We start from the raw sequence: 121926 nt of genomic DNA on the forward strand, positions 1-121926 counted from the left end.
TCCAATTTCTCTTTACTAATATTCCTTAAATAATATTTCTAGCATTCTGAAATTTTCTTGGAATTTTTCAAATTAAATTCCTATTTTTTCCTTATTTCCATAATAGAAAAACTATTTAAATAAATGACTAATTTAGCATTTTCCAGAATATTTTTTACAAAACAAGACATAAACAATATTCCAAATTTAATAAAAAAATTTGCAAAATTTTTATTTCTTTTATTTTATTTTTCTTTATTTTTCTTTTCCTTTCTTTTCTTTTCTTTTTTTTTTATTTTTTTTCTTGCGGGCGCGTGGAAGGCACGTGCCTTCTTCCCACTCGCGGGCGCGTGTAACCACGTGCCCGACTAGTTCATCATCTCCGGCGGCTGCCTTGCCGCCGGTGATGATTCTGACCTCCAAGCTTCAAACGAAGCTTCCTTTTCCCTTAATCTCGACCTCCTGAACCTGAATATGGCCTTAGATTTGCGAAAAAACATAGCAAAATACCTCGATTTGAGCAAAGAAGCCTCGGCTCTAGCGGCTTGGGCATTTTTCGAGGAGCTCGATTTCTCCTTCTTCGTTGCTCCGTTGGCCACCAAACTCTCCAGAAACATTGCCTACAAAGCAAGGACCAAGACCTCACTCACCAAGCTCTCAAACACTACCCAAATCGAGCTATCTATGAAGCAAAAGAAATCTGATGAAGGCCTTGCGCGAACTTTATAGCAAAAACCCGATGTGTCTTGTCCCATCACGATCGCCACGCATCCTGGAAGCCATACCCGACATCCTTTGGGGTATTAATGCCCCCCCTCACCTCTGATGGCCGATTGCAGGCGCGGCCAGAGCATGGCCGCGTGCCTGCTCCAGATTTTCAGCGATTTTCTAATTTTTTTTTACATAGATATATACATATATACATATACATATTTATAAGATACATATATACATATGAATACATAAACACCTATATACACATCTATATACATATATACATATAACAGTAAAAATCCTAATACATACTATTTATAAAATTTCTGGTACATAAGTATACTATATATTTTATACTATGATTTAAGCTAAATAAATTAATTACATGCAACTAAAATAATTAATTTATACTTACCCTTAGAATTCTAATAAACACTAAAATTTCGATTTACTATTTTCGATGTTTAAGGGTATTACAGATTCAACTTGGTTGTGTCTAGGTTTAGGCTAGCTTGACATTACTGGATAACATTATGCAGCACTTAGCCTTTTATAAAAGCTTTGGGACTTGAATTTAGCACCTGATATCTACACATACTCACAGCTTCTTTTGATTTGATTGATAACAGTCAAATTAGTTAATAAAAATATGCATGGTTTTAAGATAAAGCATTTTGCACACCATACATAAGCACATTTATCATTTTGTTATAAGAGAACATAATCAAACTTCTTAAAATAATGAAATAAAGTTTAAATGGTCAAAACTGTCCTCTCTAACTCTGAGTAATGACTATAAAATTTAAAATTAGACATAAAATACTCGAATATATTTTATCATTACTCAACTAAGTTTGATCCTTACTCAATTGAATGTATTATGTAATCGATTATAGTTTAAGCTTACTTGAGAATGAGAATTCCATTACTCGATCATTTTTAGGCCACAGAAAAATGCATTGTTTACTCGATTACAAAGAAATGTTTACTTGATTAATTATGATCTTTACTCGAGTACAAAGATTATTACTCGATTAAATGTTAAGGCTAGAGACTTGGCCACTTTTCAGTCTAGTTTTACTCAATTGTAAAAGATATTTACTAGAGTATAAAAATATAATTACTCGATTACAAAAACACCTTACTTGATTAATTTTAAAATGACAGAAAATTGTATCACACACTTTAGTACAAGGGTTTAGTTAGTTAAGTACATCCTATGTTTACTCGATTATTCTTACATATGTAATCAATTATTTTTTAAAATGATCTAAGCATTACTCGATTACTCTCAAAGCTTACTCAATTGAGTTTCACAAAAGGCTTTGACTTCTTGATTTACAAAAGATTTACTCGATTGGTTCTCATATGCTTGATAGAATACTCTATTATTTTCAATATATACTTGATTATTTTGAACAAATACTCGGTTATTTGAACATATACTCAATTAAAAGATTATTATTTTTAAGAATATCTTAAAAGGTTTGGGACATTATCTGTAATACCACATATTGGCATGAGGTTGCCACGTAAATTAAGTGAGTTTAAAATACTAAAAAATTGGGTTGATGGTAAAATAAGTCGTCGAATCGACTAGAGGAAAGGTCTTGGAACTTAGATACTTAAAGATAAGGGTATGAAATCAACGGGCGTCTCGAGGCAAGATTTATGATTTCAAAAGAAATTGGATTGAAGACGATTTTCGGTATAGCTATGATTCGGTCTAAGAAATCGAATGATCATAAGGGGCTTTTGGGAAGTGAATGGGACCCTGAGTAGGTTCATATTTAGCATAAGGAGAAACCCTTAAGTTGTTTCGGGAAGAAACAAAAGGATTTTTGATCAAATCACGATCTTGCGTATATTCTGGCCTAAGGGTGATTTATTAATTTTGGCCAAGGGAGGTTGAAACGATGGTTTTTCTAAGTCTTTGGGAGAGAGATGAAGGTTCTAGAACTTATGGGGCTTAGTGGAATAGTTGGAAAGATCATGGGCTTTAAGGAAAAGGCCAAAATGCAAAAACAAAAAAAAAATGTTTCAAGGGGGCAAAAATGTAATTTTTGAAACTTCTGCACAAGGTAGGGTAGATCTGACCGCACATGGGCCAGAAAATCTGGCGATAAGATGACCATCTCTCATCAGGGCATTGCCAAGCATGGTCTAAGAGGCATGTGGAAGTAAGCAAGGCCTCTGATTGGCTAGTGGGATAGCCGAAATCGGCTATAAATAGCCGAGAATCTGACCGAGGGTTTCAAAGATTTTTGGGCATTGAATGATCCATGTTTTGAAGTTTTTTGAGAGATTTGATAAAGGGCTTTAGCTCTAGAGGTCTTGGAGATCATTTTTGGAGATTTCGAAGCATTTTGGAGTGTGTTTGAAGAGTGTTCGAGGGATGCCAAAAAATCGTGGGCGGTGCTGAAATCGATATGTTTTTGGCCAAATCGAGGTGCTTCTGGTGGTTGTTTCAGGACAAGAGGCATGCCAAAGTGATCGACTGGAAGAGGGCTTCCAAGTGGCGAGGTCGAAGGAAAATTCTTGTTGTCGAAAAAGAAGAAGCGCGTGAGCCTCACGTGCGCCTTCACGCACAGAGTCCACGCACCAGCGCATGGGGGCACGTGCCAAGGTAATTTTTCCTGATTTTTATTCTAGAATTTTTAGAAAAATATTTTATGATTTATGGTGGAAAAAATTTGGGAAAAACCTTGAAGAGGTATTTATTTCGTAATTTTTTATGAAAAAATAGGGGAAAATAAGGAGAAATTAGGAGAAAATTATGAAAAAAAATAGATATTGATATTCTTTTGAATAAATATGATGACTAGCGATCATTGAGCCTCGAGGTTGAGCATTAGTACGATTATTTAGGGACTGACACAAAAAATTGAGATTAGCACGAGAATCGAGGTGGTCTGAGATACGTTCGAGGTGAGAATTCTTGCCCCAAACTTGATTTACTATGAGTGTTCTTACTTAAAACTTGGTTTTATTTTGGGTGGTACGACCCTATACATGATTTGTTTATACAAATGATTTGACCTGTGATAGGTTGTTTGCATATGGATGGTTCATCCAAAGTGGTTATTTACATGTGCATTGAATTTAGTACTTTAAATTATGTGCATGGAAATGTTGGTTTTTATATGATGCATGGTCTATGATAGTGACATTGGCATGTTTGTGTGATGTCCTCGTGGGATGTGGGTTGTCAACCTATGTTGTGGCACTTGAGTGATAGTACTCGGGATGCGTGCCAAGGATTAATGCTATGTGACCCACTTGGGACGGGGTTGAGACAGACTTCACCCTATGGTACTCAAGTGGTAGGGCTGAGAGTGGACACCACCCCAGAAGTTGGCTTAAGTGGCGAGGCTGAGAGTGGACACCACCCAAGATCATTCCTTTGAGAAATAGCATTGTTGCCTAGGTAGACGTCGGTTCCAGGGATAATGTTGATCTCTATTATGGCTAGGGTTGTGTTGAGGTTCGGAATACTTTTGCGTGGGAGCGTAATGTCTAACATGATATAGGGGTGATACCCGGGTTCATACCTTGAGGTTGTCCCTCTTAAGAAGGATTGTGTTATGCTAATTTGTCGATGTGGTTGTGTTTCCTTTAGAGAGATTGCATTTTCCCCGGTTAAGGTTAAGTGCTGTGTGGGATTCTCTTGAGCTGGGACATGTTAGGATATGTCGATTTGTTTCATGGTCTTACATATATTCATGAAATTATTTATGAACTTTCGCTTAGATGATTCATCATTTAATTTGGACAGTTTCTGGAATATTCAAATGTTCCAGGTGAAAGCAGCGACGCCAAAGAAAAGAAGGTTCTTGAGATGTAGTCATTGTTTTCGTTGGGATTCTTTAGCATATATTTGTCTATGCTCAAGGTGTTAGTCGTTGTTGTTGAGAGATGAGTCTCTATATATTTTGTTTTGAAATGTCATGTCAAACCTATATTATGAATAAATGAATTACGATTATGTATCATTGAGGTTTCAATTTTGCTTCTGCTAATGTCATGATATTACTAGTCTTACCTTATTCCTTTAAGTTAATATGCTAAGATGGTAGATCAGGATTGTCCGGGTTTGATTTAGGTTGAGTGTATATATGTTGAGAAAAAAAATATATCCCCAAAATTCCATGTAAATGCATGCTTGGGAACAATGGGGCGTTATATTATCAATGAACCAAATTTACTAAAAAATATTTGTTCATTCAAATTTACTGAACAATATTTTCTTATTAAATCAAAACACAAATTTCTCAACAATCTCCCCCATTTTGGTTTATGAGCCTATTTGATGATGACAAAACATTTTAATCTAAAGAACCGATTTTAAAGAGAGGCTCCCCATGAATTATTGAGTTACTGAGAAGCTCCCCCTGAAACTAATATCTCTTTTTCTCTAAGGAATGATGATTTTAAAGAGAGGCGATTTTGAAGAGAGGCTCCCTTTAAACTATTGAGTTACCGAGAAGCTCCCCTTGGAACTAATATCCTTTTTTCTCTCCATTTTTATCATTAACAAAAGAAGTACCCTAGAATTTGAATAAGAGGTTACATCATAGTGCTCCCCCTGACTCATTGAACTATTTAACTTTAAATACTAAGTCTAAGCAAGAAATTTTTATAGATACAACTCATGAATGAAACTTTAATTTCATTGAACTTTCCAAGGAGATACATTGAAGTATCAAGAGTTTTCCAAAAAGAAAGAAACATAATACAAAAGGAAATTACAAAATAATCCTATTCTATAGGTGATTGATCTTATTCCTTATGCTTTTTTTCTTCGACCATTGTTCTAGAAGTCCATTGGGCAGTGGTTTTGATTCTTTCTATGGATTGCATGGCTATCTTAAGTTCAGCTATTACTTCCTCTACTTTTGATTGCCTTTCTTCCACTTTGAGTTTCCTTTGCTCTGATCTTTCTAGTCTCTCTATCACTGCCTCTTGGTTGGTTAGAATTGTGTTGATGGAACTTATTAGGAATTCTCCCAAGGGAATTTTGGTCACATTTTGAAGGGTAGGACCAGAAGATTGAGGATTTGAAGAGGTGGCTTGAGCTGGAGGAGGAGTAGATTGTGAAGCTTGGTTGATAGAATCAGATAAAATAATAAGCTTTGTTGACAGACAAAATAGGTTGGTCGACCAAGTCATAAAAACAACAAGACACTTAGTTGACCAAGATAAAATGGGCATGGTACTTAGTCAACCAAGGCTATTCTTCTATCGACACAATTAATGACTTAGTCGACTAAATCATAATATATGCACTGTTAGTCAACCAAGCTTATAACTTAGTCGATCAAGACATAAACAAGCATACTATTGGACGACAGAGCCTATACCTTAGTCAACTAGGTCAAGCTTTTAAAAGAAAAAATAAGCAAACTGTTAGTCGACCAATCTTGCATAATAAACTTGAAAACTTGTCGATTTGCTTTGCTTTAGGATTAAAACAGTTTGAGATATTAAAAAAAAATATCTTAACAAATTTAATTTGTGTCTTTGACTCAAATAAACCCTTTTAACTCAAAATAGCCCAACTTCATTTCTTTTTGCCAAACTTCATGAAATTGATTTTTGAACACATAAAGTACATTTAATACATTAATTCCATATTTAATGAAAATAACATTATTTTTCATTATCAAAACTATTTGATCACAAGAGTAAGATATCAAATGTAAATGATTATGAATTATTTACATAAATAAGGGAAATGTAGATGATCAAGAAATTAAATGTTGATATTGAACAATGGTAAAGAAACTAACTAAACATTACAATAATAAGGAACAACTATAAATGAAATGAAGTAAACTATGGTAAATTCTAAATTCCATATTCCATAAAATAAACAATCATAAATATAAATGATCATTTGAACTAAATTAGATTTATTCTTCAGAAGACTTTTCATAAATCTCCATGACTTGAATAACCCTATTATATACTAAATGTGAGCTTCAATCAAGTACTTCATAGGTTTTTATTGATATCATTCGACAAACCCCCATTCTAAAACCCTATTTGAGTAATGATCAACATTACTCCAATTTCTTTAGATCTAATTTTGAACCTAGTAAAAATACATCCTATTAATGACAAATTAATGCTTTGTGAATGAACAAGAATTGATAATAGTAGTACAAGATAAGCTACAATAAACATTAATTAAAAAATGAATATAAATAGATGACAATAAACCAAATGAGCATAAATTAAAAGATTTGTAATGAAGCAATCATAAATTAAACAAATAAATTTAAAGTTCAAGAACTATAATTTGAATTATAAAATTAATAAGAAATTGTTAAAGGACCCATTATTGGGGTTTGGACCTTGTGGCAATTAAGTATATTTGTTGTATTTTGTAGGGAGTAAGAAGGGGAGGTGGTTGTAGGTAGAAGTTCTCGACAAATCGCCTCAAATCTATCAATCGATTGAGGAATCTATTGATAAATTGCATTGAATTTTTTGACCAATTGATGAAATTGTAGACAGGTTCCTCGAGACTGTCAACCGATTGTTATTGGGTTCAGCTTCCCATACCACGTTCAGGATGGTTAGGCAGTGGTGGAGTTTCGTGGGTGCCTTTTAGAAGGCTTTGACTCGTGCAAGGGCATTCTAATAGCATCTAAGAGGCTATATAAATAGAGAAAAGAAAAGAGGAAGATAGAAATGAGCAATCATCTGAGAGGAAATGGAAGAGAAGGAAGGAAAAAAAGAAGAAAAAGGCTGCATCCGGGCATTTCTTGCCCTTCTCCACTCCCAGGTTGCTTAAGACAAGTTCCTCTTCCTTCTTGCCCTCTCTATGGTTTGAATTATCTATTTTCTAGTCTCCTTTGGGCCACTTGAGTTGTGAGCTCATTTAAGGGGCATTCTTGTTGTATTTCTTCCAAGAGCTTCAATAAAGCTTGGTTCTCCTTAGTTCCTTCATGAGATGATGCCTAACCATGTTAGTGTAGGCTCTAGTTGGGTGTATGCTTGCTGGTCTATGTGATTCGGGTTTTTTTTTTTTTTGTTATTGTTGTTTGGGTTGTTGGATGCAGGGGTTGTCGACTGATTAGGCATGATTGTCGACCGTTTGGTGTTGTGAGAGGAAATTGTCAATCGATGGCTGGAAAGCTGTCGATCAATTTCCCTTGAGACATAAATTATCGATCGATGCTTGGGAGTTTGTCGATTGATCCTGCCTTATTTGACTTTTATAGCCTTTATTGATGTTGATGTGATGTTAGGGCTCGAGTTTACATCACTAGGGGGCCATGTACTATAAATGCTTAGGCACAGGCATGCTAGACCAACTAGGGTTGTGCACGAGCTTTGCATTGCGTGTGTATTACTACGTGGATGAAGCATGGCTTGATGTCTAGTTTTATGGGGGCCTTGTATCATGTTTATGCTTACTACGCCATTGGCAAAAAATTCAGGATAAACCAAATGATTAGGCCTTGAGTTTATATGGATGATCGGGTATTCTAATTAACAATAATCCAAAACTTGTTTGAAGAGTTCAAGAAAGCTATGTCAAGGGAGTTTGAGATGATTGATGTAGGGCTCATATTTAGGCCTAGAAGTAAAGCAAATGAATGATATGATATTTATCTCATATGAACTCTATGCAAAGGAAGTATTGGGAAAGTTCAAGATGTTTTATTGCATTATTATGTGAACACACCTATAGAATGTGGAGTAAAATTGTTAAGATTTTAAGATGGAGAAAAACAAGTTCCCACTATTTTCAAGATTTTTGTGAGAAGTTTGAAATACATGACATACACAAGGTCAAACATTTTTTTTTTTTTTTTGCAGTTGGGATAGTGAGTTGTTACAAGGAAACACCTACCTCAACCCACATGAAAGTACTAAGAGAATATTCTTTGCTATCTAAAAGGGTACATTTGATTTCGACTTAGTTTTTTCATCTGCTAATTGCTTCAAATTTGTGGGATTTTGTGATAATGATCTTGCGAGAGATGTTGATGATAGAAGAACACCATTGGATTTGTGTTTTTCATGAGAGACTGTTAATTATTTCATGGAATTTGAAGAACCAATCTGTTATCACACTTTCTACTTGTGAATCTAAGTATGTGAATGTTCTTGCCATGCTATTTGGCATAGAAAATTGTTGAAGGAACTTCATTTATTACAAGAGAAAACTACATAGATATGTGTTGATAACAAGTCTACAGAAACACTTACTAGGAATTTAGTGTTTCATGATTGAAGTAGGCATAAAGATACGAGGTATCACTTTATCCAAAATGCAATGCCAATAAGGAAGCAAAACTCAAGTTTGAAGAATTAATTTTGAATTAATTAAAATTAGATAAATTAGATCCAGAAGGAGGTTTAGTGGTAATCTGAAAAATTATTAGACTTCAAGAGAAATCCAAGAGAAATAAAATGTGAATTTACAAAGAAATGGGCCTCGTAATAATTAATGTGTGAAAAATTATTAAATAAATCAAAGTATGAAGTTCGACCAAATCAAATCAAAATAGGTGAGTTCAATACAAGATTTAGTGTTAACGTATTTGGATCTATTAAAAGAGATGAAGCTCGAAACTTCCATGCATGTGTGATAATTATGACTCAAAATCCTTATTCATATGTGATATGGTTTCCTAATTTGATTGTGACTATAACTTTGAATTTGACTGTGATTACGATATTGTCAAATTCAAATTTATTTTAGATTTATCTCATCAAGAGGAATTTGCTCATGCGTTATCTTTTGATCAGATTATGATTTCTTGTATTCATCTATAGATAATTTTAGCTCTATAAATAGGTGCCTAGGTCATATAAAATTAGACATAAAGTGTGTGTCAATATCATTTTTATATTATTATTTTTGGTTAGTGATATTTTATTTTATTTTTTTTTATAGTTTTTATCAATTTAGACTTTTTACATTAAATTCTATGGTCGTGTATGATTGATTGATTTGATTGTAGTTTATATTAGATCCAATTTCATAATAAAGGCATGGCTGCAACGAGTGAAAAAGGACAGAAGACTATTAAAGAGGGACATCGTCTTAATTTGACCTGATATAATCTATCTGTCAAACGAGTCTTGATCGGCCGCCATGACTGGTATTTTCCTGTGAAAATTAATGATTAGAACGGTAGGTTGAAGGGGTGCTTGAATGAAGTTAGCTAATTAATGATTTGAACGGTAGGTTGTCGGATTCAAAGGTTTCAGTGCTCCGCCTGTGATGCTGACAGAATGACACTTTTCGGCTACTTTTTCCCACGAAAAGCAGCCAAAGAGAGGAAGACAGGAAATTCTAGTGGTTGAATTTTTTTTCTGAAAGCTCCAAAAGTGGCGTTTTCTGAGGAAAGAGCGGCAAGTTTAACCTCTCAAGTCATAACAAACAAACGATTGCGCGCTGCAGTGTGTTAGAGAATAATTAATAGAACAATGTATAAAAATATGTCAAAAAATATCATTTAAATTAAGGTCGACACTGTTTGTTTGAAAGTAGCTTTTATATACCAAACGTGCCTTACACCATACATCCTCAACGCTTGAGATCCCTGCCTCTTTAATCTCGAAGATCCATTCACGGTCAACAATCTTCTTGTCTTTTAGATGGCTACACTAAATCCGGGTACCATTTTTTGTGAAACGATTCTACAAGCTTTTAGTAGGATGAAAGATCACTGACACCAACAGCCATATATATGTCCAAACCACCATGCAAATGATGGATTTTTCTCTGAAGCTTGCTATTATCTCTTGGTTACTTAATTCTCATTTGAAGCCTCGGAAGCCTTGGAGTTTCTTTGATGACACCAATCTTTACTACATTGGTGATGCCCAATTTGGTTATCCCCTCGGAGAAGCAAATGGTTTTGACGATATGTGATCTTGCAAAGGGAAGTTTTCTTTGTGGGCTGTTGTTAACTTTTATTTATTCAGTGTTTGTTTATGTCTCCATCTAAATACACACTTGGGGCAAAATTTGAAAAATTCGTGAATTTTCAAATTCAGGTAACATGTCAATATTTTATTGGTTAACCTAATCAAAATTTGATACCTCACCTAAATTCAGTAATAGACGTGCTATGAATTTGTTCTCCAACACATTTGTAGAGGATTAAATAGCATCGGAAATGTAAAATTATTTGCTCACAACAATCAGTATATATACATATATATACACAAACTAGCAGAAACCTTGTACTAGTTTGTAGGGACCAAAACAATAATCAAAACTCTTTAAGATGCTTGGAACGACGACAAGCTCAAATTTCAGAAAATCAAACTAAAAAGGGCCATTCGATCATAGCTTGGAACTTATTGCAAGCAGAAAAAATTTCTGCTCTTATTTTATTGTTTTTCTTCACTTTCTCACACCTCACGTACACACTTTAGATATCAGGCAAAATTGAACATGGCTGTTTCCATTAACTATTTTCCTTTCATTTTATTTGAATTCTCCACCTAAGAGGGCCTAATAAAAAATAAATAAATAAAATACGACACATACACTTAGCGTGAATTAAACTTGGGGTAAAAGTTTATTATTTTCAGGACTATATTAGAATATTCAAAAATCATCATCTGACTCATGGTCCATCAACTTCCAAGTGCCATCCCTTTGCTGAACCATTCCATCGTTTTTCACTAGCCACCATGAACTAGGCACATGATATTCATCCTTCAAAGCATCTAGTGATTTGTTAACCAGGGCATGATCACGCTTAATCTCTGAGTTGAACCCTCCTTTTGATCCTTTTATACCTGCAATGCCATGCATATAAGCCTCCAAGTTGTGCCAAGTCACTAGATTTCCTGGCTTCTTCAAGTATTTTGACTTGGTAGTATCAATCTTTAGTTCTTACCCCACCTTTGAGTAACCAATCCATGGATACTTTGGAACAATATCTAAAGCATTACTGATACGCAGAACTCGAAGATCCTTCAACCCAGAGAAAAGCTCTTTGAAGCCTGAATCCCCAACTCGAGGACTTGCAAACACGAAGGCTGTTATACTGGACAACCCTTGTTCAATCCATTAGCAACTATGTCGAGTGCGTTTAGGGTTGCAACGGCTGCTCCCAAGCTGTGGCCCACTACGGTTATGCTTATCTCTTCATTCTTGTATTCTTCCACTAGTTTTCTAACTTCACCAAGGACCTGAAACAATATTTTTTGAGAAACCAAACTATTAGCTCAATTGTGGCAGCTAAACAAACAATCTTCTATTCAGCTACATTAATTTATTTTTTTATGTGTACGTATATAAGAATGTAGGTACATTCTGATTTCTTTCCATATTTCAAAGGCACAATGGCCAGTCCTTATGATGAATTGATGTAATATAATATGATTGCTCAGCGGAGCCAAAATTTTAGGTAGGGTAAACAAAAATTAAATAGTATAAAAAATTTAAAATAATATAATATTAAAAAACATATATTAATAAATTATACAATTGACGTTTTTTTATATTTTAATAATATCACATAATAATATCATTATCAATTTTATTAAATATTTATTTTTTAATATATACAATTAAACTATCGTTCAATTATTAATCTCCAATTCAATTGTGCAGCCGACTCTTGATAAGTAACAGACTGTCGTTCAATCATTGATCTCCGATTCAATTGTGTAGTTGAGTCTTAACAAGGTTCATGATAGAAAATATATTTTATGCCATAGTTTTAAATATCTAATTGACAAATTTGTAATAGAAAATAAAAAAAATTAATCCCTTTAATTAAAACATAGTTAAAGAAATGGTCAAGGGAGATTAGCATCCACAAAAGAAATTGTTGGGTTTTGTGTTTCCTAATGAGGCCCAAGGCGATGACGATGGTTCGGGTTAGCTTTATAGGCTACGATTAGGGATTGAAGTAACGGTTCAACCCACTTATTGGCAGCCCATTTATAGAAGTTGGACCATAAGTCCTTAACCCTCCCTTTGGAGGAGAAATAGGCCTTGACCTATTTGCTCAAGGGAGGGAGGAAGCCCATGAAGCCCAAGTCCATGAAACCCATGCCCATTTCCTCTCTTTCCCTAAGCCCACAATATAAAAGGGATTTTTCCCCTTTTGTGCCCTAGGTGTGGCGGCCGATTGTGTGCTCTCTCTTATTCCCTCTTTCGGCCGAATCTCCTTTCATTGATGGCGATCCTCTTGGGGTTTCTTTCCTTCTCGGTCAGATGCTTATTTCCTTTGCTGTGTGCTGCACTTTCCTTATGCGTGGTGGCTGTTCGTGTAACGCCCCACTTTTCCCAAGCGAGCGTTAACTCGAGATTTCGGGAATAGTTTTTTTTTTTTTTTTCAATATCATCATCAAACACACAACACAAGCCTCTTGACATACATACCTTCATTATAGTCATTTCCCGACAATCCCGATATTACCTTCTCAGTATATCAAAATTTAATAATTAATAAACTAAGACATGTATTATCAATCACATCAGCAAAAGCAAGATCGAAACCTCAATGATATATAACCAACAATTCCTTTTACAATAACCAAATCGATGTTTCACATGAAAATATCAAAATATTACATAACCTCTTAACATCGTAATCATAGACAAAAACCTACAAAAACTAAACATAGCAGCTACATCTCAATGACATTCTTTCCCTTGGCGCCACTGCATTCACCTGGAACGTTTGAATATTCCAAGGATATAGTCCAAATTAGATGTTGAATCATCTAAGTGAGAGATCAAAAACATTTTCATGAATATATGCAAAATCATATATAAAACCGACAAGTCCCGACATGCACCAGCCTAAGAGAATCCCACATAGCACTTAACCCTAACCGGGGAAAATGCAATCTCTCTAAAGGCGACACGACCACTTCGGCCCATTGGCAAAACGATCCTGCTTAAGAGGGACAACCTCGACATATGAACCCGAGAATCACCCCATTCTCATTGTTAGGCTTTATGCTCCTACTCAAAAGCATTCCAAAACCCAATGCAACCCTAGCCCCAAGAGTGTCATATCAGCACTATCCACGACACCTCGGCTTTAATGCTATAGCCCAAAGGAACCTAGGGTGGTGTCCACTTTCAACCCCGCCACTTGAGCCAACAATCGGGGTGATGTCCACTCTCAGCCCCGCCACTTGAGTACCGTAGGGTGAAGTCCGTCTCAACCCCGTCCCAAGTGGGTCACATATATAGCATTAACCCTTGGCATGCATTTCGAGTGCTGACACTCGAGAGCTACGTCACAGGTTAACCACCCACGTCCCACATGGACAACACAACATGCCAATGTCGAAAAATCATAACATGCATAAAATCAACATCTCAATGTATGCAATTTGTCGTATGAAATTTAATGCATGTGTAAATAACCGTTTGAACAAACCATCACAATAAACCAAACCATAGGGATGAACACTCACAGTAAACCATTCACATGCTACTATAAGTCTTTTCGGGTAGAACCACTCACCTTTAGGCGTAATTCGAATTTCTTCTTGAAAAATGCGATACGCCTCGATTTGCGTGCCCACCTCAAACTTCACACGAGTCGCTTCGTCTCAACCCTCAAGGCACCCTAATCATCATATTTATCCAACAATTATAATTTTTCCTTAATTTTCTCACATTTTCCTATTTTTCTCCCATTTTTCTTCTCTAATAATCCAAAATAAATATCTACACAACTTTTTTCTCAAATATTTTTACATAATAATTCATAAAATAATTTTCCAAGAATTTTGGAAAAAAAATCAGAAATTACCTATGTGGCACACGCCCCCACGCGCGAGCGAGTGGACTGGGGGATTTGGTTGGCGCGTGACAGTCACGCGCCGGTCATCTTCTTCCTTTCTCCGGTCGCCGGCGATGCTCCGATGCTCGATTTTCCTACATCGATCGAAAGCCCATCCAAGGTCGATCCCGATGCGACCGGTTTCAGGCCGAAAGGCCACCGAAAAAGTCTCCAAACGGCCGATTACAGGTGGCGGTAGGCGGTCCGCCCAACTTTCCGATCGGCCCTCGAATCACCCTCAAAACACCTCAAAAATTCATGAAACGTACCAGAAATGCTCTCCTCGTCTCAAGGAACAAAAGCCCCTTATTGGTTTCCCTCGATTCGCCCTCAAACTTGAGCGATTTGTTGCTTCATTTTCGGCCGAAACCCTTGGCTATTTATAGGCCAAAACTCACCCCTACGTGGCCGATTTCCGGCCAAAACTCCTTCCACACGGTTCCTAGACTACCCTAGGCCATGCCCTGACGAGATTTGCTGCCCAAATCTCCCGATTTTTCGGCCGAATCCGCGGCCAAATCTGCCATGCTTTGGCAGATTTTTGAAAATTGTAGTTTGGCCGCCCTTGAACTTCCTTTTACATTTTGGCCCTTATCCTTAAGCCCCTGATCTTCCCAACACTATCACTAAGACCCTCAAGATTAGTAATTCTCATTCATCCCTTGAAACTTTCAAAAAATTACCATTTTGACCTCCCTCGGGCAAATTTAGAAAATTGCACTTAGGTTCGATTGATCGTTTTGACCTCAAATCCACTCGATTCAACCTGAAACCACTTAAAGGTTGTTCTATACATCAAATATTAGTCCTAGACACACTCCGTTGATTTTTCGGACATCGTCTATAACAATTCGATAATACGACCTAATTGGTAGCTGTATTTTTTGCTGTACCGAAAACTGTTCCCGATCTCATTTCTTTTATCACTAAAAATCATAATTTAAATCACTCGTCAATACTATACCGTTTTTCTTGGCTATCTAGGGTCCGGGGTACTCTCTCTGACTAATTCGATCATCCAAGGCTGTGTTAGTGTACCCTATAGTCTTATTTTTTCCAAAATTCCATTTATGCCCCTTATCAAATATCCTTTTTTATCCTCAAATTATTCCTGGGTATTACAGTTCGTCAATGGCGTTTGCAACGCCTATTTAGTCCGAGTTGTTGTCTTCTCTTTGAGGTAAGTTTTTCGGCCATTGTTGAACCCATATCTTTGTGATTTCTCTCTGTTCCTTGGTAGATCCTACTGTGTGTGGAAGCTTGTGTGGCTTGGGTAAGGGGTGTCAATCGACCGAGAGATTTGGGGGTTTGAGGGCTTCGGTTCTTGGGGCTTTTTTGGGCTTCTTTGTGGCTTGGTGTCTCTATTCGTTGGCGTTACCTAAGTGGTGATTGAACGAGTCTAGATCTGAGCCTTGAAGCAGTCTTCGTGACTGCCATTGTTGCTAAACAAGGAGTTTATTTTTCTGCCTAGATTTGAGCCTTGAAGCATTCGTTTGTTTTGGTTTGATTTCGATTGAGTACTAACCCATTGTTTTGTAGTGATTTTTCGCAACAAAAATTGTACAGCATTTGTGTTTAGGAATTCGATCAAATAATTTCTTATTTGGAAATCACTTGAAGGGGTAGAAAGTGAGAAAATTATTTGATCATCATAGCCCCAGACAAGAATAAAAGATTACTGTACTTATATTGTAAAATAATTTTACAAAACACTAAAGTTTCAAGCCATTATCTGTAACGAGTATCTTATATTATTGGGGAAGCGAGCGATGTGGGAAGGGAAGGATGAGTGTCCAAGAAGCGCAAATCATCCATTTAAAAATTCAGGTGGGCATTCAGAAAAAAAAAACAAAAAAGTTATTAAATTATTATATATAATAGAATTTGTTTAAAATCAAGGTGGGCAGGGGGGGCAACTGCCTGCCCTTGGCTGTGCTTGGCTCCAGCCCTGTGATTGCTTCTAGTTAACTCTTGACATAGGGCACAGTATATACTTTATATATCAGCTGCATTATATGATTAACTAATAATAATACTCTTCTACTTTTAATTAGATTACTTGCATTAATTGTGTTTGCTATTGCTTGGTCAATAATTGAGTTTTGTCAACAATCACAAATTTTAATTAATTTAATAAATATTAAAAGTTAATTTTAATTAATAAAATATTAATACCTAAATGAATTAAAAAACCCAATGAATTTTTCAAACTTTATCCAAAATCATAGTAATATTATTTAATTATTATAGTAACAATATTTGACTAATCTTTCCAGTGGATGAAGAGAGTGGTAGGTCTGACACAATCTATTAGTCAACTCTATTTCCTTAAAATCCCACACTTTGATCGTGGTCAAATATATTGGGATAAGAGAATAATTGTAGGATTGACATGGTCTTTGAAAAATATAAATAAAAACAAGGTAGTCCTTATTAGGATGGGACTCTAATTAATTTTTTTAATGGTGTATATAAAATTTGTTGTTACTTAGATACAATAATAAATTTAGATGTTTAAAAATTATCTTTAAGTGGTCTTGTTTTTGTAAAAATGAAGCTAGTTAAAGGGCGTAGGTATTTTCTATACAAATCCTTCGATGCTTAAGTCAAATTTGCTAAAAATCAGAAGAGAATACAATGTATTTTGTGTGTATTTTTCCCATACTTGGAGAGAAGGGGTCATCTTCTATTTACAAAGATGATAGATAACAGGAGGCGAGATCTCCTGTAATCTCGGTATTGTGTGTTTCAAAATTTAGAGAGAATATCTCGAAGGTAAAAGTTTGCATTAAATTTGAGAGGAATGCCCCATTGGAGATTGCCCAAGCGAGTCTCTTGGAACCTCCTTTGTGGGTCTACCAAGAAGGTTTCCTGAGAGCCCTTCATCTAAGAGGGTCTCAAGTCCTTTTGCTCGACAGACTTTTTTGAACTATGAGCTTTATCTTCTTATAGACATTTCAAAAATAAGTCTCTTCAGCTCTATATACATAAAATTTGTATATAAAAAATTCATATAAAATGATGTAAATACCTAAAAGAAATCATCACAAAAATATCTTGTGTTTATAAAAATAACTATGACCTCATTTTGTTCCAAGAATTCGGTGCCAATTATATTGTGTTCGAAGTACCAATTACCACAAAAAATATTTGTAAACATGTAGCAAAATATTGAGGTCCAAAAATTTCATTCTATATATGCTTATATTCTTTTGAAAGACTTTGTATTTTATTTACAACTACCCGTTTAACTTGTTAATACATACTACACAATCTTATGTCAATACTAAGTTGGCATCCCATTTCATTAATGGTGAGTGGCAAAACTCTCTTGAGTTTTTGGAGATTCATTTTTGGGCATTACATTCACAATCTTATTTGGCTGAGTAATTCCTTAGACCATATGAACCATATGATGTTAAGGAGACTCTAATACAGAATTTTATTTAAAACTAAATAACAAAATGTCTAAACTAAATTCTCATAAATAACTAATTGAATAATTGTAACTAACTAACTAACTAATATTCAACAGAAATGTTAAATCTTTCAATCGAACTAATCCTTACATGTTTATGTAAAGTATTCAACTTACGTAGCAATGTTGTGCTTGCCCTTGGGATTACTTTCGAATAGATCTCCCAATTTAAAATTAACACCACCTACCAAAGAATTCCAATACTTTTTGGAGCACTTGGGAGCAATTGCTAATTAATTTTGAATTCATACTCTCTCTCTCTCTCTCTCTCTCTCTCTCTCTCTCTCTCTCTCTCTCTCTCTCTCTCCCTCTGTGTGTGTGTGTATTTCAAAGGGTTCAAAATCCTACAAACTCATTTGGGTTCAAAGTAGAGGGTTCAATCAAATTAACCCTTCATGGAATGATATTTGTTGCCCAAAAAATCAAAGAGGTTTGGGGGTTCAGCCCTTGTATTTGTGGAATCAAGCCCTGATTACTAAACTCATATGGCGTCTCATGCATACTTCTTCTGAATCCCTATGAATTCAATGGATTCTTTCGTATTGTATCAGGGAGTCATGTTTTTTGTTCCTCCCAACCCCCTATTCCTACCACTACAAGAAAAACATTTTTTAGCGACAAAATTTTTTCATACGAATTAGCGATAGGTCAGCAACGGATATTCCATCGATAATTTTTTTTTAATATTTTTTTAATTTAGCAATTGGTCTTTCAATCGCTAAATAATTTTTTTATTAATTTTTTAATTTAATGACAAAATAATTCCGTTGCTAAAAGAAAATAAAATTAAAACTTAATTCAAAATTATTGAGTGACGGAATAAATCTGTCGCTAAATGAAAAAAATTAAATATTTTTTAATAATATATTAACATTGAATATTTTTAATTTACTGAATAATTAAATTTATTGAATAAAATATTATTAAAAAATTATTTTCAAAAGTTCAAAAAGAACGCGTTTTCTAATTTTTTATTTTGAGAAATAATATTTTAAAATGATAAAGAGAACACGTTTTCAATTTTCTAAAAATAGACTATTAAAACAGAAAATTAAAAATAAATTCAAAATTAAAAATTAAAAATTAAAAAGTAAAGAGAACGCAACCTAAATCTTTCAATCGAACTAATTCTTACATGTTTATGTAAAGTATTCAACTTACGTATCAATGTTGTGCTTGCCCTTGGGATTACCTACCAAAGAATTCCAATGCCACGAACGTACGTACTTGTCTGGGAACGCTTTTTGGAGCAATTGCTAATTAATTATGAATTCATATTCTTCTTGGGAAATGATCAACTAATACAGAATAGCCTGTCTTCTTTCATATTCGGCATGCCAAACACAACTTATTCTTGGGCTGCGCTTCTTGATATGATGCGTGCAAGTAATTATTTTGTTCATCCTTAGGTTGCATGACCATTGAATCAAACCTACCGTTCTAACCATTTTGACAAGAATATTTCTCAACCATCGCATGCACCGACCATCACTCTGCCTACTAGTCATGGTGGCCTAGCTACACTTTTTTTACTATTTCTTTTGAGCAATGTTGTAAATAAATTACAACTTAAGAATATTTTATGAAGGAATATATATTTAAAGAATAATTTATAAATAAGTATTATTTTATATATAAAAAATAAATATTATATATAATTGTTGTAGATTGATTATAATTACTTCCATTACAATTACAGTTATTACAATTATAATTATTTTTTAATATTACAATTGTAACCATAACTAATAATTTATTTACTTTTTTAACCATAACAAAATTCGTACCCATTTTATGTTTTTTTTTTAACCGTGTTTGTCAGGTAGGGGTGTAATCGAATTGATCGAATTGCTCAAACCAAATAGACCTATTTTTTTTTTTTAAATCGAACCAACTCAATCGAATAGATACTCAAACCGGACAAACTATAAAATCAAAGAAAATTAAAAATATCAAAAAATTTGAAAAATCATTTGATATCTTAGTCGGTGCTATGTGTACGTATATGTTGCCTAATAATCTCACCAAGCTATTAATTAATTGACATCTTTGTTCTTTTTCTTTGATAAAAAGAATTGAATAGATATGGTACTTACATAGTAATTTTTTCACGTGATTTGATTAGCTCATATATCTTTATCAAGGTATATTTTAAAAGATTTAAATAAATCATAACTATGTATTTGATCCTAATCGGAGATCATACACTATTTAGATACACAAAGACTCACATTCCTAATCATACATGAGGGATATAAGCCCAAGTTAAACCTAAGGCCTCTTGAAAATGGGAAATTTTATCAATTAAACTATTACTAGGAAGGGATATCTTTGTTTTGATAATTTGGTATCACTTACGTATATTAAGTAGAAAAGATACTTGGTTCAAATTCAAACCAAGTATTTTGGGCTAAATGTGGATTAATTTCACCCTTTGGGACAAATGCCCATTCCGGCCATAACAGTTTGTTCAATTGAAAACAAAAAAGTTGCATCCAAATTCAAGGGAGAAAGGCATTAGCAATAGATTAATAAGTTGAAGAATACGTAGAAGTTTCTTACGAGGATTAGTACAAAAATTTCATGAAACACAAGCTTATATATATATATGCAATTAATGTTGGCCATAATTAAACGGATGAAAGGGGTGGTGAAGTGTACGTTCCATTCATCAAGCCCATAGTGTTGGGATGAGCCGAAAACTCAACCCTAATCAACCCCTTTAAACTCAAGTAAAAACTGACCGATTTCTTACACAAATGAATCGACTGAATCATACACAAATATAAACGGAATAAAAATGCAAACACCAAGAGTTTATCGTGGTTCACCCGTTAAAGAGGGGTACGTCCACGTTGAGTTCCGACAAAGGGAGTTCACTGCACTATAAGGATGAAAATTTATAGCCACCGATTACAAACAAAAACCATTCTCTCACCTCACTGTGCAAACAAATCTCTCAAAAATTAACTCAACCCCATAACCACAATCTAAGGTCAGAGGTTTACAACTCAAAGAACAAAACAAAAACAGAACATCTATACAGAGAGAATGAGAGAAAGAGAATGATCAAACAAACCCTAATTGCAGCGGATAATCGGAGGCCGTCCCACTTGTCATCCTGAAGTGACTGTAGCTGATATAAAGGAGACTCAAGCAGTGGAGATCGCGTCGTATAAAGGAGTGTGCAGAGCTTCGATGATCAGGGAAGAGACAGGCTAAAAGACAAAGAGAAGCACGCCAATTGAAATGACAAGGCAGTTGCCATTTTGGCCCTCCACCCAGGGCCCAAAACGCTGTTGTTTTGGGTAGCCATAGGGGTTGCCAAAAGGCCTTCTTGCCTTTGCTAAAAACGTTGCCGTTTAAAGCTTCATTTAAAACAACAATCTCCACCTTGAAGCTTTAATCATTAAGGGACAATCCACTAACAGTGCAGCAAGCTACAACCTATGCCATCATTACTCAGGTTGTTTGGTTTTTCAACCAACTGTGACATGCAGCAAGTCCAAATAATGTTTGAACTTGGCTGCAGTCACAATTTTTGTCCCCATATCAGCTGGGTTGTTTTCTGTTGGGACCTTTTAAATAATTACACTTTCCTTGGCTACTTGGTCCCTTACAAAATGAAACTTTACATCTACATATTTGGTTCTCTCATGATATACAGGGTTCTTACATAAATGTATGGCACTCTGACTATTAGAAAATACTACAACCTTACCTTGTAACATATGAATCTCTTTTAACAAACCTTGGAGCTAGATGGCTTCTTTGAAGACATCAATGACAGTCACATATTCTGCCTCAGTGGAAGACAGTGCAACCAGATGTTGCAACAGAGACTTCCAACTGATGCAATTGCCTCCTAAAGTAAAGAAGAAAGAAGTTGTAGATTTTCGAGAGTCCCTATCACCAGCAAAGTCAGAGTCCACATATCCAACAAAATTAAAAACATCACAATTCCTTTTATAAATTAACCCAATATCAGTAGAGCCATTAATGTACCTTAACACATACTTTAAAGCTTCCCAATGAATTTTACCAGGGTTAGACATGAATCTACTAAGTAGAGAAATTGAAAATGCTAAATCAGGCCTAGTACTAATCATTGAGTACATTATGGTTCCAATGACATTAGCATATGGGATTTTTTCCATTTTAAGCATTTCAGATTCAGATATTGGACACTGTTTTTTAGATAAAATGAAGCAACCAGCGAAGGGAACATTTACTGGTTTACAACCAGACATGCAGAACTTTTGAACAGATTTTAACAAATAATCATGTTGATGAATTTTCAGACAAGAATTACTCCTATCACTTTCAATAATCATTCCTAAAATTCTTCTAGCAGGTCCTAAGTCTTTCATATCAAAGTTGGTATTTAACAGAGATTTTAACTCACAAATTTTAGACTTAGACTTGCTAATTAATAAAATGTCATCAACATACAGTAGCAAATAAACAAGAGTATTAGATAACATAAAGTAGAAATAGTTATCATATTCACTTCTGATAAAACCAATCCCAGTTGCAAAATTGTCAAATTTTTTATACCATTGACATGGAGATTGTTTTAACCCATACAAGGACTTCTTTAACAAACAAACATGATCAGGATGTTTCTTGTTAACATAACCTACTGGCTAATCCATATAAATTAGTTCTTCTAAGTCCTTATGTAAGAAAGCAGTTTTAACATCCAACTGTTCTAATTCTAAATTATACTAAACAACTATTGCAAGTATCATTCGAATAGTTTTAAATTTAACAACAGGGGAAAATATTTCAGTATAATCAATACCTTCCCTCTGGGTAAACCCCTTAGCTACTAATCTAGTTTTAAACCTTAAGGGATCAGAGGGTAACATACCTTCTTTAACTTTGAACAGCCACTTACATTTTACCAGCTTCTACTTTTGAGGTCTTGGGACCAATTCCCAAGTGTTGTTGGTCATCAAAGAGTTCATCTCTTCGTCCATAGCTTGCTGTCATTTTAAACAGTCATGGGAGCTGACAGCCTCCTCATAGGAGGTAGGCTCACTACTCCTCATCTCCAAACTTGCCATTAGGGCACAATAAACTAAATCTGAGTAAGAATATCTTACAGGAGGCCTTATAGTCCTCCTGCTTCTGTCCCTTGCCAGCTGGTAGTCCCTTAGGTTCTGGTGAGGAGAGTCATATTGCTCTTCCTCACATTCAAGAGCTACAGATGGCTCCTTATGATCACTTTCATGATCAGATGGTAGGTCAACTTCAGGGTTTGAAACATCTAAGGAGGAAGTAGCCCGCAGATCAGGAATATCTGCCGGGTACTCCACCTTATTGGGGGTATTACCAATTATAAGGAAGTCATCTGGGGTGCTAGGTGTGGGATAGTCTTCCAAATTTTTTGATTTACAAAGGAAGATAGATTCATTGAATATTACATCTCTGCTTATTATTATCTTAACTCCACCTGAACTCCTATCCCACAATCTATATCCCTTTGTACCATCTTGGTACCCCACAAAAACACATTTGATGGATCTAGGATCCAATTTTCCCATTGATTGGTGGGTGTATGCCTCACAACCAAAAACCTTGAGATAATTGAAATTTAATTTTCTACCTATCCATTTTTCTTCATGACACTTTAAGTTTAACACAGTGGAAGGGCTACGATTTATTAAGTGGGCAGCAGTGGAGAAAGCTTCTCCCCAAAAGGTTTTAGGCAGGTCAGCTGTAAAAAGAAGGCATCTAACATTTTCTAACAAGGTCTTGTTCATTCTTTTAGCCACCCCATACTGTTGGGGTGTGTTTCTCACGATTTTTTGCCTAACAATGCCATGAGAGTCATAGAACTCATTAAAGTCTCTATTACAGAATTCTAACCCATTGTCAGTTTTTAGGGTTTTAACCCTCTTGTCAGATTGGTTTTCTAATAAGGCTTTCCATGTTTTAAATTTGTCTAAATTCTGATCCTTAGTTCTAAGAGGAAAAACCCAAATCTTCCTTGTAAAGTCATCCACAATGGATAGAAAGTATCTATTCCCACTGAGAGTAGGCTTTTGAGATGGACCCCACAAATCAGCATGCACATATTCTAAGCATACCTTCGCCAGGTGAGTTCCTTTATGGAAACTCATCTTGTGTTGCTTGCTTAGGATGCATGACTCACAAAAGTTCAGAGGATCTGTAGGCACTGGACCAAGGTAACCTTGGTTTGACAGAGCCTTCAAACCTTTCTAGCTCATGTGACCAAATCTCAAGTGCCAGATATCTGTCTTATCAGCTTTAGCCATGCATACAGTTGAAAAATTAACAGGGGGTAATGAATAACCATTTAAAACATATAGGCCATGTTTTTTAGAACTAGTGAGAATTAGGTGTTTATCCTTAAGGACATGCATATTCCCATTTTCTGCTTTATAAGAATAACCTAATTCATCTAAGGTTCCAAGAGATATGAGATTTCTTTTTAATCCAGGCACGTATCTAACATTAGTGAGAATCTTAATTTTATTATCATGCACTTTAAAAGATATATCACCCATGCATTGAACACAACAAGTTTAATTGTTACCCATATAAACAGTTCATGTTTCTCTGTTACTAAAATTTTGAAACCACTTAATGTTTGGGCACATGTGAAATGAACAACCAGAGTCCATTATCCATTCATTAGCAACAGTTGAACTAGAAATAGTAAGAATTCAGCTAGGTTATTGGAGCTGCTTGCAGCTACGTATGCATCCCCCCCTTGTTTTTGTTTCTTTAGCAAGTCATAACAGTATTTCTTTATGTGACCTTCCTTCCTACAATGGTAGCATTTCCATTTGGGATTTTGTTTACCCTTTTTACCCTTACCCTTAAAACCTGAACCCACAGTTTGGTTACTATTTCCTATGTTATTCCTCTTATTAGGTTTACCTTTAACAAACAAGTTGTTAGCTGGTTTCTTAAAGGCATTTAATTCTAATTCTCTTGCCTTAATTTCGGAAATAACAAGGTCTAAACTAGGCACAATACCAGTATATTGCAAAGCATGTTTAACCACATTATATTCATCTGGCAGAGAATTTAAAAGGATCATAGCCTCACTGGTATCACCAAGGGCTTGATCAGTTCCTTTTAACAATAAACTAAGTTTGGTAAACTCATCTATGTTTTCATCCATAAATTTAGAAACATTCATCTTAAAGTTAAATAGCATGCCCTTTAAGTAAACTAAATTTAGAGTAGATAAAACAGAGTATAATGAATCAAGTTTATTCCATAATTCAAGAGGGGTATTCATGCCATCTACTTTACGTATTACACTATCACCAAGATGCAGAAAAATAAGATTGAATGCTTCTTCCCTTACCTTAGCAGCTCTTGCAAGCTGTTCTGCTGTCCATTTCTCTTCGTTGGATTCAAGTGCAATAAGCACTTTATGATGAGAGAGCAAGACTCTCAACTTTTTCTTCCAACTACCGAAATCACTTTTACCATCGAATGTACCAATTTCAAATCGGGTTGATGTCATCTTCGCCTTACACGAAGGTACCCTAGGAAACCCTAGACACTGACCAGACTCACTCGGCAAAAATAATAGACCGACGAGAGACTTTCAGTAAACCCTAGGAACCCCCGAAAAACAACACCACACCAGTAAACCCTAACTGAGACAAAACTCAGTCGTGGTACTGCGAGTATAAAGGCTTTGATACCACTATTGGGATGAGCCAAAAACTCAACTCTAATCAACCTCTTTAAACTCAAATAAAAACTGATCGATTTATTACAAAAATGAATCGACTGAATCATACACAAACATAAAAGGAATAAAAACGCAAACACCAAGAGTTTACCGTGGTTCACCCGTTAAAAAGGGCTACGTCCACGTTGAGTTCTGACAAAGGGAGTTCACTGCACTATAGGGATGAAAATTTACAGCCACCGATTACAAACAAAAACCATTCTCTCATCTCACTGTACAAACAAATCTCTCAAAAATTAACTCAGCCCCATTGTAACGCCTCGCTTTCCCGGACGCGTTATATAACTTGGGATAATTTCGGAACAATAATTTTTTTTTCTTTCAAACACTAAAACTAAGCCACATCATTTCTCGAGTCCGTCCCAGAATTCTCATACATTAATCTTGAAAGATAATCACTATACATATCAAATGCGGAAGCAATGATCGAAACCTGATATCTTAATCATAAATAAATTCCTACATCTTCAACATTTCTCAAAACATTCAGAATCTAAAGTAGTAGAACTTAAATACAGGGGCTACGTTACATACATTTCATTTATCATGCACTCTGCTAAGTGCCATTTCATGCCTCATTCATCCTCGTATCTGCTACAATCTCCATCTAGAACGTTTGAATATTCCAGGGACAAAACCCAAATTAGATGATGAATCATCTAAGTAAAGGTACATAATGTTATGTCATGTGTGTATGCAATGTCTTTCATCGTAGGTGTCAACTGCACCCCTTATGGTACCTACCATTTTTGCGACCACCTCTTTCGAAGCCGAGGTGTAAGGGTGCACCCTTGGTAAAGCAACGGTGCCAGTTCGTATTCCCTATGGCCTCAAATGCAAGTGATCAATGATATCGACGTGTATTCATGCATTTCATAATCATGTCATGTATGCAGTCTACGTGATGGATACATATCAGGGCATGTCAATATGATGAAAATATTTTCGAGTAACATAAACCACTTACAAACCAAGCATTTTCCATAAACTAACTTTAATTGAGAAATACAACTTACCTTCTCAAGCTTATCGGGCTACCTCGATATCCGTATCTTGCCTCAAAATTTGCACTAGTCACTTCAACTTAAGCCTCAAAGCATCCTAATCACTATAATTATTTAAATAAACATTAAAACCTATTTTTCCATAATTTCTTTCATTTTCTTTAATTTTCTCTCTATTTCTTCCTATTTTTCCTCAATAAATCCAAAATAAATATTTCTAAAATATTTTCTGAAATATTTCACTACGAAAATTCATAAAATAATATTCTTGAATTTCTAAAATTTTCTAGGGAATTTTACTCACCTTAACTCAGCATCTCCGATTTCCTCGATATGCGTGCCCTATCCTTGAAACTCGTGCCCGAGCCATTTTTCTTGCCAAAATCTCTGGGATATTACCGAAATATAATTTCCTATTTTCTGAAATTTTTCAAGATTTTTCTTTTTTTTCTATTTTTTCTTTATTTCTTTTCTTTTCTCCTATTTTTTTTTTTCTATTTCTCTTTCCCTATTCACCTTCTTATTCCTCCATTTTTTCTTCCAACTCCTGCAACTCCCTATTTTCTTTCTTCTCCATTCTTTCTTTCTTCTTTTTTTTTTTCTTTCTTTATTTCTTTCTTTCTTCTTATTCTTCTTCTTTTTCTTCTTCTTCTTCTTCTTCTTCTCTTCCTTTCTCTGTTTTTTCTCTGCAACGCCCAAACATGGGCTAGGCACGGCCATGCCCAACTGCCGCCAACGCTTGGGCCTCATCCCGCTGCCACCGGCATCGCCGGCCACCACCATGGCTTCCACCGTCTCCTCCGCGCGCAACCAGCTCTGCCATTACCGCAAACCAACTCATGCTACTTGCTGCTCACAGCTCCTGCGAGCTTCTAGCTCGCTGTCGCGTCCCGTCCGCCACGAACAGCCGCCACCCGCCTGCTGCCCAGCCTCCACTGGTTGACACTGCGCGCTTCTTGCTCGCCCGAGCTTTAGCGCCTTTGATCCGACGACCTCCCCTACTTGTCGCGGTGCTTCCATGGCTGCTGCCATGGCCGCGCCTCCTTCCAGCTCTCTCTCTCTCTCTCTCTGTTATTGCTTGCTCTCAAACTCGCTTCTCCCTTCCCTTTATATAGCCGAAGCATCCACCGACTCCCCTGCCTAAGCCATCTCTCTTTGCGTATAACACACTCAAATTACCATATGTTTGCAGATCGTGGGGTTGCAGGACATGGCTTGGAATTACAGGGTAAGGGCAGCCATCACACGCATACATAGTACGCGGATAAATATATAAATATGCAAGTGCACGTCACAATCCTCTCAATCTCTTTACCTTAGATTTCTTCAAATCTTTTTTTCCTCAAATCTTTCATCCAATATTCTCTCCCACTGCAGCAAATCTCGGCCATTTAAAAGCTTCACAGAAGCTAGCCTTCTCACCCACTCACATATATATATAAATATATATAATTGCATATTATATTATAATAATAGGAAAAATTATACATTTAAATCTCACTTTTCATTTCTACTACACTTGTGCAATTCTCTAATTGTAATTACATCCTCAAACGTTAAATTAAATTGCATTACAATACCAAAAAACACAAAATTAATAACCCAAGATTACTCGATATTGGCGATTTCGCCTTTGCGTTCTCTCGGGACCTTTGTTTCATCTCGAAACCATTGAAGGGTTGATTATCACGCAAAACTGAAGCCCCCTTAAGGTTCCGTTAATTTTTCGGGAGTCTCCTTTAACGATTCGGTTTTACAGCCTAAATGTCAGCTATATTTTAGCTGTATTGAAAACTGTTCCGGATTCGATTTCTTTCGATATCATAAATCCTATCTCGATACTCTCGTCGAGACCTTATAATTTTCCTTAGATAATTTCACTCGAAGTCATTCCCTGCAGTCGATTTGGTACGTATAACTGCTATCAAATCAATTTTTTAGTATCCTAAACTTATCAAAATTATGTGGCAACTTCATACGAACATGGGGTATTACATTCTCCCCTCCTTATAAAAATTTCATCCTCGAAATTTGCCACATGTCCTAAATCTCAAAATTTCATCATTGGTCCACGAGTCTCAACTCGAGCTCCTGTCCAAGTTAATACACATATCGTCGTAATGATCCTGTAACTCTCATATCTACGTTATCAATTTTTAATTTACTTTTCACTAAGTCATCACGACACTTCTTCTAATTTTGATTTCCTACGACGTCATTCATTTTGAACCAATCAATCATGCTTTGATAATCTTCCAACTTTAACAAAAAGTCCCTGGTCTCGATACATCTTAACTTTTATCAAATTGATCCTCAAAGAAATATTTTTATGTTATCAAACTATTTCACGTATCCTTTGATCCAAAAACATCACAACTATACGTCATCACATATCCTCGAAACTAGCTATGCCTCACTCTAGGTGATATCAAACTTAGTCATTTGCTCAATCTTTACTTGTGCTAATCTATTAGAGATTTATGTTGTTTCCCCATTCTTGTATGTATTCATCACCTGATATAACCTTAAGTTTCTGACAATTGACCATAATCATCTTCCAATCATGTCATGTAACTATTTCCTCAAAAAAATTTATTAATAGTTTCTATTTGTCTCCAAAACTTTTTTCCGTAACTTCACTTTTAATTGAAATCTTATGTTGTCTTCCAAATCTAGCAGTACTAATATCTATACTCATAACTCAAATAAGTCCTCGCACTCTTCAAAGTGATCCTCAAATAACTTTTTTTTTTTTTTTTATATATATATCATCAAATCAACCATTTGATCCTCCATTTTTTTTTTTTTTTTGAATTAATCCCTGAGTGATAACATTTCATATCAATTGGCTCTAAATATGCTCAATTCTTTTCAAAGCTACTCACTCAGGTTACCGATCTTTGCTCGGACTAACTTTTTCAAAAACTTTTGATTTGTCTCCCGAAATCTATCAAAACATCCTACTTTTCGGAACTTCATAAGTTTACGGTGCTTACGACAACCAACTTTGATCTCACGTTCCTGACACGGAGCCTCATGCTCTCATAATTTCTTTCTTGATTCGCTCACGACCTAGCAAGCCAATCTCAACATCTATCGTGATGTTCCCTAACATTATCCTCAATGTTTCTCATGTGTCTCCCTATCCGAAGGGTAAACCAATATATCCTCGATAAACACAATCACCAAAGCGTCTTCAATGCAGATGGTACTTTGGTCAAATCATTAAATCATGATTCTATTGCCAATTTCCGGAATACCTTAATCCCTCGATCGCACATCGTTCATAGAAATATCTCAGCCTCTTGCAGCTGTTTTATAATTCATCAAATTTGAGGTAAAGATATCGACTCTTAATTATCACCTCTTTCAAAGCTCAATAATTTACGTCCTCATTCAAGCTACTTATAACTAAGCATCTAATAACCTCAAGCTATTTATTGGCAATTAAGAAAAAATCCCATTAAATCTTTCGAGAATATCTCATGGTATTTTCCATTTTTCTTATGGCTTTTCACTGACAGCAATTGCTTGTACAATAGATCAATAGGCTCTTTGTAATCATGACTTGCTAACATCACTTTAATGATTATCTAGCTATACATCTCCCAATTTGCCTACTAGGCTGCCTAGACTAACCGTCTAGCCATCGAAGATCTTGGATTTCTAATTAATCTAGGTTTGCAGCTTTTTTTACTGCGACCCGTTATCCTGGCACATTTGACATCACTTGATTTTCTCAATCACGTCTAAGATTCGTATAATCTTCAAGACAACAATCCGTAACTATACTGTCAGCTAGGGTAGGTAGGTACTTTCGTCACCTACGGTACTCCAATTCTTACCAGATTTCTTCCTGACAACTCTAAAGTTTCTTCATGAATCCCTAGATCTTCAATCATTTTTTTCAAGAAATTCCTCAAGAATCCCAAACCGATTTATCTCCAAAAATCTCGAATCAGATCACGATATCTAGTTCCAATCATCTTCCATAAACTTTATTTCCTTGCAACTATTACTCTTAATCCACCATTCATAATGGTGTTTCTGAGTTCTCCTCGTCATGTCAACCACCGATAAGTTTACCTGATTCCGCAGGTCTATTTGGCACACTAAACCATAGTCACAACCTCTGTTGACTAGGTCTCCTCATCATTCCTTTACGGTCGATACGACCTATCAAGCAACTCTTTCACTTTTTGGTACCTGAATTCTACTTTAAACCAAGGCTACCATCTCATGATCCCATTGCCCTACTAAATACCGAGGTGTTCTACTCCTCGAGCCTCGCATTGTTCGTTGTGTCACCTACTCCCAAGATCACCGCGAACCCTGATACAATTTTTTAAATAAGTCACTCAGTCTATATTCAATCCATTTCATTCCGGTTGATTCCCTAAGCTTTCGGCCTCTTTTAACCTTAGCTAGTGGCACACCTCGCACCCTAGACCATTGGGACTTAAACCCATACAAGGTACAAACCTTACTGGGCTGTCCCAGATCTTCATTATCTGATCGTCTCCCAGGCAGTCTGCTATGATGCTTCGATCGATGGACTTCCCGTACCTTATCACAAGCCATCCATCAACTGTCTGCACGTGGGTCCCTGTCACTGCGAACACCGAACCAGTAGTGCCGTCATGTTGCTAGAGTTCCTTATCCCATCTCTGCTTGTCACATCGGTTACACCACTGCCAGCTCATCGATTGATACAACTCATACTCCATCATTTGACCATTTTCGGCCTCTCACTTGACTTAATACTTTGGATCTCTAATCTACACATCCTATTTCCGAGATATTAAATGATCCTCAAAATACTTATCATTTGATCCTAACTTTTTAACTAGGTCATGCCACATTAGACTAATCATCCATGATTCGATCATCCTTAATAACCACAATTATCCTATCATTTCTCGTAATGATTTCGACTAATGACCTCAAATCAACAGTCTCTAAATCTCTCGGATTCATAATCATGGTTACCGAGTCAACCTTACACCTGAATCATATCATCGGTTCCTAACTTCAATAACTAGATCATTGTACTAGTTTCCATCAGGCTTTTACTATTCACCGAGAATAGTAATCGTATACTGAATAGTGTCTGTACGTGAATAGTACACCAGGTAAGTTCTCAGGAAAGAGAGGTGGGTCACAAATAGACACACTTAAATACTAAGTCTTTCCTTAGCCAGAACTTGCCTAGACATGCACTTCCACTACTCAACACTGAAATCCAGTAACCTCTAAGCCTTCAATCGACAATCCCTGAATCTCTTAAATAAGGATTTCATCTTACGAACCCTTTTCTTTTTTCCCTAAGCCTCCACTTGGGGTTCCTACTAACTCGTTCCATCAATATCGAATACCCTCAAGTCTCCAAATTGTTATTCCCTAATCTTCAAATAGGATTTAACTCTGATATTGACTACATCCGAGTCACTTAAGGCTTCCAATAATTTTAAGCTCTGATACCAACTGTAATGCCCCGCTTTCCCGGGCGCGTTATATAACTTGGGACAATTCTGGAACAATAAATTTTTTTTTTTCAAACACTAAAACTAAGCCACATCATTTCTCGAGTCCGTCCCAGAATTCCCATACATTAATCTCGAAAGATAATCACTATACATATCAAATGCGGAAGCAATGATCGAAACCTGATATCTTAATCATAAATAAATTCCTACATCTTCAACATTTCTCAAAACGTTCAGAATCTAAAGTAGTAGAACTTAAATACCGGGGCTACGTTACATACATTTCATTTATCATGCACTCTGCTAAATCCTATTTCATGCCTCATTTATCCTCGTATCCGCTACAATCTCCATCTGGAACGTTTGAATATTCCAGGGACAAAACCCAAATTAGATGATGAATCATCTAAGTAAAGGTACATAATGTTATGTCATGTGTGTATGCAATGTCTTTCATTGTAGGTGTCAACTGCACCCCTCATGCTACCTACCATTTTTGCGGCCACCTGTTTCGAAGCCGAGGTGTATGGGTGCACCCTTGGTAAAGCAGCGATGCCAGTTCGTAGTCTCTACGGCCTCAAATGCGAGTGATCAATGATATTGACATGTATTCATGCATTTCATAGTCATGTCATGTATGCAGTCTATGTGATGGATACATATCAGGGCATGTCAATATGATGAAAACATTTTCGAGGGACATAAACCACTTACAAACCAAGCATTTTCCATAAACTAACTTTAATTAGAGAGTACCACTTACCTTCTCAAGCTTATCGGGCTACCTTGATATCCGTGTCTTGCCTCGTATATCGTCTCGATTTGTGTGCCAACCTCAAAATTTGCACTAGTCACTTCAACTTAAGCCTTAAAGCATCCTAATCACCATAATTATTTAAATAAACATTAAAACCTATTTTTCCATAATTTCTTGTATTTTCTCTCTATTTCTTCCTTTTTTCCTCAATAAATCAAAAATAAATATTTCTAAAATATTTTCTCAAATATTTCACTACGAAAATTCATAAAACAATATTCTTGAATTTCTGAAATTTTCTAGGGAATTTTACTCACCTTAACTCAGCATCTCCGATTTCCTCGATATGCGTGCCCTATCCTTGAAACTCGTGCCCAAGCCAGTTTTCTTGCCAAAATCTCCAGGATATTACCAAAATATAATTTCCTATTTTCTGGGATTTTTAAAGATTTTTCTATTTTTTTCTATTTTTTCTCTATTTCTTTTCTTTTCTCCTATTTTTTTTTCTATTTCTCTTTCCCTATTCACCTTCTTCTTCCTCCATTTCTTCTTCCAGCGCCTGCAACTCCCTATTTTCTTTCTTTTCCATTGTTTCTTTCTTCTTCTTTTTTTCTTTCTTTCTTTCTTTCTTTCTTTCTTCTTCTTCCTTTCTCTGTTTTTTCTGTGCAACGCCTGAACATGGGCTGGGCACGGCCATGCCCCTTCTTCTTCCTTTCTCTGTTTTTTCTCTGCAACGCCTGAACATGGGCTGGGCACGGCCATGCCCAACCACCGCCAACGCTTGGGCCTTCTCTCGCTGCCACCGGCATCGCCGGCCACCACCATGGCTGCCACCATCTCCTCCGCGTGCAACCAGCTCCGCCATTACCGCGAACTAGCTCATGCGAGCTTGCTACTCGCAGCTCCTGCGAGCTTCTAGCTCGCTGTCGCGTCCCGTCCGCCATGAACAGCCACCACCCGCCTGCTGCCCAGCCTCCACTGGTCGACACCGTGCGCTTCTTGCTCGCCCGAGCTTCAGCGCCTTTGATCCGACGGCCTCCTCTGCTTGTCGCGGTGCTTCCATGGCTGCTGCCATGGCCGCGCCTCCTTCCAGCTCTCTCTCTCTCTCTCTTTGTTATTGCTTGCTCTCAAACTCGCTTCTCCCTTCCCTTTATATAGCCGAGGCATCCACCGACGCCCCTGCCTAAGCCATCTCTCTTTGTGTATAACACACTCAAATTACCATATGTTTGCAGATCGTGGGGTTGCAGGACATGGCTTGGAATTACAGGGTAAGGGCAGCCATCACACGCATACACAGTACGCGGATAAATATATAAATATGCAAGTGCACGTAACAATCCTCTCAATCTCTTTACCTTAGATTTCTTCAAATCTTTTTTTCCTCAAATCTTTCATCCAATATTCTCTCCCATTGCAGCAAATCTCGGCCATTTAAAAGCTTCACAGAAGCTAGCCTTCTCACCCACTCACATATATATCTATAAATATATATAATTGCATATTATATTATAATAATAGGAAAATTATACATTTAAATCTCACTTTTCATTTCTACTACACTTGTGCAATTCTCTAATTGTAATTACATCCTCAAACGTTAAATTAAATTGCATTACAATATCAAAAAACGCAAAATTAATAACCCAAGATTACTCGATATTGGCGATTTCGCCTTTGCATTCTCTCGGGACCTTTGTTTCATCTCAAAACCATTGAAGGGTTGCTTATCACGCAAAACCGAAGCCCCCCTAAGGTTCCGTTAATTTTTCGGGAGTCTCCTTCAATGATTCGGTTTTACAACCTAAATGACAGCTGTATTTTAGCTGTATCAAAAACTGTTCCGGATTCGATTTCTTTCGATATCATAAATCCTATCTCGATACGCTCGTCGAGACCTTATAATTTTCCTTAGATAATTTCACTTCGAGTCATTCCCTACAGTCGATTCGGTACGTATAACTACTATCAAACCAATTTTTCGGTATCCTAAACTTATCAAAATTATGTGGCAACTTCATATGAACATGGGGTATTACACCCATAACCACAATCTAAGGTCAGAGGCTTACAACTCAAAGAACAAAACAAAAACATAACATCTATATAGAGAAAATAAGAGAAAGAGAATGATCAAACAAACCCTAAATGTAGCGGATAATCGGAGGCCGTCCCACTTGTCATCCCGAGGTGACTGTAGCTGATATAAAGGAGACTCAAGTGATGGAGATCGCGTCGTATAAAGGAGTACTGTGCAGAGCATCGACGATCGGGGAAGAGGCAGGCTAAAAGAAAAAGAGAAGCACGCCAATTGAAACGACAAGGCAGTTGCCGTTTTGGCCCTCCACCCAGGGCCCAAAACGTTGCTATTTTGGGCAGCCATAGGGGTTGCCAAAAGGCCTTCCTGCCTTTGCCAAAAACACTGCCATTTGAAGTTTCACTTAAAACAACACATAGCAATATACTTGCAAGCAGACTTAGTTAATTAAGTGGATTCCATCCAAATTGGCATAGGATGAGGGACGTTTACATGCGATGGAGCCAGTGTGTCCGCACCTTGCTGAATTGTTGAAGAAAAAAAGACTTGAGATTGGGCCAAAAAGAAAAACTTGAGACTATTATTATTTTTTAAAAAGGGGAAGTTTACACAATAAAATTTAAAAAGAATTACACACAATACTTGTGAACTTCATAATAATTGTAAGGACTACCCTTTGCATTTGAGAAAATACAATAAGTGGGTCTAAGATTAAAAGTCAATGCAATTCCCCCATGTCATTAATAAACCCTAGTCAAATATTTGTAAATGACCAAAATGCACTTATACTTAAAAAAAAAAAAAAAACTCTCTCAATTGAATTGTGATTGTCGCCATTAGTTGTCGTAACTAGCACACGTGCTTTCATCCAACATGCTTTTATTTTTCTTGTTTTTCTCTTATAACTCAACCATCTCTGCTCTCGCCACTGCCTATGCAACGATTGCCACCATCTCCATCACTACTATCTTTTTATTCTTTGTCTCTCATTCTGTGTGTGTGTTTCAAAGGGTTCAAAATCTTACAAACTCATTTGGGTTCAAAGTAGAGGGTTAAATCAAACCCTTTACATTTAGGTTAGATTCAAACCCAAAAGAATCATTGTCTATGTGTGTGCTTGCGTGTATGTGTATGTGTGTGTGTGTGAGGTACTTCTTCTTCTTCTTCTTCTTCTTCTCTCTCTCTCTCTCTCTCTCTCTCTCTCTCTCTCTCTCTCTTTCTCTCTCTATTTCAAAGGGTTCAAAATCCTACAAACTCATTTGGGTTCAAAGTAGAAGGTTCAATCAAATTAACCTTTCATGGAATGATATTTGTTGCCCAAAAAATCAAAGAGGTTTGGGGCTTCAGCTAGCCCTTGTATTTGTGGAATCAAGCCCTAGTTGCTAAACTTATATGGCGTCTCATGCATACTTATTTTGAATCCCTGTGAATTCAATGGATTCTTTTGTACCGTATCAGGGAGTCATGTTTTTGGTTCCTCCAAACCCCATATTCCTACCACTACAAAAAAAAATATTTTTTAGCGACGAAATTTTTCCATACTAATTAGCGATAGGTTAGCAACGGATATTCCATCGTTAAATTTTTTTAATATTTTTTTAATTTAGCGACTGCTCTTTCCATCGCTAAATAATTTTTGTAATTTTATATTTAAAATATAACTTTTAATTTGCAATTTTTATTAATTTTTTAATTTAATGAAGAAATAATTCCGTTGCTAAAAGAAAATAAAATTAAAACTTAATTTAAAATTATTTAGCGACGGAATAAATCTGTCGCTAAATGAAAAAAATTTAAATTAAAATTAAAATATTTTAGCTACAGAATAATTCCATCGCTAAAAGAAAATAAAATTAAAACTTAATTAAAAATTATTTAGTGATGGAATAAATCCATGGCTAAATGGAAAAAATTTAAAATTAAATTAAATCTTTTAGAGACGGAATAAATTCGTCGCTAAATGTAAAATTCACAAAATATTTAAATTAAATTTAAAATCTCACCTGACAAAGAAATTTTTCATAATTAAATGTGAAATTTATAAAAATTCAAATTAAATTTAAAATTAGTGACAAAATATTTTATCGTTAAGTTGCAAAATTTTCATGTAAGATGAAATTACAAATTAAAACTCTAAAATAGGGACAAAATCTTCTACTACTAATATAATAAGTTATAAAACTTCCATTTGAATTAGCAATGAAATAAAGTTAATAAATATTAAAATTAAAATTAATATCCGTTTGAATTAGCGACAAAATATTTCATCTGCATTCGAATACAAGACAAACAAAGAAACCCATAATCGAATACAAGGAGAAAACAAAAAAAAAAAAAAAAACATATTCGGGTATAAGACAAATACAAGTAAAACATATCTGGATACAAAACACAAAGAAGAAAACATATCTAAATACAAGATACAAACATATATTTGCATATTTGGATATCATGGAAGGCACTCGATCATTATTTATCTATACAAAAATTATTAGTACAAATAAACTTAGAGTTACTTACAAAATTTGTTGGATTTGAAGATATTTTCTATCAAATATTTAGAATTATTTACTTACAAAATTATTTTTCAAGTATATTACGCTTTTTAATTATTAGGAGAATCCAAGTACGTTCTTTCGAATTCAAGAAACAACTCTCGAAGATCTTATTTCTTTTTGAAAGATACAAGAGCAAAACAATCAAATCTATTGATATTGGAAAAGCTAAAGGAGTATTCCAATGTATCATTTATAGAGATTTTTTCTTTAGAGCATATTTCGATTGTTAATACGATATACAAGGTATACTATTACAAAGAGTATTACACCCTTAATTATGAAATATTGATTACTTATTGAATCCTGTGAATTGCGTGAAAGTAGAATACTCCAAATTTGAGGTTTATTTATTATTTATTTATATTATTTTATGTTTATTATTGAGTATAATATATTATTTTTTGTATATATATTATTTATATTTTATAATTTTTTTAAAAATATTTGAAAAGTTATTTTTTAAAATTTTAAAATAAATAGGGGAGAAGATTCAGGGGGATTGGGAAGGGGGGTTAGGGACAAGTAGATGACCATCGCTAACCCCACCCCCCAAATTTCTTCCCCCCTCTCTTCGCCCGACCCCTTCTTTTTGAATTTTCCCCCTTCCCCTTGAATTTCCCCCCTTGGGGGCCTCTTCTTTTGAATCCCCTCTCATCCCTCCTTCTCCATCTGCACTCTATGTCCCCTCTTTTTACCCTCCCTCCTCCCCTTCTGTCTCCCCTTCTCTTCCCCCCTTTGCACTCCCTACCTTACTCTCAAAATTCTATCTATTTTTTTTTTTTTTTGTAGAGTCTCCATTTAGAAGATATGAGCATCACCAAATAGGTATGGATTCCGCAATAATAATTTGGTAAAAAAAACACCTCATGTATTATCTGGACATGGGATACTTGTTTCCTTACACGAGTTGGGTCTAGTGAAGGCGACAAAATCCAATGCTGCAAAGACTAATGCAGATAATAGTCATGGTAGTGGTTGGAAGAGTATGAGCATTTTTTGAGATTTGCCTTAGTGGAAAACTCATCTCATTCGACACAACTTAGATGTTATGCATATAAAGAAAAACGTATTTGAAAATGTGTTCAATACAATGATGAATGTACCGGGAAAAACTAAGGACACATAAAGTCAAGAGAAGAGTTGAATCAGTATTGTCTTCGCACTACTCAACCAACTTTTACTCTAAATAAGAAAGAAAAAGCTGCCCTATGTGCATGAGTAAGAAACCTAAAATTTCCTTACAGGTACCTGCCAAACATGGCCAGATGTGTTGACATGAAGAAGCTTAAGTTGTTTGGGATGAAGAGCCACAATTGTCATGTGTTTTTGCAAAGGTTGGTGGCCGTTGCATTTCAGGAATTACTATCGCAAAAAGTATGGAAGGCATTAAAGTGAACACATGATGAAATTGGATTTAATATCAAAGATTTGAGTCTTTTCTTCAAAGAATTGACATCAACCGCTATCAAAAGTGAACACATGATGAAATTAGATAACAACATTCCACTACAAAAAAATAGGCATTTAGCAGCGATTTTTAATCGCCGCTAAGTGATTTAGCGGCGGTTCAGCCGTCGCGGAGCATTTAGCAGCGGTTTTGACCAACCGCTGGAATAACCGTCGCTAATCACATTTTTTTGCGGCAGTTTTAAAACCGCCGCAAAATTAGTGATTTAGCGGCGGTTTATAAAATATATAGCGGCGATTTTCCAACCTCCACAAAAATAAAAAAAAATTAAAAATTTTAATTTTAGCGGTTGTTTCTAAAACCGCCGCTAAAATTAAAACAAAATTAAAAATTTTAATTTCTTCCACCCTCCCGCGCCCACCCGCTGACCCGCCAGCCAGCCTGTGCCGCCCAGCCATGTGGCTGCATGTCCGCGCGCTCCAGAGTTTCGATCCCACAACCTCTACTGTGCACGTGTGTGCGCGCGACCATCTAAATTGATAATTATAATTTTAATAGAATTGATAATTATAATTTTTTTTTAATCTTTAATCATGTTGAAAAAATTTAAGTTTACTTAATTATTCACTATTCAATATACTAATGGAGAACACTTTTAATTTAATATACTGTCATTCAATTAATGTATTAAAGAATAATTAACATATTAAATAGGTCAATTGAAAAAATACTTATAAATTTTTTTTATTATATTATATTTATTTATAAATAAATATTTTCACTTAAAAACGTTCGTTATTTTCTATTTATTATATGATAATTATAAATATAAATTAAAACTCTTAAATATGAGTAAGAATAAGTTTTTTCAATAATAACAAAATTTTAAACAAATTAATTTTGATTTCTTCCATAGTCTTAAAAATGTGATACCTTAAATATTAATTAGCATTGAAAAATCGTAGCATTTGACAATCTTAAATAATTTTTTATGAATTTGTTAAGACATCACATTTTCAAAACTATAATATAATTATTAAAGTAATTAATAATTAATTAATCACTACCTTTGATTTAATGCAAGTTTTTGAGGGAAAAAATTCATCATTGATTGACACTTGGCAAAATACTTTATTTGACTATCATATTTTAATATTATATAAATATACATAGAATAAAGATATAAAAATAATATTTTAAATAAATGAATAATTTTTTATGACTTAATTAATAGTTTAAGTTGTCTATTAATATTTCTCATAAAACTCATGCAAATTTAATACAAAACAATTAGCATTGAAAAACTCGTATATTTAAAATTTATTATTAATTTTACAATAATTAGTACATATTAATGTAAATTATGTAAATTATTAATGTAATAAGTACTAAATACAAATCATTAATGCAAGTTTTGGGGGAAAATTTTATTACTACTTATTATTTCAAAGCAATTGAAAATTTTAAATTATTAATGCAAATTATAAAATGTAAATTATTAATACAATCAGTATTAATTGCAAATCATTAATTAATGCAAGTTTTAGGAGGGAATTTTTTTTTTCAAGACTATCCTACTTTTATATATATAAAGATGCAAATTACAAAATATAAATTATTAATACAACAAGTACTAAATGTAAATCATTAATGCAAGTTTTGGGGAAAAAATTTATTACTACTTATTACTTCAAAGCAATCGAAAATTTTAAATTATTAATGCAAATTAGAAAATGTAAATTATTAATACAATCAGTATTAATTGTAAATCATTAATTAATGCAAGTTTTAGGAGGAAATTTCTTTTTTCAAAACTATCCTACTTTTATATATATAAAGATGCAAATTACAAAATATAAATTATTAATGCAATAAGTACTAAATGCAAATCATTAATGCAAGTTTTGGGAGAAAATTTTATTATTACTTATTACTTCAAAGCAATTGAAAATTTTAAATTATTAATGCAAATTACAAAATGTAAATTATTAATATAATAAGTATTAATTGCAAATCAATAATTAATGCAAGTTTTAGGAGGAAATTTCTTTTTTCAAGACTATCTTACTTTTATATATATAAAGATGTAAATTACAAAATATAAATTATTAATGCAATAAGTACTAAATGCAAATCATTAATGCAAGTTTTGGGAGAAAATTTTATTACTACTTATTACTTCCAAGAAACTGAAAATTTTAAATTATTAATGCAAATTAGAAAATGTAAATTATTAATACAATAAGTATTAATTGCAAATCATTAATTAATGCAAGTTTTAGGAGGAAATTTCTTTTTTCAAGACTATCCTACTTTTATATATATAAAGATGTAAATTACAAAATATAAATTATTAATGCAATAAGTACTAAATGCAAATCATTAATGCAAGTTTTGGGAGAAAATTTTATTACTACTTATTACTTCAAAGCAATTGAAAATTTTAAATTATTAATGCAAATTAGAAAATGTAAATTATTAATACAATAAGTATTAATTGCAAATCATTAATTAATGCAAGTTTTAGGAGGAAATTTCTTTTTTCAAGACTATCCTACTTTTATATATATAAAGATTTTGTAATTAATTTAAATTAAAATTTTAATTTCTTTTTAAGATTTTTAATTTCTTTTTATTAATTTAATTCAATTTAATTTTAATTTTGAATTATTTAATTATTTTTAAATTTAGCGGCTATTAAAAACCGCCGCTAAATTAAAATTTTTAATGAATTTTGCGACGATTTTTAAAAATCGCCGTTATTAAATTATTTAATGAATTTATAATTTAATTTTAATTTTAAATTATTTAATTATTTTTGAATTTAGCGGCAGTTTTTCAAAATCGTCATTAAATTAAATTATTTAATGAATTTGTAATTTAATTTTAATTATAAATTATTTAATTATTTTTGAATTTAGCGGCGGTTTTTCAAAACCGCCGTTAAATTAAATTTTTTGATGAATTTTGCGGCGATTTCGAAAACCGCCGCAAATATTAATTTAATTTTAATTATAAATTATTTAATTATTTTTGAATTTAGCGGCGGTTTTTCAAAAGCCGCCGCTAAATTAAATTTTTTAATGAATTTTGCGGCGGTTTCGAAAATCGTCGCAAATATTAATTTAATTTTAAATTTATTTAATTATTTTTAATTTAGCGGCGGTTTCTCAAAAACCGCTGTTAAATTTTATTTTATTTTTTAATTATTTAATTATTTTCTAAATTTAGCGGCCGTTTTTTAAAAACCGCCGCAAAATTGAATGTTTTAATGAATTTTGCGACGATTTTTCAAAACCGCCGCAAAATGCTAAAAAAACCACCCCTAAAATAGTATTTTGCGACGATTTTTAAAACCACCGCTAAAAATCAATTTTTTTGTAGTGTTCTTATCACTCTGTGTATGTTGGAGTTCATATAACCTCCAAGCTTCTTTGACTCTATGGAGCATTTTTGGGGCCATTAAGCTTATGAAGCAAGGATAGTAGTTTCGAATCAATATCAATGGATGTATCTTTTTGAAAGGTACTATTTTTATTAAATTTAATTTCTTTTTTATTTTTCAAGAAATATATTCATTATATAGTTCTCTTCTCTAACAACTATACACATTTTGATATAGATACCTTGAAAAGTTGAAGAAAATAGTTAGAAATAAAGCTCAAGTGGAAGGCTTTATTTCTAATTCATACGTTGTGGAGGAAGCGTTGTTGTGTTCTCATTATTTAAAGAACTATGTTGTTACAAGACATACACGAGTGTCACACAACGATACTGGTGTTGTAAATGAAGGGGATGATCATGAGGGGAAGTTATCCACTTTCCAAGCATCCTTGTCGACCATTCGGATATAAAAAGTCATGAATGTTGTTCAGTGAAGAATATAATATTGCGCACAAATATATTTTAATGAATTGCCCAAAAGTATAACCGTATCTGCAGTAAGATTTTGCTAATTAATTATTGTTAATTTCTGAATTATCTTTAAATTGAATAGTCTAATGTAGTTATTTTTGTTTTTCTTATTTGACAAGAATTTACAATGCTAAGCTAAGGCAACGTAATCCCGGCATTGACGACAACATCATCGAACACTTAACAAATAATGAATTCCCTTCCTAGTTCAATCACTATGTGAGTTGATTAACTGGAATATTAATTCCACCCAATTTCTTATATCATAATTTCTTATATATCTTTCTTATTTAATAGGCTCACGATCTTATGAACAATGTGACCAACTCATACATAAGAGATCTCACAAAAGGGCCTTTCAACACCATTACGATGTACCTTGGTTGTTTTGTCAATGGATTTAAATTTTACACAGTTAGTCACGGTTTGAATAAAGGCACTATGAATAATGGCATGTGCATTAAAGGATCCAACTACGATGATCTCGAGAAGGACTGTATTATGCTCAGATAATAGAGATTGTCGAGCTCGAGCATCCTTCAGTATCGTCAATGAATAAAGTTGTATTATTCAACAGTGATTAGTTTATTCCAACTTTGAACTAGCTGGGAGTGAAGATTCATCGTAGATACAAGATCGTCGAGGTCAATGAAAAAAAGAAATGGAATACAAACGAGCAATTTGTATTAGCTTCTCAAGCAATTCAAGTATATTTTTGTGAATATCCAAACTTGAGGCGTAACAAAAGCGATTGGTTGGTTATAACACCCCACTTCTCAAGAGGGCGTTACGTAATGTAAGATTCCGGGGATAATTTTTTTTTTTTTCAAATAAAAACCCATCACAAAAACCGTTCCCCGAAGATCCCGTTACACCTTCTCAGTGTATCAACTATGAATCATTAATAAACTAAAATAGGTTCATCAACTCAATGCGGGAGTTAGATCGAAAGCTTAACAGGCCATAACCGGAACCACTTTATTTATATTATAAAGTCAACCAACGTTTACACGACGTCTTCAAAATAAACAACATTATTGAAATCGACATATTACAATCTATCAACTAATCGCCGTCACTCCTCGGCAACTCGCTTTCCTTTCGCACCGCTACTTTCACCTGGAACAATTCCAGAGACATTGTCCAAATTAGATGCTGAATAATCTAAGTGAGAGTTCAAAACGCATTTTTCATGAATGAATGTAAGACATGAAATAAACCAATACACTCGGTAAGCCCTAGCCCAAGAAAATCCCTAGTGCTTAACCCTACCACGGGAAAAGAGCAATATCTCTAAAAGCTATGCCACTATATCGACTCGACGACATGATGCGATTCTAGCTTAAAAGGGGCAAGCCAACGCATCTTTCTAGATCGCTCTTCCACTCTAAGCATCCAGGAACCACCATACAATCCCAACTCCAAAATTTCACATGGACTACCTAGTCATCCTAGTGCAACTTCCCTGCCCAAATGGCTTGGCACGGAAACCATGGCGGCTATCCTGACATGCACACCAGCATCAGATACCGATATTATTCCGTCACACCATTGGAGAATTACGACTACACTATTCAGACAACATCCTAGGCTGACATCCCACATGAACAACACAGTATGGACTACCTAGTCATCCTAGTGCAACTTCCCTGACCAAATGGTTTGGCACGAAAATCAAGGCAATTATCCTAACATGCACACCAGCATCAGATACTCTTATTATTCCGTTACTCCCTTGAAGAATTATGGCTACACTATCCAGACAACATCTTAGACTGACATTCCATACGAACTCACAAAACGCAAGACAATGCCACATTTCACAATTCAAAGCATCATATAAACAACATTTTATAAAATGCAATGCACAAGTTCAAAACGTTTAGGGACGGACCTCTCTCATAAAAACCAACCATCACCGGTTACCGTTTCAATGCATAAAACCATTTTGCATGAAATCCACAACACATTTAGGTAACACAAATACCAAATTTTAGGGTAAACTATTCACAATAAGTTAAGTTTTCCAGGTAGAACACTCACCTCGACATATTCGGATCGCCTTGATCCTTGTGCACAACCTCGTTTTGCGTGCCAAATCACAAACACTTGAATTTATTCTCAACCTCAAGCCAAGATACTTCCTAAACACCACATTTAATTAAGGAAGTATTAAAATATATTTTCCTTAATTTTTTCATAATTTCCTTTATTTTCTCCCATTTTTCACCTCGGTAATTCCAAAATAATTATTTTCTCAAACATTTTCCAAAAAATTTCAACATGATAAATCCTCAAATAAATTAATAAAAATTCAGGAATCAAAATTACCAAAAAGCCCTTGCTCACGCGCCTGGCACGTGTGTGAGAGTGAAGGCTGGCGCGTGCAGTCACGCGCCATTGTCTTTTCCAAAAATCCGGCCGCCGACGGTTGCTCCGATAACCACGAAAATGGTACCCTCTTGAAGCCCACTTAAAGTCGATCCTATTGGCATATCTTTCAGGCCAAAAGATCACCAGAAAATGTCTCGAAAGGCGAGTTGCAGGTTCGGCAAGTGGACCGCCTCCAACTCTCGACTGAGCTTCGAATGGCCTTCAAACGAACACCAAAACGCGTGAAAATGCTCCCAATCTCTTCTCCTCGATGCAAGAATCGAAACCCTCTCATCAAATCCCTCAAACACATTCAAAATCGCGGCCAATTTGATGCCAAAAACTTGAAACCCTCGGCCCCTATTTATACCCAAAAATCGATCACCCCACGGCCAATCAACGGCCAAAGCTTGGTCCCCAAGCCTTACACCGCCGGATACCATCTCTCCCAAGCCACCCTCGGCCATCCCATCGCTGGATTCGTCCTCCACGTGTGAAGATTTGTGGCGGCCGAAATTTCATTATTGTGTTCACATTGCAAACTTTCCATTTTTTACACTTTCACCCCCTACTTTCTTCCAATTCCATTTTAGCCCCTACCATGATACCCCCGATCTTTCCAACACCATCACTATGGCCCACAAGTTTAATATTTCTCATTTCACCCTTGAAACTTCCAAAAAAATTACTATTTTGACCTCCCTTGGGCAAAATTAGAAAATTATACTTAGGCCCAGCTGGTCGATTTGACCCTAAATCCATTTGATTCAACCCAAAATCACTTAAGGGTTGTTCTATACATAAAATATTAATCATTGACATGCTCCATTGACCTTCTGGATGTCTCTTACGTCGATTCAGTTTTCTCAGTCCGATCGACAACTATACCGAAAACTGTTCTCGATCCAATTTCTTTCATCACTAAAAATCATAATTCAAATCACTCGTCAATACTATACCATTTTCATTGGCTATCTAGGGTCCGGGGTACCCCCTTTGTCTAATTCGATTGCCTGAAACTGCGTTAGTGTACCCTATAGCCTCGTTTTTCCGAAAATTCCACTTGTACCTTTCTTCAAATATTATTTATAACCTCAAATCATTCCCAGGTATTACATTGGTTGTAACCAAAGTCAAACCCAGGTTTATGGTGGAGATTCCACAATCTTTCAATAATCAAGAGACGACCCTTCCATATGAAGCACCACCTTACCAAGAGGATGATGTGGAACTACACGATATGGTTGTTGATGATGCTAAAATCACCAAGACGGCGAATGATGGGGACGACGCTAATCTAAATGATGAGATGGTTATGGAATCAAAATCTGACAAAGCCCAGAGTTGAATAATAAGCAAGTTCTGGGATCCAATTCTAAAGATAAGTCAAAGTCGTATGATGAGCAAGTCTTGCAATGAGACTCTGAATATGACTCTGAATTAGAGGATGAGCAAGTTCTTCAATCAGATTTTGACGGGATCCTTATCCTAATTGAAATTCTCTGACGTCGGCAGCTCATCCACTGTCTTATCTGGGCTCAATAAAAATCCCGTCATACAAGAAATGAGAGAGAAGATAAACTTGCAGACTCAGGAGCTGAATGACGTTCGACGACAGATGTCTGAGATGCAAGCTCTGATTGAACAGCTTATATTGCATCCACTCGTGGCATGTTTCCTTCTTCTTCTTTTTCTTCTTCTGATCATCCATAATCGACTCACTAACCTAACTCGCCTAATGTTGGTGACGATCCAGACAATTAACTTTCGTAGCTATTTTTATGTGACAGTCAATACGATATTTAAAATATTATTAATATTTTGATTCAATATTAATTTTCATTTTGTAAATATAAATTTTATAATTTCTATATAATTCTCGTTTTAATTAATTTTAGAATTAAAATTATTTTAGATTAATTGGGTTAATTTAATAATTAATTATATTTAAAAAAATAAATATGTATTTATTTTAGTGACGAAATTAGCGATGCCATTCCATCGCTAAAATATTTTTTTTAATTATTTATTTATTTTTTAAAATTTTTAAATATGTTTTAGCGATGCAAATGTCTGTCGCTAAATATAGCGATGGAAGTGTCTGTTGCCAAATGTAATTTTAACCGACGACCACTTTAGTAAAGGATATATTTCGTTGCTAATCCATTGCTAAATTGATTTAGCGACAGATTTTTTGGATTTAGCGACATAATATTTTCGTCCCTAAAACCCGAAATTCTTGTAGTGATATATACATATATACAAAGAAAGGAGTAGGCAAGGGATGGAGTGAGGGCGACAGCGACGATGATGGGGACGAAGGAATAACCCAGCTTCCAGCTTCTAGAATTAGACTCCAAATTGATCGGATATCTCACCTCAAGTTTGGAGTGAAGATGGAAAGAATATGTAGAATCGAATCGGGCAAGCGGTAATGAATCCAGCTTCCAACTTCTAGATCGGCCTCCATCGCTGCCTCCAGCCCAATGTCAACGTCACAGTTGCCTCTTTCTTCTCCTTCGTTGCCATTGTCATCGCTCCATCCCCTGCTTGCACCTTCTCTTTTTGTATATATATATATATATATATTTAACGTATACATATATTTATTTAATATATCATTTTATTTTTTTCCCATGCATGACAAATTGCGGCCTATTCAAAATGTCTTAAAATGCTAGGTGGCATGCCACATCATCGAGCGCACACACCTCTTGAATCGGATTTGGATCGTAAATAAAATTGCAATTAATTGACCAAATCAGGAGTTAATTGACAAAATTGAAATGTTTGGATTAAATTGTAAAAGCGCTATAAGGTTCGGTTTTTTACTGCTATTAGCCCTATATTTAATAATAAAAGATAATACTAATAATAGTGTTATAGCCCAATGATAGATAGTAAAAAGCCGAACCAAAAATTTGGACTTTAAATCTTTTGAACTTTAGTTACTTCAGCCACCGGATAATACTATTTTAGAGGCAAATTAATTTACTAAATGCCTCTAATTATCTTTAAAGACAAATAACTTTTTCTTGTAAATAAATGTCTTTAATTAGAGGCAAAATGTCTAAAAAATAATTTGTTGTCTAAGTGTTTGTAGTGTTATTAATATATTCCAATCTGGGCGGGCATGGGTTAATCAACATATGTTCATTGCATGTGGCTTCTAGGCAACTAAGATTCATGCATTCAAATGGAATAATCTTATTTTTTAAATTAAAGATAAATTCTTAAACTAAATATTATGAAAAAAAGGGACCACAATACAACGATTTTGATTGATATAAACTGTTGTGGCCTATTTTTGTTCATAATATATAGTTATATGAATCGAGATTTTTTTTAAAGATATGAAAAAAATGGTGATTCATTTTATTTTATTTTATTTATTTTTTATCGAATATAAGAAATTTAGAAGTTTTTATATCAAAACTCTATACACATACATAAAAAATAATACTCATTACACGTGACTTTTAATCTTATGACGTTCTTGTACTAATAATAATTATTATATTTATTTAAAAAGGATAAATATTATATTAAATAGACGAAGTTTTTAAGCCTTTAACAAAAAGGCTTAAAAATAAATAGACAAGAAGGCCAATTGCGATGTGTTGAAGACCACGTCAAGCCTATTTCATTTGAAGGACTCAAAATAAAAGTAGTGGAAGTTGACCTGCGGAAAATGTCAAACCTACCATTCTATCCATCCACTGCAAAGATTGAATGTAGAAGAAATTCAGTGGACAATGTCAACACTGCACAACTCCAGTTCAGTATAAGAACCCACCATGTACATTCAAGTTCGTTCAAATTTCTACATTCATTTTCTCAGAAAGCAAACAATATAGTATAAAAAGAAAGATGAATGGCGTTAGCAGCAGCAGCAGTGTTGCCAAAAGATGGAGGCTTCTTAGCGGTGAAGATAACTGGAACGGCCTCTTAGATGATCTAGACAATGATCTCCGACGATACATAATCCACTACGGAGAGATGGCACAAGCTACTTACGACAATTTCATCTCCTCAGACGACTCCAAATTCCAAGGAAGCTACCGATACGCAAGAAAGAACCTCTTTGCCAGAGTCGGCCTAGAGCAAGGGAATCCCTTCAAGTACACTGTGACCAAATATTTTTATGCAATGGCAAAAACTCCAGTTTTTGGTGCATGGAAAGATTCCAACTGGATGGGGTATGTTGCAGTGGCCACAGATGCAGGGAAGGCTGCTTTGGGGAGGAGAGATATTGTGATTGCTTGGAGAGGAACAATTGAGATTCTGGAATGGGTTAATGATTTTGAATTTCTTACAGTCTCGGCTTCAGAAATTCTTGGAAAGGAACGTGACCCTAAGGTGCATCAAGGATGGCACTTTATCTACACTTCAAGTGACCCAAATTCAAAGTTTAACAAGACTAGTGCCAGAGAGCAGGTAAGTGCTTTCAAGCTTATTTACATATGAATTTATAGTCTAGCTTGTCCGGTGCACCGATTTTAAGTTGAGGGAATATCAGAAATTAACATATTTAAATATAATTTTTAAGGAATATGAACTTAAAGTTAATGTACCCACATTCTTATATACGTACACATAAAAGCATAAATTAACGTAGCATAATAGAAGATAATTTGTCTAGCAGCCACAATTGGGCTAATAGTTTGGTTTCTCGTAAGTTAGAAGACTAGTGGAAGAATACAAGAATGAAGAGATAAGCATAACCGTAGTGGGCCACAGCTTGGGAGCAGCAGTTGCAACCCTAAATGCAGTTGACATAGTTGCTAACGGATTGAATAAGGATTTTCCCGTAACCGCCTTCGTGTTTGCAAGTCCTCGAGTTGGGGATTCAGGCTTCAAAGAGCTTTTCTCTGGGTTGAGGGATCTTCGAGTTCTGCGTATCAGTAATGCCTTAGATATTGTTCCGAAGTATCCGTTGATTGGTTACTCAAAGGTGGGGCAAGAACTAAAGATTGATACTACCAAGTCAAAATATTTGAAGAGGCCAGGAAATCTAGTGACTTGGCACAACTTGGAGGCTTATATGCATGGCGTTGCAGGTACAAAAGGATCAAAAGGAGGGTTCAACTCGGAGATTAAGCGCGATTATGCCCTGGTTAACAAATCACTAGATGCTTTGAAGGACAAATATCATGTGCCTAGCTCATGGTGGCATGTGAAAAACGATGGCATGGTTCAGCAAATGGATGGCTCTTGGAAGTTTACAGACCATGAGCCAGATGATGATTCCTAAATACTGTCATACGGTTAAAAAGATTCTATAGCTTTGTTTCCATTTGATTCACTTTTAAGTATATATATGCTTTGTTTGTGATAGGTTTAATTCATCCATTAAGTTGGGGTAAATTAGTAAATTCATTAATTTAATTAATTCATTTGACTTCTTGAGCTTCTTCTGTTGATTTTTTTTTTTTTTTTTTGATTACGCCCTATTACTAGTGTCCTCAGCCACCCCACCCCTAGAGCTACATTGAGGAGGTAAATCGAGAGATGTGCCCAAGTGATCAGGGTGGTAGGCTTAAGCACCACTAATATCACTCCTAAGGTCCTCTATCAGAAGGAAGCATTCTGTTTCCTCCAAGAATCGAACCCACACTAGGAATCTCCAGAACAAACTTTTCAGCCTACCCCTTTACCACTTGGCTATGCCCCTGGGGGCTTCTTCTGTTGTTTTTTTTTTTTTATGGACATATATAGCCAAAGGCATTACAAAATAATTAAGGATCTAAGGGGCTGCAAACCATAATATTCAAATATAAATGGCCAATCACAATTAAAGGCAAATAAGAATATACTTTAGACAAAAGCCACTATAGAAACAACTATTAGAGCTAGGCAAATTAAAATACAACTATGTCTCAAAAGGGTTAATAAAAGAAGGCAATTCTCCAATCAAAAAATATGTGAAATCAAGCATCTCAAAGATAGGTAAGATAGGTAGAATTGTCCCAACAAAGCAATTCAACTATTCCATTCACTAACCTTAGTGGCCAAATGGACGAACTAATCCAAACACATGGATCAAAATTCATGAGAAGGGCTATTCAAGCTAGCTTTAAAGACCCAAAGTGTAGTTATAAATGACCATTACAAGTCATTGCACTCTTTGATATGAATAGTCTAATGCTTCGTAGGTAGCCATAAAAGTTCTTTGGGCCAAATGAAAGGGGTAGTAAAGGAATAAACATATGCTACATACTAGTGCAAAAAACCTTCTCAAAATGTCAAATTCTTCCATTAAAACTATGAATCTAGTAGATACAAATTTTAGGTAGTTGATAGTTGAACTTTAATGGGAGAAGCGCAATGATTTCATTGTTAACTCCAAGGTACTAAGTCGATTAACTTAGCAAAGAAAGGAAAATTGGCCTGTCGGAGGCCATCAGAAAAGCCGACGAACATAGCCCTGAGGAGAAAGAGGAACTGTCAATTTGCTAACTTTGGTCATCCAAAGTTAATTCACTGTGGTATAGCCAACCCCGAGATACTCATCAGCCATAAACATTATTTGGGCCAAATGAAAAGGGTTGTAAAGAAACAAACATATGCTACCTACTAGTGCAAATAACTTTCTAGAAATATCCAATAATTCTCCAATTAAAGCTCTGAATCTGGTAGCTACAAATTTTAGGTAGTGGTTAGTTGAACTTCAATGAGAGGAGCACCATGATTTAAGACGAATCCTAGGATCCAATGGCCTATTAAGATTAGTAAAAATAAGGTAGTTCATCTATCTCTTCACATCTTCAGCATTCTTATGGTTGTATGTAGAGATCATATTCATGGTCGTGAGAAAAGATAATTAAGCGGAGTTAATAGTCATTTACGTAGTAAACCAAAATAAGGAGTAGAAATAGGGTATAAACAGGGTGCTAATTTGAGCAACCTATGAAGATACATATTTGGGCAAATAGAGATTTGGTCGTTTCAAATTAAAGAATGTTGAAGGTTAAAGCTATGGTCTTGGATTGTTGTAGGAAAGGGATTAAGAAAATAGGAGTGAGTGAGCGAGTGAGATGTGCAACTTTGATTTGGGTTTCAAATTCATGATCTTAGGTCCAAATTATATATGTATATATTATATAACCATGAACTCTCATTAATGTATACAAATATATATATGTTTATCATTTAAAGTAGTGGCAAAGGGATGTCTTATTAAAAGATGGGAGATCGTGACTGACAATCTCCCACACTTGAGAACATCTCGGTCTCCCATACTTGAGATTGTCATGCTTGAGACTGTCAACACGAGACTGTTGCGCCTAAGACTACTGACACTAGATTGTCGCGCTGAAGGCCACCAAACCATTTCCCAGCAAACGAGGAAGGGTCCCACGTAATGCACAAACCATGATAACTTCGACACCCGAAAATTCCTCCAAAAGGATAAAAATTATATGTAAGAAATGAGCATTATCTATAAGAGTTATAATCCTGATAGACTTATGATTACTCCATACTCTGCCATAAATAAGCAGGCTTTCATTATAAAATAAACATGTATTAGATACTACTTTCACGTTTTTAGTATTCTTAGTGTCTGACTTAAGCATCCGAGTCATTGCACGGGGACTCACTACAAAAAAATTGATTTTTAGCGGCGATTTTTTTGCAGCGATTTTTAAAACCGCTGCAAAAAATGAAATTTTGCGACGGTTTGTAAACCGCCGCAAAATACTATTTTAGCAGCGTTTTTTTAACATTTTGCGGCGGTTTTGAAAAACCGTCGCAAAATTCATTAAAACATTTAATTTTGCAGCGATTTTTCAAAAATCGTCGCTAAATTTAGAAAATAATTAAATAATTAAAAAATTAAATTAAATTTAGCAACGGTTTTTGAGAAACCGCCGCTAAATTAAAAATAATTAAACAATTTAAAATTTAAAATTAAATTAATATTTGCGGCGGTTTTCGAAACTACCGCAAAATTCATTAAAAAATTAAATTTAGCGGCGATTTCAGAAATCGTCGCTAAATTAAAAAATAATTAAATAATTTATAATTAAAATTAAACTATAAATTCATTAAATAATTTAATTTAATGGCGGTTTTGAAAAACCGTCGCTAAATTAAAAATAATTAAATAATTTAAAATTTAAAATTAAATTAATATTTGCGGCGGTTTTCGAAACTGCCGCAAAATCCATTAAAAAATTTAATTTAGCGGCGGTTTCTGAAAAATCGCCGTTAAATTCAAAAATAATTAAATAATTTATAATTAAAATTAAATTAATATTTGCGACGGTTTTCGCAACCGCCGCAAAATTCATTAAAAAATTAAATTTAGCAGCTGTTTTTTAAAAACTGTAACTAAATTAAAAATAATTAAATAATTTAAAATTTAAAATTTAAAATTAAATTAATATTTGCAGCGGTTTTCGAAATTGCCGCAAAATCCATTAAAAAATTTATTTTAGCGGCGGTTTCTGAAAAACCACCGCTAAATTCAAAAATAATTAAATAATTTATAATTAAAATTAAATTAATATTTCCTGCGATTTTCGAAACCGCTGCAAAATTCATTAAAAAATTTAATTTAGTGGCGGTTTTTGAAAAACCGCCGCAAAATTCATTAAAAAATTTATTTTAGCGGCAGTTTCTGAAAAATCGCCGCTAAATTAAAAATAATTAAATAATTTAAAATTTAAAATTAAATTAATATTTGCGGCTGTTTTCGAAATGGTCGCAAAATTCATTAAAAAATTAAATTTAGCCGCTAAATTAAAAATAATTAAATAATTTATAATTAAAATTAAATTATAAATTCATTAAATAATTTAATTTAACGGCGGTTTTTAAAAACCGCCGCAAAATTCATTAAAAATTTTAATTTAGCAGCGATTTTTAACCGCCGCTAAATTTAAAAATAATTAAATAATTCAAAATTAAAATTAAATTGAATTAAATTAATAAAAAGAAATTAAAAATCTTAAAAAGAAATTAAAATTTTAATTTAAATTAATTACAAAATCTTTATATATATAAAAGTAGGATAGTCTTGAAAAAAGAAATTTCCTCCTAAAACTTGCATTAATTAATGATTTGCAATTAATACTTATTGTATTAATAATTTACACTTTTTAATTTGCATTAATAATTTAAAATTTTCAATTGCTTTGAAGTAATAGGTAGTAATAAAATTTTCTCCCAAAACTTGCATTAATGATTTGCATTTAGTACTTATTGCATTAATAATTTATATTTTGTAATTTGCATCTTAATTTATATATATAAAAGTAGGATAGTCTTGAAAAAAGAAATTCACTCCTAAAACTTGCATTAATTAATGATTTGCAATTAATACTTATTGTATTAATAATTTACACTTTTTAATTTGCATTAATAATTTAAAATTTTCAATTGCTTTGAAGTAATAGGTAGTAATAAAATTTTCTCCCAAAACTTGCATTAATGATTTGCATTTAGTACTTATTGCATTAATAATTTATATTTTGTAATTTGCATCTTAATTTATATATATAAAAGTAGGATAGTCTTGAAAAAAGAAATTCCCTCCTAAAACTTGCATTAATTAATGATTTGCAATTAATACTTATTGTATTAATAATTTACACTTTTTAATTTGCATTAATAATTTAAAATTTTCAATTGCTTTGAAGTAATAAGTAGTAATAAAATTTTCTCCCAAAACTTGCATTAATGATTTGCATTTAGTACTTATTGCATTAATAATTTATATTTTGTAATTTGCATCTTAATTTATATATATAAAAGTAGGATAGTCTTGAAAAAAGAAATTTCCTCCCAAAACTTGCATTAATTAATGATTTGCAATTAATACTTATTGTATTAATAATTTACATTTTGTAATTTGCATTAATAATTTAAAATTTTCAATTGCTTTGAAGTAATATGTAGTAATAAAATTTTCTCCCAAAACTTGCATTAATGATTTACATTTAGTACTTGTTGCATTAATAATTTACATTTTGTAATTTGTATTTTTATATATATAAAAGTAGGATAGTCTTGAAAAAAGAAATTTCCTCCCAAAACTTGCATTAATCAATGATTTGCAATTAATACTTATTGTATTAATAATTTATATTTTGTAATTTGCATTAATAGTTTAAAATTTTCAATTGCTTTGAAATAATAAGTAGTAATAAAATTTTCTCCCAAAACTTGCATTAATGATTTGCGTTTACTACTTATCGCATTAATAATTTATATTTTGTAATTTGTATTAATAATTTAAATCTTTCAATTGTTTTGAAATAATATGTACTAATTATTGTAAAATTAATAATAAATTTTAAATATACGAGTTTTTCAATACTAATTGTTTTGTATTAAATTTGCATGAGTTTTATGAGAAATATTAATAGACAACTTAAACTATTAATTAAGTTATAGAAAATTATTCATTTATTTAAAATATTATTTTTATATCTTTATTCTATGTATATTTATATAATATTAAAATATGATAGTCAAATAAAGTATTTTGCCAACTGTCAATCAATGGTGAATTTTTTTCCTAAAAAACTTGCATTAAATCAAAGGTAGTGATTAATTAATTATTAATTACTTTAATAATTATATCATAGTTTTGAAAATGTGATGTCTTAACAAATTCATAAAAAATTATTTAAGGTTGTCAAATGCTACGGTTTTTCAATGCTAATTAATATTTAAAGTATCACATTTTTAAGACTATGGAAGAAATCAAAATTAATTTTTTTTAAATTTTGTTATTATTGAAAAAACTTATTCTTACTCATATTTAAGAGTTTTAATTTATATTTATAATTATCATATAATTAAAATTAAATAAAAATCTTAAATATTAAAATTCATTATTTTCATTAAAAAATTAAATTTAGCTTAAGAAAATAATTAAAAATTTAAATTAATAAAATTAAATATAAAATCTTAAAAATAAATTTAAAATTGCATTTAAATTAATAGAAAAATTCATTAAAAATCTAATTTAAAAAAATCTAATTTAATATTTTTTTGATAATTTATTTAATTTAACTCAATTAATTTATTTTTAATTTATTCTATTATTCTTTTAAAAAATAATCAATTAATAAATGTTTTTAATATATATTAAAAAATATAAAATATAATTCTGAAATTTTAATAAATACAATTCTGAAATTTATTTATAAATAAACTTATTAAATGTTAAAAATCTATTTATAAATATAATTCTAAAATATAATTCTGAAATTTAAATAAACTTATTTTAATAAATATAAAATTAGTTGTTAGAAACTTATTTTCAGAATTATGAAATTTTAATATAGATTTTTAATTTATTAAAAATCTATTTTTAATTTATTCTATTATTCTTTTATATATTTGTTTTTAAAATATATAATATATAATTTTGCTAATGTATATAATATATATATGTCCACATATGACAAGGGGTGTTTACTAGATCAAGTGGTTCGCGCGTGCACGTGCACAGTAAAGGTTCTAGGTTTGAAACTTGGGAGGGGGGAAGGTGTTGGATTTAATTTCTAGCATCGCCACGTGGCGCGCAAAGGTTGGGCAGCAGGCGCGGGTTGGGCTGGCCTGCGCAGGTTTTTAAAAAATTAAATTTTTTATTTTAGCGGCGGTTTTGAAACCGCTGCTAAAATTAAAAAATTAATTTTTTTTATTAATTTTAGCGGCGGTTTCAAAACCGCCACTAAAATTAAAAAAAATAATTTTTTTATTAATTTTCGCGACGGTTTTGAAATCGTGGCTAAAATTAAATATATTTTTTTAATTTTAAAAATAAAATTTAAAAAAATTAAAAAAATAAAATTTTAATTTTAGCGGCAGTGTCAAAACCACCGCTAAATCACTTATTTAGCGGCGGTTTTTAAAACCACCGCAAAATTTAAAATTAGCGGCGGTTATTCCAGCGGTTGCGGCGGTTTTCAAAACCGCCGCTAAAATACTTAGCGGCGGTTAAAAACCGTCGCTAAATGTAAAAAAAATCGTCGCTAAATGCTGATTTTTTTGTAGTGACTTCTCCACGCCCTCTGACTGTTTTCTTCCTTATAGATTCAAATGGCCTAGCAACAACGTTTCCACTTTATCAATTTATTGTTGTGTTCGAGCAATAAGTGAAGTTAAGAGAACACTATTATGATATGAACATAGGCCTACATACTAGTAGACCACAATCACGTACATAACCCCATATCAAAGTTGAGCTTATAATCACCAAACAAAATTGGTTGCCAATGATTGAGAAAAAGGAGCCCAAACATGCTGGTCACACACACACACACATATATATATATATGATTGTGATGTAATTTGTGTCTTTCCAAAATCCTTTAGATAACTTTTGGCAAACTCAACAAGAGCTGACACATTTGCGGCCATACCATCAAGTAGATATATAATCGATTTTGCATGAACCATAAATGGAAACAAGTAAAAAATAACACTAAACTAATTGACGTTCCATTCTCGTTAAAGTTCCAAACCAATTCTAGAATCGAAGTTCATAAGGCTAAACCCAATTACATGCCAAACCTCCAATCATTGAGCACTATGCAAAAACAAATGCTCAACCATCTCCACTATCTCACTACATAATAAGCAATTTGAACAGATATATAATTGAAATTTGGTGATTTAAATTGGCTGAAAGAAAATTGGTTTTCATCCACCAAACAAAAATTCTAAGTTTTTGTGGAAGAAGGAAAGTCGATACCTTTTTAATTTTTTTTTTTTTTTTACCAATCCAAGGAGCTAGTCAAAGCAAAACCTTCCTTGTCCATCAAATTTTATGTATTTATGAAAGATCTTTGATCACATAAGTTTTAGTTTTAACTTTGGGTGAGGATTTTAACATAGATTTTTTTATGTTAACAACAAAATTACCTTTTTAACAAACAACCAATTTCAAAGATGCTTGTTCAACTTCTTGTTGCCATGGCTTATCGCTTCTCCTCATCGCCAAGTTGTCAATACCACTACAAATTTGTAAAGTATCTTTGCCACAACAACTCGCTTATATACTCTAAGCCACATTTGGTCAAAAGCACTAGATTTAGTTAAATAAAGACTCCATATCTGGCAGTCTCCAACCACAGTGGTGGAGGCAGCCAAGTAGTGATAATTGAGGTGGCGTCTCACAGGCATGGTAATGGTGGTGACACGAGAACCAATGATGGTGATTTGCAAGGGACAATGGAAGTCTCTCTCACTAACAAAGACATGGAGTAGTCACAACAAAGAGGGTGGAGCGATGCTGGTAAGTATGAAAGACATGATGGCAACTAGCATCTAGCAAGAGCAAAATAGTGCCACCACAAATGAAAAATTTGGTTACTGCCAAGCCATAGTTGGAGATTCGGGATCATGCACCTTCTACACTAGATCATCGTCACTTGCCACACGTCAATTCAAACCAAAGCTTGGGTTCTCCCTAGACCTTGCTGTCTAAAAGACCTTTGTCTAAATTAATAATTTTGTAAATTTTATCATGTCCATGCGCATGGGTCTTTTGCTTGTAAAAGTCAAATGGATGAGTTAATGTTCTTTATTTTAGTTGTACATGTATCAGTATTAAGTGTGATTCATGTTTGGGTTAATACATGAATGGGGTTAGTTTGGAGACTAAAGAGATGCATGTAGTTACATGAATGGGATTAACTTGGAGTTTAGATTGATATTGAATGGAAAACTTTAACCTCTTCCATATACTCTTTCTCTTCCAATAAAGTGGTATCATCAGAGCCTTGTTCCGTAGATTGTAGAGATGGCAAACAATGCTTGTTTTGATTTTAATTTCCAGGCCTTACCAAAGAGAACAATGATAATTGGTGTCTTCCCATGAAGGCGTTGTTTGGCTTGCAACATGCTTGGGAAATTGTAGATAAAGGATACGAGACACCATAAAATGAAACCATCTTGCCTCAAAATGAAAAGGATATGTTGGCAAAGACAAGGAAGAAGGATTAAAAAATGTAATTTATAGAAGGTACCATCTTGCCTCAAAAGGAAATGTTCAGCTCAAAAAATGTAATTTAAAGAAGGTACTTGAAAGAGCAAGCTTTCTCAAATCTCAAAAGATCAGTGTCGGGGGCAACTTCATGGTCCCCAATGACACTCCATCATCATTTTCATCGGTCGGCAGAGTGCCGCCAGTTCCCAAAGATCCCTTTGAGACAACTTCTAGGTTTCGTTGTTCGAAAATTTTGATTTAATCCTAAAACATGGTATATTTTGGGTTTATTTTGGGTTCCAAATGGCACTCTTTCAGAGTTTTGAATGAATTGTCTTGATGAGTTAGCATTAAGACTACACATTAGCGTGCCAATTCATCTCGTCACGTCAGTAGAGGCACATGCTAAAGCAAATTGAGATACAATTACAATTAATTTTAAAGTATTAGGCACAAATTGAAGTAATTCTCAAAACATAACTATATAAATTGAAAATTGGGATACAATTGCAATCAATCTTAAAGTAATAGTTTTTCATCTGCTAATTACTTCAAGTTTGTGGGATTTTGTGATAATGATCTTGCTGGGGATGTTGATGATAGATGAACATCATTGGATTTGTGTTTTTGGTGGGATGGAATTTGATGAATCAATCTGTTATCACACTTTTTGTAACGCCCCACTTTTCCCAAGCGAGCGTTAACTTGAGATTTCGGGAATATTTTTTTTTTCAATATTATATACAACATAAGTCTCTCGATATACATGCTCTTATCATAATCGTTTCCCGACAATCCCAATTGTACCTTCTTAGCATATCAAAATTTAATAATTAATAGACTAAGACATGCATTATCAATCACATCAGTGGAAGCAAGATCGAAACCTCAATGATATATAACCGACAATTCCTTTTACAATAACCAAATCGATGTTTTATATGAAGATATCAAAATATTACATAACCTTTAAACATCGTAATCATAGACAAAAATCTACGAAAACTAAACATAGCACCTACATCTCGATGACATTCTTTCCCTTGGCGCCACTGCATTCACTTGGAACGTTTGAATATTCTAGGGACATGGTCCAAATTAGATGTTGAATCATCTAAGTGAGAGTTCAAAAACATTTTCATGCAGATATGTAAAATCATATATAAAATCGATAAATCCTGACATGTCCCAGTCTAAGAGAATCCCCCATAGCACTTAACCCTAACCGGGAAAAATGCAATCTCTCTAAAGGCGACATGATCACATCGACCCATTGGCAAACACAATCCTACTTAAGAGGGACAACCTTGATATATGAATCCGGGAATCACCCCATTGTCATTGTTAGGCTTTACGCTCCTACTCAAAAGCATTCCAAAATCCAACGCAACCCTAGCCCCAAGAGTGTCACATCAGCACTATCCCGAAATCCATGACCCCTCGGCCTTAATGCTATTGCTCAAAGGAACCTGGGGTGGTGTCCACTCTCAGCCCCGCCACTTGAGTACCGTAGGGTGAAGTTCGTCTCAGCCTCGTCCCAAGTGGGTCACATAGCATTAACCCTTGGCACGCATTCCGAGTGCTGACACTTGAGAGCTACGTCACAGGTTAATAACCCACGTCCCACATTTACAACACAACATGCCAATGCCAAAAAATCATAACATGCATAACTTAAAATCAACATTTCGATGGATGCAATTTATCGTACAAAATTCAATGCATATGTAAATAATCGTTTGGACAGACCATCACAATAAACCAAGCCATAGGGATGAACACTCACAGTAAACCATTCACATGCTACTATAAGTTTTTTCGGGTAGAACCACTCACCTTTGGCGAAATTTCAAATTCTTTTTGACAAGCACGGTACGTCTCGATTTGTGTGCCTGCCTCGATTTGCGTGTCCTCTTCGAATTTCGCACGAGTCACTTCGTCTCAACCCTCAAGGTACCCTAATCATCATATTTATCCAACAATTATAATTTTTCCTTAACTTTTCTCACATTTTTCCTATTTTTCTCCCATTTTTCTTCTCTAATAATCCAAAATAAATATCTATACAACTATTTTCTCAAATAATAATTCATAAAATAATTAAATAAAATTTCTGGAAGTTGAATTACCAAAAAGCCCCTCGTCACGCGCCTTCATGCTCTTGGCGCGTGGGTGCAAGCAAAGGTTGGCGCGTGCAACTTACATCCCACCGTCTTCAACCTCGAGCCAGTCACCGGCGGTTGCTCCGATGCCCCCGAAACCGGTACCCCTCGAAAGCCCACGAAGAGTCAATCACAACCCCACCGGTTTCAGGCCGTAAGGCCACCGAAAAGCCCACTAGAAGTCGAGTTGCAGGTTGCGGTAGGCGATCCACCTCGCTTTTCCGGCCACCCTCGAAACTCCCTCAAACCAGCTTGAAAACTCACGAAATTCTCCAGAAATGCTCATCTTGCCTCAAGAATCAAAAGCCCCTTATTGGTTTCCCTTGATTCGCCCTCAAAACCGAGCAATTTGATGCTCCAAATTCGGCTAAAAACCCTTGATATTTATAGGCCAAATCCGACCCTCACGTGGCCGATTTCTGGCCAAAACTCTTCCCACACGCCTCCTAGACCGTCCTTGCCCATGCCCTGACCAAAATAGGTTGCCAAATCGCCAAATTTTCAGGCCAAAATCTCGGCCAGATCTGCCATGGGCGTGGAGCTTTTCCGAAAATTACAGTTTGGCCCTCATGAAATTTCTTTTTACATTTTGGCTCTATCCTCAAGCCCCTGATCTTTCTAGCACCATCGCTAAGACCCTCAAGATTTGTACTTCTCATTTTTCCATTGAAACTTCTGAAAAATTACAGTTTTGACCTCCCTCGTGCAATTTTAAAAAATTACACTTAGGCCCGATTGATCGATTTGACCTTAAATCCACTCGATTCAACCTGAAACCACTTAAGGGTTGTTCTATACATGAAATATTAGTCCTAGACACACTCCGTTGATTTTTTGGACATCGTCTATAACAATTCGGTAATACAACCTAATTGGCAGCTGTATTTTTGCTATACCAAAAATTGTTCCTGATCTCATTTCTTTTATCACTAAAAATCATAATTTAAATCACTCGTCGATACTATACCATTTTTCTTGGCTATCTAGGGTCCGGAGTACTCCCTCTGACTAATTCGGTCGTCCAAAGTTGTGTTAGTGTACCCTATAGTCTTATTTTTTTCCAAAATTCCATTTATGCCCTTTATCAAATATCATTTTTATCCTCAAATTATTTCCGGGTATTACACTTTTCATTGGTGAATCTAAGTACATGTTCTTGCCATGCTATTTTGCATAGAAAATTGTTAAAGGAACTTCCTTTGTTACAAAAGGAAATTACATAATTCTCATTTGAAGCCGCGGAAGCCTTGGAGTTTCTTTAATGACAACAATCTTTACTACATTGGTGATGTCCAATTTGTTTATGCCCTCAGAGAAGCAAATGGTTTTGACGATATGTGATCTTGCAAAGCTTGGTATTTGAAAGGAAGTTTTCTTTGTGGGCTGTTTGTTAACTTTTATGTATTCAGTGTTTGCTTGTGTCTTCATGTTGTGTAGTCTTCCCTTGATTTTCTTTTCCTGTGTTTTTAGTCCAGTTTTTGGGCTTTTTATGTTGTTTGTTTGTTGAAAGGAGTTTAGGGTTTAGGCCATAATCCCTAAGGCTTAAACTTTTTAGAAAAAAAAAATGTTGTTTGTTTGTTGTCTATCTATATTGCCCTGTGACTCATGTACCCCTTGTTTAATTCAAGTAACGAAATTATATTTCTTGGCTGGTAAAAGAAAATGATATTTGCAAGCGAAAAATCTCTCCAAAAGCAAGGAGTAAAACCACCTGATTTAATTTTAGGGATAGAAATAAACTTAATTTTGTTAATTAAAACTATATTTTCTAAACTACATAACATTTGGAATTGACAAATTATGAGTTAATATTATGTAATAAATTTATGATGAAATGTTAAATAAGTTATTACTGTATTTTAACTCTAGAGATAATTTGGTTATTGCATTCTAAAAAGGTAAAACAAATTACCGTACAATTAAACTTAATATCAATTTGGTCAATATCGGGATTATGTTAGTTATTCTGTTAACATTGTCAAGTTTATCTCCAATCCAAATAAATACCATACAGAGTCGCAATTCATATATCTGAAGAACCTCAAAAAGTTTGTAGTTGTTTTTTTGTTTAAATTATTACAATACCCAATTTGACACTGCTCTTAAATGTTTTTTAAAGTTTGTAGGTTTTTAAAATACAGTAATTTGTTTGACATTTTTAAAATACAATGACTAATTTAAGCTGAAAACAAAACATAATGACTTATTTAATAAAACATGTCTTTGCAAAGTCAATGCATAAGTAATAATATTGCCAACAACAAGCGTCTATTTATCGCCGTGGTTTATGGTTGCTCGTCTTACTTTGCAAGCGTCAGTTGATTTCCTATAGCAAGAGTGTAATAATCGATGCTTTTGTGATAGTGAGCGTTCCCCTATGCTCAACTTGTTTATTAGATCCAAACCTCTATTTGGACTCATTTGGCCTCTATCCACGTCCCCCACTCATTACAAGGCCTTTCCTCATTTATGGCCGCTTTCGTCTTCATGTTTAAACTAGCTATTTTTTTCTTTTTTTCTTTTTTTCAAGTAAGATTGAATCCTTTTGTTTGTGAGTGTGGCTTTTATAGGGTTTATGGATGGGCTCAAGGTCGGCTTCAGGCATAGTGACCTATACCTAGGGCCCCCAAAAGGAGGGGGCCCAAAAAAAATTGATGGGTCAACTTAGAAGAATTGCCTCCGACTATCAGATTGCAAGACTGCCAGCCCTATCCCTATTGCTGGAGACCTGTAGTAATAAATGTGAGGTGTGACTTGTAAGTTTTAGGTGACTAGTGAGGTAACTTTATAGTTTGACTTTTGAGAGAGAGAAATAGAGAGAAACGGATAACCTCTCATGGTCTCAAGTAAGCCAAAAAGCACTGGCTTAATTCTTGTAACGCCTCGCTTTCTCAGGCGCATTATAAATTCGAACAATTTTGGGATATTAATTTTTTTTTCTTTCAAACTTAAAGCTAAATTAGATCATTCCTCATATCTATCCCAAAATTTTCAATCATTTTCTCAAAAGAGAATCATTATACACATCAAATGCAGAAGCAAGGATCGAACCTGATATCTTAACATTAATCGAAATTTAATTCTTACATCATCATTCCTCAACATAACTTAATACAAAGTATAAGTTCTCAACCAACATTAACTCTAAATAAGATTATACATCATCATTCCTCAAAACGTTCAGAATTCAAAGTAGCAGAACTTAAATATATGGGCTACATTACATACATTTCATTCATCATTCAATTCATCATGCACTTTGTTAAATGTCATTTCATGCCTCATTCATCCTCGTATATGCTACAATCTCCATCTGAAACGTTTAAATATTTCAGGTGCAAAACTCAAGTTAGATGATGAATCATCTAAGTAAGGTTATAAAATATTTTATCATGTATGTATGCAATGTCTTACTTCATCGTAGGGGGTCAACTGCGCCCTTCCTGCTACTCTTATTTTTACGACCACTTCTTTCGAAGCCAGGATGTGATCAACGGACATTATGCATGTGATTAGTGATATCAACGTGTACATATGCATTTCATAGTCATGTCATGTATGCAGTCTACGTGATGGATATATATCAGGGCATGTCAATATAATGAAAACATTCCGGAGGATCGAGTTTTTAAGTATAAATCACTTACAAACCAAGCATTTTCTATAAAACTAAGGTCAGTTGGGAAGTACCACTTACCTTCTCAAGTTTATTGGGCTACCTCGATATTCACGCCTGTCTTGAAATCTATGCATTGCCTCGATTTACATGTCAACCTCAAATTTTGCACAAGTCACTTCAACTTTAGCCTCAAAGCATTCTAATCACCTTATTTATTTAAATAAGTATTAAAACCTATTTTTTCATAATTTCTTGCATTTTCTTTATTTTTCTTTTTATTTTTTCCTATTTTTTCTCAATAAATCCAAATTAAATATTTCTCAAATATTTCACTGTGAAAATTCATAAAATAATATTCTTGAATTTCTGAAATTTTCTAATAAATTTTACTTACCTTAACTTAGCCTCTCAGGTTTCCTCAGTATGTATGCCATATTCCCGAAACGCGTGCTCGAAATATTTTCTAGCCCAAAATCTCTGAAATATTAATAAATATGCAAATCCTATTTTTTCGAGCATTTTTCTCTATTTTTCTCCGTTTCTTTTCTTTTCTTTTCTCTTTTTTTCTTTGTTTTCTTTTCTTTCTTAATCTTCAACCTCCAGCTCTCCTACTCCCGCGCAAATGCCTGTAGCTCCCTCTGTTTCTTTTCTTCTTCTTCTTCTCTTCTCTTCTCTTCTTCTTCCTCCTTCTCTTCCTCTTCTTCTTTTTTTCTTCCCCTACAACCTGCACGTACTAGCCATGCGGCCGCCGCTGCTTGGCCCTCCGCCGACCTCTACCCGACCCTCCGCCGGCCGCCTCGGCCTCGCCAGACCCTGTAACCATCGCCCGCGCAGCCTTCTCCACTGCAGCCAGCCTCCCAATGTGGCGTTGGCCTGCTGAAGCTCACGACCATGGCTATTATAGTCGCAGCTTCGCTGCTTCTGGGCGCTTCCCGAGCCTCCGCCGAGCACGAAGGTCATCGTTGCACCTTGTTGGGCCATCGACATAGCCGTTGCCGGCCGCCCCAGCCAGCTCGAGCTTGCTAGAAGCTTGTGCTCGAGCTGCCATGGCTAATCGGCCATCTCCCTCTCTCTCACTCGATCTGATCTCTTACTCTTTCTCTCTTTGCTAAACTCTCGACCTCCCTCAAGCTCTCTTCCATTCTTGACCATTTCTCTCAGCCTCAAGCTCCATCTGTTTCTTCCCCATTTTGCTTTTTCCCTCTCTATTTGTAGGCAATACACCACACACCCAATTGCCTTGGTTATCCCTCGACCCATCCCTAATTGCGTGCGAAGTTTTCCAAACTTGCAGAGGCATGGCCATTGCGTGCCTGGGTTGCATTACAGAGGCATGGACTCTCCTATACGCGGACATATATATATATATATAATTATATATTACATCATTAAATTACATATTTAAATTAAAGAAACTTACACATAAACCCCAATTTCCTTCTTAATTTCACTTGAGCCATTTCCTTATTGCCACTATTCCCTTAAACATCAAATTAATTTGCATTACAATACCGAAAATCCACAATTAATAACTTCAAAGTTACTCAATAATGGCAATTTCCCCCCAGTGTTCTCACCGGGTTATCGTTTCATCCCAAAACCCCTAAAGGGTTGCTCATTACGAAAAAATAGAGCCCCCTAAAGCTTCCGTTGACTTCGTGGGAGTCTCCTACAACGATTCGATTTTGCAGCCTAAATAGCAGCTGCATTTTACCTGTACCGAAAACTGTCTCGATTTTGATTTCTTTCGATTCCATAAATCCTATCTCTAAACGCTCATCGAGACCATATCATTTTCCTTAGACAATTTCACTCCGAGGCATTCCCTGCAATTGATTCGGTACTTATAACTACTATCAAGCCCATTTTTCAGTATTCTAAACTTATTAAAATTACGTGGCACCTTATACAAACATGGGGTATTACAATTCTATTGGCCAGGATCTTGTTAATGACTTTATACAAGACACATTACAACAAGAGATAGGATGAAATTGCGATGGAAATTTAGGGTGAGGGACCTTGGGAATGAGATTGATGACAGAAAATAGGGTTATGGGGGTTATCATGCACAGCTTGCTGAAGCCTACGTAATCTATCACGAAGATCCAATACATTCTCTGAGACATGACCACTAGATCGATTGAGAGTCTTCATTGCATCTTTAATTGCTATAAGCTTATATTCACTACCCTAAACATAGAACCCACATTCACCTTGGTGCTCCAACTAGCAGCCGTCTTATCTAAAAAGAGAGGATGATCTGTAAGATGATTCATCAACCTAAAAGGACTCCCAGAATTATGAAGATTTCTTGATAAGAATACCACCATGGCCCTATGATCATAAATCCCTGGTTACAAGAGATTGAAGTAGCCTTGCTCTCCGAATATCGAGCAAGGTAGTCATCATTAACCAAGGCTCTATCTAATTTTCTAAAAATACAAGCCTTTCTGGACCTCTTATTGTTCCAAGTCAATTTCGGCCCACTGAAGACCAAATCCTAGATTGAAATAGAGGAAATAAAATCATTAAATCTGTGCATCCCCGAAGACGTATAGGTGTTACCACCTCTCATCTCAAAGCTGTTGCAACATACATTGAAATCACCTAAGATGAGCTAGGGATTATGACTACCGACATCCCCTCCCCTAAGAGAGTTCCACAAACAAGCTTGATCCATTTCCTCCTTTCTAGCATAAATGCAAGAAAGGAAAAAATGAGTGCTAATCCTTGGGCCCGTGACTCTCACATGAATGAACTGCTCAGATCTATTCAAGACAACTAGGTTAAGGATAAACAAATCATAGTCTATCCAAATACGCCCCCTTCACAGACATTATAAATCAATACCTAATTCCATAAAGGCATAATAAGCTGGGAAATCTCCCCAACATGCCTTTCACGAACACACGTCTCTAAAATGGCCACAATCGACACTTTATAATTGGAAATAAAAGACCTCATCTCCCACTGCTTAGGGGCCTAATTTAATCCCTTCAGGTTCCAAGTAGCGATTTGCATATTGATTTCTCTGGGGGATTGGGTCCAGGCTCATTGACCCTCTTGGTTTTTCCTCCCTCTTATTCTTCTTATTCCTCTGGGAGAAGAAGAGAGACGTCCGTCCTGCACTGCTACTTCCGCCGCTTCTTTCTATTCCTCTTAATTTCCTGAATCTCCACCGCTGCTGCAGCGCATATTATATATATATATATATTATAATATATTATATATATACATATATATATATCATGTGCAGGGCATTACAAGCCCTTCAATTTTCATGGCCCACATCAATTTCTTCCTTCCAATTGCACGTGAATTCATTTTGCCTTCAATTCAATTGGACTTGGACTTTCAATTTATTATAATATTCTATTTGGCCTCCATGTTCCAATTGCAATTAGGACTTTAATTTCTCACGAAGGCTTCTGCTTCACTTTTGCTCTAATTTTTCATTATCTTTCCTACAAAACTAATATATAACATTTATACATATAAGAAAATAATAATAAATAATAAATAAAAATGTGTGAGATTTATTTATTTATTTATTTTTTTTTTAAACATAATTTATTAAACTTTGCCACTAATGTCTTATATATAAAATATTATTGCAAACAAACACTATAAGACCTAAAACATGCTAAATAAACTAAATATTAGGAGAATAAAATTATAAAATTACGAGTTTATCACCATTAGCTGCTTGATTTGCAATCCTAGGAAATAGTTTAGTTCTCCTACCATGATCATCTCAAATTTTGCTTATACCATAGTATAAAATTCTTTGCACAACCTATCATTAGTTGATTCAAAAATTATATCATCTACATATATTTGTACTAATTATCTTTTTTTGATTCTCAAAGATTTTTACTTAATGGTTTTTCTACAGACCAAGAACATTTTTTAGAATATTGGAGACTTTTATTTTTTTGCATTTTAGCTTTTGACTTGGTTGATTTCTTTTCATATATTTTCTTTTGAGAAAGACTATATATATATATATATACATATGCCAATTCTTCAATATTAGGCAATTTTGATGCTATTCTAAAATCATTGCCTCATAAATTTTATAATCTATGATAACTATTCTAGGCTTATTTTCAAATCGTAACATATACCCAATTGGATTTTCGAATCATTTGAATATTCATATGAGTTTTTATAGCTATCATTCGATAAACACCTATCTTAAGAACCAAAAAGAGAAACAAAGGAAATTACTCATCTAACTTTCAATGACTTGAAGTTTGAGCTTAGCATAAGAAAAAATAGATAACTTAAAATTAAAATGAGTAAAAAAAAAACCAATAATAGTAAATGTCGATAGGATTGAAATGCTATGGCGCGCACACACCAAAAGATAGGTGAATTGAAAATTTATTTTCTCTTAAAATTTTTTTTGATAAACAGAGATGTCGTCTGTGAAGACCACGGTTTCGTTAAATCTCAAAACCTTGAAATAGCACGATGAGGTATCAACGGTAAAAAGACAATCTCGTCTTGAGAATAAAAATATTAAATCTTTTTTCAATGAGAGGTTAAATGTACAAATTAAGAAAGGAATATATGTAACAACCCACCTCTTCAGGGCATGTTATGACTTAGGAAATTCGAACTTATTTATTTATTTATTTTTTAAATTCCCTAAGACCTTATCTAGTGTTAGACGAGATATTTACACTAGAAAATAAATACAAAGTGAAAGCTGAATCGAACTTGCTCATGGCAATACATACATGAATAACTGGACATAGCATTTATTACAAAGTTATTACATAAGCTTCTGAAAATAAAACAAGTGTACATAATTCTTAGACTATTCATATCACAACATGCTGCATTTCCTCATTTATTGATGTCTCGCGTCACTACACATCTCCAATCTCGATATCATCGTTGCAAGTCCCGATTGGAACGTTGAATGTTCCAGGGGCAAACCCAAGTTAGATGATGAATCATCTAACTAAGGGTACATAATGCTATGTCATGTGTGTATGCAATGTCTTACCTTGTAGGTGTCAACTGCACCCTCATGCTACCTACCATTTTAGCGGCCACCTTTATCGAAGCTGGGGTGTATGGGTGCACCCTTAATAAGGCAGCGGTGCGAGTTTGTACTCCCTACGACCTCATATGCGTGTGATCAATGACATCAATGTGTATTTATGCATTTCATAATCATGTTATGGATGCAGTCTACGTGTTGGGTACATATCATAGCATGTCAATATGATGTAAGAATTCTCGAAGAAAAACGTTTATAATCGTACTAAGTTCGAAACGGTACACATACAGCTAAGTTATCTCGAAAGGCGTGTCGACCTCGAAAATCGTGACGGACGGCTATTTCTTACTCTTCTCATCCTTAAGGACTCCTAAAACATTAAACTTATTTTTAGAATATCATTTTACTATTTTTCATAATTTTTTCAATTTTTCTATTATTTCTAAGCCTTATCTCTTCAAAAATTGCATAAAAATTATCTAGACTTTCAAAAATTCTAATTTCTCTTTACCAATATTCCTTAAATAATATTTCTAACATTTTGGAATTTTCTTGGAATTTTTTGAATTAAATTACTATTTTTCCTTATTTCCATAATAGAAGAACTATTTAAATAAATGGATAATTTAACATTTTCCAGAAATATTTTTCACAAAACATGAAATAAATAAAATTTCAATTTTAATAAAAATTTTTGCAAAATTTTATTTCTTTTATTTTTATTTTTTCTTTATTTCTTTCATTTTCCTTTCTTTTCTTTTCTTTTTTTTTTTCTATTCTTTCAGGCGCGTGGGAGGCACGCGCCTTCTTCCTACTTGTGGGCGCGTGTAGCCACGCGCCCGCCTGGTTCATCTTCCCCGGCAGCTTTCTCGCCGCCGGCAATGCTGCCAGGCCTCTAAACTTCAAACGAAGCTTTCTATCCCCCTAATTCTGATATCCCGAACCCGATTATAGCCTTAAAATCAAGAAAAAATAACACGAAATACCTTGATTTGCGCGATAAAGTCTCGACTTCGGTGATGCGCGAATTTTCGACGAGAGCTCGGATCTCCTTCCCCGCTACTCCGTTAGCCACCAAATGCTCCATAAAGCTTGCCCACAACGCAAGGAATCCTACTCTCAAAACTCGCAAACACTGCCTCAATCGACTGCTCTAAGAAGTAAAAATTTTTGGATGAATGGGCATGCGCGAACTCGGCTATTTATAGCCAAAGCTCCGCCTCGAACGTCCCATTGAAGGTGCCACGCGTCCCTGAGGCCATTCCCGTCGTCCTTTGGGGCATTAATGCCCCCTTTACTCTGATTTTGCTTGTTACAGGCGCGATCGTGCGCCTGCTCCGATTTTCTGCCAGATTTTGTATTTTTTTTTATACGGATATATACATATATATATATACCTTTATATCATACATATATACATACGTACATATACCTATACATTTACACTTCTTTTCATACATATACATATAACAGTAATATGCATACTATATAATAAGCATATACTATATGATTTAATTACATACAACTAAAAAATAAATTTAAACATCATAAACATTTAAAATCCCAATAATTTCTTTAGGGTCACATACTTAAATTATTAAATGAATTTCACTACATACTCACTAAAATTTTAATAATTTTTCTAGAGCCTAAAATCAAGATTTTTACGGTATCTCAGGGTATTACAATATAGAAATGTTAAAATTAAAGGGAAAAATAAACAAAGAATACGCACATGAGACGATGATTTATAGTGGTTCGGCTTTCCAACCCCAGTCCACTACCTTAGCTTCCCATTAAGGATTTTGAAATAAATTCACTATCAACCCTTTACTCAAACCGAGTAGGTGTTTTAGTCCGCAACTAGGAAATTTACACACCTTCCAGTCGAATGGGCCCTCTAGCTTACGCTAGGTAAATTGTAACGAATACAATGAAAATAAATCTAAGAGTTAAAAACTCTTAGTACAAACCCTCTCTACAATAAATGTGAGGTTGTTAATGAATGAAATAGTTGAATGCAAAGCCTTGAAATGAAAAACAAGAGGGAGTACAAATTGAAAGTGTGAATACAAAGTAAATGCTCGGCATGTGACAGTAATAAATGTTCTCTAAAAGCTTCAACATGTCTTCAACCACATATATACAGTTGATGGTGGAAAAATTCAAAAATTGAGCCGTTGGGGTGGTTGGCCGAGCATTTAATACGGCAAAAACTAGCAGTTATGATTTCTACAAAAGAGACTTAGTCAACAGATGAAAATAATTGGTCGACAGAATCAGATAAAATAATAAGCTTGGTTGACAAACAAAATAGGTTGGTCAAGCAAGTCATAAAAACAACAAGACACTTAGTCAACCAAAATAAAAATAGGCATGGTACTTAGTCAACCAAGGCTATCCTTCTGTCGACAAACTTATGGAATTAGTCTACCAAATCATAATATATGCACTGTTAGTTGACCAAGCTTATAGCTTAGTCGACCAAGACATAAACAAGCATACTGTTGGACGACAGAGCCTATACCTAGTCAACCAGGTTAAACTTTTAAAAGAAAAAATAAGCAAACTGTTAGTTGACCAATCTTGCATAATAAACTTGAAAACTTGTCGATTTGCTTTGCTTTAGGATTAAAACAATTTGAGATATTAAAAAAATATATCTTAACAAATTTAATTTGAGTCTTTGACTCAAATAATCCTTTGACTCAAAATAGCCCAACTTCATTTCTTTTTGCGAAACTTCATGAAATTGATTCTTAAACACATAGAGTACATTTAATACATTAATTCCATATTTAATGAAAATTACATTATTTGTCATTATCAAAACTATTTGATCACAAGAGTACGTAAGATATCAAATGTAAATGATTATGAATTATTTACATAAATAAGGGAAATGTAGATGATCAAGAAATTAAATGTTGATATTGAACAATGGTAAAGAACTAACTAAAAATTACAATAATAACGAACAACTATAAATGAAATGAAGTAAACTATGGTAAATTCTAAATTCCATATTCCATAACATAAACAATCATAAATATAAATGATCATTTGAACTAAATAAGATTTATTCTTCAAAAGACTTTTCATAAATCTCCATGACCTGAATAACCCTATTATATAATCAATGTGAGCTTCAATCGAGTACTTCATAGGTGTTTATTGATATCATTCGACAAACCCCCAATCTAAAAAACTATTTGAGTAATGATCAATATTACTCCAATTTCTTTGGATCTAATTTTGAACCTAGTAAAAATACATCCTATTAATGACAAATTAATCACTACAAGAAACAAGATTTTTAGTGGAGGCCAAGACCGTCACTAAAAGCATAAAAACTCGTCACTAAAAGTTTTAGTGGCCACTAAATTGGTCGTCACAAGCTGTCACTAAAAATTCTGTCACAAATAGTATTAGTGGCGATTATTGGCTGGCCGTCACTAAAAATACCATTTAGTGGTGGCCAAATGTGACGGTCACAAAAAAAATTTTAGTGACAACCGCAGTCCTCCGCCACAAATAATGACTCTTCAGTGATGGCCATCGTTGTCACAAGTAATGAACTTTTTGTGACAGCTTTGTTGGTTGTCACAAATGGTAAGATTTTAGTGATAGTGTTGGTCGCCACAAAATGAACGTTTTTTAATGACCACATTATATTGGTTGCCACAAAAAGTGTTTCACAGATACTTTTAGTGAGAGTCATGGCTGCCACAAAAAAAGACATTTTTAGTGACCACTTTTTGTTGGTTGCCACAAAAAGTGATTTTTATAAAATTTTCCCACTAACCACTGCTTGTTTTTCTATATTTTAAACCCTATTAATTTAATACATTGTATCCAAAATAAACACCATTCTAATCATCAAGAAACTTCAGAAAACAACTCAGTCAATTAATAATTGACTAGCACTTTACATTTACATTGTCATAAAAAAAAGATATCTATCAATTTACAATCACATTGTCATCAAAAAAAGACATCTAGCACTTTACATAAAAAAAAGACATCAAACAATTAATTCTAGTCAATTGTTATTTCTAATCCTTCCTACCCTAACATCTTCCATAAAAGCTTCAAAAATTGATTGCCTTTCTTTAACCTGGTCCAATTCTGTCGACAACGCTTCATTTTTCTCTTTCAAAAGTTGCATTTCATTTTTCAAACCATTATTATGTTGTCGCATTTGTTCTAGTTTTGTAATAAGCTCATGACGAGATGGAATCTTTCCAAGGATAGAAGAAGGAGTTGGTCCTAATCCATACCCACGAACACGTCCATGTCTTTCTCTTCCCATTACTTCAGAAAAAATTTCATTTTCATCAATAGCTTGAGAAGGTTCTTCCTCAGCTCATTGGGTTACTAAAGATTGAATTTTTTCCTAAAATTTGATAATTAATAAAATAGATATGTTATAACATAATACTAAAATATATATCACAATAACAACATAAACTATTTAAAATAAAATTTACACAATATTTCTTTTGATGTGGAAACAACCATTGACCCATTTTTTTTCTTGTGTGTCACCTTGAACATTTCCCATGCAGATGGTTCGTGTAACACCCGAGAATAATTTGAGGATAAAAATGATATTTGATTAAGGGCATAATTGGAATTTTGGAAAAAATAAGACTATAGGGTACACTAACACAGCTTTGGACGACCGAATTAGTCCGAGGGAGTACCCCGAACCCTAGATGGCCAAGAAAAATTGTATAGAAACGACAAGTGATTTAAATTATGATTTTTAGTGAAAAAAAAAATGAGATCGGGAAGAATTTTCGGTACAGCAAAAATACAGCTGCCAATAAGCTCGTATTATCGAATTGTTATAGGCGATGTCCAAAAAGTCAACGGAGAGTGTCAAGGACTGGTATTCAATGTATAGAACAACCCTTAAGTGGTTTCAGATTGAATCGAGTGGATTTGAGGTCAAATAAATCAATCGGGCCTAAGTGTAAGTGTAATTTTCTAAAAATGCCCGATGGAGGTCAAAATGGTAAATTTTCAGAAATTTCAAGGGAGAAATGAGAAGTACGAATCTTGAGGGTCTTAGTGATGGTGTTGGAAAGATCAGGGGCTTGAGGATAAGGGCCAAAATACAAAAGAGAAATTTCAAAGGGCCAAAGTGCAATTTTCAGAAAATTGTACAAGCATGGCCATAGATTTGGCCAAAAAATCCGGCCATTTGGCAGCCTAGGATCATCAGGGCATGGCCAAGGACTGTCCTGGTGGCATGTAGGAGGAGTTTTGGCAGGAAATTGGCCACGTGGGGGTCGAATTTTGGCTATAAATAGCCAAGGGTTTCGACCGAATTTAAATCATCAAATCGCTCAAGTTTGAGAGCGAATCGAGGGAAACCAATAAGGGGCTTTTGATCCTTGAGGGAAGAGGATTATTTCTGGAGATTTTGGGAATTTTTGGGGTAGTATAAAGGGTGTTTTCGCATATATATACATTCGGCCGTGTATATATATATATATACATATATCGAGTAAAGATGAAATCGGGTTGTAGAGTGATCGATCGAGCGATCTAATAAGAGGATTTTGTTCGCAAGGTGATGGGTAACTGATATGGAAAGTTTTGTGCCAATCGGAGTTCGAATCGAAGGCCAATTTGATTCGCCGGAGTTCGGTGGCAGGATAGCTTCGACCGACTGTTTTCGACCAAATCGGAAGGCTTCCAGTGATTTTTTCCGAGCAAGATGGGTACCATTGGGATCGAATAAGGGAGAGGATCAGCCTGGTGTCATTGCTTCAATTTTCCGGTGTATCGTCGCCGGAGAAGATGACCGGAGGTATTTTTTGTGTTTTTTTAAATACTAAAAATATAGAAAATTCGATAAAAAATAGAATTAAAGGAATTAAAATTCTGGGAAAATATAAATAAATTCAATAATGATGAATAGTTTATTTTGATGAATTTTTATCTTAGAAATTTCTTGGGGAAATAATTATTTTTGATTTTTGAAAGGAAATGTAAATAAAAAATAAATAGGAGGAATTTTTAGAAAATTCTGAAAAAATTCCAGAAGTATAAGGAATTTATTTTATGAGTTTTGGTGATTTTTTCTTGAAGTATATTCGAAGTAAATAGATGAGAAATAAATTTTCTCAAGGAAAAGTAATTATGGAAATTTGAGAAAATAGGAGAAAAATTTGTAAAATTTCCAGAAAATTACAGAGGCTTATAAATATTGTTTTATGAATTATTATGTAAAAATATTTGAGAAAATAGTTGTGTAGATATTTATTTTGGATTATTAGAGAAGAAAATGAGAGAAAAATAGGAAAATTGTGAGAAAATTAAGGAAAATTATAATTGTTGGATAAATGTGATGATTAGGGTGCTTTGAGGGTTGAGACGAAGTGACTCATGTGAAGTTCGAAGAAGGCATGCAAATCGAGGCAGGCACGCAAATCGAGGTGTACCGAAATTTCGCCGAAGGTGAGTGTTCGCCCCCAACTTTGTTTTGACTTGTGAGTGGTTCTACCCAAAAAGACTTTAAGTGACATGTGAGTGGTTTACTATGAATGTTCATCCCTATGGCTTGGTTTATTATGGTTGTCCAAATAGTTATTTACACATGCATTGAGTTTCGTACGGTAAATTGCATACATTGAGATGTTGATTTTTATGCATGTTATGATTTTTCGGCATTGGATTGTTTTGTGTCGTCCATGCGAGACGTGGGTTGGTAACCTGTGACGAAGTCCAGAGTGACAGCACTCGGGATGCGTACCTAGGATTAATGCTAGGTGACCCACTTGGGACGGGGCTGAGACGGACTTCACCCTATGGGACCCAAGTGGCGGGGATGAGAGTGGACACCACCCCGGTTGTTGGCTCAAGTGGCGGGGCTGCGAGTGGACACCACCCCAGGTTCCTTTGAGCAATAGCATTAATGCCGAGGTGACGTCGATTCCGAGGATAGTACTGATGTGACACTCTTGGGGTTAGGGTTGCGTTGGGTTTTGGAATGCTTTTGAGTTGGAGCGTAAAGCCTAATAATGACAATGGGGTGATTCCCGGGTTCATGTGTCGAGGTTGTCCCTCTTAAGCATAATTGTATTTGCCAATGGGCCGATGGGGTCGTGTCGCCTTTAGAGAGATTGCATTTTTCCTGGTTAGGGTTAAGTGCTATGTGGGATTCTCTTAGGCTGGTGCATGCCGGGATTTATCGATTTTGTATATGATTTTTCATATCTGCATGAAAACGTTTTTGAACTCTCACTTAGATGATTCAACATCTAATTTGGACTATGTCCCTGGAATATTCAAACGGTCCAGGTGAAAGCAGTGGCGCCAAGGGAAAGAATATCATCGAGATGTAGCGGCTATGTTTAGTTTTCGTAGGTTTTGTCCATGATTACAATGTTCAGAGGTTATGTAATATTTTGATATTTTCATGTGAAACATCGATTTGGTTATTGTAAAGGAATTGTCGGTTATATATCATTGAGGTTTCGATCTTGCTTCCGCTGATGTAATTGTTAATACCTGTCTTAGTTTATTTATTATTAAATTTTGATATGCTAAGAAGGTACGATCGGGATTGATGGAAAATGATTATGATGAAGGTATATGTATTGAGAGACTTATGTTGTGTGTTTGATGTTGAAAAAAAAAAAATATATTCCTGAAATCTCGAGTTAACGCTCGTTGTGGGAAAACGGGGCGTTACAGTTCGTGCCCTAATATTTTAGTCTGTATTAAATAGACAAGTTAATCAACAAAAAAAAAAAAATTGTTAATGAGAAAGATGCATAAATGATTTAAATTATACCTGTTCAACTCTAACTCGAGCAAAACTTCTAATGCTTGTAGTTTTAGTCATTGTTTGCTTTGACCGATTAGACTTATTACGAGCACAAGAAACCTATATGTAAGACCAAATACAATAATCATGTTTTAAATAATTAAAGTGACTTGTGCATAAAACAAGTAAAGGGTATAGAATACCTGAAACTCATGTGAGCTCAACCAACTGACAAATGTCTCCATTGTCCTTGGTCGACTGTTGTTGGAGCAAACTTAATTCGATCATCATCATTGTCATATGCATCATAATAGTCAGCCTTCAACTTATATCTATGGTTTGTAAAAGCGCTTCCCATCTTTCTAAAGATCCAATTTTTTCTTACTTCGTTTTCATCAAATTCAAATTTCTCCTACACAAGTTAAAAGAAAAAGTTGTTTGAAACATTATAAGTCATGGAGAACGATTTAATACAATATCATATAAGTATAATATAGAATAATTATTAATCTTACCAGTACATAAGAATACGTTTTATTTTTATTGTCTTGTGGAACATCTTCCCAACGCTTGTAAGAAATTGGTGCATCTTCACATACTTTAACAATCTTGCCAATATGACTTGCAAACACATTAGCATTTGATCCAATGGCTTGACCATAATTATTGAATTCCAATGGCAATTTTTGACTAGGAGCCAAAGATGTTGTTGTTCTACTTTTGTATACTTAGTTTTGATGATGAAAAATAATATTTTATTTAATCCCTAAGTCATAAATCAAGGTTGTGGTTTTCAGCATAAATTAATTTCAATATCAAGTATTACTTTGTGAGAATGAAAACCAAATGAATTTCAAGTATCGAGATTTCAAAGTCATATTTTTCTAAGTCTGGAAGGTTATCACCTTATAAGGAGACATATATGAAAATGTTTTCTTTTTAGAAAACTAACTCCTGGTAATTCAATAGCTAACATTCATTGGTGATAAAATGATTTTTAATGTTTTTTTCAAGAAATATAAAGTGTATATCTTGGAGGTGGTAAAATCGCAAAATCCTATGTTCCTACTAAAACCCAAATTCTACTTTCTTATTTTTATGGATTTTGATTTTTTAGATATTTTTATTGAATCCAAATGGGGGGGTACTTTCTTATTTACATTTATGTATTAAAGTAAATGGAAGGTAAAATATAAATTAAACAAAATAAGGACATTTACTTAAACTAAAGAAATGTAAATATCTTGTGATGTTTTGTATCAATCAAGTGTGTTTCTTCATGTTATCAGTTGAGTTTTCAATTTTTCATAATGGATAGTCGACTATGTGGTTCTGTGCGGTCGACTATGCCCTAGGATAGTTGACTATGCTTGATTGTTCTGTCGACTATGTGTAGCTTCTGTCGACTATATTTCATTCTGTCGACTATTGTGTAAAGATAGTCGACTATGCTATTTCTTTTATCGACTATGTTTGTTCATGAATTTCAAAATTTTCCTTGTATTTTTGATCTGTCGACTATGTAAAAGGATCTGTTAACTATGAGAAGTTTTGGTTGAGAAATAGTCGACTATTCTTTCTTGTCTGTCGACTATGCCTTAGTTTTATTTGAAGAAATAGTCGACTAACCTATTTGATCTGTCGACTATGTGTTTCATAGAAACTTACAACGACTAGTTTTTCAAATCCCAACGGTCACAAACGGTTACATTTCTCTTCAATCTTTTGGGATGCCTATATATACAACTCATGGATGATCAAGGAGTGGCTAATTGATGGAAACGAGTTGATCTAAAGATTGTAAATCATTTTATTCGAGCTTACAGTATTTGTACTTTCGTTGTTATATTTTTCTCTCCAAGGCTTCGTTATTCTATCATTGTAAATTTATTGTTAAGCCTTGTTTTCATTGTGAGAGAACTTGTAACTAAGAGTGTTAACTCTTAGCTTATCTCTTTCATTTGTATCGTTTTTATTTTCCTATCTTATTATGCTAGAGGACTTGTTGTTTGAAGCAAGGGGTTGAAATTCCTAAATTGTGTAGCTAGAGGGCCCATTTGAGTGGGAGGTTTTGTAATTCCTAGTTTTGGACTAGAGGACCTACTTGGTTTAAGTAGGGGGTTTTAGTGGATGGTTTGAAAAATCCTTAGTGTGAAGCTAAGGTAGTGGATTAGGGTTGGGTTAAGCCGAACCACTATAAATCCTTGTGTTTTCTTATACTTGTGTTCTTTGATATATTTATCTTTCCAAGCATTTCATTGTTCCTCACTCGGTTCACATATTTATCTTTGTTCATTTGTCATTTTTATGCTTTACGCTTTAAAACTCTAAAACCTTAATCTGTATCAAAAAGTTTTTCAAGTTCTATCAATTAAGTTTTTAAAATAACCAATTCACCCCCCCTCTTGGTGTGTGCCATAGCACTTCCCGATAGTGAGAGTTAAACTAATTACGTTTTAGTTGTAATTGGATTTTAGCCTAAAAATAGGCTAATGATGTAATCAACAAAAATGCTTTTGATATTGAATATAGAAATCACTTGATTTTCTCTATCTGCATATTTGCTCTTTCTCTCCCTTGGCTTTGCTTTTTCTTCTTCTTCTTCTCCCCTTCTTAATTTCTTCTTTCTCTTCAATTTTCTGCAATTTTTGTTGTTCAGAATAAACCAGAGCCTATAAGATTGAGAATGGAATGAAAGGGTGCATTGTGAGAATTAAAAGTGATTAGAACCAATCAACGGTCATTGATCTCTAACCTATTTTAGAGGGCAGTTTAGCAAAGGAACTATTCAGATGGTAATTCCAAGTACCCCTCTGGAAGGAACAGGGGAGTCAAATGATCAGAATAAATATAATGCTTTCAATTCTCTATCATATTCATCATCTTCTGACAATCCAACTCCTGGGGTATATTGGTGACAGATGCCATGGCAATTCAGTAGGAGAAACACAATGCAATAACATGGTACATGGTTAAGTCATTAGTGTTTTTAGCTCCATGATAAGACTATCCCTTAAATTGTATGTGGAATCTCAAAAGAGGGAATTAGATAGGCATTCAGTTATCACTTTAAGTGGATATATTTCCAACTTAAAAGCAAGGCAGTGCTGCATGCTGCCAGTTTTGGAGTTCACCAGTGCTCATAAACAGGCCATGAAATGCTGGAAGAAGGGAAACATGGAGGCTCCAGCAGAATGGAACTCTAAAATGATTAGTAATTAATTTAAATCAAAATAGTTTTGCTTAATTTCTTTTTAAAATAAGTATATAATTGAAAATCTAAATTTAGATAATCAAATATGGTTGACTTTTACCTAGAAATCAATAGTCTATTCCAAGAACATGTTGATGCCCATGTTCATGTTCTGCAAGTTAACTTACAGAAAGCTAAAAACCTCCCAGGTGTGTCTGTGTGCGTGCATGAAAGTACATTTGGGCATACCGAAACCAAGAACTGATGGACAATTTGTTTTGATTTCCAATTTCACGTCATTCCAGAAAATGAAGTTTAAAGGTTGTGCTGCTTTAAAAGCCAAATTCATGTCACTGTTCTCAAAAACAAAATAAAATTACTTAACTATTGCCAAAATACTACTGTTCCCACATAACAACTAATTCCTAGAAACTACTTTCAAAAGCCAATACCATCCAACTTTAATTCCATATGCTGAACCACGTAACAGACAAATATAATTAGGCAGTAGGCACTTTAGTTAATACAGGTACGAGTCTCCAAGGCAGCCATGATCTAAATTGTTTAGTTAATATAACAGACAACTATAATTACTGGAAGAACAATAGCTGACCTGAAATTAACACAAAGCAATGTGGAAACGAAAAATGCTTAAGCTAAATAATCAAAGAAATTCCGTGATGCTCCTGCATTAATAGGGGAGAGAAGAAGAAGGGGAGAGACATAGAGAAGAGAGGAAGAATACCTGGCAAAATCAGAGATAGACCTGCTGGAGCTGGAGGCTGCAATGGAGACGGCGACGATGTTGAGGCAGCGGATGCGACGGCAGTGTTGAGGTAACGGATGCGATGGCGGTGTTGAGGTAGCGGATGCGATGGCAGTGTTGACAGCGTTGAAGCAACAAGGAGACGGAGCTGGAGCCGGAGACGAAGAAGGAGATGGAGGTAAGATGTTGCAGCGAAGGAAACGGAGGCGATGGAGAGAAAGAGACAGAGAGGAAGATGGAGATGGAGGGAAATGGAGGCGGGAAAGATGAGGGAGGGAGAGATGAGGGTAATAAAAACATATTTTTGTTTATTTTTAAAGTTTTATAAATAATTTTAAAATTTAAAAGTTATTTTTTAACTTTTGTTTATATTTTGAAAGAAAAAAAATAAAAAAAATATCTTTTTCTGTTTTTGTAAATTTTAGATATTTTTTAAACTTTTGTTTATATTTTAAAGAAAAAGAAAAATAAATAAAATATCTTTTTATTTTTTTGTAAATTTTTTAGTAGTAAAAAATATACTTTTTAAGAATATTGAAAGAAGAATGAAATAAAAACATACTTTGTTTTTAATTATTAATTATATTTTATATTTTTAGAATATAAAAATATACTTTTTTAGAATAAGTATATTATTAATAATTAATTATAAAAGTATATTAAAATAAAAATATACTTTTTAAGAATATCAAAAGAAGAATGTTATTAAAAATGAAAATATTTTTTTATTAATTATATTTTATATTATTACACTTTTTTATATTAATAATTTACTTTTAGTAACTATCAAACCAAGTATATTATGCCAAAAACTTTTAGTGACCACCATGTTCGGTTGTCATAAATAATTCACTTTTAGTGGCTACCACAATATGCCGTCACAAATAGTCATCTTTTAGTGGCCACAAGTCTTGTCCTTCACAAATAAGCATAATGACTTAAACCCTTTCTGAAACTTTTAGTGGCGGCCACTTTTAGTCATCACAAATAATATACTTTTAGTGACCACCAACTCTGGCTGTCACAAATAATGAACCTTTAGTGGCGGCCTTCACCGACCATCACAAATAAGCTTGTTAGAGTTTCGACATCCCCAAACTTTTAGTGGCCGCCATCCATGGTCGTCACTAATAATGTACTTTTGGTGGTCGCCCGTACTGACCCTCACAAATAATCTTGTTTTTTGTTAGAAATAATCCACTTTTAGTGGCCACCACACATGATCGTCACAAATAATTCATTTTTAGTGGCCGCCACACATGACCCTCACAAATAATCTTGTTTTTTGTTAGAAATAATCCACTTTTAGTGGCCGCCCTACATGTCCGTCACAAATAATCCACTTTTAGTGGCCACCACACATGGCCGTCACAAATAATCCACTTTTAGTGGCCGCCACATATGGCCGTCACAAATAATCTTCTTTTAGCGATTGTAAATTCCACCCCTCACAACCGACTGTCACAATAATGCACTTTTAGTGGCCACAACTCGTGGCCGTCACAAATAATGAGCTCTTTAGTGACCAATTTTTTTGGCTGCCATTAAACATGTTTTTTTACTGACAAACAGTTTATGATCGCCACTAATAGTTGTATTTCTGACAAATATTTTTTGGCCGTCATTAAAAGTGGCCACTAAAAACTACTTTTCTTGTAGTGAATGCTTTATGAATGAACAAGAATTGATAATAGTTGTACAAGATAAGCTACAATAAACATTAATTAAAAAATGAATATAAATAGATGACAATAAACCAAATGAGCATAAATTAAAAGATTTGTAATGAAGCAATCATAAATTAAACAAATAAATTTAAAGTTCAAGAACTATAATTTGAAATATAAAATTAATAAGAAATTGTTAAAGGACCATTATTGGGGTCTGGACCTTGTGGCAATTAAGTATATTTGTTGTATTTTGTAGGGTGTAAGAAGGGGAGGTGGTTGTAGGCAGAAGTTGTCGACAAATCGCCTCAAATTTATTGACCGATTGAGGAATCTGTTGATAAATTGTATTGAATTTTTTGACTGATTGATGAAATTGTAGACAGGTTGCTCGAGACTGTCGACTGATTGTTATCGGGTTCAGCTTCCCATACCACTTTCAAGATGGTTAGGCGGCGGTGGAGCTTTGTGAGTGCCTTTTAGAAGGCTTTGGCTCGTGCAACTGCATTCTTAGCATCTAAGAGGCTATATAAATAGAGAGAAAAAAAAAAGACGAAGAGAGAAAGAAGCAATCATTCGAGAGGAAATGGAAGAGAATGAAGAAAAAGAAGAAGAAAAAAAAGAAGAAGAAGGCTGCATCCGGGCATTTCTTGCCCCTCTCCTTCACTTTCAGGTTGCTTAAGACAAGTTCCTTTTCCTTCTTGCCCTCTCTATGGTTTGAATTCTCTATTTTCTAGTCTCTTTTGGGCCACTTGAGTTGTGAGCTCATTTAAGGGGCATTCTTGTTGTATTTCTTCCAAGAGCTTCAATAAAGCTTGGTTCTCCCTAGTTCCTTCATGGAATAATGCCTAACCATGTTAGTGTAGGTGCTAGCTGGGTGTATGCTTGCTGGTCTATGTGATTTGGGTTCTTTTTGTTGTTGTTCGAGTTGTTGGATGCAGGGGTTGTCTATTGATTGGGCATAACTGTCGACCGTTTGGTGTTGTGGAAGGAAATTGTCAATTGATTGCTAGAAAGATGTCGATCAGTTGCCTTTGAGACACAAATTATCGACCGATGCTTGAGAGTTTGTCAACTAATCCTACCTTGTTTGACTTTTACGACCTTTATTAATGTTGATGTGATGTTGGGCACAGGCATGCTAGACCAACTAGGGTTGTGCACAAGCTTTGCATTGCGTGTGTATTATTACGTGGATGAAGCGTGGCTTGATGTTTAGTTTTATGGGAGCCTTGTATCATGTTTATGCTTGCTACTTTATTGGCAAAAAATTCAGGATAAATCAAATGATTAGGCCTTGTGTTTATATGGATGATCGGGTATTCTAATTAACTATAATTCAAAACTTGTTTGAAGAGTTCAAGAAAGCTACGTCGAGGGAGTTTGAGATGATTGATGTAGGGCTCATATTTAGGCCTAGAAGTAAAGCAAATGAATGATGTGATATTTATCTCATATGAAATCTATGCAAAGGAAGTATTGGGAAAATTCAAGATGTTGTATTGCATTATTATGTGAACACACCTATAGAATGTGGAGTAAAATTGTTAAGATTTGAAGATGGAGAAAAACAAGTTCCCACTATTTTCAAGATTTTTGTGGGAAGTTTGAAATACATGACATACACAAGGTCAAACATTTTTTTTTTTTTTTTCTTTTTAGCAGTTGGGATAGTGAGTTGTTACAAGGAAACACCTACCTCAACCCATGAAAATACTAAGAGAATTCTTTGCTATCTAAAAGGGTATATTTTATTTCAACTTAGTTTTTTCATATGCTAATTGCTTCAAATTTGTGGGATTTTGTGATAATGATCTTGCGAGAGATGTTGATGATAGAAGAACACCATTGGATTTGTGTTTTTCATGAGAGACTGTTATTTCATGGAATTTGAAGAACCAATCTGTTATCACACTTTCTACTTGTGAATATAAGTATGTGCATGTTCTTGCCATGCTATTTGGCATAGAAAATTGTTGAAGGAACTTCATTTATTACAAGAGAAAAGTACATAGATATGTGTTGATAACAAGTTTACAGAAACACTTACTAGAAATTTAGTGTTTCATGATTGAAGTAGGCATAAAGATACGAGGTATCACTTTATCCAAAATGCAATGCCAATAAGAAAGCGAAACTAAAGTTTGAAGAATTAATTTTGAATTAATTAAAATTAGATAAATTAGATCTGGAAAGAGGTTTAGTGGTAATCTGAAAAATTATTAGACTTCAAGAGAAACCCAAGAGAAATAAAATGTGAATTTACAAAGAAATGGGCCTCATAGAAATGTGTGAAAATTATAAAATAAATCAAAGTACGAAGTTTGACCAAATCAAATCAAATTAGGCGAGTTCAATACTAGATTTAGTGTTAAAGTATTTGGATCTATTAAAAGAGATAAGCTCGAAACTTTCATGCATATGTGATAATTATGACTCAAAATATTTATTTATCTATGATAGGGTTTCCTAATTTGACTGTGATTACGATGTTGTCAAATTCGATTTTATCTTAGATTTATTTCATCTAGAGGAATATCTTCATGCATTATCTTTTGATCAATATATGATTTCCTGTGTTCATCCATAGATGATTTTAACTCTATAAATAGGTGCCTAGGTCATATAAAATTAAACACAAAGTGCGTGTACTAATGTCCTTTTTGTATTATTATTTTTGGTTAGTGATATTTTATTATTTTTGTTTGTAGTATTTTCCAATTTAGATTTTTTACATTAAATTGTGTTGTGTTCGTGTATGATTGATTGATTTGATAGTGATTTATATTCGATCCAATTTCATAACAAAGGCATGGTTGCAACGAGTGAAAAAGGACAGAAGACTATTAAAGAGGGACATCATCTTAATTTGACCTGATATAATCTATCTGTCAAACTAGTCTTGATCGGCCGCCATGACTGGTATTTTCTTGTGAAAACTAATGATTAGAACGGTAGGTTGAAGGGGTGCTTGAATGAAGTTAGCTAATTAATGATTTGAACGGTAGGTTTGTCGGATTCAAAGGTTTCAGTGCTCCGCCTGTGATGCTGACAGAATGACACTTTTCGGCTACTTTTTCCCACGAAAAGCAGCCAAAGAAAGGAAGACAGGAAATTCTGAGGAAACAGCGGCAAGTAGGTTTAACCTCTCAAGTCACAACAAACGAGTGCTGCAGTGTGTTAGAGAATAATTAATAGAACAATGTCTAAAAACATGTGAAAAAATATCATTTAAATTAAGGTCGACACTGTTTGTTTGACAGTAGCTTTTATATACCAAACGTGCCTTAGACCATACATCCTCAACGCTTGAGATCCCTGCCTCTTTAATCTCGAAGATCCATTCACGGTCAACAATCTTCTTCTCTTTTAGATGGCTACACTAAATCCAGGTACCATTTTTTGTGAAACGATTCTACAAGCTTTTAGTAGGATGAAAGATAATTGACACCAACAGCCATATATGTCCAAACCACCATGCAAATGATGGATTTTTCTCTGAAGCATGCTATTATCTCTTGGTTACTTAATTCTCATTTGAAGCCTCGGAAGCCTTGGAGTTTCTTTGATGACACCAATCTTTACTACATTGGTGATGCCCAATTTGTTTATCCCCTCAGAGAAGCAAATGGTTTTGACGATATGTGATCTTGCAAAGGGAAGTTTTCTTTGTGGGCTGTTGTTAACTTTTATTTATTCAGTGTTTGTTTATGTCTCCATCTACATTGGTGATGCCCAATTTGTTTATCCCCAAGTTTTCTTTGTGGGCAAAATTTGAAAAATTCGTGAATTTTCAAATTCAGGTAACATGTCAATATTTTATTGGAAATATTGACATTCACCTAAATTCGGTAATAGACGTGCTATGAATTTGTTCTCCAACACATTTGTAGAGGATTAAATAACATCGGAAATGTAAAATTATTGGCTCACAACAATCAGTATATATATATATATATATATACACAAACTAGCAGAAACCTTGTACTAGTTTGTAGAGACCAAAACAATAATCAAAACTCTTTAAGATGCTTGGAACGACGACAAGCTCAAATTTCAGAAAATCAAACTAAAAAGGGCCATTCGATCATAGCTTGGAACTTATTGCACGCAGAAAAAATTTCTGCTCTTATTTTATTGTTTTTCTTCACTTTCTCACACCTCACGTACACACTTTACATATCAGGCCAAATTGAACATGGCTGTTTCTATTAACTATTTTCCTTTCATTTTATTTGAATTCTCCACCTAAGAGGGCCTAGTAAAAAAATAAATAAATCAATACAACACATACACTTAGCGTGAATTAAACTTGGGGTAAAGATTTATTATTTTCAGGACTATATTAGAATATTCAAAAATCATCATCTGACTCATGGTCCATCAACTTCCAAGAGCCATCCCTTTGCTGAACCATTCCATCGTTTTTCACTAGCCACCATGAACTAGGCACATGATATTCATCCTTCAAAGCATCTAGTGATTTGTTAACCAGGGCATAATCCCGCTTAATCTCTGAGTTGAACCCTCCTTTTAATCCTTTTGTACCTGCAATGCCATGCATATAAGCCTCCAAGTTGTGCCAAGTCACTAGATTTCCTGGCTTCTTCAAGTATTTTGACTTGGTAGTATCAATCTTTAGTTCTTGCCCCACCTTTGAGTAACCAATCAACGGATACTTCGGAACAATATCTAAGGCATTACGGATACGCAGAACTCGAAGATCCTTCAACTCGGAGAAGAGCTCTTTGAAGCCTGAATCCCCAACTCGAGGACTTGCAAACACGAAGGCTGTTACTGGACAACCCTTGTTCAATCCATTAGCAACTATGTCGACTGCGTTTAGGGTTGCAACGGCTGCTCCCAAGCTGTGGCCCACTACGGTTATGCTTATCTCTTCATTCTTGTATTCTTCCACTAGTTTTCTAACTTCACCGAGGACCTGAAACAATATTTTTTGAGAAACCAAACTATTAGCTCAATTGTGGCAGCTAAACAAACAATCTTCTATTCAGCTACATTAATTTATGTTTTTATGTGTACGTATATAAGAATGTAGGTACATTAATTTTAAGTTTATATTACTTAAAAATTATATCTAAAGATGTTAATTTCTAGTATTCCTCAACTTAAAATCGGTGCACCAGACAAGCATGACTATAAATTCATATGTACCTGTTCTCTGGCACTAGTCTTGTTAAACTTTGAATTTGGGTCACTTGAAGTGTAGATAGAGTGCCATCCTTGATGCACCTTAGGGTCATGTTCCTTTCCAAGAATTTTTGAAGCCGAGAATGGAATAAATTCAAAATCATTAACCCATTCCAGAATCTCGATTGTTCCTCTCCAAGCAATCACAATATCTCTCCTCCCCAAAGCAGCCTTCCCTTCATCTGTGGCCACTGCAACATACCCCATCCAGTTGGAATCTTTCCATGCACCAAAAACTGGAGTTTTTGACATTGCATAAAAATATTTGGTCGCAGTGTACTTGAAGGGATTCCCTTGCTCTAGGCCGACTCTTGAGAAGAGGTTCTTCCTCGCGTATCGGTAGCTTCCTTGGAACTTTGAGTCCTTTGAGGAGATGAAATTGTCATAAGTAGCTTGTGCCATCTCTCCGTAGTGGATTATGTATCGTCGGAGATCATTGTCTAGATCATCCAAGAGGTTGTTCCAGTTATCTTCACCGCTAAGAAGCGTCCATCTTGTGGCAATGCTGCTAGTGCTCCCCATGGTTTCTTAATTTCTTGCTAGCTCGTTTGCTCTCTGAAAAAACGAATATATGAATTTCTTTGCATGAAACTTGAATGAACTTTGCTTGCATGGTTGCATGGCTTTTATAATGAGCTGGTGTGATGTACCTTGTTGACCTGGTGTGATGTTGTTGACCATCATATAATTCATTCAGATTAATCTTTGACCTCTTCATTTCAAAACACTGCATGATTGATTTTTACGTTTGCCAATGGATAAATCTTTTACGTTTGCCAGTCCTTATGATATTTCTTTTACATTAGAAAAATTATATTTCTTTTTCATGATTAATGATTTCTTTCCATATTTGAAAGGCACAATGGCCAGTCCTTATTGTGAATTGATGTAATATAATATGATTGCTCAGAGCTATCGTTCAATCATTTTTATATTTTAGATAGGGTAAATAAAAATTAAATAGTAAACAAAATTTAAAATAATACAATATTAAAAAATATATATCAATAAATTATACAATTGACTTATTTTTATATTTTAATAATATCATTATTAATTTTATTAAATATTTATTTTTTAATATACACAACTAAACTATCATTTAATCATTAATCTCCAATTCAATTGTACAGCCAAGTCTTGATAAGTTTCATGACAGACTGTCGTTCAATTATTGATCTCCAATTCAATTGCGTAGTCGAGTCTTGACAAGTTTCATGACAAAAAATATATTTTATGCCATAGTTTTAAATATGTAATTGACAAATTTGTAATAGAAAATAAAAAAAATAATCCCTTTAATTAAAACATAGTTAAAGAAACTGTCAAGGGAAATTAAAGTCCACAAAAGAAATTGTACAGCATTTGTGTTTAGGAATTTAATCAAATAATTTCTTATTTGGAAATCACTTGAAGGGGCAGAACGTGAGAAAATTGTAAAATAATTTTACAAAATACTAAAGTTTGAAACCATTATCTGTAACGAGTATCTTCCTGAACTCCCTACTTCTATACTATGGGAAAAATGATGTGGGAAGGGAAGGATGAGTGTCCCAAGAAGAGAAAATGAACCATTTAAAAATTCAGGTGGACATTCAGAAAAAAAAAAAAAAAAAATTATTAAATTATTATATATTATAGAATTTTTTAAAAATCAAGGTGGGTTGGGTGGGCAACTGCCCGCCCTTGGCTGTGCATGGTTCCGGCCCTGTGATTGCTTCTGGTTAACTCGACATAGGGCATAGTATATACTTTATATATCATCTGCATTATATGATTAACTAATAATAATACTCTTATATTTTTAATTAGATTACTTGCATTAATTGTGTTTGCTATTGCTTGGTCAATAATTGAGTTGTGTCAACAATCACAAATTTTAATTAATAAAATATTAATACCTAAATGAGATCAAAAACCCAATGAATTTTTCAAACTTTATCCAAAATCATAGTAATATTATTTAATTATAGTAACAATATTTGACTAATCTTTCCAGTGGACGAAGAGAATGGTAGGTCTGACACAATCTATTAGTCAACTCTATTTCCTTGAAATCCCACACTTTGATCGTGGTCAAATATATTGGGATAAGAGAATAATTGTAGGATTGAGATGGTCTTTCAAAAATATAAATAAAAACAAGGTAATCCTTATTAGGATGGGACTCTAATTTTTTTAATGGTGCATATAAAATTTGTTGTTGCTTAGATATAATAATAAATTTAGATGTTTAAAAATTATCTTTAAGTGGTCTTGTTTTTGTAAAATGAAGCTAGTTAAATGGCGTAGGTATTTTCCACACAAATCTTTCGATGCGTAACTCAAATTCACTAAAAATTAGAAGAGAATACAATATATTTTGTGCAGTATTTTTTTTATACTTGGAGAGAAAGGGTCATCTTCTATTTACAAAGATGGTAGATAACAGGCGTCAAGATCTCCTATAATCCCGATATTTACAAAGATGGTAGAATACAATGTATTTAGGGAGAATATCTTGATGGTAAAAGTTTACATTAAATTTGAGAGGAATGCCTCATTGGAGAATGCCCAAGAGAGTCTCTTGGAACCTCCTTCGTGGGTCTACCAAGAAGGTTTCCTTAGAGCCCTTCATCCAAGAAGGTCTCGAGTCCTTTTACTCGACAAACTTTTTTGAACTATGAACATAAATAACATCAATGCAATTTTACATAGACACAACTCATGTAACTTGTTTTATACAATAAAAATATCAACTAAATTCTACACAATAATAGTGACATTTGTGTAATTATTAAATAAAAACATCAAAACTATTAAATCCAACGTTACTACCCGTTTAACTTGTTAATACATACTACACAATACTAAGTTGGCATCCCATGTCATTAATGGCGAGTGGTAAAACTCTGTTGAGTTTTTGGAGATTCATTTTTGGGCATTACATTCACAATCTTATTTGGTTTAGTAATTCCTTAGACCATATGAACCATATGATGTTAAGGAGACTCTAACACAGAATTTTATTTAAAAATAAATGATAAAATGTCTAAACTAAATTCTCATAAATAACTAATTGAATAATTGTAACTAACTAACTAACTAATATTCAACAGAAATGTTAAATCTTTCAATCGAACTAATCCTTACATGTTTATGTAAACTATTCAACTTACGTACTTGTTGTTTATAATCCTTATATGTTTATGTAAAGTATTCAACTTACGTAGCAAAGTAATCATTTCATATAAAATTATGTAAATACCTAAAAGAAATCATCACAAAAATATCTCGTGTTTATAAAAAATAACTATGACCTCATTTTGTTCCAAGAATTCGGTACCAATTATATTGTGTTCGAAGTACCAATTATCACAAAAAATATTTGTAAACGTGTAGCAAAATATAATATGATTGCTCAGCGGAGCCAAAATTTTAGGTAGGGTAAACAAAAATTAAATAGTATAAAAAATTTAAAATTATATAATATTAAAAAACATATATCAATAAATTAGACAATTGACTTTTTTTTATATTTTAATGATATCATATAATAATATCATTATCAATTTTATTAAATATTTATTTTTTAATATATACAATTAAACTGTCGTTCAATCATTAATCTCCAATTCAATTGTGCAGCCGAGGCTTGATAAGTTTCATAACAGACTGTCGTTCAATCATTGATCTCCGATTCAATTGCGTAGTCGAGTCTTAACAAGGTTCATGATAGAAAATATATTTTATGCCATAGTTTTAAATATCTAATTGACAAATTTGTAACAGAAAATAAAAAAAAAATTAATCCCTTTAATTAAAACATAGTTAAAGAAATGGTCAAGGGAGATTAGCTTCCACAAAAGAAATTGTTGGGTTTTGTGTTTCCTAATGAGGCCCAAGGCAATGATGATGGTTCGGGTTAGCTTTATAGGCTTCGACTAGGGATCCCTTCATCTAAGAGGGTCTCAAGTCCTTTTGCTCGACAGACTTTTTTGAACTATGAGCTTTATCTTCTTATAGACATTTCAAAAATAGGTCTCTTATACATAAAATTTGTATATAAAAAATTCATATAAAATGATGTAAATACCTAAAAGAAATCATCACAAAAATATCTTGTGTTTATAAAAATAACTATGATCTCATTTTGTTCCAAGAATTCGGTACCAATTATATTGTGTTCGAAGTACCAATTACCACAAAAAATATTTGTAAACGTGTAGCAAAATATTGAGGTCCAAAAATTTCATTCTATATATGCTTATATCCTTTTGAAAGACTTTGTATATTATTTCCAACTACCCGTTTAACTTGTTAATACATACTACACAATCTTATGTCAATACTAAGTTGGCATCCCATTTCATTAATGGTGAGTGGTAAAACTCTCTTTGAGTTTTTGGAGATTCATTTTTGGGCACTACATTCACAATCTTATTTGGCTGAGTAATTCCTTAGACCATATGAACCATATGATGTTGAGGAGACTCTAATACAGAATTTTATTTAAAACTAAATAATAAAATGTCTAAACTAAATTCTCATAAATAACTAATTGAATAATTGTAACTAACTAACTAACTAATATTCAACAGAAATGTTAAATCTTTCAATCGAACTAATCCTTACATGTTTATGTAAACTATTCAACTTACGTAGCAATGTTGTGCTTGCCCTTGGGATTACTTTTGAATAGATCTCCCAATTTAAAATTAACACCACCTACCAAAGAATTCCAATGCCACGAACGTACGTACTTGTCTGGGAACGCTTTTTGGAGCAATTGCTAATTAATTTTGAATTCATATTCTTCTTGGGAAATGATCAACTAATACAGAATAGCCTGTCTTCTTTCATATTCGGCATGCCAAACACAAGTTATTCTTGGGCTGCGCTTCTTGATATGATGCATGCAAGTAATCATTTTGTTCATCCTTAGGTTGCATGACCATTGAATCAAACCTACCGTTCTAACCATTTTGACAAGAATATTTCTCAACCATCGCATGCACCGACCATCACTCTGCCTACTAGTCATGGTGGCCTAGCTACACTTATTTTACTATTTCTTTTGAGCAATGTTGTAAATAAATTACAACTTAAGAATATTTTATGAAGGAATATATATTTAAAGAATAATTTATAAATAAATATTATTTTATATATAAAAAATAAATATTATATATAATTGTTGTAGATTGATTATAATTACTTCCATTACAATTACAGTTATTACAATTATAATTATTTTTTAATATTACAATTGTAACCATAACTAATAATTTATTTACTTTTTTAACCATAACAAAATTTGTACCCATTTTATGTTTTTTTTTAACTGTATTTGTCAGATAGGGGTGTAACCGAATTGATCGAATTGCTCAAACCGAATAGACCTATTTTTCTAAAATCGAACCAACCCAATCGAATAGATACTCAAACCGGACAAACTAAAAAATCAAAAAAAAAATTAAAAATATCAACAAATTTGAAAAATCATTTGATATCTTAGTTGGTCCTATGTGTACGTATATGTTGCCTAATAATCACACCAAGCTATTAATTAATTGGCATCTTTGTTCTTTTTCTCGATAAAAAGAATTGAATAGATATGGTACTTACATAGTAATTTTTTCACGTGATTTAATTAGCTCATATATATTTATCAAGGTATATTTTAAAAGATTTAAATAAATCATAACTATGTATTTGATCCTAATCAGATATCATACAATATTTAGATACACAAAGATTAGGATATCTTTATCAATGACTGCCACCATCTCCATCGCTACCGTCTTCTTCTTTCTCTCTCTTTCTTTCTTTCTCTCTATGTTTCAAAAGGTTCAAAATCCTACAAACTCATTTGGTTCAAATTAGAGGGTTCAATCAAACCCTTTACATTTGGGTTAGATTGAAACCCAAAAGAATCCTCGTCTATGTGTATGCATGTATGTGAGGAAGCTCTTCTTCTTCTTCTTCTTCTTCTTTTTTGCGTGTGCACGCGCGCGCGCGTGCATGCACGCATGCGTGTTTGTGTTTCAAAGGATTCAAAATATTACAAACTCATTTGGGTTCAAAGTTAATCAAACCCTTCACATCTAAGTTAGATTCAAACCCAAAAGAACCCTCATCTCTGTGCGTGTGTGAGAGAGGTAGCTGGTCTTCTTTTTCTTCTTCCTCTCTCTCTCTCTCTCTCTACGCGCATGCCCGCGTGCACATGTTTGTGTGTGTGTTTTGAAAGGTTTAAAATCCTACAAACTCATTTGGGTTCAAAGTAAAGGGTTCAATCAAACCCTTTACTTCTAGGATAGATTCAAACTCAGATGAACCCTTCGTCTATGTGTGTGTGTGTAAGGTAACTCTTCTTCTTCTCTCTCTCTCTCTCTCAAAGGGTTCAAAACCCTACAAACTCATTTGGGTTAGATTCAAACCCAAATGAACCCTCGTGTGTGTGTGTAAGATTCAAACCTAGATAAACCCTTGTCTACATCTTGGTTTAAATTGAATCTAGATGCAAAGGTAGGGTTCTATCAAATTCTCTGTGAACTTATTTGGATTCAAATGTATTTTTTTATATATATAAATAAGAATAAATAAAACAACAACAATGCCAGAAAGGCTACAAACCAAGGCTAGGGAAAACCCTGAACCACCAAAGCAAAGCAAGTGCTAAAGCACAACAACCATCACCCTCTAGGCCAAGAAAAAATAACAATAAAAGAAGAAGAAAAAGACTGAAGATTTATGCATCAGTGACCAGAAAAATAAAATTAGCATCCAGAAACAAAAGCTGAAATCAACATGAGACTCGAGGAATACAATTAGAAGCCTCCAAAAGCAAACAAGCGATCGCTCAATGGGGAGAAACAATTTGGTCTCTCGAAAGTCGCCAGACAGGACAAAGAGCGTGACTTTGAAGAGACGGCTTGAAATGGACAATCATCAAATGGGCCCACACAACGAATTGAATCTGGCGAGCCAACTGGGGAGTGGATCTCTCCTGATCTCGAAAGCACTTGTTGTTAAGCTCTCTCTAGATGAAATACACCAAAGCATGAAGCGCCAACCTATTTGCCAGCTGTCAGGGGCTCTTGCCACTCCATCTCGTAGTTGCCCATCGCACACCAGTATTCCATTGATGCCAAGGCTAGCTAAGTTTCTTCAATCTTCAAAAGAAAGACAGCACCTCACGCGAATAGGGGCACTCAAAAAACAGGTGACTATGTCTTTCTGTAACCGCCCTGCAAAGAAAGCATCTATTCAGAAAAGACAAAAATAGGTTAATACGATCTAGAGTAGATAAACACTCTTGAATCACTAACCAGAAAATGAATGAATGGGCGGGAATACCCACAAATGTCCAAACTAACCAATACCAAGGAACTTGAGGACGTTGACCTTGAAGGTCCTAAAAAGCAGCCCTAATCAAAAAACCCCGTTCGAGGCTGGAAGCCAATAAGGCTCATCACAACTCTCAAGATGAGGGAGGCTAGGAAGGTGATTCCGAATAAGGTCAGAAGATGGGGACGAAGTCTCTGGCCAAATCCAAGACCATCCTCAACAAAATTCGAGACCTTAGCCATTATAGAAATGCCTAATTGTCGAGGCAACTGGTTAGAGAAGTGATCAATGAGCACACCCAAAGGGTGTCACTGATCATGCCAAAAGAACATGCTCCGACCATCCCCAATCCTCCACCCAAAAAGGGATCTTAGAGCCTTCCTTAACAAGAGTAGTTTTCGCTAAGACCCCGAGCAGGCATAAGGCACTCTAAGAAGCCAAAAGCACGCCTTATTTACCTTATAAGTATGCACCAATTTCACCCACAGGGACTCCCTATCCCCATCAAGCAAATGCTAAATAAGCCTGGTAACCAAGGCTTGATTCCAAACATAAAGAGGCTTAAGACCCAGGCCCCCTTACTTCTTAGGGAAATAAATCTCACGCCAAGCTACCTTGGCTCTATGGGGGTTCACCTTATTGCCACTCCAAAGGAAATTATAAATAATCTGTTCGATCTCATAGATCACCCTTTTCGGGAAGATGAACAAGATGCCCAATGCACATAGATGGTAGATAAAACAGATTAAGCCAATTGCAAACGCCCCCCAAATGAGAGCAACCTACTACGCCAACCACAAATCCTATTCCTAACTTTATCAATGATAGGCTGGGAAACCCTGTAAGACAGCTTGGTGGATAGTACAGGCACCCCTAGATATCTCATAGGCAAATCACCTTTAGGAAAACTAGAAGCATTAAGAATATTCTCTCTCAAGGATTCGTTCCTACAAGAGACGAAACAATCACTCTTCAGAGGATTAGCCTTGAGGCTGGATAAAGAAGGGAATATCTCCAAGTAAGATTTTAAGATGCTAACTGAAGCAGGGTCACCGTGGGAGAACAGGAGAAGATCATTCTCGAACATGAGCATCACCATCTGAGTCTGCTCGCATTTCCAGTGGAACTAAAAATCCAGAGACCTCGAGTAGTAGCTTACAATACCATCCAAGATCTGCATCACAAGAACAAAGAGATAAGGGGACAGGGGGTCCCCTTGCCTCAAACCTCAACCCCTAAAGAAGAAGCCATTTAACTGCCTGTTAATCTTAATAGAATAACAAGGCATCATAATACATTCGCGGATCCAACTATAGAATTGTGGAGGGAAATTCATTAATTGAAGCACCATCATGAGGAATTCCCACTCCACTGAGTCATAAGCTTTCGTTAGATCCACTTTAAGCGCACATCAGGGAAGGCCCTTATGGAAATGATATTGGAAAACCAACTCTTGGGCCAACAATACATTATCCCCTATCAAACGGCCTGGCACAAAGGCAGCTTGAAACCATTCACTAAGCCAAAGAGCAACGATTTGACCCTATTAGCCAAAATCTTGATGATGACTTTATACAAGACGTTTCAACAAGAAATAGATCTAAATTGGGACGGCACCTTAGGGTGGGGAACCTTAGGAATGAGATTGATAATGGTCACATTTATTTGCCCCAGCAAGCGACCGAAAGAAAAGAAGGTATGCACCGTCTCCACAACATCAGGACCCACAATATCCCAGGCCTTCCTAAAGAACTTAATAGTGAATCCATCAGGCCCAAGGGCCTTGTCATCATCCATACTGAAGAGAACATTCTTAATTTCCTCAGTTGAAACCTCAGCAATGAGCCTTCCCCACTGATCCCTTTCCAAACACTTAGTAATAAACGGGGCAATATCCTCTTAACACAGAGGAGCAAGACGAGCGCTTTGACCTAAAAGATTTTGGAAATAGGACACCATGATGCTCGCCACCTCTTCTTTAGAGTCCGTAATCATGTCGTCCTCTCTCCGGAGGCTAATGATACGATTGTTGTTTTGTTGAGCCAACATAGATCAGAAGAAGAAAAGAGAACATCGATCCCCCTCCACAAACCACCGAATCTGAGCTCGAATGCAAAAAAATTCAGATTCCTAAGCAATAGCCGCCGAATAATCCCTATTCAAATCAAGCTCCTGCTGACGAAGAGCAGAGTCATGAGAGTTATCATGCATCTCTTGTTAAACACTACACAATCTATCACAGAGAGATGTAACGAGCTCAGAGACATGGCCACTAGACCTGTTGAGGGTCTCCATACCCTACTTAACAACTTTGAGCATCTAAGCTACTCAAAACATAGGAACCCCAGAAACCCACCTACTCCAGCTAGCAGCCACCCTATCCAAGAATAAGGGATGATCGACAAGATGGTTAAGGAACCTAAAAGGACTCCCCTTATTTTGATTATTTCCAAATAAAAACACCACAACAGGGCTATGATACGAGATCCTTGGTTGAAGGAAATGAGCCTTACTCTTTAGATGACTACCAAGCCAACCATCATTAACTAAGACTCTATCTAACTTATGAAAAATACACTCCTCACCAAACCGCTTGTTGTTCCACATTAACTTTGGCCCACTAAAAGCTAAGTCCTGAAGCGAGACGAAAGAGAAGAAATCATTAAACCTGTACATACCCAACAATAGATAGATGTTTCCACCTTTCATCTCAGAAATATTGTGACAAACAATAAAATCACCGAGGATGAGCCAAGGGGTGCTAGCAACCGACATCCCCACTCCTCTTAAGGAATTCCATAAACGAGCTTGGTCCACTTCCTCATTCCGGGCATAAATACAACACAAGAAGAAGAGAGTGACAATGTCGAGGCCAGTCACTTTGACATGAATGAACTGGTCCAACTTGTTTAGAACCACCAAGCTAATGGTAGATGGGTTGTAACCTACCCAAATACAACCCCCATTAGACATATCATAGTTAAAATCCCACTTTCAATAAGGCATAATAGCACGCAAGACTGCCTCAACCTGCCTTTCTCAGACTCGAGACTCTAGAATAGCCACTAGAGACAAATTACTTTGAGAAATAAGCAACCGAACCTCCCACTGGTTATGGGCTTGATTCAGCCCCCTCACATTTCAGGCTGCAATCTGCATCATAAACATTCCTGATGGGTTGGGTTCGGACTCATGGACTCATGCTGATTCTTCTCAAGCTTTCGTTTTTTTCCTCATATCCCTCTTGGCTTGAGTTCTCGTCCTCATGTTATTCGGTTCTGAACTCACACTTGTTACCCTATCAGACTCCAAGTCTTCGTCATTCTCTCCTTTTTGAACACTAGTATCTCTTGAATCTTCCTTATTATTAGTCTCTTCCTCCAACTCCTTGGGAGAGGGAACATCATTGCCCTCTCTTAATAGAACACAAAATTTATTCTTATTAATCATCTGGGCGTCAATACCCTTGGGGTCATGATGAACTAAATTCTCATAAATAACTAATTGAATAATTGTAACTAACTAACTAACTAATATTCAACAGAAATGTTAAATCTTTCAATCGAACTAATCCTTACATGTTTATGTAAACTATTCAACTTACGTACTTGTTGTTTATAATCCTTATATGTTTATGTAAAGTATTCAACTTACGTAGCAAAGTAATCATTTCATATAAAATTATGTAAATACCTAAAAGAAATCATCACAAAAATATCTCGTGTTTATAAAAAATAACTATGACCTCATTTTGTTCCAAGAATTCGGTACCAATTATATTGTGTTCGAAGTACCAATTATCACAAAAAATATTTGTAAACGTGTAGCAAAATATAATATGATTGCTCAGCGGAGCCAAAATTTTAGGTAGGGTAAACAAAAATTAAATAGTATAAAAAATTTAAAATTATATAATATTAAAAAACATATATCAATAAATTAGACAATTGACTTTTTTTTATATTTTAATGATATCATATAATAATATCATTATCAATTTTATTAAATATTTATTTTTTAATATATACAATTAAACTGTCGTTCAATCATTAATCTCCAATTCAATTGTGCAGCCGAGGCTTGATAAGTTTCATAACAGACTGTCGTTCAATCATTGATCTCCGATTCAATTGCGTAGTCGAGTCTTAACAAGGTTCATGATAGAAAATATATTTTATGCCATAGTTTTAAATATCTAATTGACAAATTTGTAACAGAAAATAAAAAAAAAATTAATCCCTTTAATTAAAACATAGTTAAAGAAATGGTCAAGGGAGATTAGCTTCCACAAAAGAAATTGTTGGGTTTTGTGTTTCCTAATGAGGCCCAAGGCAATGATGATGGTTCGGGTTAGCTTTATAGGCTTCGACTAGGGATCCCTTCATCTAAGAGGGTCTCAAGTCCTTTTGCTCGACAGACTTTTTTGAACTATGAGCTTTATCTTCTTATAGACATTTCAAAAATAGGTCTCTTATACATAAAATTTGTATATAAAAAATTCATATAAAATGATGTAAATACCTAAAAGAAATCATCACAAAAATATCTTGTGTTTATAAAAATAACTATGATCTCATTTTGTTCCAAGAATTCGGTACCAATTATATTGTGTTCGAAGTACCAATTACCACAAAAAATATTTGTAAACGTGTAGCAAAATATTGAGGTCCAAAAATTTCATTCTATATATGCTTATATCCTTTTGAAAGACTTTGTATATTATTTCCAACTACCCGTTTAACTTGTTAATACATACTACACAATCTTATGTCAATACTAAGTTGGCATCCCATTTCATTAATGGTGAGTGGTAAAACTCTCTTTGAGTTTTTGGAGATTCATTTTTGGGCACTACATTCACAATCTTATTTGGCTGAGTAATTCCTTAGACCATATGAACCATATGATGTTGAGGAGACTCTAATACAGAATTTTATTTAAAACTAAATAATAAAATGTCTAAACTAAATTCTCATAAATAACTAATTGAATAATTGTAACTAACTAACTAACTAATATTCAACAGAAATGTTAAATCTTTCAATCGAACTAATCCTTACATGTTTATGTAAACTATTCAACTTACGTAGCAATGTTGTGCTTGCCCTTGGGATTACTTTTGAATAGATCTCCCAATTTAAAATTAACACCACCTACCAAAGAATTCCAATGCCACGAACGTACGTACTTGTCTGGGAACGCTTTTTGGAGCAATTGCTAATTAATTTTGAATTCATATTCTTCTTGGGAAATGATCAACTAATACAGAATAGCCTGTCTTCTTTCATATTCGGCATGCCAAACACAAGTTATTCTTGGGCTGCGCTTCTTGATATGATGCATGCAAGTAATCATTTTGTTCATCCTTAGGTTGCATGACCATTGAATCAAACCTACCGTTCTAACCATTTTGACAAGAATATTTCTCAACCATCGCATGCACCGACCATCACTCTGCCTACTAGTCATGGTGGCCTAGCTACACTTATTTTACTATTTCTTTTGAGCAATGTTGTAAATAAATTACAACTTAAGAATATTTTATGAAGGAATATATATTTAAAGAATAATTTATAAATAAATATTATTTTATATATAAAAAATAAATATTATATATAATTGTTGTAGATTGATTATAATTACTTCCATTACAATTACAGTTATTACAATTATAATTATTTTTTAATATTACAATTGTAACCATAACTAATAATTTATTTACTTTTTTAACCATAACAAAATTTGTACCCATTTTATGTTTTTTTTTAACTGTATTTGTCAGATAGGGGTGTAACCGAATTGATCGAATTGCTCAAACCGAATAGACCTATTTTTCTAAAATCGAACCAACCCAATCGAATAGATACTCAAACCGGACAAACTAAAAAATCAAAAAAAAAATTAAAAATATCAACAAATTTGAAAAATCATTTGATATCTTAGTTGGTCCTATGTGTACGTATATGTTGCCTAATAATCACACCAAGCTATTAATTAATTGGCATCTTTGTTCTTTTTCTCGATAAAAAGAATTGAATAGATATGGTACTTACATAGTAATTTTTTCACGTGATTTAATTAGCTCATATATATTTATCAAGGTATATTTTAAAAGATTTAAATAAATCATAACTATGTATTTGATCCTAATCAGATATCATACAATATTTAGATACACAAAGATTAGGATATCTTTATCAATGACTGCCACCATCTCCATCGCTACCGTCTTCTTCTTTCTCTCTCTTTCTTTCTTTCTCTCTATGTTTCAAAAGGTTCAAAATCCTACAAACTCATTTGGTTCAAATTAGAGGGTTCAATCAAACCCTTTACATTTGGGTTAGATTGAAACCCAAAAGAATCCTCGTCTATGTGTATGCATGTATGTGAGGAAGCTCTTCTTCTTCTTCTTCTTCTTCTTTTTTGCGTGTGCACGCGCGCGCGCGTGCATGCACGCATGCGTGTTTGTGTTTCAAAGGATTCAAAATATTACAAACTCATTTGGGTTCAAAGTTAATCAAACCCTTCACATCTAAGTTAGATTCAAACCCAGAAGAACCCTCATCTCTGTGCGTGTGTGAGAGAGGTAGCTGGTCTTCTTTTTCTTCTTCCTCTCTCTCTCTCTCTCTCTACGCGCATGCCCGCGTGCACATGTTTGTGTGTGTGTTTTGAAAGGTTTAAAATCCTACAAACTCATTTGGGTTCAAAGTAAAGGGTTCAATCAAACCCTTTACTTCTAGGATAGATTCAAACTCAGATGAACCCTTCGTCTATGTGTGTGTGTGTAAGGTAACTCTTCTTCTTCTTCTTCTTCGTCTTCTTCTTCTCTCTCTCTCTCTCTCAAAGGGTTCAAAACCCTACAAACTCATTTGGGTTAGATTCAAACCCAAATGAACCCTCGTGTGTGTGTGTAAGATTCAAACCTAGATAAACCCTTGTCTACATCTTGGTTTAAATTGAATCTAGATGCAAAGGTAGGGTTCTATCAAATTCTCTGTGAACTTATTTGGATTCAAATGTATTTTTTTTTATATATAAATAAGAATAAATAAAACAACAACAATGCCAGAAAGGCTACAAACCAAGGCTAGGGAAAACCCTGAACCACCAAAGCAAAGCAAGTGCTAAAGCACAACAACCATCACCCTCTAGGCCAAGAAAAAATAACAATAAAAGAAGAAGAAAAAGACTGAAGATTTATGCATCAGTGACCAGAAAAATAAAATTAGCATCCAGAAACAAAAGCTGAAATCAACATGAGACTCGAGGAATACAATTAGAAGCCTCCAAAAGCAAACAAGCGATCGCTCAATGGGGAGAAACAATTTGGTCTCTCGAAAGTCGCCAGACAGGACAAAGAGCGTGACTTTGAAGAGACGGCTTGAAATGGACAATCATCAAATGGGCCCACACAACGAATTGAATCTGGCGAGCCAACTGGGGAGTGGATCTCTCCTGATCTCGAAAGCACTTGTTGTTAAGCTCTCTCTAGATGAAATACACCAAAGCATGAAGCGCCAACCTATTTGCCAGCTGTCAGGGGCTCTTGCCACTCCATCTCGTAGTTGCCCATCGCACACCAGTATTCCATTGATGCCAAGGCTAGCTAAGTTTCTTCAATCTTCAAAAGAAAGACAGCACCTCACGCGAATAGGGGCACTCAAAAAACAGGTGACTATGTCTTTCTGTAACCGCCCTGCAAAGAAAGCATCTATTCAGAAAAGACAAAAATAGGTTAATACGATCTAGAGTAGATAAACACTCTTGAATCACTAATTTTAGCGGCAGTGTCAAAACCGCCGCTAAATCACTTATTTAGCGGCGGTTTTTAAAACCACCGCAAAATTTAAAATTAGCGGCGGTTATTCCAGCGGTTGCGGCGGTTTTCAAAACCGCCGTTAAAATACTTAGCGGCGGTTAAAAACCGTCGCTAAATGTAAAAAAAACCGTCGCTAAATGCTGATTTTTTTGTAGTGACTTCTCCACGCCCTTTGACTGTTTTCTTCCTTATAGATTCAAATGGCCTAGCAACAACGTTTCCACTTTATCAATTTATTGTTGTGTTCGAGCAATAAGTGAAGTTAAGAGAACACTATTATGATATGAACATAGGCCTACATACTAGTAGACCACAATCACGTACATAACCCCATATCAAAGTTGAGCTTATAATCACCAAACAAAATTGGTTGCCAATGATTGAGAAAAAGGAGCCCAAACATGCTGGTCACACACACACACACACATATATATATATATATGATTGTGATGTAATTTGTCTTTCCAAAATCCTTTAGATAACTTTTGGCAAACTCAACAAGAGCTGACACATTTGCGGCCATACCATCAAGTAGATATATAATCGATTTTGCATGAACCATAAATGGAAACAAGTAAAAAATAACACTAAACTAATTGACGTTCCATTCTCGTTAAAGTTCCAAACCAATTCTAGAATCGAAGTTCATAAGGCTAAACCCAATTACATGCCAAACCTCCAATCATTGAGCACTATGCAAAAACAAATGCTCAACCATCTCCACTATCTCACTACATAATAAGCAATTTGAACAGATATATAATTGAAATTTGGTGATTTAAATTGGCTGAAAGAAAATTGGTTTTCATCCACCAAACAAAAATTCTAAGTTTTTGTGGAAGAAGGAAAGTCGAGATACCTTTTTAAATTTTTTTTTGACCAATCCAAGGAGCTAGTCAAAGCAAAACCTTCCTTGTCCATCAAATTTTATGTATTTATGAAAGATCTTTGATCACATAAGTTTTAGTTTTAACTTTGGGTGAGGATTTTAACATAGATTTTTTTATGTTAACAACAAAATTACCTTTTTAACAAACAACCAATTTCAAAGATGCTTGTTCAACTTCTTGTTGCCATGGCTTATTGCTTCTCCTCATCGCCAAGTTGTCAATACCACTACAAATTTGTAAAGTATCTTTGCCACAACAACTCGCTTATATACTCTAAGCCACATTTGGTCAAAAGCACTAGATTTAGTTAAATAAAGACTCCATATCTGGCAGTCTCCAACCACAGTGGTGGAGGCAGCCAAGTAGTGATAATTGAGGTGGCGTCTCACAGGCATGGTAATGGTGGTGACACGAGAACCAATGATGGTGATTTGCAAGGGACAATGGAAGTCTCTCTCACTAACAAAGACATGGAGTAGTCACAACAAAGAGGGTGGAGCGATGCTGGTAAGTATGAAAGACATGATGGCAACTAGCATCTAGCTAGAGCAAAATAGTGCCACCACAAATGAAAAATTTGGTTACTGCCAAGCCATAGTTGGAGATTCGGGATCATGCACCTTCTACACTAGATCATCGTCACTTGCCACACGTCAATTCAAACCAAAGCTTGGGTTTTCCCTAGACCTTGCTGTCTAAAAGACCTTTGTCTAAATTAATAATTTTGTAAATTTTATCATGTCCATGCGCATGGGTCTTTTGCTTGTAAAAGTCAAATGGATGAGTTAATGTTCTTTATTTTAGTTGTACATGTATCAGTATTAAGTGTGATTCATGTTTGGGTTAATACATGAATGGGGTTAGTTTGGAGACTAAAGAGATGCATGTAGTTACATGAATGGGATTAACTTGGAGTTTAGATTGATATTGAATGGAAAACTTTAACCTCTTCCATATACTCTTTCTCTTCCAATAAAGTGGTATCATCAGAGCCTTGTTCCGTAGATTGTAGAGATGGCAAACAATGCTTGTTTTGATTTTAATTTCCAGGCCTTACCAAAGAGAACAATGATAATTGGTGTCTTCCCATGAAGGCGTTGTTTGGCTTGCAACATGCTTGGGAAATTGTAGATAAAGGATACGAGACACCATAAAATGAAACCATCTTGCCTCAAAATGAAAAGGATATGTTGGCAAAGACAAGGAAGAAGGATTAAAAAATGTAATTTATAGAAGGTACCATCTTGCCTCAAAAGGAAATGTTCAGCTCAAAAAATGTAATTTAAAGAAGGTACTTGAAAGAGCAAGCTTTCTCAAATCTCAAAAGATCGGTGTCGGGGGCAACTTCATGGTCCCCAATGACACTCCATCATCATTTTCATCGGTCGGCAGAGTGCCGCCAGTTCCCAAAGATCCCTTTGAGACAACTTCTAGGTTTCGCTGTTCGAAAATTTTGATTTAATCCTAAAACATGGTATATTTTGGGTTTATTTTGGGTTCCAAATGGCACTCTTTCAGAGTTTTGAATGAATTGTCTTGATGAGTTAGCATTAAGACTACACATTAGCGTGCCAATTCATCTCGTCACGTCAGTAGAGGCGCATGCTAAAGCAAATTGAGATACAATTACAATTAATTTTAAAGTATTAGGCACAAATTGAAGTAATTCTCAAAACATAACTATATAAATTGAAAATTGGGATACAATTGCAATCAATCTTAAAGTAATAGTTTTTCATCTGCTAATTACTTCAAGTTTGTGGGATTTTGTGATAATGATCTTGCTGGGGATGTTGATGATAGATGAACATCATTGGATTTGTGTTTTTGGTGGGATGGAATTTGATGAATCAATCTGTTATCACACTTTTTGTAACGCCCCACTTTTCCCAAGCGAGAGTTAACTTGAGATTTCGGGAATATTTTTTTTTTCAATATTATATACAACATAAGTCTCTCGATATACATGCTCTTATCATAATTGTTTCCCGACAATCCCAATTGTACCTTCTTAGCATATCAAAATTTAATAATTAATAGACTAAGACATGCATTATCAATCACATCAGTGGAAGCAAGATCGAAACCTCAATGATATATAACTGACAATTCCTTTTACAATAACCAAATCGATGTTTTATATGAAGATATCAAAATATTACATAACCTCTAAACATCGTAATCATAGACAAAAACCTACAAAAACTAAACATAGCAGCTACATCTCGATGACATTCTTTCCCTTGGCGCCACTGCATTCACTTGGAACGTTTGAATATTCCAGGGACATGGTCCAAATTAGATGTTGAATCATCTAAGTGAGAGTTCAAAAATATTTTCATGCAGATATGTAAAATCATATATAAAATCGATAAATCCTGACATGTCCCAGCCTAAGAGAATTCCCCATAGCACTTAACCCTAACTGGGGAAAATGCAATCTCTCTAAAGGCGACACGACCACATCGACCCATTGGCAAACACAATCCTACTTAAGAGGGACAATCTTGATATATGAATCTGGGAATCACCCCATTGTCATTGTTAGGCTTTACGCTCCTACTCAAAAGCATTCCAAAATCCAACGCAACCCTAGTCCCAAGAGTGTCACATCAGCACTATCCCGAAATCCACGACCCCTCGGCCTTAATGTTATTGCTCAAAGGAACCTGGGGTGGTGTCCACTCTTAGCCCCGCCACTTGAGTACTGTAGGGTGAAGTTCGTCTCAGCCCAGTCCCAAGTGGGTCACATAGCATTAACCCTTGGCACGCATTTCGAGTGCTGACACTGGAGAGCTACGTCACAGGTTAATAACCCACGTCCCACATGGACAACACAACATGCCAATGCCAAAAAATCATAACATGCATAACTTAAAATCAACATTTCGATTAATGCAATTTATCGTACAAAATTCAATGCATATGTAAATAATCATTTGGACAGACCATCACAATAAACCAAGCCATAGGAATGAACACTCACAGTAAACCATTCACATGCTACTATAAGTCTTTTCGGGTAGAACCACTCACCTTTGGCGAAATTTCAAATTCTTTTTGACAAGCACGGTACGTCTCGATTTGCGTGCCTGCCTCGATATGCGTGTCCTCTTCGAATTTCGCACGAGTCACTTTGTCTCAACCCTCAAGGTACCCTAATCATCATATTTATCCAACAATTATAATTTTTCCTTAATTTTTCTCACATTTTTCCTATTTTTCTCCCATTTTTCTTCTCTAATAATCCAAAATAAATATCTATACAACTATTTTCTCAAATAATAATTCATAAAATAATTAAATAAAATTTCTGGAAGTTGAATTACCAAAAAGCCCCTCGTCACGCGCCTTCATGCTCTTGGCGCGTGGGTGCAAGCAAAGGTTGGCGCGTGCAGCTTACACGCCACCGTCTTCAACCTTGAGCCAGTCACCGGCGGTTGCTCCGATGCCCCCAAACCGGTACCCCCGAAAGCCCACGAAGAGTCGATCACAACCCCACCGGTTTCAGGCCGTAAGGCCATCGGAAAGCCCACCAGAAGTCGAGTTGCAGGTTGCGGTAGGCGATCCATCTCGCTTTTCCGGCCACCATCGAAACTCCCTCAAACCAGCTTGAAAACTCACGAAATTCTCCAGAAATGCTCCTCTTGCCTCAAGAATCAAAAGCCCCTTATTGGTTTCCCTTGATTCGCCCTCAAAACCGAGCAATTTGATGCTCCAAATTCGGCTAAAAACCCTTGATATTTATAGGCCAAATCTGACCCTCAAGTGGCCGATTTCTGGCCAAAACTCTTCCCACACGCCTCCTAGACCGTCCTTGCCCATGCCCTGATGAAAATAGGCTGCCAAATCACCAGATTTTCAGGCCAAAATCTCGGCCAGATCTGCCATGCGCGTGGAGCTTTTTCGAAAATTACAGTTTGGCCCTCTTGAAATTTCTTTTTACATTTTGGCCCTTATCCTCAAGCCCCTGATCTTTCTAGCACCATCGCTAAGACCCTCAAGATTTGTACTTCTCATTTTTCCCTTGAAACTTCTGAAAAATTACAGTTTTGACCTCCCTCGTGCAATTTTAAAAAATTACACTTAGGCCCGATTGATCGATTTGACCTCAAATCCACTCGATTCAACCTGAAACCACTTAAGGGTTGTTCTATACATGAAATATTAGTCCTAGACACACTCCGTTGATTTTTTGGACATCGTCTATAACAATTCGGTAATACGACCTAATTGGCAGCTGTATTTTTGCTATACCGAAAATTGTTCCTGATCTCATTTCTTTTATCACTAAAAATCATAATTTAAATCACTCGTCGATACTATACCATTTTCCTTGGCTATCTAGGGTCTGGGGTACTCCCTCTGACTAATTCGGTCGTCCAAAGTTGTGTTAGTGTACCCTATAGTCTTATTTTTTTCCAAAATTCCATTTATGCCCTTTATCAAATATCATTTTTATCCTCAAATTATTTTCGGGTATTACACTTTTCATTGGTGAATCTAAGTACATGTTCTTGCCATGCTATTTTGCATAGAAAATTGTTAAAGGAACTTCCTTTATTACAAAAGGAAATTACATAATTCTCATTTGAAGCCGCGGAAGCCTTGGAGTTTCTTTAATGACAACAATCTTTACTACATTGGTGATGTCCAATTTGTTTATGCCCTCAGAGAAGCAAATGGTTTTGACGATATGTGATCTTGCAAAGCTTGGTATTTGAAAGGAAGTTTTCTTTGTGGGCTGTTTGTTAACTTTTGTATATTCAGTGTTTGCTTGTGTCTTCATGTTGTGTAGTCTTCCCTTGATTTTCTTTTCCTGTGTTTTTAGTCCAGTTTTTGGGCTTTTTATGTTGTTTTTTTGTTGAAAGGAGTTTAGGGTTTAGGCCATAATCCCTAAGGCTTAAACTTTTTAGAAAAAAAAAAAATGTTGTTTGTTTGTTGTCTATCTATATTGCCCTGTGACTCATGTACCCCTAGTTTAATTCAAGTAACGAAATTATATTTCTTGGCTGGTAAAAGAAAATGATATTTGCAAGCGAAAAATCTCTCCAAAAGCAAGGAGTAAAACCACCTGATTTAATTTTAGGGATAGAAATAAACTTAATTTTGTTAATTAAAACTATATTTTCTAAACTACATAACATTTGGAATTGACAAATTATGAGTTAATATTATGTAATAAATTTATGATGAAATGTTAAATAAGTTATTACTGTATTTTAACTCTAGAGATAATTTGGTTATTGCATTCTAAAAAGGTAAAACAAATTACCGTACAATTAAACTTAATATCAATTTGGTCAATATCGGGATTATGTTAGTTATTCTGTTAACATTGTCAAGTTTATCACCAATCCAAATAAATACCATACAGACTCGCAATTCATATATCTGAAGAACCTCAAAAAGTTTGTAGTTGTTTTTTTGTTTAAATTATTACAATACCCAATTTAACACTGCTCTTAAATTATTTTAAAGTTTGTAGGTTTTTAAAATACAGTAATTTGTTTGACATTTTTAAAATACAATGACTAATTTAAGCTGAAAACAAAACATAATGACTTATTTAATAAAACATGTCTTTGCAAAGTCAATGCATAAGTAATAATATTGCCAACAACAAGCGTCTATTTATCGCCGTGGTTTATGGTTGCTCGTCTTACTCTACAAGCGTCAGTTGATTTCCTATAGCAAGAGTGTAATAATCGATGCTTTCGTGATAGTGAGCGTTCCCCTATGCTCAACTTGTTTATTAGATCCAAACCTCTATTTGGACTCATTTGGCCTCTATCCACGTCCCCCACTCATTACAAGGCCTTTCCTCATTTATGGCCGCTTTCGTCTTCATGTTTAAACTAGCTACTTTTTTTTTTTTTTCTTTTTTTCCAGGTAAGATTGAATCCTTTTGTTTGTGAGTGTGGCTTTTATAGGGTTTATGGATGGGCTCAAGGTCGGCTTCAGGCATAGTGACCTATACCTAGGGCCCCCAAAAGAAGGGGGCCCAAAAAAAATTGATGGGTCAACTTAGAAGAATTGCCTCCGACTATCAGATTGCAAGACTGCCAGCCCTATCCCTATTGCTGGAGACCTGTAGTAATAAATGTGAGGTGTGACTTGTAAGTTTTAGGTGACTAGTGAGCTAACTTTATAGTTTGACTTTTGAGAGAGAGAAATAGAGAGAAACGGATAACCTCTCATGGTCTCAAGTAAGCCAGAAAGCACTAGCTTAATTCTTGTAATGCCTCACTTTCTCAGGCGCGTTATAAATTCGAACAATTTTGGGATATTAATTTTTTTTTCTTTCAAACTTAAAGCTAAATTAGATCATTCCTCATATCTATCCCAAAAATTTTAATCATTTTCTCAAAAGAGAATCATTATACACATCAAATGCAGAAGCAAGGATTGAACCTGATATCTTAACATTAATCGAAATTTAATTCTTACATCATCATTCCTGAACATAACTTAATACAAAGTATAAGTTCTCAACCAACATTAACCCTAAATAAGATTATACATCATCATTCCTCAAAACGTTTAGAATTCAAAGTAGCAGAACTTAAATATATGGGCTACATTACATACATTTCATTCATCATTCAATTCATCATGCACTTTGTTAAATGTCATTTCATGCCTCATTCATCCTCGTATCTGCTATAATCTCCATCTGAAACGTTTGAATATTTCAGGTGCAAAACCCAAGTTAGATGATGAATCATCTAAGTAAGGTTATAAAATATTTTATCATGTATGTATGCAATGTCTTACTTCGTCGTAGCGGGTCAACTGCACTCTTCCTGCTACTCTTATTTTTACGACCACCTCTTTCGAAGCCAGGATGTGATCAACGGACATTATGCATGTGATCAGTGATATCAACGTGTACATATGCATTTCATAGTCATGTCATGTATGCAGTTTACGTGAAGGATACATATCAGGGCATGTCAATATAATGAAAACATTCCGGAGGATCGAGTTTTTAAGTATAAATCACTTACAAACCAAGCATTTTCTATAAAACTAAGGTCAGTTGGGAAGTACCACTTAACTTCTCAAGTTTATTGGGCTACCTCGATATTCACGCCTGTCTCGAAATCTATGCATTGCCTCGATTTGCGTGCCAACCTCAAATTTTGCACAAGTCACTTCAACTTTAGCCTCAAAGCATTCTAATCACCTTATTTATTTAAATAAGTATTAAAACCTATTTTTTCATAATTTCTTGCATTTTCTTTATTTTTCTTTTTATTTCTTCCTATTTTTCCTCAATAAATCCAAATTAAATATTTCTCAAATATTTCACTGTGAAAATTCATAAAATAATATTCTTGAATTTCTGAAATTTTCTAAGAAATTTTACTTACCTTAACTTAGCCTCTCAGGTTTCCTCAGTATGTATGCCAGATTCCCGAAACGCGTGCTCGAAACATTTTCTAGCCCAAAATCTCTGAAATATTAATAAATATGCAAATCCTATTTTTTCGAGCATTTTTCTCTATTTTTCTCCATTTCTTTTCTTTTCTTTTCTCTTTTTTTCTTTGTTTTCTTTTCTTTCTTAATCTTCAACCTCCAGCTCCCCTACTCCCGCGCGAATGCCTGTAGCTACCTCTGTTTCTTTTCTTCTTATTCTTCTTTTTCTTCCCCTACAACCTGCGCGTACTAGCCATGCAGCCGCCGCTGCTTGGCCCTCCGCCGACCTCTACCTGACCCTCCGCCGGCCGCCTCGGCCTCGCCAAACCCTGTAACCATCGCCCGCGCAGCCTTCTCCACTGCAGCCAGCCTCCCAACGTGGCGTTGGCCTGCTGAAGCTCACGGCCATGGCTATTATAGCCGCAGCTTCCCTGCTTCCGGGCGCTTCCCGAGCCTCCGCCGAGCACGAAGGTCATCGTTGCACCTTGTTGGGCCATCGACATAGCCGTTGCCGGCCGCCCCAGCCAGCTCGAGCTTGCTGGAAGCTTGTGCTCGAGCTGGCATGGCTAATCGGCCATCTCCCTCTCTCTCACTCGATCTGATCTCTTACTCTTTCTCTCTTTGCTAAACTCTCGACCTCCCTCAAGCTCTCTTCCATTCTCGACCATTTCTCTCAGCCTCAAGCTCCATCTGCTTCTTCCCTATTTTGCTTTTTCCCTCTCTATTTGTAAGCAATACACCACACACCCAATTGCCTTGGTTATCCCTCGACCCATCCCTAATTACGTGCGAAGCTTTCCAAACTTGCAGAGGCGTGGCCATTGCGTGCCTGGGTTGCATTACAGAGGCATGGTCTCTCCTATACGCGGACATATATATATATAATTATATATTACATCATTAAATTATATATTTAAATTAAAGAAACTTACACATAAACCCCAATTTCCTTCTTAATTTCACTTGAGCCATTTCCTTATTGCCACTATGCCCTTAAACATCAAATTAATTTGCATTACAATACCGAAAATTCACAATTAATAACTTCAAAGTTACTCAATAATGGCAATTTCCCCCCAGTGTTCTCACCGGGCTATCGTTTCATCCCAAAACCACTAAAGGGTTGTTCATTACGAAAAAATAGAGCCCCCTAAAGCTTCCGTTGACTTCCTGGGAGTCTCCTACAACAATTCGATTTTGCAACCTAAATAGCAACTGCATTTTACCTGTACCGAAAACTGTCTCGGTTTTGATTTCTTTCGATTCCATAAATCCTATCTCTAAACGCTCATCGAGACCATATCATTTTCCTTAGACAATTTCACTCCGAGGCATTCCCTGCAATTGATTCGGTACTTATAACTACTATCAAGCCCATTTTTCAGTATTCTAAACTTATTAAAATTACGTGGCACCTTATACAAACATGGGGTATTACAATTCTATTGGCCAGGATTTTGTTAATGACTTTATACAAGACACATTACAACAAGAGATAGGATGAAATTGCGATGGAAATTTAGGGTGAGGGACCTTGGGAATGAGATTGATGACAGAAAATAGGGTTATGGGGGTTATCATGCACAGCTTGCTGAAGCCTACGTAATCTATCACGAAGATCCAATACATTCTCTGAGACATGACCACTAGATCGATTGAGGGTCTTCATTGCATCTTTAATTGCTATAAGCTTATATTCACTACCCTAAACATAGAACCCCCATTCACCTTGGTGCTCCAACTAGCAGCCGTCTTATCTAAAAATAGAGGATGATCTGTAAGATGATTCATCAACCTAAAAGGACTCCCAGAATTATGAAGATTTCCTGATAAGAATACCACCATGGCCCTATGATCATAAATCCCTGGTTACAAGAGATTGAAGTAGCCTTGCTCTCCGAATATCGAGCAAGGTAGTCATCATTAACTAGGGCTCTATCTAATTTTCTAAAAATACAAGCCTTTCTGGACCTCTTATTGTTCCAAGTCAATTTCGGCCCACTGAAGACCAAATCCTAGATTGAAATAGAGGAAATAAAATCATTAAATCTGTGCATCCCCGAAGACGTATAGGTGTTACCACCTCTCATCTCAAAGTTGTTGCAACATACATTGAAATCACCTAAGATGAGCTAGGGATTATGACTACCGACATCCCCTCCCCTAAGAGAGTTCCACAAACAAGCTTGATCCATTTCCTCCTTTCTAGCATAAATGCAAGAAAGGAAAAAATGAGTGCTAATCCTTGGGCCCGTGACTCTCACATGAATGAACTGCTCAGATCTATTCAAGACAACTAGGTTAAGGATAAACAAATCATAGTCTATCCAAATACGCCCCCTTCACAGACATTATAAATCAATACCTAATTCCATAAAGGCATAATAAGCTGGGAAATCTCCCCAACATGCCTTTCACGAACACACGTCTCTAAAATGGCCACAATCGACACTTTATAATTGGAAATAAAAGACCTCATCTCCCACTGCTTAGGGGCCTAATTTAATCCCTTCAGGTTCCAAGTAGCGATTTGCATATTGATTTCTCTGGGGGATTGGGTCCAGGCTCATTGACCCTCTTGGTTTTTCCTCCCTCTTATTCTTCTTATTCCTCTGGGAGAAGAAGAGAGACGTCCGTCCTGCACTGCTACTTCCGCCGCTTCTTTCTATTCCTCTTAATTTCCTGAATCTCCACCGCTGCTGCAGCGCATATATTTTATATATATATATATTATAATATATTATATATATACATATATATATCATGTGCAGGGCATTACAAGCCCTTCAATTTTCATGGCCCACATCAATTTCTTCCTTCCAATTGCACGTGAATTCATTTTGCCTTCAATTCAATTGGACTTGGACTTTCAATTTATTATAATATTCTATTTGGCCTCCATGTTCCAATTGCAATTAGGACTTTAATTTCTCACGAAGGGCTTCACTTTTGCTCTAATTTTTCATTATCTTTCCTACAAAACTAATATATAACATTTATACATATAAGAAAATAATAATAAATAATAAATAAAAATGTGTGAGATTTATTTTTATTTTTTTATTTTTTATTTTTATTTTTTAAACATAATTTATTAAACTTTGCCACTAATGTCTTATATATAAAATATTATTGCAAACAAGCACTATAAGACCTAAAACATGCTAAATAAACTAAATGTTAGGAGAATAAAATTATAAAATTACGAGTTTATCACCATTAGCTGCTTGATTTGCAATCCTAGGAAATAGTTTAGTTCTCCTACCATGATCATCTCAAATTTTGCTTATACCATAGTATAAAATTCTTTGCACAACCTATCATTAGTTGATTCAAAGATTATATCATCTACATATATTTGTACTAATTATCTTTTTTTGATTCTCAAAGATTTTTACTTAATGGTTTTTCTACAGACCAAGAACATTTTTTAGAATATTGGAGACTTTTATTTTTTTGCATTTTAGCTTTTGACTTGGTTGATTTCTTTTCATATATTTTCTTTTGAGAAAGACTATATATATATATATATATACATATGCCAATTCTTCAATATTAGGCAATTTTGATGCTATTCTAAAATCATTGCCTCATAAATTTTATAATCTATGATAACTATTCTAGGCTTATTTTAAAATCGTAACATATACCCAATTGGATTTTCAAATCATTTGAATATTCATATGAGTTTTTATAGCTATCATTCGATAAACACCTATCTTAAGAACCAAAAAGAGAAACAAAGGAAATTACTCATCTAACTTTCAATGACTTGAAGTTTGAGCTTAGCATAAGAAAAAATAGATAACTTAAAATTAAAATGAGTAAAAAAAAAACCAATAATAGTAAATGTCGATAGGATTGAAATGCTATGGCGCACACACACCAAAAGATGGGTGAATTGAAAATTTATTTTCTCTTAAAAATTCTTTTGATAAACAGGGATGTCGTCTGTGAAGACCACGGTTTCGTTAAATCTCAAAACCTTGAAATAGCACGATGAGGTATCAACGGTAAAAAGACAATCTCGTCTTGAGAATAAAAATATTAAATCTTTTTTCAATGAGAGGTTAAATGTACAAATTAAGAAAGGAATATATGTAACAGCCCACCTCTTCAAGGCATGTTATGCCTTAGGAAATTCGGACTTATTTATTTATTTATTTTTTAAATTCCCTAAGACCTTATCTAGTGCTAGACGAGATATTTACACTAGAAAATAAATACAAAGTGAAAGCTGAATCGAACTTGCTCATGACAATACATACATGAATAACTGGACATAGCATTTATTACAAAGTTATTACATAAGCTTCTGAAAATAAAACAAGTGTACATAATTCTTAGACTATTCATATCACAACATGCTGCATTTCCTCATTTATTGACGTCTCGCGTCACTACACATCTCCAATCTCGATATCATCGCTGTAAGTTCCGATTGGAACGTTGAATGTTCCAAGGGCGAACCCAAGTTAGATGATGAACCATCTAAGTAAGGGTACATAATGCTATGCCATGTGTGTATGCAATGTCTTACCTTGTAGGTGTCAACTGCACCCTCATGCTACCTACCATTTTAGCGGCCACCTTTATCGAAGCCGGGGTGTATGGGTGCACCCTTGATAAGGCAGCGGTGCGAGTTCGTACTCCCTACGACCTCATATGCGTGTGATCAATGACATCAATATGTATTTATGCATTTCATAATCATGTTATGGATGCAGTCTATGTGTTGGGTACATATCATAGCATGTCAATATGATATAAGAATTCTTGAAGAAAAACGTTTATAATCGTACTAAGTTCGAAATGGTACACTTACAGCTAAGTTGTCTCGAAAGGCGTGCCGACCTTGAAAATCGTGATGGATGGCTATTTCTTACTCTTCTCGTCCTTAAGGACTCCTAAAACATTAAAATTATTTTTAGAATATCATTTTACTATTTTTCATAATTTTTTCAATTTTTCTATTATTTCTAAGCCTTATCTCTTCAAAAATTGCATAAAAATTATCTAGACTTTCAAAAAATATAATTTCTCTTTACCAATATTCCTTAAATAATATTTCTAACATTCTGGAATTTTCTTGGAATTCTTTGAATTAAATTACTATTTTTCCTTATTTCCATAATAGAAGAACTATTTAAATAAATGGCTAATTTAACATTTTCCAGAAATATTTTTCACAAAACATGACATAAATAAAATTTCAATTTTAATAAAATTTTTTGCAAAATTTTATTTCTTTTATTTTTATTTTTTCTTTATTTCTTTCCTTTTCCTTTCTTTTCTTTTTTTTCTATTCTTTCTGGCAGGCGCGTGGGAGGCACGCGCCTTCTTCCTACTTGCGGGCACGTGCATCCACGCGCCCGCCTGGTTCATCTTCCCCGGCAGCCTTCTTGTCGCCGGCAATGCTGCCAGGTCTCTAAACTTCGAACGAAGCTTTCTATCCCCCTAATTCCAATATCCCGAACCCGATTATAGCCTTAAAATCAAGAAAAAATAACACGAAATACCTTGATTTGCACGATAAAGTCTCGACTTCGGCGATGCGCGAATTTCCAGTGAGAGCTCAGATCTCCTTCCCCGCTACTCCGTTAGCCACCAAATGCTCCATGAAGCTTGCCCACGACGCAAGGAATCCTACTCTCAAAACTCGCAAACACTGCCTCAATCGACTGCTCTAAGAAGTAAAAATTTTTGGATGAATGGGCATGCGCGAACTCGGCTATTTATAGCCAAAGCTCCGCCACGAACGTCCCATCGAAGGTGCCACGCGTCCCTGAGGCCATTCCCGTCATCCTTTGGGGCATTAATGCCCCCCTTACTCTGATTTTGCTTGTTACAGGCGTGATCGTGCGCCTGCTCCGATTTTCTGCCAGATTTTGTATTTTTTTTATACAGATATATACATATATATATATATACCTTTATATCATACATATATACATACGTACATATACCTATGCATTTACACTTCTTTTCATACATATACATATAACAGTAATATGCATACTATATAATAAGCATATACTATATGATTTAATTACATACAACTAAAAAATAAATTTAAACATCATAAACATTTAAAATCCCAATAATTTCTTTAGGGTCACATACTTAAATTATTAAATGAATTTCACTACATACTTACTAAAATTTTAATAATTTTTCTAGAGCCTAAAATCAAGATTTTTACGGTATCTCAGGGTATTACAATATAGAAATGTTAAAATTAAAGGGAAAAATAAACAAAGAATACGCACATGAGACGATGATTTATAGTGGTTCGGCTTTCCAACCCCAGTCCACTACCTTAGCTTCCCATTAAGGATTTTGAAATAAATTCACTATCAACCCTTTACTCAAACCGAGTAAGTGCTTTAGTCCGGAACTAGGAAATTTACACACCTTCCAGTCAAATGGGCCCTCTAGCTTACGCTAGGTAAATTGTAACGAATACAATGAAAATAAATCTAAGAGTTAAAAACTCTTAGTACAAACCCTCTCTACAATAAATGTGAGGTTGTTAATGAATGAAACAGTTGAATGCAAAGCCTTGAAATGAAAAACAAGAGGGAGTACAAATTGAAAGTGTGAATACAAAGTGAATGCTCGGCATGTGACAGTAATAAATGTTCTCTAAAAGCTTCAACATGTCTTCAACCACATATATACAGTTGATGGTGGAAAAATTCAAAAATTGAGCCGTTGGGGTGGTTGGCCGAGTATTTAATACGACAAAAACTAGCAGTTATGATTTCTACAAAAGAGACTTAGTCAACAGATGAAAATAGTTGGTCGACAGAATCAGAAAAAATAATAAGCTTGGTTGACAGACAAAATAGGTTGGTCAAGCAAGTCATAAAAACAACAAGACACTTAATCAACCAAAATAAAAATAGGCATGGTACTTAGTCAACCAAGGCTATCCTTCTGTCGACAGACTTATGGAATTAGTCGACCAAATCATAATATATGCACTGTTAGTTGACCAAGCTTATAGCTTAGTCGACCAAGACATAAACAAGCATATTGTTGGACGACAGAGCCTATACCTAGTCAACCAGGTTAAACTTTTAAAAGAAAAAATAAGCAAACTGTTAGTTGACCAATCTTGCATAATAAACTTGAAAACTTGTCGATTTGCTTTGCTTTAGGATTAAAACAATTTGAGATATTAAAAAAATATATCTTAACAAATTTAATTTGAGTCTTTGACTCAAATAATCCTTTGACTCAAAATAGCCCAACTTCATTTCTTTTTGCGAAACTTCATGAAATTGATTCTTAAACACATAGAGTACATTTAATACATTAATTCCATATTTAATAAAAATTACATTATTTGTCATTATCAAAACTATTTGATCACAAGAGTACGTAAGATATCAAATGTAAATGATTATGAATTATTTACATAAATAAGGGAAATGTAGATGATCAAGAAATTAAATGTTGATATTGAACAATGGTAAAGAACTAACTAAAAATTACAATAATAACGAACAACTATAAATGAAATGAAGTAAACTATGGTAAATTCTAAATTCCATATTCCATAACATAAACAATCATAAATATAAATGATCATTTGAACTAAATAAGATTTATTCTTCAAAAGACTTTTCATAAATCTCCATGACCTGAATAACCCTATTATATAATCAATGTGAGCTTCAATCGAGTACTTCATAGGTGTTTATTGATATCATTCGACAAACCCCCAATCTAAAAAACTATTTGAGTAATGATCAATATTACTCCAATTTCTTTGGATCTAATTTTGAACCTAGTAAAAATACATCCTATTAATGACAAATTAATCACTACAAGAAACAAGATTTTTAGTGGAGGCCAAGACCGTCACTAAAAACATAAAAACTCGTCACTAAAAGTTTTAGTGGCCACTAAATTGGTCGTCACAAGCTGTCACTAAAAATTCTGTCACAAATAGTATTAGTGGCGATTATTGGCTGGCCGTCACTAAAAATACCATTTAGTGGTGGCCAAATGTGACGGTCACAAAAATTTTTTTAGTGACAACCGCAGTCCTCCGCCACAAATAATGACTCTTTAGTGATGGCCACCGTTGTCACAAGTAATGAATTTTTTGTGACAGCTTTGTTGGTTGTCACAAATGGTAAGATTTTAGTGATAGTGTTGGTCGCCACAAAATGAACGTTTTTTAGTGACCACATTATATTGGTTGCCACAAAAAGTGTTTGACAGATACTTTTAGTGAGAGTCATGGCTGCCACAAAAAAAGACATTTTTAGTGACCACTTTTTGTTGGTTGCCACAAAAAGTGATTTTTATAAAATTTTCCCACTAACCATTGCTTGTTTTTCTATATTTTAAACCCTATTAATTTAATACATTGTATCCAAAATAAACACCATTCTAATCATCAAGAAACTTTAGAAAACAACTCAGTCAATTAATAATTGACTAGCACTTTACATTTACATTGTCATAAAAAAAAGATATCTATCAATTTACAATCACATTGTCATCAAAAAAAGACATCTAGCACTTTACATCAAAAAAAGACATCAAACAATTAATTCTAGTCAATTGTTATTTCTAATCCTTCCTACCCTAACATCTTCCATAAAAGCTTCAAAAATTGATTGCCTTTCTTTGACTTGGTCCAATTCTGTCGACAACGCTTCATTTTTCTCTTTCAAAAGTTGCATTTCATTTTTCAAACCATTATTATGTTGTCGCATTTGTTCTAGTTTTGTAATAAGCTCATGACGAGATGGAATCTTTCCAAGGATAGAAGAAGGAGTTGGTCCTAATCCATACCCACGAACACGTCCATGTCTTTCTCTTCCCATTACTTCAGAAAAAATTTCATTTTCATCAATAGCTTGAAAAGGTTCTTCCTCAGCTCAGTGGGTTACTAAAGATTGAATTTTTTCCTAAAATTTGATAATTAATAAAATAGATATGTTATAACATAATACTAAAATATATATCACAATAACAACATAAACTATTTAAAATAAAATTTACACAATATTTCTTTTGATGTGGAAACAACCATTGACCCGTTTTTTTTCTTGTGTGTCACCTTGAACATTTCCCATGCAGACGGTTCGTGTCCTAATATTTCAGTCTGTATTAAATAGACAAGTTAATCAACAAAAAAAAAAAAAAAATTGTTAATGAGAAAGATGCATAAATGATTTAAATTATACCTGTTCAACTCTAACTCGAGCAAAACTTCTAGTGCTTGTAGTTTTAGTCATTGTTTGCTTTGACCGATTAGACTTATTACGAGCACAAGAAACCTATATGTAAGACCAAATACAATAATCATGTTTTAAATAATTAAAGTGACTTGTGCATAAAACAAGTAAAGGGTATAGAATACCTGAAACTCATGTGAGCTCAACCAACTGACTAATGTCTCCATTGTCCTTGGTCGACTGTTGTTGGAGCAAACTTAATTCGATCATCATCATTATCATATGCATCATAATAGTCAGCCTTCAACTTATATCTATGGTTTGTAAAAGCGCTTCCCATCTTTCTAAAGATCCAATTTTTTCTTCGTTTTCATCAAATTCAAATTTCTCCTACACAAGTTAAAAGAAAAAGCTGTTTGAAACATTATAAGTCATGGAGAACGATTTAATACAATATCATATAAGTATAATATAGAATAATTATTAATCTTACCAGTACATAAGAATATGTTTTATTTTTATTGTCTTGTGGAACATCTTCCCAACGCTTGTAAGAAATTGGTGCATCTTCACATACTTTAACAATCTTGCCAATATGACTTGCAAACACATTAGCATTTGATCCAATGGCTTGACCATAATTATTGAATTCT

The 121926-nt window shown here is 34.6% G+C and overlaps 2 protein-coding genes across 3 annotated transcripts; one reads left to right on the plus strand and one right to left on the minus strand.

The window, feature by feature from the left end:
• Positions 1–10958: 10958 nt before the first annotated feature.
• LOC127794154 (phospholipase A1-IIgamma-like) lies at positions 10959–89192 on the minus strand. Of its 2 annotated transcripts, XR_008021549.1 has the most exons (3): positions 88578–89192; positions 87564–88344; positions 10959–11082 (listed from the first exon to the last, which is right to left on the minus strand). XR_008021549.1 is itself a non-coding variant. In XM_052325079.1 (2 exons), exons 1-2 carry the CDS (start codon positions 89133–89135, stop codon positions 87757–87759), a joined length of 1146 nt encoding a protein of 381 aa, XP_052181039.1. In that variant the 5' UTR covers positions 89136–89192; the 3' UTR covers positions 87548–87756. The 2 variants fall into 2 exon arrangements, 1 of the variants encoding a protein (XP_052181039.1); XM_052325079.1 differs by lacking the exon at positions 10959–11082 and having other exon boundaries at positions 87548–88344.
• On the plus strand, positions 46395–50501 carry LOC127794690 (phospholipase A1-II 4-like). The gene is made up of 3 exons (XM_052325937.1): positions 46395–46590; positions 49089–49688; positions 49927–50501. Exons 1-3 carry the CDS (start codon positions 46395–46397, stop codon positions 50499–50501), a joined length of 1371 nt encoding a protein of 456 aa, XP_052181897.1.
• Positions 89193–121926: the final 32734 nt, after the last annotated feature.

The sequence above is a fragment of the Diospyros lotus genome, chromosome 2 (genome assembly GCF_014633365.1).
Source record: "Diospyros lotus cultivar Yz01 chromosome 2, ASM1463336v1, whole genome shotgun sequence".
Classification (NCBI taxonomy): Eukaryota; Viridiplantae; Streptophyta; class Magnoliopsida; order Ericales; family Ebenaceae; genus Diospyros; species Diospyros lotus.

Coding starts and splice junctions, on each gene's coding strand:
- LOC127794690 (XM_052325937.1), top strand. CDS start 46,395: ATGGTGGAGATTCCACAATCTTTCAATAATCAAGAGACGACCCTTCCA. Junction 46,591..49,088: donor AAAATCTGACAAAGCCCAGA/GTTGAATAATAA, acceptor TCATTTTCTCAG/AAAGCAAACAATATAGTATA. Junction 49,689..49,926: donor TAGTGCCAGAGAGCAGGTAA/GTGCTTTCAAGC, acceptor GTTTCTCGTAAG/TTAGAAGACTAGTGGAAGAA.
- LOC127794154 (XM_052325079.1), bottom strand. CDS start 89,135: ATGGGGAGCACTAGCAGCATTGCCACAAGATGGACGCTTCTTAGCGGT. Junction 88,345..88,577: donor AGACTAGTGCCAGAGAACAG/GTACATATGAAT, acceptor ATATTGTTTCAG/GTCCTCGGTGAAGTTAGAAA.